Consider the following 144,179-nt stretch of genomic DNA (forward strand, 5'->3'; position numbering starts at 1 on the left):
GATAAAGTATTGTTATCAGTAAAATACCTGAATCTATTGACTAAATCCATTCAAAAAAATAGAAATTCCGGGAGATAATTTAAATCTTATATGAAAATTATACGATAACCGTAACTTTATCACAAACACATTTTACTACTATGTTTCTTTTCTTAGCTGGGTAGTTATAAACAAAGCATTGCATGCGAGAAAGAAATACAAATTATTTGTTGCCTGCACTTAAATGTATTATTCTTCACAATAGATTTTCTTTGCCCTACCATGTTTTTTCACAATAATGATCAAATTACATTAGGAAATTTGAAATTCGGTAAAAACTATTATACACCATTGTAAAGCCCTTTAAATAAGGAAGTTTTTAGTCATATTTGATAACCTCGCCGGAACTCAACAACCGAGAAATAAATTGCTGTATGTTATTTACATTTTCGTCGATATAAAAATAATTTGTTTAACGAAGAATTTTAAATAGAATATTTTTACGTACCCCAACGATTATGTGTTATATTTATTTAAAATTTTGTGAGGATTCTGAAAATGTCATTGAAGTTGACGGTAAGTGCATTTTTAACAGAGTAAAATAACCTTTTTCATAACAACTACAATAATCTTTGAAAAATCTTAATTTATTTGTTATTCTCTAACTGTTGAAGTTGGGAACCTCAAATTTGCGACATTCTGTCACCATTACCATGTAATTTAATGCAAAATTTTATTTAACACTTATCACCGGACACCCTGTATATAAGTATATTATTGATAAAAAAAAATTATTAATCCATCATACATTGCTTTCATAAATCTTAGAGATAATTGATAGTAATGACAACTGTCTATAATTTGACACAGTTGATTCATCTCCCTTCTTGAAAAGAGGTTTAATTTTGGCAATTTTTTGGCATCTTGTGTGTTATTATGAACTTTACATAGCCGCAAGTTATTATGTTTAGAGTCCACCTCAACAGAACTGCACTTTATGTTCTTTTTTTAAAAAGATAGTCTAGATAAATATCAGAGGAGGAGGATAAGAAGGAGGAGAAATACAAAAAACCACAATATTTCAGTTAGCTGACTGGTTTATTGTATTGACACATAATAGCGTATGGCACTAGACAAAGTGCATTGGACAATTATGGACAATATTATGGTGAAAAGCAACAAATAGTTGTATTACATTACAATATATACATCCCATATACATGATAGATTTTTGGTTATGTAGAAAATATCATCGGTTAAGTATTGAAATTAATTGGATAAAAAATAATTGGTCTTGTTTTCAAAGTATATACATTTCATCAGTACCTATGTTATATACAATAATATTTACCTAATACTGATTCACGCTCAGTCATCCTGTCCTTCATTATCAAAAGATTCTTTCATATTCCAATTAATATTTAATTTTAAACAAAAATATAGTTTAATTTTTTTTTGTATTTTATCGTACTTGTGGCAAAACATCAAAATATAGACAAAACGCTTAGTGTGGGCATTATTCAATACAAAGGTTAAGTCTTATATCGAGGGGAAAATCAGAGAACAAATTCAAAAGACAAAACATAATCTTAGTACAAGGTACAAATAAAGTAAAATTATTCTTTTAAGCCTAAATTGTTAGGATGTGACATATATAATATGTCTGAATATGGCTCCTAAAAAATAACAATGAAAAGATAGCATTGATGAAACAATTTAGACTCTTAATATTATTGTGAATTATAATCACATGAGTTTCTTGAAAGGTACAAAAATATTAGTCCATAATGGATTTAAGTAAAACAGTAAAAGAAATATTGATAGTGCTATCATAAATGTTGTGAATCCTAATTATGTAAATGGAAATCGCAATAATGTCTTAAGACATTACAGAAAAGGCTACCAAAAATACCACAACACACTCGCTCGAATCAAGTCAAAAATTCGCTCGTTCGTTCAGACCCTAAAGTAATGATCCTGGATAAGTTTCATTTGCATTGCTGGCATTACTTTATCTTAAAGTGAATTAATAGTGAAAAATCAGAAACATGTAAATGACCATACTACACTAGAGGGATTAGTGGAGTAAGAATATAATAGTGTTAGAAATAGAACATGGCAATTACTCACAAGGTACACATGGACTTAATGTATTAATGTGTATAAATAAGGATTTCCAATGCCATACAAAGAGTATGGCACTGTAACGTTCTAGTTTGTAAGAAAAATCATACGGTCACAGGTCGTTAAGGCATTGATGTTTTTAAATTCTAACACAAAAGTATCATTATTAACAAAAATAATCAAAACAATTTGGTTTAGCCTTTTACAAGAATAAACTTCGTAGAGCGTAATGTAACATGAATCCAAAATGCAACAATTTGGCCCTACACAATTTTTGACAGGGAAAAATATTTACTGTGAGAATGTTTTATTTCTTACACTGAATATATTCATCTATAGGCCTTTAAGGGGAGGGAATGATAGTTGTTAGCTTACCTAAAACTATTTTCTACATCATGTTTAAACTATATTGTGTACGATCTCAATGATGTCGTACTTATAATTATATTAAAAATGTCAGAGACATCAGGACGCCCTGAAGACAGTCCCAGTTTTGCGATGTTGCCAGTTTGATTGATAAAACTTATTATACTCGAGTAAAAAAACCACAACTAACTTTTACAAAAAAACCAAATCCTAATTCAAAAAGGCGATATCACAAATACGTTTTCAGATTATAAACATCGATGGAATAGTCGCTTCCGACTCGCCTACTCACTAAAATAAGCGACATCAGTTTCTTACATGACGACATAGAAAAGCCACTTATCATAAAAATAAATATATCACAATAATATCGTAAAGCTAATAAACGTAACCTAAGAACCTAATTTAGATAGTTACTTCAGTTATGAGAGGTAACCGCTTTTACAGGCGAGGGTTGGTGAAAGCGGACATTCCTATATGAAGAGGTAACCAAGCACAAAACTAATTGAGGCAGGGGGGAGCAAGCATCAAACATGAGTATTGTCGGGAATACCTGGCCCATGCATGCTCAGCACTCAGTAGGTATAGAACACGGGGACGCTACAACAGGTCATAGTGTCCTGTGAGAGGTTACTGCCAGGCGGAGAACCTTCACTACAGATCAGAATTGTCAACACTCAATTATGGTATTATGGATTCCAAACAGTATTACCTTGTACATAATTTTATTTGGTTCAAGGTTACCGTATTTTTGTAGAGTGGCAACATGGTAACGAGAAAAAAAAATTCATAAGGAAAAATTATATTACAAAGTGAATGTTTCTAGAACAAATGGGTTATGTATGACAACTTAATCACTATATTGTCTTAGACTTGCAATGAGTGGGAATCAAGAATCTACATTTAGAAACTCTCCCCTGAAATGAAAAATATTCCCATATAACGATGCCAATGATTAATTTGTAATTTACTTTATTCTCAATGTACCGTTTTAAGACAAATAACAAAAGTAAAATGTAATTATAATAAAATATGTCTAAGAAAGTAAAATTATAACTGTGAGGTTTCGTAGGTATGTTCATTTTCAAGTTAATAGATTAGTTCAACCAGAAGCAATGATCGTTACTAATTTTGATTTGGTTTGTACAAGATTTGCAAGGAACATGTTGGGGGTAGTATTTTCTGGTTGTTTAGAATGTCCAAGAACATTAAAGTTGTGAGCCAATCAGTCGTAAGAGGTGCCTACTGATCACCTATACAAGGACAATTCTTGCTCAAACGGTTCTGCTTTGTCTGACCATCTTGGAGTACAGTGCTTTTGAGAAAGTTTTATTATTTTTTAGTCAAATTTCTTTAATTTCCCTTCTTTTTGAGGGCAATTCTTCGAAAAATATAACATTAGAACCTTGGGAATCATAACATTTAATTTGAGTTGTTTTGAATTTAATTTCAAAAATAATTTTCTATTTAAGTAATACTTGGTTTTTTATACTAGAGGCTCATGAAATGGAACATATATACCTATCTAAAATACATAATGTAGGCTATAATAAACAAAATTAATAGTAATTCAAGTAAGAAATATGAACGATTGCTAAAATGTTAAGGTGAGAAGATTTTTGATTTTGTTAATAAATAGTATCATTTGAGAAGAAGGAATTTTAGGTGTATTTCAACCAGAGAAAAATAGTTTTAATCAATTATAATGGTACAACACATTTGATTAAATTTACTTAACATTTTGGTAGTCCAAACAAGTGTTTAAACTGTTTAAAGTAATGAGCAAACGCTCTGAAATGTTACACTCGGTACACGTTTCAAAAATTTTCATTGTAAAAATTCATTTAATCCACCTTAAAAGCCTTCAGTTTATTTTACAGTATTAACATTAGAATGTCTGACGCTGGTGGTTTCCTCAGCCTGGCAGATGGGTTAGATTTTAGCAAGTATCAAAAAGCAACATTCCACATTCAGAACTAAGTTTATTTCATCCGCTTCTGGCTAAGCTATTAAAGTCTTTACAAAAATATGCATTTCTATAAGATGTTTAGTTCTGATAACACGTAAAAATCGTGGAAGCGACATGCAGACCAGCAAGGTAAATCCGACACCTACCCGAAACCAAACATGCTGTACTTTGAAATAAACCCAGAGCATCAAGTGAAAGATCTAATACTAGAGAAAATACATATTTACAGACAAAATTATTAGCTGTACTATCACTAGAATGGCGGTAACAAAAGCCAAAAGCCAAAATGACTAGTTAGAAAGGATGACCAGTACAAAACCCGAGTACAACTCGTTAAACACACTCTTTGGTTAGTTTAAGTACAGGACTTGTAAATCGGGGCCCAAGCTTCACTTGTGCTTAAAAAATGTAACAGAAAATGCTCCAAAAAAAATTTATAAGGTCATATTTTAATTTACATCTTACTTAACAAATTGATTTAAACTACAAAATATTGGTAGTTATTACTTACTTTACTTGTCCATGAATTTTTTACATCTTTAGGGACTCAACACTACGATTTTGTGAATTAAATTGTCGAGGGTTAATTTAGTTTCATATAACACATTATTTGAAGCCTCAATGAAGAAACTTTGTTTTACTAATAACAAATGTTATGCAAACTCTATGCAAAAGACAAATGATTATTAATATAATTATTATTTGTATGCATGTTGAAATTTTGCACTTTTTCAATTTTAAAGGTTTATTGATTTGTATTATTTTTTTCATAAAACCGTTGTTCGATGGAACTTGCATTTCTATTTGGTAACTTACAGGAAATAATTAGAACAACAATAAACTCAACGATTTGCATTTATAACTAGAACTTTTCAAACTGATTTTCATCAGTATAAGTAAGTTTAAAATGTATTCTATATACATTCAACATCAAACCATTTATAATTAATTAAGACCATTGGTTTAATTCTTTAAGGCTAAATATGGCAACCAATTATTTGGTTTGTATTTTTGGCAATCATGTCTCTTCAGTAACAGTTAAAACAAAACCTCACACAGAGAAATTCAAGTATAAAATTAATTTGTACTAAGTAAAATGTTTCCTAAATTAGTAAAACTTAGGGTAATACTGATATGAAGCTTGGGCACCCTATGCCTATATCCTCTGGGAAACAGGGATGACTCCCGTTCTAGGAACCAAGCCCTTGGTGTCACCACGGCAACAGAGCAGCCATGTCTCGTCCACTTCCAACACCAAGCGAAGTCTCTCTCCCTCATTGTACGCTAGATGTCCACTGTCTGAGGGTAACCTATGACTCAATGTCACGACGAACCTGTCACAAACATAGATACTGTTTTACATTCACAGCCGTTCCAATTAAATTACGAACATAAAAGTAAAACATTTTCTTGTCCATTAAATTAGCAATGTTTTAACTGTCAATGTTGAGCCATCGATGTATAATAACTCCCTGGATTGCGCGCTCAGGTTGAAGTAGGGCTCGAAAAACGGTCCGTCGCTACCTCGCTCTGTCCGCGAGGAGTGGGGATAAAGGCATGAGTCACCCTAGTGGCGAGCGTCGCGCCCGCTCTCGCCGTGTATTGCTATGTTAGTTTTGTGGAAATATTCCAATGATAATTGATTGTAACGAACTTAAGGAGGTTATATAGGCATATATAATTAATCTACGTACTTGCTCACACTTTATAGACTATGTGTCAAAAGTAAATCTCATAAGAAATTTAGTGATGTTATGAAAGAGTTAGATTTATTAATATTTGAACATTAAACAGGGCAAAATATATCACAATAATTATTTGATCACAAAGCATGTCATCATTTGCTGCTGTGAGGCCCAATTATTATTGAGATACTTTGCAACATTTATGAATATATATTTTGTTTATAGTGTACTAGCTGTTACCCACGGGCTTCACCCCGTTTGACCTCATAAGTATTAATAAAATTATTGAATGGTTAAGTTAAGCTGAAATAAACAAAACAGGATACAGTAATACAAACAAATAAGTACAACCATAGACTAACCGTTTTATCTATGGTACAACTGAGGTATTTTTAACATTAGGTATATGGAAAGTTCCCTTTCGAAAGGAATTACGACCGTAAAGGGCAATTTTCGAAATAATAAATAGTTTTGGGCAAGGTTTCTCGTCATGATGAACATTTTAAGTGTATGGTTTATGGGGGTGTGACTTGTAGTTTTCTCAAAAGTTCATGGGTACTTTTGGCTTTATATATAGATGTATCTTTGCTATACTGTGATTAACGTGTTTGGAAAACATATTATGTTGCTAAATAAAATTGGTGTAGCCTATAATATTTAATGCCAATATCTCAAATGTATTTATTATTCTCACTGAAGTAAAATAATAACAAAATATTTTCTCAGGTATTAAATACTACTGTGGAATCCAACATTTATTCTTTGATTCAAAGAATTTTGTTAACTATAGACTACCGGTAAGCATTAAAATGCATAAACATACGCTTGTAAATTTCGTTACCATTCATCGTAATGTATTGACATATTTGATGTAATAAAATTATAATTAAATGCTAGAAACACAGTATCTAGATCCCGTAAACTGATGCTGAGCCGGCCGAGCTCCTAGCGCCAATGCCGCGCCAAGCGATTTTATGCCTATTTTTAATCGCTTAAAAATGATACAAGCAGACTCCGTATCAAAAAAAGCTTCAAATAAAAAATTAAATTCATACTTTGATCTAAAACTTTGCCGCAGGAATTTTTTTCCTGACCAAAAAATAAAAAAGTTCCTCGCTTACTACATTTTTCATGTTTTTAATGGTGTTAAAAAACGATCATCAGTTTTAATTTGCCTAAATAAATTATAAAGAATATGTTAAGGTAAAAACTAACTACATAGTAATAAGCACTGGTTTTTCCAGAAAAATAATATATCAATTTGAAATTTTTATGTTAACAAATAAATGTAGCAGAGCAGGTTGAGTGAATGTATGTTTGTGTAAAACAGTGAGGTTCATTCGGCCCGTCCGCCTCGGTATCCCGCCAATTCGATTGGCGGGCACGGACCGTTTTTCCACCACCTAGCGCGCTATCCAGTAGAGTTATTATACATCGATGTGTTGAGCTATATGAATGAAATGAAAAAATATCTTTATTCATATGGTATACAGTCGCATACATTGAATGGCGCCATTAGGCTTAAAACTAAATCAAATTAACCTACAATTCATCGAAACCATAAAGTGTTTTATCAGTTAAGAAATGTTTAAGTTTTTTTTTAAATTTTGAAATATTATCAATATTCCTCACCTCAGCTGGGAGTTTGTCCAAAAACCTTTTCCCTGCACAGGTGGTTTTTTTGTTAAAAAGCTCCAAATTATGGACACTTACAGCAATTTCATTTCTGTTCCGGGTAAAATAATTATGACTATCACCAAGTTTAGGGACCAAATTAGCATTAGAAAGTTTTTTTGTGTGTAAAATTGTATGAAAAACATAAATACTATACACAGTCATTATTCCCAATTTTGAAAAAAATTGACGAGCGGAAGTATCCCATTCTAAATTTAACATAATTCTGATTGCACTTTTTTGAAGAGTAAGAATTCTATCCAGGTTTTGCTTAGAGGTATAGCCATAAATACTTATGCCAAAAGATATTGATGAATCAATAAAAGCAAAATAAAGAATCTTTAATGTTTCTATTAAGCAAAATTTTGACATTCTATTAATAGCATGGATACCAGAAGTAATTTTGTTGACTACCTGGTCTATATGCTTATTCCATGTTAGATTTTTGTCTACAATCAATCCTAAAAACGTTGTTGTGGTGATTTCTTCCAATTTATTATTTTGAAATTGAATTACAGGCTGTACAATTTGTTTTCTTTTTCCTGTTGTAAAAACCATAAAATTACTTTTGCTTAAATTTTAAATTTAACAAGAGCTGATGAGAATTTAAAAAAGTATTTAGAGCTTGATGTTAACAATAAAAAAAACATTTGAGTAAAAAAAGTAAAAACTTTCAGATCTGTGTGTTGATCATTATTTTTATTGTTAAAACTTATTTGATTTCTCTTTACGTAAACAAATGCAAACACATATACTCATGATTTGAGTTTGGGATTATGAATAGTATAATCAACAAAAAAACAATAGTTAATAGTAGTAGTATAAAAAATAAAAACATGTCATCCTTCAGCCATTATGTGTAATAAAAACATATTAACCGGTTATCTTTGAATTTACTATTCGTTCATGAATATATTCTTCCTTTCAGTAAGTTTCTAACATTGTGATTCAAAATTATTTTCTTTGCATGATGTAGTCTTATTTTGAAATACTTTACTACTATTTCAGTAAACAAATCTCTAATACAACATTTTAGGGGTCTTAATTGGTTGGTGTGTTCCGTTAGCCTTAAAAAAAGTTATTATGTATGTCTCTAAACATCATGCCTCCCCCTCCTCGGTACAGCGGCACTGCGCAGCCAGGCTCTGGCTTCAACAAAACTCAAGCGTGTCTCCTCCTAAGTGTCACACCACTGGATGCTAATAGTATTGAATTAATTCAATGGCAATTAGTTGTTGAGCACACTGTACAAAATTACTAAAGTGACTGTGGTGTAGAAATGGTTCTAGATTGCATGCTGTCTAGTCTAGCTAGCATTCTAGTCATTATTCATGATATGAAAAAGACTAACCTGTGTGGTTGAGATGTCTGGTGTTGTCTGATCGTAGATGAGCTCGCAGCTCGTCGATGACTGTCTACAGATGGAGCTCGCTGAACCCTGTAGGGCAGAGAACTCGGCCTGGCCACTGGCCCTGTCTTGGCTGGAGCATCTACCCTAGATGTACGAGCTTTCACTGGCCCTTCCGGTACTTTTGCCCTGAAAAGCACTTATCTTGAGAAAGAAGCGATACAATAACAGGGGTATGTGTGTTGTACATGTTGAATTTAATTTTAGTTGAATATGTAGCAGCTGATTATGATTATTGTTTATGTTTGTTGTTGCTATGTTGAGAATCATTCTAATAGTCAGGACATTAGTTTTACTTAAGTCTTTGATTATTATTTCTTAAATATCAGAAGCAGGACTAATTAATTTTTGCAAAGAACTGTTTTCTAGACATAGAATACCTGATGTGGTAGTCTCAGACAGTGGCTTACAACTACTTAGTAGGACTTGAAGGAGTTTTCTAAAGACTGGAAGTTAGAAGTAGTAACCTCATCACCTTACAATCATCAGTCAAACAGAAAAGCCGAATCATATGTAAAAGTGGCAAAGAAACTAATTAAAAAAGTAAAGAAAAAAAAGAAGATAATAGTAGGTATGATATTGTCAATTTATCCCACAACCAATTCCAGAGGATAGAAATATGCCGTGAATTAAAGTACTACGTTTACACACAATCAAGGTGACTAAAATTATACAGTATAACTACATAAATCCATTCTGTCTTATGACGGACAACTAGGATGACTTACCGGTTTGAGATGGATGAAGGCCTCCTGAGTTGACTGGCACCAGTGAGGGCTTTCTTGATTGGTGGTCTGACTGTGCCAGGCTGACTCACCAGACCTAGGCCTTGGCTGGTGGGTCGTACAGGCGATGTCACGGGCCGTGGAATACGAGATTTGGGGGCACTCGATACACTGGAGGTACTGTCAAATACATCATTGTTTAGTAAGAAGCCAGTTTATACAATTGAAATACAAATTTATTCATATGATATATTACTGTTTTTATAAAGCACACCTCATCTACATAATAATTGTCTTGAAAAAAAACTTTTGTTTTATTTTTTTTATTTTGTGATTTAAGGTTATGTACCTAATTCTCACTTAAATTGTAAAAAAGTTCAAAGTGAAACACCTGTTCTTATGTATGCATTGTACTTTACAAAGAACTGTGTAAATAAAACAGGTCCATGTCTATGTCTAATGAAACTTGTTACAGGCTTCATAAATGTGTTGAATTGAAATGCTGGTGACTAAACAATTGCCAATGGATAATGACTTCTAGTACATTTGTACTGTACATTTGTAGGACCACTAAGGCCCGGTTCACACGAACGACAAACCTAGCAGACTAGGTAAGCACGACTGGGTAGCGGACCACAGGATCAAATGGAGCCGTTCACACCAGCCTAGGACGCCGACTAGCTAGTCGTGTTCGAGCTTGATGTCCCAAAACCTAGTCGGACCCCGCTTCCCAGTCCGTCGCGGCAACTACCCAGTCGCCCAGTCGAACTGCGTAGCAATACATGTAGCCTTATGGGAGCGTTCACACGAGCGATCGGGTAGTCGAGCTGCAGCTCACATTCTTACCTTTGTTCTCATTGTGCACCAGTGATGGAACCGAGTGGTTTTAATATCGATATTTTCAACTAGTCCGTGGACATGTCGCTCGTGTGAACCGGTGTGATCCTGTGGTCCGCTACCCAGTCGTGCTTACCTAGTCCAAGCCTAGTCTGCTAGGTATGTCATTTGTGTGAACCAGGCCTAACACTTTTCACTAACATTTTGACTAGTGATGTGTCGGTTCTATTTTTTAACAGTTCTTGGCCGAAAACGGTTCTCAGTTCCTCTTCCAGTGTTCCAGTAAAAAAAGATAAAATTTAAAATGATGTAAAAATGTGAGTTTATTTAAAAATTACAAATGCTTCTGTTGGTAGCATTACTTCCACTTCTTAAAAGTGAGTTTTACTTTTGCCTAGCCTAAAATATTCATGAGCTCAAAGAAGAAGCTGTGTGCAATCTTTTTTAGTCTTTATCAGCTGTTTATATAACTGTTACAGACAAAGGAGAAAAGAACTACCAAAGTCAAATGAAACCCAACTCGCGATCTCTATAATAGTTTACAGCCATTGTATGAATGCAAATTTAGAAAAAACTATTCAATAGTTCTGCATCCGGCTACTTGGCTAGCTAGTCGCTATTGATCGCCATATATATGCGACGCTGCGGCCATTGCCACGGACAGAGGTATACAGTTTAATATTACACATAAACCGGGTGTCACTTGGTTAACAGTACATACAGACCACGGGCCAAAGATGCAGCAAAGTAAAAAAAAAACAGTTTAGCCAACTACCATATGACGTCACTAATTATCATATCCACAGACCAAGTGACATACAAGTGCGACATACATCGCTGTAGACCACTGCAGAGAATTCAGGGATTCAAATAGACCATTACGAAGATATAAGCTTTTTAATAACATTGGAACATCGATGCAAATTATTATTAGCAACATGTAGATATATATTACATGTAGATAACAATATACAACTAATCTTGTTAAGAACTAAAAAATATGTAAAGCAGTTGATGGAACCGTCAGACTGAAGAACCGACAACTTTTTGACGGTTCTCGGTCCCGGTTATTTCCCCAAGAACCGTTGAACTGAGAACCGTCTTTTGGAAGTGACATATCTCTAGTTTTGACCTCATGTAGAGTGCCATCTTAAGGGTAACAACTTCCGCAGTCGTCAACTGTGTGGAAGACCACAATTTTACAGCCCGCTGGTGTTGTTTTAGAACTGTCATTTCAAATGTTTGATCCAAACTTTGTACTTTTTTTATTATGTTTATGAATTGACTTTCCTTGTCGTTATCTCACATATTCTAGGTTTTTTAAAGGCCCTATCACGATCAATTCTATGTACCTGGACTTCACAGGGGAAGGTGGAGTGTTAAGTGATGAGGATTTGTCAAGACTTTCTTGACTAGTGTTCTCTCTGCCAGAGAGCATTTCCCACTTCATCTGCAGTCTACGGAATTTGCCACTGCCTTCGCCTGTCCCTGCTTCCTCTCCGTTGCCTACATTTCCTCTGCCTCCTGTCTCCAGGCTGAAACCGGGCCCCATAGTGATTAAGTATTGTTAAATCACCAAATACTAATACACATTGACATACATTGAATGAGACAAACCAGATTAATTAAAGTTATTTGTTTCTAACTGCTTATTGTCTAAGTTGTTGGGATGCCTCAAAATCTGGATTACAGGAGAGGTGATGGCAAGCCTGTCATGAGTTTGAAAATTAGGAAGGTAACGTACTAACATACATCTTCCGTTACCTGGCAACCGATAACAATAGGAGTTTCCCATAGAAATCTAATCACAGGATGTGATTTAAACTTGATAGGGATTTTCTTTGAAATTTGCTACTACCAGAAGAGTAATTGCTGTCGGCTAGTGATATCAAATTTGAACTTACTAGATTGGTCCCGACTGAGACTTATTAGGTATTATTTATTAGCAATCCACATAAGACTGAAATATGATTTCACACCACTTTGTGATTACTCACCTGTCAGTGTATTCTTCCTCAGTGTCGTCTCCAAGTCTGTCGTAAGCTTGTCCAAGCTTGCCACCGATGTTTACACTCCATCGCTTGTGCTGAGTTCCGGCTACATCAGCTCCTGTCACACAGTCCACACAAGAGCGAGGTCGCACATTCTCCGACATCTGGGGAGGTGGAGACTCCATCAATCTGTGGAGAGCCCAGGATCCTTTACTGCTCGCACTGCTTCCGCTGTGGCTTGGTGAGGAAGGGAGTCTCTGTAACATTGTCTACATGTTTTACTGGAATAATATTCGTGACTATTTTGTTGTGGGGAAGACAAGCGTGAACTAGAGCTTTTGTGTTTTGCAACATGCATGTTTGTATTTTGAAAATTGTTTTGTGGATGTTATTGTTTATATCTAAACAATATTATGTATAGTAATTAGTGATGGGCGGATCCAATAAAATATCAATACCGGATCCGGATCCAGATATGTACTGTCATAAGAATAGGTTAAAAAAAAAAATATTTACAGAAATCCAATTTAAATCATACTGTTTTAAATTAAATTTGTAATGTTTATTTTTGATGGACCCTAAAATTTTCAAAATTATGACAATGAAACTTCCTGCTAAGTTTCCACGACCACCAAAAGGGTATCTCTGTACATTTTTAGTCTTCTTCATGGGCACAGATAGCCTTGTATATGGACATAGATATGGAGACACAGTTAGTCTTGTACGTGGACACAGATAGTCTTCTATATAGAGTTGATTTTAATTTTTTTTTTTTTTTTTTTACTATTAATTTTATTTTACCTACATCACTATGAAGAAACACCTGTTCTTATGTATGAATTGTACTTTATAAAGAACGTTTTGTGTTAGTAAAATTCGGATCCATCAAAACCGGATCCAGCCCAAGATACCATTTTTGTGGATCTGATCAGGCGTTGGTTTTAGCTCAAATCTGGTGGATCCGGTAGTTTCTGGATCCGACCATCAATAATAATAATTTATTTATGTTAACATTAGATTATGTAATTACATCTTTGATCCTAATGTTATTTAATTTATTTTGTAAGGATCGCTTACACTTAGCTGAAGCAAGCTCTGATGCAACAGTCGGGTCTCATAGAGAAGGTCCAGTTTGAAGTTAAGTTGTCCAAGAGGTCTCAGAGAGGCCAGCAGTTTGTCACTGAGTGCTCTGGCATTGGTCTGTCCTCGACAGGCACACAACATGAGAGCATCTGCTGAGTAGTGGCGGCGCAAAACACTCTCCCTGGTCCTTAGATAGCTCAGCCACACGTCTAGACCTTGTACACTGTAGCCAACAGTAAATCACTTTAATTTGCATACATTTATACTTGGATTGATAAAGGTGCAATAACAATTTGGTTTGAACATTTTGGTAATATTGTTAAATATTTATAGATATGCAAACTTAGCATGTAGGTTATAGTTTTGATTTAAGTTACCCAACAAAGTACACAATTATGTGTGTTGTTAATACTGGATTAATAATCATAATTTAATTTTAAAATGTAGATATTTCTCTTCATCTTAACTCAAAGATTAAGAACAATGATCACAACACATTAGAGATATCTTCGCCTCTGAGAGGGGTTAAAAACTGTCTTGCTAAAACGAAACAAAGCAACTTGTATAGTGATGCAAATTTACAGCCAAGTTGATAGACACACATAGCAGTATTGATGACTTACTTTAAAAGACCGAATATGAAAGCATTGAATTTGACTACCCCTTCAGTCAGAACATCTTCACTGTTCAACTTGAGAACTAGTTCATTCAAAGCCTTGGTCATGGGACCTGAAACACATTATGGTGTTTATAAGCAAACATCTTTATAAATATTCAGAACTGAGAACTATATCAATACTTATTATGATAGGGTAAATGCTATAGGCGGGCGAGTAAATGACTATCAAGGAATTACTCTGCTGTTCCTTTACATAAATAAATAAATAAAAGTGTTTTTATTAAAGCGTTTCTCTGGTACACCAGCTTTTCAGAACACTTAGTCACGATATAACAAACTATCCTATGCTACTATCGGTCCATATACTCAAGCACTTTAACTTACCAATCAATTTTATCGTATGCATTTTTTTCAACTCAAATGTAGAACTCTAAAAATAGTATGAATGTAAAATACTCATATACTTTGTACTTAAAAATTGTATAAAGTAAAATATAGAAGCTCATTCCACTTAGGTTTGTCTTTAAGACATTTCTGTTGTGAGCTTGAAAATAGTATTTTAACTGGTAAATTTTAAATAGATAAAAAATATGGTTAAGTAATAAAATAAAATTGGGCAACTAACTAAGTCTATCAGCCTCAAATCAACATACTAGTTTGAGACTTTATCATACAAGGGTAGTTTGGTAGTTGTTTACTTTTGCTAGAATATAATATGCGGTTAAATAAAAGCTCGATTGTTTGTCATTCAATAATCGGACATTAATCTAATAGTGTTTTGTTCTTACACTGTTTTTAGTTGCATTTGGCGGCTTTGGCAAAGTTTTAGGTGAGGATGGGCATACTGTATAGTAAAGACAAACCACATTAAAATAACACGGCCTGATACTTATGGTAACAGTTCTTTTGACACTATACTTGATCAGCGTTTCTACAAAACTTACAATAAGGGGATTTTTATCAGTCTGGCATTTTCAGTAGCGACTCCCCTTAAGTTCCAGATAAAGTGTTTACTATAAATAAGTTTTGTGTAAAACGTTGTATGGATCGTTAAATGTACAAACCTTGTTGAGCAGAGGCTTCGACGACTTGCCATACGGAGTTGTTGATGTCTCCAAACGGTGTGTCCAGACTAGACTTGAGACCGTCGCTCAGCAAGGAGTAGAGAGCTGGGCAGAGGCAACTGAGGGCCACACTAGAGACTAGCTCGTTGGGGCCGTTGGACTGGGCTACTAACTTGGCTGCTGCTGTCGTCACAACATCTACTAGCTCTGCAACCAGATATTCACATCAATACCACAACAGATTTTCATGTTTCTGTTAAAAACTGTGTACAAAAACAGTTAAGATATTTTTGTAAAGGGTATGGTTTTAGGAGCGCAAAAATATATGTTATCTCAGCACAGACAATGTGTATGTAGCTATCAATGTATGGAAAATGAGTTTGCAGCCAATCAGCAATTGTCAGATTATAGAATTCATAACCGTCATAGTGGAGCTAAGTAAACTCGATGATAGCTGAATAATTCTGAGCACGAGTTAACTTTCATTTGACCTCGGTAGTTCTTTCCTGCTTTTGTCTGTTTGTTCCAGTTAAATAGAATTGTAAAGCAAAACAGCCGATAATGACTAAACGGCAAACAAAATATTGCAATTGCATCATATGGCTTCTTCTTCGAGCTCACGAATATTTTAGGCCAGGCAAAAATAAAACTCAATATCAAGAGGTGGTAGTACTGCTACCAACAGAAACATTTCTAATTTTAAATAAAGTGTGTTTCAAATAAATTTTAGCGTATGTAAATTTCTTCCAAACTTTTTTACCGGAACTAGGAACTGAGAACCGTTCTCAACCATGAACCAAACCGGAACCGAACTGTAAAAAATGTAACCGACACATAATTAATTTGGTCTAAAATGAGATGTATGAGTTTTAGAATATCCAGTACCATGAGAATAGGGTATGTGAGAGCAAATGATTTGAGCAGTAAAATTATGCAATTGAGGTACAAATTAGGAATGAATAATTATTTTGAATGGTTTTAAATTCCAATACAAAATGTTGAAGAGTAAATCATTTTTTTAAGCTTTGCTTCAAATGCATCGCTTGAAGGTACATGTATCGCTATTTGATGGATTTTCTCTTCATTGTGACTATGATAAAACAAAATAGCCTTTAACATACCAGATTTGGCTGAATGTCGAAGTCTTTCATGGCTAAAGCTGACTTCCAGATCTTCAGTGATAGTTGTCTCATTGAGACCAGCGCCAGTCTTGATCTAAGAAAGAAGTTTAAAGATTAGGACATTATAATTTCTTAGTACAAATATAAGATGAAATTGGCTAGGATAGTAAATTTACAAATATTGAAAGGACGATGATTTGTAGTCAGAAAAAGTGATATGGTCTATGGAGAAGACTTTGAAGTTTATCAAAATTTTGTGTGAAAATTAATAAAGAAATATTCACAAAATTTTTTTTACTATTTTTTTATTGGGGTCTCCATTGTAGGTACCTGATGAACGTGATGAATGATCCTCAATTTGATCAATAGAATTTCAAAAACCCTTTGCATATTTTATTTTTACTTTTTAATTAATATTTTCCCTCATCTATTCATTAAAGGAAATGTTGGTATTGTTCAAACTAGTAGAAAAGTAATTGCAGCTACAAGAACTTTTTTAATAACTCAAACTCTAAGAGAATTACTGTTATCAGTGTTATCAGGAACTCTGGTAGTTCTCTATCAGAGATTACTACTAAGAGAGTATGAATCTCATGAGCAAAGAGCTGTTAAAAGAAATAATATATATGTAAGTGGAGTGGTTGGCAATACAGTAGGTTGTATATGTCCATTTTTATATGACTAAAGCCCTGCACACACCAGATCGATACTCAGTGCAATCCCAGAGCAGGCACAATATTTTTCTAGGAAACTCTCTTGCGATATCAGTGGTCTGTGCGATACCATGGTGGCTTATGGAGTTGCACATACCAGAGTGAACAGCAATACCGAGACGAATGCGAAATTGTCGCAGTAACGCTGCATGCACTGTTCGCAGCACTTTATCGCAGCGATACCATGCGGCCAAACCATGAACTACTCAGTTTTGTCTGTCCTGTCCGTTCCTTAGCCCCAGCTCCACAGTAGTGGGTACTTTCCTTTTCAGCAATTAAACTCACCAACTCATCAAAAACATTCCTGATTGATTATAAAATATATTTTGAATCTTTTTTCATATTTTCTTAACTGGGGCATGATGGTATGGTACTCGCAACATGGCAGCCGTTCTTTATTTATGTCGTGTACCCACATTTTCCTTACTCATTCGCCTTCTAGTACAGCTAGTAACAGCAACACTTCTTCTAGTGATGGTCAAAACCAGAAATTTTGAATCTCAAAACCGAAACCGAAACTTTAAAAAATCGAATCCCGAATCTCGAATCTCAAAACCTAAACGCGAAACTTTTTTACTTAGCTGGTTACAAAGGTCAAGATTACAAAAAATACACATAATCAAAACTGAAAGAGATATACTCCTGACTGTGACATAACATAAATATGTGAATGTGACTGATAATCTTAAAACCCAATACAAAATAAGTGTTCACAAACAAAAAACAAAAAAAAAATTAATTAAACTTCTAACACCAACATAAACATGAATATTAGATTAATTTAGTGGTCAATATTTCTTTGTGTTTAGTAAATATTGATGTGAAACTGAATTGTACCAGTTATAGTATTTAAGATACCTTTTGAAGTTCAGAATCAAATTTACTTGTTTCATTAATGGTGATGTTTGCCCTGTTGCTACCTGCTTGTTTGGAAACAGTGTTAAAAACAATAACAATGGCACAAAAAATTTCAGCAGTTTCAAAAATAAAACTGTCAAAATCTTCAATTTCGAAACTTGGTGATCGAATCTCGAAACCGAAACTTTCCTAAGTTTTGATGGTTTTGAGATTTCAGATTCGGTTTTGACACATCACTAACTTCTTCTAAGATGTCATGGTATTAAACAAGCATACAGAGCAGTGCCTATACAAACACTGACTATAACACAACACTTTTACAACTAGAGAGTCGCACAACCACCACACCCTACGCTCTCCTGAGGTGTACTGGCTTTCCCGCGGGTCTCTTTTCCTGCTCTGGTGTGAAAACACCCGTTTCCGCTGCGATATTATCACCCAAGTATCGCAGATAAAATTCTAGAAATTGTATCACGTCGCTTCAGTAATAAAGTATTGCTCCGGTGTGTGCAGGGCTTTATAATGAAGCTTATAATATTACCTGATAAGTTGGTTTATGGGCGACGGAGACTTGAGGTGAGTTAGGTGGAGTCATAGACGGGTCTTCCCCACTATCAGCAAAACTCACACTCTTTCGACCCTGGCTCAGAAATCGGCTCACCTTTAAAAAGAAAAATTTATGCAACTTGGGGTTTACATGAAATATTAATATATTACATTTTAAAATGTTTTCTCCCAGACCTCACACTCCTCTGTATGTATGTTCCAGCACCATGTGGAATTGAGTGTGCTAACACATTCTCTCCTAGCCGTCACACTACTCTGTATGCATCAGGGTGTCTACTACATTCTTGATGAAAAAATCATGGACTATTACCATATATTTAATGACACTTAATTGTTACCTTTACCGGTGTTGTTATCAAATACATTTTCCAGATTTGTCTAACTGTATTCATAATTTTTCACTGTAGTTGTATCAGAAGGATAAGTAAGTAATAGATAAGAGTTAAGTTTCAAAATAGAAATTTATTGGAATGAGACAAACATTTACTTAGGTACAGCTTTAAAGTGTAGGCTACGCAAAAGCAGAATTTCTGAAATGCAATTATCGTCTCCTGTGATAGCACGAAAATCCTGAATATCCCCAAAGGTAATGGAAACATTATCAACGTCTTTCGCTATTGTGGCAAAATCCTAAATACACCCGCAGTTGTGTGGTCATTTTCATCATCTCCAGCGGTCTCAGAAACGTTGTTATCATCGCCATTCGCAATTGGGGCAAAATCCTGATTGATGCATTTAATGTATTTACGCTATGTACAAACAAAACAATAAATAAGGCATGTTTTAAATTTGAATAGCTCCCGAGGTCGTGTAGATATCATCATCGTCTCCTGCGGTCACAGAAATGTTATCATAGTCTTCTGCTATCGCGGCAAAATCCTAGACATCTCCCGAGATCATGTTGGTATCACCATCGCCTACTGCGATTATAGAAACGTTACCGATGTCATCCGTGTTCATGGCAAAAGCGTAAATATATATATCGTGCGAACTACCTAAGCTATTTAAGGACATAGTGTGATATTTAAGGATAATTCCTGTACATTTCATGGTCAGCCCAAAATTAAGTACAATTCCCGGTTTTTCCCAGATATCCCATTTGGTTGACACCCTGAATATGGTCTAGCAACACGTGGGAGTGAGTGTGTTACAAATTTTCTCCCAGCCGTCACACTTCTCTGTATGAATGGTCTAGCTTAAAAACTGAAAAATTAATTACGTATGCTACAAGTCATAACAATCTTCAAAATATTCTTATAGGTCATAAAACTGGGAACTATTACTATTGTGTTGCCAAGTCAGCAAAATTTGTTAGCCTAATTATTTTGTGTGCATTAGAATTTTTCACTGTGCTGCACATTAATTGAAAATAGAACTGCATCCCATACAATATTTTCTCAAAGGCTAATCAAAAGACAATTTTGTTGGCATTTTTAGGCAGTAAGCTATCAAAATAATAAGATTTCCTGCCTCTTAATAATGTCTTCAAAAAATATTTGAGCTTTGTACAAGGTCAACATTGTGATGGCCAAAAAACCTTGAACATTTTTTGAATCCATTAGTTTACGAATGATTGTTAGTTAAAATAAACTTTAGGAGCTAATGAGTTACCTGCTGGCGGAGGACATCCATATCTCGGGGGTCCCACTGGTCCCCGCTCATCTCCAGGAGTTGTTGTAGGCGAAGTGCATGAGTGGTGGGGGGAGTCGGGGGTCGCCACATCTCTCCGCCAAGCCCCTCATCCGACCCTGACAACTGACTACCACTCGATTGCTAGAAAAAGATAAATTATCATAAAATAGCTACAACAATCCTTTTTTGCAGGTCCATTACTTTCAGTCTTTCTTAAAGCGGATCAAATATATTTCATTTTAAGCTTTAGTATATAAAAATATACTAAAGTTTAGTTATTTATATTTATATATATCTATTATTACTATATTTATTTATTTTTCATTGATAGTTTTTTAAATTAAACAATCACCTAACTTCTAATTTGAAAGTAAGCGACAACTAGGAAAATAAATTTTACCTTAGCCTTTGCTTTTTTGTCCACATCGGCCAATTCAGGATCATCTACATTGGCTGTCTCCATATCAAACATGCTATGTCTGTAAAATACAATAAATGTTAGTAGTGTTGCTCTTGCAATCACAATAAAAGTTCTGCTTGTAGGGGTTAGTCCTAGGGTTTAGTGAAATAGTTAAAATTAAACACAATTTACAATGTAAAAAAGAGACAGAGGTGAATACAAAAAATAGATTAATGTTTTTTTAATCCAAGTTAATCTCAACTCACATGACCTACAGTTAAGGGGATTCTACCCGGTCAATTCAAGATGGCGGCTAAACATGCTATGTTCCTGAACATGCCTCTACGGTACAAGCTCTCAACTCAACATTCTAAATCTAATTTGTCTCCAATGATTGTGTGCTTGTTGTGCTTTTAACATATCAGAGCCTGCAGTGGGTGGAGCAAAAATAATGTTTAACTATTATTTAGAAGTTAAAATTGCATGTAAATCAGACTAATTTGCACATTTACAAAATGATTTTGTAAATACACAAAGAATCAATTATGAAGTTTCAGTTCAGCCTATGCATAGTTTGGATCTTAGTAATTATTTTACAGTTTATTTCAACTCGATAAACACTTTAATAATGCCAGGAGGTTCTTTTTTGTAGGACCATGTTTACATGTAAACAGCCGGCGAGTGGAACCCTCTTAATAATTGTTTGTTTTAGACTAAAGGAGAATAATTTCACAATAAAAGCAATAATAACTTTGAATCCATTTAAAATATACAAGGTGTTCAAAAAAGGTGGGGACATAATTTTTGTAAGTGATTCCTTGGGTCAAAATAAAGAGAAAATCAAAGATAATTTTTTTTCCAAAATTGCTTTGTTAACCAGATATCTTCCATCATTTTGTATTTTTTACATACACATTTTTATCTTTGAATTTTTTCAACAGATCTTTATGAAACTCGGTACGTATGTTAAGATAGAAGGGGCCCATGTTAGAAAAAAAGTTATCTTGATTCAACTAAAAATTTCAAAATGGTGGCCATTTTAATTTTTTAAACTTAAATTACTAAAATATGGCTGATTTTATGAAAAAATGTCAATATCCCTTTTTTAGCATTTTTAATTCCCTATCCAACAATACCAAATTCAAAAAGATTGAATAACAAATAGCTGAAATATCATTATTTTAGTTGTTAAAGGAGGCAAACCTGATTAGCTTAGCCTTATTCTACCCCATTTTACCAACAGCAAAGTATCAGCGGTATCGAGAATCGAAACATCCCTAACCATATATGAAATATTCATTTGTGTTACTTGTGTATCCTTGCCCATTATTTGTTATTATAGAACAGTGCCACAAAGACTGCAAAGTGCAAATTGATTTTATTTCTCATTTTTCCTATCTGCAAGAATGTTTACTCAAGAATAAACCCAAGCTCTTTTAGGTGGAAATATTTTGTTCCAAAAATCGGGAAGGATATAAAAATCCCGTCCTGTCAATGCCTAATTAAAATATAACTTCAATATGACAGTAAAGTAATTGGATTAAAACGTCCTTTATTTAGCAAAAAATATATAAATAGCAACACTACAAGCTACAATTAATAAAGTGGTTATTTTAAGTCTAGCACAGAGACCAAGCAAATATGCCTAGCATTGGTAAAGGTTTGGTTAACTTATTCACATACAATTAGGCTACATCTAACACTTAAAATTTAAAATGTGTTAAACCACTGTATGTTCAGGATTGTGGTATAAAACAGTTCACTGAATAAGGATGTAGAAACCTTTTAATATTTACAATATTAGTAAAATCAATAATTATAATCCATGCTTAAAATTGTTAAAATGTGACTGGTATTAGTTAGTTATGAGAATAGAGAGGAGTTTAGTTCATCACAAAAACAAATGAAACAAGAAAACTATGAATAAAACACAATGGCATTGACCTATATACTGATTGTTGAGAAAGAAGAAACTACAAAGCAGTAGAAAAGGGCAAAAGGGGGGGGGGATGTTAAATAAGACACTTGAAATGATGAAAACCAAGCACCTAGATCAACCAAATGTATCTCTGTAAAGGGATTAGTTTAAAAATATCCTCCACAGAGATTGGTGTGTTTATAACACTCAAATGATTTAAGTTACTTCCTAGTATAGTTTACAATAGCAACAAATTAAGTAATTTAAAATTGTTAAAGTATTTTTTTATAAAAACGGACAAAACTTTTATTTCCGTTTCTACAGTCCAGGATAGACACTGAAAAATATTGGACCAAGACAAGAAATATTAACTTTGAAAGAGTAGTGTAAAAGATAACCTAACTTGTTAAATGTTATTACTATTCTAAATTACATACCTTTTCTTGTTGGCTTGATTTTTGTGAAGTTTAGTATTCTCAAGTGAGTTTCGCAGAATACCACGAGGTAAAGGAGGTCTTGGGGGTGCAGGGACATTCTTCTCCTCTGGCAATGAAATTGATCGTTTTGGTAGAGGAGGTCCTGCAATGAATGCAATGTTCTTAACTATATCCCATTTAAGATTACCTCAACTAGTTTAGAAAATTACGTGTTCAATTATCAGTTGGTTGGACAGACTTGAAAACAATAATAGTCAGTATCTTGAGTTCAAGTGTCTCATCCACTAATTAGCACTTAACAATCCAAAACCCAAGTGGACGGGTAAATGCAAGGTGGAAAGAGGTAAAAAACCATCCAGTGCAGTAGGTTATGTCTTGTATCAGATTCAACTTATTCATAAGAACATTATCTTCAATTGAACCATTGCTTTATTTTATTATTGTATTATGAAGTTATCTTTATTATCACTAGGTATTATCTATTTTTTATAGCGATGGACGAGACTGGATTTTAAGTTCGAGACGAGATCGAGGCGAGATTATAGATCGCATTACTATCAGGAATCATTTGTTTGCGTAGTTTTACAATGATTAATAAATAACAATAAAGCACCATTAAAACAACAACTAAAGTACAAAAACTAATTATTTATTACAAAGGTTGACACAAAAAAAGGGTATAAAATAACAAAAGCTTTTAGGAACTTAAATAGTTATGAAAATTTATAATCTAGAAATCTCGTCTTGCAAAATTCTTGGAGCAAAGTCAATCCCTCTCAAACTAACAAGATGTTTTTTTGTCTCATAAATTACTAAAAATATTTTAAGACTTGTCCATTTCAAATTTTTTACAAACTTTACAAAAATAGAGCGGGTTTGTCCTATAAAAAACCTCCAAGTGTAGTTTATACTAGGGATGGACGGGTCCCGAAGTTTCGGGAATTTTTCGGGAAAAAAATATTCCCGATTATCGGGACGGGATTACCTTTGATTCGGGAATTTTTCGGGACGGGATTTGGTCCGATCGTCAGCGATTTTGCCGTTCGCGAGTGCCGATGACGCCGCTATTGCGAGCGATAGGTCCGCGAACGCAGGAGACGAAGTCATTTCGACAATTGCGCCGTGGCCGCGGAGTCATAACGACGATCATGCCGTGATGGCGAGTCATACCGACGATCACCCCGTGACCGCGGAGTCATACCGACGATCGCGCCGTGACCGCGGAGTCATGCCGACAATCGTGCTGTGACCGCGAGTCATACCGACGATCACCCCGTGACCACGGAGTTATACCGACGATCGCGCCGTGACCGCGGAGTCATACCGACGATCGTGCCGTGATCGCGAGTCATACCGACGATCACCCCGTGACCGCGGAGTCATACCGACGATCGCAACGTGACCGCGGAGACATACCGACGATCGTGCCGTGATCGCGAGTCATACCGACGATCACCCCGTGACCGCGGAGTCATACCGACGATCGCAACGTGACCGCGGAGACATACCGACGATCGTGCCGTGATCGCGAGTCATACCGACGATCATGCCGTGATCGCGAGTCATACCGACGATCACCCCGTGACCGCGGAGTCATACCGACGATCGCGCCGTGACCGCGGAGTCATGCCGACGATCGCGCCGTGACCGCGGAGTCATGCCGACGATCGCGCCGTGACCGCGGAGTCATGCCGACGATCGCGCCGTGACCGCGGAGTCATGCCGACGATCGCGCCGTGACCGCGGAGTCATGCCGACGATCGCGCCGTGACCACGGAGTCATGCCGACGATCGCGCCGTGACCGCGGAGTCATGCCGACGATCGCGCCGTGACCGCGAGTCATACCGACGATCACCCCGTGACCGCGGAGTCATACCGACGATCGCAACGTGACCGCGGAGACATACCGACGATCGTGCCGTGATCGCGAGTCATACCGACGATCACCCCGTGACCGCGGAGTCATACCGACGATCGCAACGTGACCGCGGAGACATACCGACGATCGTGCCGTGATCGCGAGTCATACCGACGATCATGCCGTGATCGCGAGTCATACCGACGATCACCCCGTGACCGCGGAGTCATACCGACGATCGCGCCGTGACCGCGGAGTCATGCCGACGATCGCGCCGTGACCGCGGAGTCATGCCGTCGATCGCGCCGTGACCGCGGAGTCATGCCGACGATCGCGCCGTGACCGCGGAGTCATGCCGACGATCGCGCCGTGACCACGGAGTCATGCCGACGATCGCGCCGTGACCGCGGAGTCATGCCGACGATCGCGCCGTGACCGCGGAGTCATGCCGACGATCGCGCCGTGACCGCGGAGTCATGCCGACGATCGTACTGTGATTGCGAGTCATACCGACGATCATGCCGTGACCGCGAGTCATACCGACGATCACCCCGTGACCGTGGAGTCATACCGACGATGACGCCGTGACCACAGAGTCATACCGACAATCACGCCGTGACCGCGGAGTCATACCGACGATCGCGCCGTGACCGCGAGTCATACCGACGATCACCCCGTTACCACGAGTCATTCCGACGATCACCCTGTGACCACGGTCATTTTGACGATCGCACCGTGACCGCCAGTCATTTCGACCACGAGTCACAAGTTTCTATAGATACCTGTAAATTGTTACCCATTTTTTGGTTTTTTTATAAATCAGTGCCACAAACGGTAAAAATTGATGTTGTATGTCTTTTTTGGTAACTGCAATACTCAAAGACATTCTTTTTATGCACAGAAAAAAATCCCGTCCCGTCCCGTCCCGAAAATCGGGAAGGAAATAAAAATCCCGTCCCGTCCCGTCCCGAACTAAAAATTCAATCCCGTCCATCCCTAGTTTATACAGTAGAACCTTGATAACAAGACTCTCATGGGGATTGTAAAATAAAACTTGTTATCAAGGTTGACTTCTTATCGAGGTTTGTAATAACATGTGATTAGGGGTAACATAATTTTAAGGGGATTTGAAAATGACACTTGTTATCAAGGGCAACTTGTTATCAAGGGTCTTCTTATCAAGGTTCCACCGACGGAAAAAACCATTTACATTGACAGATTAAACAGGAGTATTAATGTAGGTGCAAAAACAAGTGATATTAAAAATTCACTTTTGACATAACACACCCCACTTTTACTTAACAGACAACAAACATGTTTTCTACCAAGAGTTTGGTAACATTCATACAAAAAATATCCCACAACAATCAAATTATTAGTAACATGCCATTGAAGTTAAATAATTCTTATCGAACCTGAATGGCCAGAATCAGAAGTGGCACTGTCATATCTGTAGACAAAGAGGGGGTTGTTGGCGGAGTGAGGGCCTGGACTAGGGTTGGCACTGGAGTCACTCAGCAGAGTTGATGAACCTCGGTAACCAGACGAAGGCTGCGTGCCTACGCTTGATGATGATGAGTTATTGCGACCTGTCAAAATGAGTGTTCCTTATATAGACGAATGTGAACATGTTGGCCAGCCTGTAGTGCAAGACTCCTGAAGTGATCAGACTACTCACTAAAAAACTCCTCTACTATGTTGGAGTTCCCAAAATCCCCTACCTATTTGTAGGACCCGAAGATGATTAATGATTGTTGATTCGCCTGTGGCAGTGCAGAGCCTGACCTCTGCACAAATGCCACACTTTCTGTCTAGGCCCCTGATAATGCACCAAAGAGTACGATTGGCAGTGGAACAAACCAGCTCCTCTGTACTCAGGGTGCCCTAGTAAATGCCGGTCAAAAAAGGGAGGGATATGGATGTGGTGTTGGGGATCAAGAGGACGAAGGAAGGAAGGGAAGAATGATGGAGAATGAAAGGAAAGACAAAAGATTTTGGGGACCAAGCCAAATTAGGAAACTTGGCCTGGGAGAAAATTGGGGTACAAAGAGATGGATCTCCTACCACCTATTAGTCGCCAAGGAAGGCAGCGGGCCTATATTTACTTGGAAAGCCACACAGGGCAAACATAAGAAGATAAGATTAGGGAAATGCTTAGTTATGACATCATTTAATGGAAGATTGGAACAAACTCAAATATTAAACTAGAGGGTAGAATATATCCCATCCTCGTGTCAAAGTTGCAGATGTAGTTAAATTGAGCTACTGAGAGTGTGTGGGGTGTGTGATCAAGTACTGATCTTTGTTGTATATACAGACTTTTACTCTAAGCTAAACTGAAAAGACAACTTACTGTTAACTATAGCCTATTTTATGTTAACATAAACAATAAAGTATTTAAAGTAAAAGAAAATAGAATTTTTAAAGTAGCACAATCTGTGAGAGGCTCTGGATGTCTACGCCAGTCTCCTAAAGTTAATGATTGATGGTTGGAATGTACTCACTATCTGGGATGAAGGGGGTGAACTGAGTGGGCTTGGAGAGAGGTGGAGAGACACAGAAGAGAGGCTTGGTGGTGGTGCACAGGTCCTTGTACTCCCTCAGCTCAGGGATATCACTGAGCAGAGCACAATACTCAGGAGGCAGCAATACGGCTAGACTCTCCCAATCTCTGACATGACTGAATCCTGAAACACATCATACTAGATGTAATCATCTTGTCTATACAATGGCTCAACTGGTCACTTATTACTATGTAGGCTAAGTAAGGTTACCAATTTGTATCATAGCTAACTCTATACAACATTCGCTATGCAGTACCCGTAAGCACACTAGCCGTCCCAAAAACATTAGTACCCGTCAAACGCTCTCTAACGTCTTACTTTTTCTTACATTTTTTTTTTAGTAGGCTACATACTTACTTTTTCAATAACAAAGTCAAAATCTAAATCAGTAGGTCAAATACTGGTACACTAAAATTTACAGATTCAATTTCAATATGCAGTAAAACCTCACTAACCTGACACCCGGTACCTAACTCAACAGTCTGTGTAACTCGACAGTTAAAACAGTTGACATAGCGCACGTCTAGCTGGCTTTGTCTTATTAATGGGTTCGACATTTGAAGGACGGCTGAAGATTGTTTATAAGATTGTTTACTCGATAAGTAAAAATACTCATCTAAGTAATAAATTTATATATAAAAATTAGTCTGTTATGTATTCATTTATTTAAACGCATTTAAAATTTAAATGTTCTGGATTACTTGAAGACAACCTCTGGGTCCACAAATTGTCAAGTTAGTGAGGTTTTATTGTAAAAGTAAAATGTATTTAGTTCCTTTTGAGGTTTACGAGGACAGTTGACGCAACCCACACGGCAATATAAGCACAATGCCTCCATTAATGTCAATAGCATGACTATCTCCAATCAATTCCTAACCAATGTTATAAGAACAAATCTCTATAGCAAATTGAATGCCTAGAATCAATAACAATTCTTGCTGTAGTTAGTAATATTATCTTCACCAAAAGATTCAGGCGATAGCTTCCCCAATATTGCACATCATTGAAACAAGATAATTATGAAAAATAAAACAGGGATTTTTTTTTAGAGCTGTGAGAGCCATAAAGATATAAGACATAAGATCTATTAGGATTGCAGTGCTCCAACCCAAGCTTAAATTGTCCATTCCAGTAGCTAACATCATGACAAAGATTATCTCTGAAATTGTACATACTTCCTTCATTTAAAAAGTAGGCCTACCTTTCTTTCTGAGATGGTCGATATCGGCACAAGAATGAGGCCGAGGCCTTTTATGCTCAACATGAGGAGGGTTTGTTGGGGCCACAGTCGGGGACTGCAGAGGTGTCCAGCCGGGAGAGAACTTGACAGGAGTCAGGAATATCTGGTCCAGATCCAGCCTCTCATCCCTCAGGAAGCCCAAGTCTGGCAGGGTGTAATTGGGGTACATGACATACACTGCTTGCTTGCCTTTCTCACCCGTCTGCAAACATAAAGCATGTTCAATATACATTATGAACAGTTAAGTGATGGAATTAGAGTGGGAAAGCTAACACATTTGGTAATCTGTTCCTTTGCTACACTAAAATCGGCCAATTTTCGTACAGTATTGGATTTTATTTTGTCTTTCACAGAAGTGTTTTTTTTATTGCTTGATTAGTCTGTACATGTACATTAATGTGCACTACTTGATGATGTGTAAGTTAAACTTGAGTGTAATGACTGTTTCAATTACAGCTATTCTCATTAAATTAAGAATATAGGTTATATACTTAATCTTAATCAGGTCTCTGTTATGAGGCTGTACACAAGGTGTAATAAACCAAATCAAATCGAGTTTTTCTATTCAATAAACATTGCTTTTACGTCAAACAATACCTAAAATGATTGATCTATACCCCAAGTAGAGAAAAAAATACAAAATAAGGTATCATAAGTTAACTAATTTTGGTAATCCAACATTTTCGTGCACCTTCCTGATTTTTTAAGTTTATGATTATCGAGAACCAACAGTAAAAAAAGGATGTCTACAACACCTGTTTTACAAAGATCAGGGTTTTGGGGTATTTTTGAGGGTTTTACCAAGCAGTTTTTAGGTATGTGTCAAGTATAAGTAAATTAAATGCAAAATTGATTATTTTGAATCCTGTTTTCAATATATTATAGCTGATGTTATGTTTACATTCTGAGATTGAGAAATGAAATGAATAAAAACCAATACTTAATTTTCAGTTTCATACAATTATTAATGAGTTGTAAGTTCATTCCGTACTTAACAATAGCGACTCGGAGGTGAAAATAAAGATTGTATTACTTACAAACTTGAGTTCGTAAGTACTCATTGTCAAGTATGTAATTAAATAATTACAACTCATTAATGATTACATGAAACTGAAAATTAAGTATTATTTTTATTCATTTCTCAATCTCAGAATGTAAACATAACATCAGCTGTAATATATTAAAATAGTCTAGACTTATAGATACAACACTTGTGTAACAGTGTGAAATAATGAAATGTGAACATATTACAAAGACACACTGTTGTCAGCAGATAAAGGCTTTTGATTCATGGTACACATTACAGTTCAAATTAAATGAAATTAGTTGACATAAAACTTCCAGCTAGGTACCTCTAATCTCAGTTATAAGCTCAAATTTTAACATAAAATCCTAACACAAATCACAATAAAATCATCACTTGGTTCAGTCAATTTAATTACGTTAAAAATATAACATTTGCAATAAGTAATAAAGATTAGGGATGCATTTTTATAAATTTATGTGGGTTTAAGGAGACTTTAAGAATCCAACTGAAGTATCATGTATACCTTGGTAGGCTGTTTGTTGTGGGCGGCCAAAGTGGCTGACGTCTGCATGCTAGCATCCACACAATGGAGTGGACACTGAGTGGCAGAATTGCGTACATGAGCTGATATCTTGGTAGCCTCCGTAGGATCACTGCTGGTGCTGCACTCGGAGTGGGTCTGTGTGCCACGGCGCAACTGGGACACACTTACTGGTGATCTGCAACCAAACACACAACGTTGAGTACTGAATGTCTGCAGACCGTTGTTGTCCGTTCAGTATTGGTAAAAGTAGATTTCCCATGGCTAGTTTTAGAATGGAAATTAACATAGTTAAATTGTGCTGCTGACAGTACGAGTACATTGATGTTAATTACTGATGTTTGTCCAACTGAAAGGATGACTTATTGTTAACTCTAGCATATTTTATACTGTACAATATAAACTAAAACTATCATAATAGTAGGCCTATCAAAACCAGAGGGAGATGATAGTCTTTGACTGCTCCGTGAGTGGTTTATTTAGATATGCTCAGTTTTGGAAAGAAATGGCTACAGCTGGTCCTAACTAACATTTTGCTGGTATAGGCTAGTACAGTGCAATTGACAAAAAACAACATAACTTCAACATCAAGTACAAAACTTTTGACTACGAATGGTTCAGTACATTCCCCATAATCCCCACAAGTGTTACAGTAAAAAGTTACACCATTTGAGCGTCTAGCTTGGGGAGAAGGGAGGGTTAAAATTTAAAAATTGGTAGTTTTTCTAGTTTTCATGCGATACATTTCAAAAAAGAATGGTCCTCTTCACAATCTTGCTAAAGTGAACCGTTGCAGGGTTAATAAAGGTTATAAGTGGACAATTTTTAAACATTTTTATAGCCTTAAAAAATATATACCATTTATTACTATGGAAACTATTTTTTGTATTCAGGGTAACGTTTTTGTATTTTATTATGGCAAATTGAGATTTTAGTGGTTTGCGAATGTTGGTGATGAGCCCTTGAAAGAATGACAACCTCGCTGGACCTTGCCCCTTCTCACAGGGTGCTACTTTTTCATGAAAATAAGCTTCCAAAGGCCCAAACAATTTCTTTTTCCTCAATAATCCCCAAGACAATTAGGAGAGGATTCAGTCCTATGCAGTAGAAAGTTTGGTTTGTTTTGATTTGGTCCAATGGTCTAGGTTTGTGATTAAAAAATAGCTTAAAATGGTAAAGCAAAGAATATTGAAGCGGAAAGTGCCTTAACCCCCTTAAAATGGTCCAAATCCTCTAATAGTCTCATCGTTGAAGAATACCCTAAGAGAAATATTTTGTTTATACAAATCAAGGAAATGCAACAGAGCTTTTCAGATGACTTTGGTTGGGACAAAACAAATTGTTGTAAGAGGTGTCACTTTCTAAGTGCTTGGAAAGTAATCCATTCAATTGGTTGTTTTATTTTAATAATGTAAAGATTATCCCTAAAATTTACAGCCATATTTCACAGGAGATGTTTTTAAAATTTAAAATTTTGTCCAGGCAAAGAACAGGCAAAACAGCTAGTATTTCAGAAAAAAAACAAGTTTTCCTACTTTGAGCCCCAAGGCTCGACTCTCAAAATGGTGTAGTATGGGGACTCTAGTAAACAATTTTGAGTCAAAATTTGGCTTTAACTGTGGGTGTTGAGGTCTTAGTTTTATTGCACTGTAGTAGTAGTAGGAGTTTAAATCTAAATGGATGTAAATTACTCATAATCTAAGTTAGATTGTTAAAATGTAAATATATTGATGAAAATAAATTTTAATTGTCTGGGCAGCCAAACATCTGTAGAGCTTGCCTTCAAACCTGAAGGTAGCGGTTTCAATTCCAAGCAGGTAAATTCTGGACCCAGATGTCGTCTACTCAAGTGGCATTTTAATTGAAGTCAAAGTTAGATTAAATACATCTTAAGGGAAAGCGGTCCAAACCCATTACCCATAACCTCCCACACCTAAGTCCAAGACGCTAACAACTAGGCTAGCAACACATCCGATTGATGATGCTATCTAACGAAAGGTTAACATAAAATAGTGACAAGACCAGGATTTGGATTTGGAACCAAAACTATGCTCAGGATTATTGTGCATGTCACATACCTGATGTAGTCCCTGTCCAGACTATTGTTGTTGTTTCCACTGCCTTGATGTCTAGATGTGTTGAGACTAGCGTCACAACTACATACTGACACGGAGCCATCACTGAGTCTCTCTACACTCTCAGACTCAGGGACCTCGTCTATTAGACTGTCTGCAAAGCTCACCCACTCCACTTGATTCTGATTGCGATCTGACGTCACTAAGTTGGCATTAACCCTGGAATCAAATAATACATAAGCTGAAATATCTCATTTAAATAGGTTTTTTTTTTTTGTCATGATGCAGCAAAAACGCTAAGAGTCATGTTATGTGTAACGTTGTTTACAAGCGTTACGGGGCTACATTAGCTCTTTTTCTCCCTAAGGCAAAAATTGTAGGGATAATTTAAGTGGAAAGGATAACAGTAGATACAGAAAACAACAAATTTTCCATTTGAACATATTTACATCGGTGCAGGTCATCATCATCATAAATGGATCTTATGCTGTTGTGAGCAGAAAATATAAAATGGAAATGATATATCTACTGTACCTGTTATCACAAAGTTGTTCATGAGTAGTCTGTGTAGTTGCATAGTCCGAGTGTGCCATAGCACATCCACGTTGTTTGATGAACAACCGGACTAGACTCAGTCTTGAATGTTGTTTCTCTGATGATAAACTGCTGTCTGAGCCAGACACTGATGACGAGTGTTGAACATCATACAGCTTCACACAACCTGCCGAAAAATGATTTACTAGTCATGTAAATTGAACTAATCGTCCTAATTCAAAGCAACTGGTTTAAAGTTGAATGTAGAAAAAACACACCTTCTTTATTTCAAAACCGACCAAAAGTAAAAATAATTATGAATTTCGGGAAATGTTTAGGTTAAAATGGGTTATTATAAAAAACTCCTTCTACAAAAATAAAATACAGTAGGCCTACCTTAAACTCGTATACTGTAGACTTACTACATTATGTTACAACTAGAGGTGTGCGGATATCCGAAAAATCGGGCCGGATTCGGTTCGGATATCCGTATCCGAACCGAGCCCAAATTCAATATCCGACACTATCCGTTATATATCCGACTTTTTCGGATAGACAATATATTTTGACGTTTTGGACAGAAAACTAAATCTCCATAACCATCATTAGTTTCCCAGGACAAAATTACAGCAATACGTTTCCAACGACCTAACAGCAAACGGCAAAGAAGCCGTATGATGCAATACCGATAACTAGTTTAGTCGTTATCGGCTGTTTTGCTTTACGATTAGATTCATCTGGAACGAACAGACATAAAGCAGAAAAGAACTACCATGGTCAAATGAAAGTCAACTCGTGCTTGTCTCGCTCCTGATACTAGGGGCGCTGCGTAATAGTTTTTTTTTACAGTACTGTTTCAAAGTAGAAAAATCTAGCCTACTACTGTGATGTTACGTAAACAATAGATTTAATGTTTCCCGAAAAAAAGTCAGAATAGAAACAATAGAAAGGCAACACAATAGAAGGGTGGGAGGGGTTGGGCAATGACCTCGAAAGGAGCGCGGGTAGTGAGTCAAGTAGGACCGGAGGGGGAAGGGGTGGGTAAGACCTTGAAGCTATATATAGACTTGCACTACTTCCCTAAACCTAAAGGACTAGCCGGTGAGTGGTATTCCAATCACAGGACAAGATACGTTGTTTTTTGGGTATTCATTGCCCGGTTTGACTTTGGATTGTCTTATTGTGTAGAAACTTTGAATAATAAAAAATAAAGTTAGAACTAACCACGATTATTTAGCATTGATTGTGTACATATTAAATGATTAAACGATAGGTACCATGGATATATACAAACTTTTGTCGTGATTTTAATTTCAACATCAAAATACAATATTGCACAATCGTGATATTTTAGGTCATTGACCTTTATTATGCATCCGGTATTGCTGTTTCAGAAGAGAAGCACGTTGATAAATTATAAATTGATATTCCCGTAGTTAAAAAGAATTATTTTATAAACCTATAAAACAAAATCATAAAATCTTACATAAAGATAACAATAACAGAAATTGTAAAAAGGGTATAAAGATAACAACGTCATTATTCTTTCTCTTTGTTCTTCTATTTCTTGGGTTTCCCTTCATCATGCATTCAACAAGTTGCCATGGTTACTAATCACCCATGTCATTATCATCTTTTGTGGCATAGCGCACAGCAGGGGGTAAAACTTGACGAAAATCAGTTAATTTTTACCTATTATTTAATTACCAATGAATGTACTTTATTGGTATTTGGTACTGTATTAATAATCGGTCAAAATGGTCGATTTTTGTCAAATTTTGCACCAAATTTATTGAAATTTCAAAGTGAATGAATATTAATAAAACAATTATTACCAAATATTTTTATTCATTTAAAAGATTGATTTGTGGTATTGGGTTCCCCACTGAGTGCAGCCGAGCGGCACTAATGAGGGTCGAACCTTCTTGGGGGTTGAACAATAGATGGCTTATCAGACCCGACCCTCCCCAGTGGTCTGGAGAAAGCTTGTAAACAAACTATTGCCCAAGCGTGACTTGACATTGGGCTGCTTCAACTATAATTTTGTCAAATGAACTGCGATGTGTCAAAATCAAAAACAATAATATTGGGACCATACTGCATAACAATAATGGACTGCAATTGTTGAACATACAATCCATTTTTAACAAACTAAGATTATACGATTCAAATACAATTATAAAAATTATCTTGGTATTTTATTTGGGGTGATGAAGTTATGTAGGCTAGTGTAATTCTCGGTTCATCAAGGTTCTACTGAATTATGTTTGGCAGTGAATAAGTGTAGAATGAAATTTATAAATTCAGGGATACACACCTTTTACAGAGTTATAAAGCCTAATTGCCCAACATCAAATCGTGAGCTTGAGCTCAGCTTAGTGCATTAGTGATGTTTTCTAAACTTGGCAAACCCGCAAAATGCCACTTAAGGCCAATAATCCGTTCAAGGAAATACAATGTGAAAATAAACTTGAGATCCAACTCCTTGTCTTGTGAGAACCAGGAAACAACATAAAACATAACCTCAAGTAAACAAACCCAAACGTTTGACATCAGTCCTGCTGAGCTAAGGTGTTGTGTGAAGATTTTGGCTGCTAGTGTACTTAATTCAAGCAACCAACTTTTTGAAAATAAATGTTGTGAATTGTGATTTTCAAGAGAGAGAAAACTGTGGACTTGGCTAGTTTGAAATTCTATAATTCAAAATCGTCATTTAAGTTTATTTACACAGCTTTACATTGTTTTATAGGTTAAAAATACATATGCAGCTTATTATAAACCGCGCCGAACTATCCGAATCCGAAAATATCCGAATCCGAACCTCCCAATATCCGATCCGATCTGAACCGAGCCGAAATGAAATTTCACTATCCGCACACCTCTAGTTACAATCAAAGACCATGTTAACCAAAACCATGATAAAGATTTAAAACTAATGGAAAATTAGCTAGGCAACGGGAATTGTCCATTTGGCGTGTTCAGTTGACCAGAGTTGGCCGAGTAAATTTAAATTTTTGGAGCAGTCGATAAGACAAATTTCACAACAGTTTTATCAGTAAAATTTTGATATACAGTGGTATATTTTAGGATTTTAGGTATCGTAAATAAATTACGTGAAACTACTTTTGTCAATCTCTTTTGACTGAAAAAGAATGGTGTTCAAGTCATGGTTAGGAGTCAAATTTATTTCTGTTTTGATTGCAAAATAAACATGTTATTATTATTTACTATATTTTCATGTAATTTGACCAGGAAGGAAACAAAATTTCGGTTTTATGTTTAAAGTTTTGATTTTTTAATATCATTTTACTATAAATTGGTTGACGTTGAAAGTTCAGTAAAAGACTTAACAATTCCATAAGTTGCATGTTTACTTCCAAGGGCATAAGTTGCTGCGATGGGCTATTGGCTATCGCAAGTTTATCTTTTATACTTTTGTTTATAAATTCTGCCCTCTATTGAAGTGTACAATATTTTTACATGCTAGTTAACTAACCTAGGTTTGGTCTGGATCTAGTCAAGTTGGGTAGACTGGCAGAGGAGTGACGCATACAGTTGTTGTGAAGGTTGCGCCGAGTGACCATCTTACACCAGGTAGTGCGAGGTGCATCTGAGTTGGCCATTGCTGGACGTCTGGTCTCTGCACTGGACCATGTTCCCGACCCACTGCCACTACCACTGCCACTGCCAGTCACACTTTCCCCTGAAATATTACAATAGATCTTACATAACCAAATATCTGGTAACATGTAAGGAAATTTTAAAAAATGTTTTGGTTATAACAATAAGTGAAATTGATCATAAAAATCATTTTGTTTGTATAAAAGTGACTCACTTAATATGGTACTTCAATCACAGATTCACAGTTTCTCTATCAAGGAATACAACTTTAGAAACATAGAGAATATAGAATCACCTGTATCATGGCAATCTGAATCTTCCCCCATGACAGTACTGCCTTCAAAGGCTATGGTGTAGTTGTCCTTGTTGGCCTGGCAAGTTAGCAGAATGTCCTGTTCCTGACAGTCCAGAGAGTCTACACTATAGTTGGGGCACTGAGGTAGAGGACTCTCTCTGACTGGTGAGAAGAGAGGACCAGACTTGCACATGGACTCACATTGTGCGCCCTCCTCCTCCTCCTCTTCCTATACAACACATCACACAACTTATAACATTACACTCTAGAGAGTCTACACTATAGTTGGGGCACTGAGGTAGAGGACTCTCTCTGACTGGTGAGAAGAGAGGACCAGACTTGCACATGGACTCACATTGTGCGCCCTCCTCCTCCTCCTCCTATACAACACATCACACAACTTATAACATTACACTCTAGAGAGTCTACACTATAGTTGGGGCATTGAGGTAGAGGACTCTCTCTGACTGGTGAGAAGAGAGGACCAGACTTGCACATGGACATTACATCAAGCACAGCAAAAGTTTTAACCCTTCTGCTCAGTGGTATGGTGAAAAATAAACTGAAAATGGACTTGTAAAGAGCTACTTGTGCAGGTTGAAATCGTGACATAACTGGATTTAAACAATCTATCGCAACAACATTTAAACAATCTATCGCAACAACCTGTGATACTGATTTGCGTGAGAGCTTGCATGAGGAGTGTTATGTAAAATCATGTGTGTGTTTCCATCATCAGACAAAACTTGTGCAATATCTGTTACAAGTTGTATGGCCTGTGTCAACCTATCTTTGAACTGGATACAATAGTTCATTGCTTAGAATAATTACCTTGTAGAGTTTAAAAATAAAAATCATTGTCTGAACATTGAGTTTACCTAATTTAACTAAAATATGGTAAAGGATTTGTTAAAAATCATTAAATTTGAGGGATGAGAGAACATTTTCAGAGCCAAAAACATATTTTTCCAGATTTCAATAAAGGTTCAACTTACACAGGGTCAGTTAATATGCTTTAGTATTTTAGTTTTGTTCATAACATTGGATTAGCAACAAACATTGTCATAGTAAGTTGGGATGGTTGTATATACTAATAATTTCAAGTCTGCCAAACTTGGCTATAAATTATGTACACTAACAAATTGTTTTGATGTCTCAACTGCTACTGTATTATAGATAACTCCACCTGCTCAAGTTACTTCAATCAGATACTTAAACTTTAATTGAAGTTTACAAATCACAGCAGTGCTGTAGCCCATATGGATAAACAATTTCACCAACCAGCGATCTTTTATTTATTGGTTTTAAAAACTAAAGACAAAAGACATTAGACTTGAGAAAAACACCAAGTGCTATTTTCAATGTTGTTAAAAAAATTTCTGACATTTACATATTGAAGCAAAATGAGGAGGCTGGTGTTATGTAATTAATTTATTATAGTAAAAATCAATGCACAATCCATTAATTTATACAGGGAATAAACACAAATTTATCATGAAACAGTCTATAATCAAGACTATCAAAGACTACTACAAACCAGGCCTTAAACTTGATATAATTATTAATAGGTGTATTTAAAATTTGATGAAAGAATACTAACAAACAAACTAACGTTACATAAATTTATTAAATGGTTTAGAATTGGTATTAGTAACTAAAACTATGTCAAGCTAATGGTAAAGTAAAGGCGCCAGTTTGACTCACATATGACAGCGTCTGTTGTCGAATGTTGTCAATCAACTAAACATAATTTATCCTATCGTCAATTAATTTGCATTTACATTCTTGTACCATATACATTCATACTGTTTTATCTTGTTCACTTTGTCCCGTGGCAGATTCCATAGGGCAAAAATAAGGTATTAAAAGAAGTGTACTAATTGTTGATTGCTTAGGAATTATTGGCCAAAATTATATACAATAAAAAGTTGTTACTGCAAACAATATTCACTAAGAAAGGTTCCTTGTAAAATAATTTTAAAAGTTTTTTGATCTTATATTTTTAGCACAATAGAACACAACGAAAACGGCACTTGAAAACAGACTATTGAAATATTTAAACTTGATACTTTTATATACATTTATTTGAGGTTATAGTTACAAAAAACGTATAATTTGTCAATCTTTAAGGTAGCAAAATTGAACAAATTTTTTTTGTAATAATTTAATGGGGAGATGGTAAATCTGAACAAATCAATAATACAAATCTAATTCATGGACATACCCAAGAAAAATGTTTTAACTAAACAAATCAAACTTATACACACATGCAAGCTGAGGTTAAAGCCAAGTTTTAATCACTGTCATACTTCAATTAAACATTTGTACAAAAATGGATGAGGAACTTGATACAGGGTGGTACAAATATAATTGAGTTTGTAGAGCCAAAATCACAAGAAAAGGAAATGGTGCAGCCAAAGGGCTGTTTTTGATTTGAACTACGTAGTAGAAGGTTTGACGTATAGGTCTACATTTTGCTACTATTGTTTTATCTAAAATTAAATGCTCCTGTCTGTTGCACTAATCCTGTTGGTTACAATTTAGTTATAACACTTGATCCGTTAGAACTTTCAACGACTGAATCCCAAATATAGAGTAATCATACATGTTTTAAACATATTTTTTACTCAAGTACCCTAGGCTTTCAAAGACCTCCGAAACAATATAATCAATAATGTAAGAGCACTATTACAGGGAATTTGAGAGAAATGTTGTGAAAGAAGCTTATATTTTCTGATTATCTAATTTTAGCATTACAAGGTTTTCAGTTAAGTATGAGATCTCCAGCTCCAACTCATGTACGGTTCTTATTATAACAATCTATTATTTCAAATCACCAGGTCTCGTATCTTATAGCAGAGCCATTGATTATTTTCTGTCCATTCAAACAAAGGCCTAAATAACTGAAATTCCATACTTGTAAAAAAGAAAATGGGCTAAATGGGCTGCTATTAAAATAGTTAGCCAAACACGTCAATAAATTTATTCACAAGCCAACAAATACCGTAACACAAGTCTTAGCAAATACGATTGAACAAAACAAACTGACAAAAAGAATGATTAATAAAGAAACTATCTTAAGTAAGGCAAACTGCAGACAATTGCAGTGATGAGTCATGAGTGGAGAGGATTCTATTGTCGCACAATTTCAAGTCTTTTCTCTTGCTCACACTCCTAACAAAACTAAAACCTCTTGCGCCCCTGGCTTCAGGCCCATTTCCGCCCTGAGCTCAGCGATTTTTTGTTCCTAACTGTAAAAGCAGTGTCTTGCTGGAAACAATATATTCAATGTGCAATATGTAGTTCTAAAACTATGAGACCAATAGTTATATTTTCCATTGTAATCTTTAAACAAAATAAAACGTCAGATGACAGCTGGGATATCTAAAATTAGGATTGCAATGGTCAGAATAGCCCTAAAGACAGACAGTTGCAACTGAAGAAAGAGCTATGTCTAGAATTAGAAGTTTTTGGCCGAACTAGTTTAAAGAGAATGATGTTTTGAACTGTTAAATCTTAAACTGGTAGACCTCTTTTACATAACTAGATATTTTGTGCATAGTCTACTGAAAACATTGGGTTAGGCCTATCTGGAATTGAACGATCAGTGGGGAGCGTGTTAATGCAAGCAGTGGATGTAAATACATTACATTACAGTAACAATTTACAAATTTATTTTCCAACTGTACCATCCTTTATGGTTTGAAATAAAACAGATGTTTCATACGAAGCATACAAGTTATATTAATGGGTTAAGTTATTATTGTGTCAGGTAAATATAACAAAACAAAAGAAAAAAAAAATAAGAAAGCATACCACAAGCATGCACTGGCTAGCATGCAGTAGGCTACAACTAACCTGGGAACTTAATTGGGGGCTAAGGGAGGATTCAAAATCAAATTTGACCATCATAGAGCCAGAAACACTAGCAAACATCTCCCCTCTGCGATCGGACTGCCAACATACACAACGGAATATCATCGCAGGCTAATCTAACTTACTGTACATGCAATAAATGACTACAGAGAAAACATTGCAAAAAACTATAATAGATATATGTAGAACAGCAACCTTCGTTTGAATCTAAAGCCCAAAGATTATTATAAGGCAAATGGTTTTAATACAATAGAGAACAATTTTTAAGCAGATTATCTTAATAAGTTCTACATAGAACGTAAGGTTGAAAATTGATGCAGGTAACGCTTCACAGAAACAAATAAAATTGGGCAGCGATAGGAAAAATAAAGTTATAAATCAAGTGACTGTTTGGTTTCCAAAATGTATGCAGTGATGACAGTAAAAACAGCAATTAAGTAGGATTAGATATCATGTCAATCACTTCTTTTTACCTCTTCCCATGGGGTAGCGGATTTCTACCCCCGGATATTTACCCCCATGAAAAAACACCTACGTCATTTTGACGTCACGAGGGGCGGGGCTTATACACGTTCGAGAAACAGCCCGCGACTGGAAATCTACCCCCGGACATCTACCCCCGGACATCTACCCCCAGACATCTACCCCCGGACATCTACCCCCGGAAATCTACCCCCATTGGTCAGCTCTGCCGCGTATCGGCCAATATTCATTGTGTTGTATAATTGATTTTATAAATTGCTTTACCTTCTTATATCCAGTAGTAAACATGCGATATGTCGATGTCTGTTTTAACATTATCCATATTTATAATTCAATAAGTTGTAACAGTCCTTTTCAACCCGACCTACTTCACTGATTTTTACGATTGAGGTGTCTTTTAAAAGCTTAAGATCTAGCGCAGCACAAAATGGTAATTAAAAGGATATTTCGATTATGGCTTCAAAATGTTGACCCCTAAGCCTTTGATTTATTCCTAGAAGGTGCTTCCAATGGTTGACCAACTTTTACACTATACAGTAACAGTTTAAAAGTGAAATGTGAGGAGTACTCATCAGATCAATTTTTAAGTCAGGTTGTGAAAACATGAATGATCGTCTGCAACTGTAAACAGGAGATGAACAAGTTATGAAAATAATATAATATTGCGCACTTTTCACATGGTCAAGTGTTACATCGTACTGAACCATTGTTTTTACACACATTTCTTAAAGGATAAAGTGAATAAACTGTGGTGACCTTCCGGTTTATTCAATGTAGGCCTAGTAGGAATAATTGTTTAGTAAAACAAAACTCAGTTGGAAACTGTTAAATTGAGAAAGAGGATCAATAAAAGTCAGGTGTATAATGGTAAATTTTTCATATCATCTAGTAAAAAAAATAGTTTCTAAGATTTAAATGCGTACTAAGAAAGGATTTAAAGTATTTTCTCTTAAATACCTAAAATAAGACAATTCAGTTGTAAACTGTTAAATTGAGAAAGAGGATCAATAAAAGTCAGGTGTATAATGGTAAATTTTTCATATCATCTAGTAAAAAAAATAGTTTCTAAGATTTAAATGCGTACTAAGAAAGGATTTAAAGTATTTTCTCTTAAATACCTAAAATAAGACAATTCAGTTGTAAACTGTTAAATTGAGAAAGAGGATCAATAAAAAGTCAGGTGTATAATGGTAAATTTTTCATATCACCTAGTAGTAAAAAAATTTAGTTTCTAAGATTTTAGATGCGTACTAAGAAAGGATTTTAAAGTATTTTCTCTTAAATACCTAAAATAAGACAATTATTCAAAAATGTTAAAATGAGGCATTTTAAGGTAGTATACAGAACAGAATTAGGTTAAACCCGTCGACACTGACGGTTACTTTCAAGGCTTATGCTAATTCATTTTACAACTGCGATAAATAGATTGAAGTAATACAAATTTTGAGCATTTAGCTCTTTTGATGAGTAATAAGTGTAAAAGCAATAATGACTATTGCGTTAGTTACAAAATATGGTTGATCATTCAATGAATAAAATATTTCCCAAACCGTAGGTCTACGTCATAACAGTTATTATTACAATGTTAACCGGTTTCTCTTCTTTTGGAAGAACCTTTAAATAGTATTAAAATCGTATTGGTCAATCTTTTGTGATAAACACTTCCGATCCGCGCTCATGCATGCGCTGTTAGCTGTTACTGTATGTGAAAGTTTGTCAACCATTTAAATCACTGTCTGGAAATGAATCAAATGCTTAAGGGTCACACTTTTGAAGCCCTTTATCAACATATGGTTTTAAATACCATTTTGCGTTGAGCTGAATCTTAAGATTTAAAATTAGACCTCAATCATAAATATCAGTGAAGTAGTTCGGGTGAAAAAGGGCTGTTACAACTTATTTTATTAGGAAGACAGATACAGTAATGTTAAACAAGGCAATGACATATCACATGCTTAATACTAGATATTAGAGGGTAATGATTAACCGAAGAGACATTGATTTACATAAAACAATTAATAAAATCAATTACAACAATGAATATTGGCCGATACGTGGCAGAGCTGACCACTGGGGGTAGATTTCCGGGGGTAGATGTCCGGGGGTAGATGTCCGGGGGTAGATGTCTGGGGGTAGATGTCCGGGGGTAGATTTCCAGTCGCGGGCTGTTTCTCGACCATGTATAAGCCCCGCCCCTCGTGACGTCAAAATGACGTAGGCGTTTTTTCATGGGGGTAAATATCCGGGGGTAGAAATCCGGCGACCCCTTCCCATAACTTTTCTTCTCATGTGCGTAATTTAAATTGTATAAGCTAATGTATGTTCAACAGGCAAATGTTCTATATTTTATACCATACAATTTAAGTTTTGTTTTTTATTTACATCTACTTTTGTTTCATGACAATTTGTAAAATGCGATCTGAGCTATTCTATTAGCTTTATTGTACCGAATGAAAATTAATATATTTGATTTGATCTTAAAATCCCAAAAACTAGAAAACCTAAGAACTTAGGGATTTGCATGGAGGTTCCGCTTATGAGTCCTTGGAGCCCAAACGTTCTAACTCGTAAAACAATTTAAAACTACAAATAAAATTTCAAATCCCATAGTATACTAGATATTTAAATTACAATCCCTCTGGCGTTTGATAAAATATTTTGAGATGGTAAATAGCTCTTCAGCGGCTGTTTGAAATTAACGAAATTAACATTGCTCTTAAGGTGGGCAAATCCAAGATGGCCGTTAGCTTCCATGGACTCCCTTGGAGAACAATTCAAAACTATAAAGAACATTTCCAATATCACAGTAGATATTTAAATGATAATCACTTAAGTGTTTGAAAAAATATTTTGGACGATAAATAACTCTTCAGCAGCTGTTTTAAATTATCCAAGATAGCCGCTAGCGGAGGCTAGTCCTTGGAGAAGCCTTAGATGGGATTTTAAGAAATTCTATCTGGGGTCTGCCCCCAGTGGCCTTTTAAGTTTCCAAGAAATAATTATGGAGAAACAATTTGTTTACATAAGAGCACATGAATGGAGTACATTTAAATGTTTACACTTCTATTTAAGGAGACAGCAGTTAATATTTAAAATGTAATTTATTGAAACATGTGTCATAAATATTTATTGTATTAGATAAAATAACGTTGGTTGTATTATTTTGTCGTTTGAAAATTGCTGGTTTTCTGAGTAAGACTTGTTGTAATCGTTAAATAAAATTTTTAATCAAGATTTCAAAATCTATGTTTCATTTCAATGCATCTAAATAACAGCATATTATTGAATCTGTGGAGTAGGCCTAACTTAATGTCAAAGGAAGCTTCCTTATCAAGCTATATCTATTGTAGGGATGGCAACTGCCTTTTTAAATCACTATATATATTCATTTATGATAAGTACGCAAGAACGATAATCAGAGGTTCTTGATATTAGTTTAAACATGTTGCCATCATTGAGATGAATATTTGATCATTTAAAATACTGTAGTAAAATTTAGTAAAACGGAGAGTATGTTGCGGATATGATCCCAGTTCATATTTTTGGTAGATAATGAAAAGTAATAGCTGTTGGAGTTATTTAAAAAAAATGTTAATATTTTCTGTAAAAAAACTTAAATGCAAGATGTGTAAAAAAATAAATGTATAAAGTTGGAAGATTGTGTGTTACTAGAGAATTGAGAAAAGTAATTATGTGTGTACATTCTGATCAGTGAAAACACCATAAATAACGTAGCCCTGCAACTCTTTAGACCTTTGAAGGTAACAAACAAACTTTAACTTTGTGTCGGGTTTATAACAGCAGTATTTCACAAGAAAAATAATAATAAAAGCAACGTTCAAAAATGTTTTTAAAGGCGTCAGAGAACACAATTTGTCAAACAAGGTTTTTATGAAGCACATAATTTTACTTAAAACTGGGAGAACTGACTTTAACACCATCATGAGTAAAGCCGCCACGGGTATGCTAAGTATTAAATTAAAGAAAGACAACATGTACAAAGACAACTATGTGCAATAAAGGAACATACAGCTAAGATAAATAAAATTAAAAAATAAAATAAAATAATAAAATATCATCTAACCAACCACAAACCATGTGACAGCAATTTCACTCATAATAATTACAGCAAAAGTAATTAAAAAAATACAAGCATCTATCTACAATTAAACTGAAAACTATGCATATATGCTAAGGTGAGGATGCAGATATAGTATTTTACGCAAAAATCCGGTAAAGGAACCACGGGAACATCAATTATAGTTGATAAACGTATTATTATTGGACATTTCTCTGTTCTGAGCATATCTCTAGCAGTAGCGTACAGTTAGAATTTCTGTTTTGCTCTTTACACAATTTATTGCTGTATGCCTACAGTGATTATAATGTTTTTTGTCGAGTTTGAGGAAGCTGTGATTTTAAACAGAACTAAAAAATTAATGTTAATGAATTGAAAATACCCCGATTGCGCAATACAGTATTGAATTTTATTGACTTGGAAATCCAAGTTATGACATCAATGCCTATTTATACGGTATTACAATGTTTTAAGAGCCTTTCATAAATTTTTATATCATGTTGGACTACCCGTTGTTTTCAATTATGTGGTCCAGAATTTTATTTCTTGCTAGTGACAAATCCGGATAATTGGCGGTCGGGATTGTTGTGAGTCTGAATTACTGACGTTCTACTGTATTTACAAACATTAGATTAGTCCACAAAGTAAGAATTTATTCTAGGGCTTTTTAAAAGATGCATCAAGATGGATAGAAGTTTGTGAATGTGAGGTAGGCCTACATACCTGGAGGTCCTGGCAACACATTGCAGGTAAAGTGGTTAGTATGTCTTCTGCTCTAAAGTCCTCCATGTCCACCTGAGCCAGCTGGGTGTCAAGGTCACGAGCAAGGTCATCGTAGCAACCTTCCTCATAGCTGGCTGACAGAGAGAGGATACTACGATGCTGTGTCTCTCGATATCTGCACAAACAACATTCTCATTACTTTGTGAATACAGTACCATTAGATCAAGCAGCACTTACAATTTGAGGGACACCAAAATGATTTCTTTTAGCTTAATGATTAAAAATATTGACTGTCAAGATTAATTTTAAAGCGAAAACACGTGGGTATAATAATGAGGGCTGATAATATTAAAATTTGTATTGAGCAGGTCTTTGAAAAAGAAATTAAACCATTACAAAGAAAACAATTGAAAATGGGAACCAAAATTAAAAAATTTAAATGTATTAAGTACATACCCATGGAGAGAATTAGAACTAGACAAACAAAATTCTCTAAATAAAAAAGGTTCTACAACCATAAACCACAATTTGATGAAAAATGTTATCTTAAAAAAGTAGGATGGCAGATATTGAAGAATAAAACAATGTGGATCGAACGAATACTGAACCTCAACTGACATAAATGATTCACTAGGGCTTTCAGAACAGAGGATGTCAACTATTAGGCCCATCAAGCAATCTCCAACCACGCAAGCTGTGTATCAGCTGATATTTGCAACTACACAGACTGTTGGACACAACCCCAACACAACCTAGCCAACATTAGGCATCTATGGTAGATTGATTAAATAGTTAAAATATTTCCATAAAGCTCCAAAAAGTACAGTATACCATCAGTAAAGTATTTTTAAATTGAATATGAAGTTCTAGCTTAAAGATTAAAATGAATTCTGAGTGAGCTTAGAATGCACATTAGTAGCTTTGAGTCTTTCTGAGTTTTACTCAGAAAAATCAGCTGATTACTTGGACAGAAAGCTTCAGTTGCAAGCAGCAGATTTCTTTTTGCACATTCAAAAAGCCTGGATTTTTTCACGATGAAACAAGAGTTGGTATACAAAAGGTATCACTTACTGTAGGCTAAAGAGTATTGGTAAGTGAGAATCTGTGAAACCAAGTGGTTATAGCGCCCTCTTTCAAATCCTAAGGTTGGATCATGAGAAAGGTCTCATTACTGAGAAACCTATACCTAATAATATCCAGGAAGTTGGATGATAATGAAGTATTCTAAATTCTAAGGTGTCATTTATCATTAGGCTAATAATTCAAGTCTATGCACCATTGAGTTGAAAGCAACTGCAATTTTTTATGAGTCTGGATGATATGAGGTTGTATGAATGATCTGGACTGGGAAGGTCCTATTGACTCTAAACAAAATGGTACAACCCCCAATGCTGTAAAAATTACAGTTAAAAAGGTTTTGTAATTTTTGTGGTTTCAACCCACCGCTTACCCATTATAAGGGTTTGACAAGCCAATGGGAGAAAGTATCTGTCAATTTGCTAATGCCGTTTATTGTTTATTTTTACTTGGGCTACAACTTAAAAGGGCTCCCTCTCCCAATTACCAGACTTCACCATTATCACATCGCAAATCCCATGGATGCTCTCTGGCCAGCTCCAGTTTTGTGAAGCCTAACAACTTTGTCCCTATCAAGTTGGTATGAAATAGTGTTGTAAATGTAACCTAATTATATTCTAGTTGAGTGCATTTAGATAAGTTTTACAACTGTTTCCAACAAGCTGCTAAAGCCTCACAAGGCTCGACTGCAGCTAACTATAGATAACAAATCATATTCCTCCCAAAGTCCCAAAATTCATCAGTCAGCACTCAGCAGCATTTGTATTCAATCTTAAACAAGCTACGTGAATTTTAATCACAGGTAGGCCTAATAATATAAAGTCTTTAAGAACAAAAATAAAAATAAAACTAATAATAAATATCGTATGGATCCGTAGTTTGCTTATACGCTGCAATGAGGTTCCTCGCCGCTTGCTGATATCATTTGTGAACAGATGACACCATTCACAGCTCTGTAGCTGACGTACGCTTTGCTGTGTGTTTTAGAAAAACTTAAGTTATTGAATCTCCTGTCGCGTGCGAGATAAGGTCTATACATCTTTTACCACAAGAAACATATCTGATGCTGACAGTCATCATCAGATGGCTGAAGTTTATGACCCTAATACAATGATAGCGGGGAAAGAGCAGAAATAGGCTAGGGAGTTAAAAAATTGCTGTGAAAATGTTTATTTCAGAAGTAATTGTGTTTTTGGTGGGTACACAGACTTCACACAGAAGACCACAAAGGAAAAAGGATTTCACTGCTATTTTTACACTCCATAACCCACTTCCGTACTTAACCTTCACTCATTGCATTAGGGCCATAGCCTTCAGTCATCTGGTGATGAATGTCGGCATCCAATATGTTTCTTGTGGGAAAAAACGTATTACTGACCTTATCTCGTATGCAACGAGAGATTCAATAGTTTAAAATATAAATAAAAAACTCAGCAAAGCGCACATGTCAACTATAGAGCTGCAAATGGTGAACAGCCCTTACTCGAAAAACCACCCTCGTACAGCGTATGGCCAATAGGAGTGATGGCAAATGCCATATAGTAGGCTGGTGAAAACTAGTGAAGGGTTTTGCACTCAACACGTTCACTGATGAAAAGCGTCAACAAGGCGATCCCTAAAATGTGACGAGAGCCAGACATAAACACCAAACGGTGCATAAGAGAGACTCTCCAGCCGAAGCCATCCGCTAGTGGCAAGAACCTAAAACGGATGCAGCTGAAATAAATAATGGAACCGGCAACAACATGCTGACAAAGATTAGTTGATCCCCGATAACTATGGAGCTCACAGTAGACCAATCCTTATAGCTGTACCGTGACTCTGACCGGTGTCGTACACACCCTGTGCTAGTATGGCATGACTCGGATTGGAGTCGTCAGCAGTGAACATGTTCAAACTTAAAATAATCATAGGCTATTCATGTTTAATCATCATTTTAAATTGTAATTACATCTATCAGTATCTACTGCAACAAAACTAGGATGTAGACTGTCTCTTGAAAAAAAAAAACTAAAATGTCATATGTTGTTAAATAGAGAAAACTATATAAGTACCTGAAATTCCTGATTCCCTGACAAAAGTAACCACAATATTCCACATAATCACTTAACAGTATCGCTTCTTCAAGGTTCCAATAAGTGAAACTATGACCTTCCATTTTACCAAACACTGAGTTGTTTGACACAGCACTAGGATTGCATGTAGACAATGATACCAATCATGACAGAATGAAACTTCCACATTCCATTTCAAATACATCCTCCATTACATTCGTTCACAAACCAATTATAATAGCAACAGCCCTATACAGATCTGGTCCGCTATGTAACTTAGCTGCATGATGCACTGTATTCACTGTTATCTTGCAAAATTAAATCAAATCTGTATCACTTCCTTTAACTTATAACTAGGATATCATTGACAAAACGAACGGCCAAAACAAAATGCCAGTTGCAGGCAAGTTAAACTGGCATCTTGCCATTTGGCGAGAACAGCGACTGGGCTCCGACAATCTTAGCACTTCACCTCTGGTGGGAGAGGTTCAAATCAACAGGCTGTCTACATGTACTCAACTGGAATATAATTAGGTTACATTTACAACATTATTTCATGCCAACTTGACAGGGACAAAGTTGTTAGGTAGCTTCACAGGACTGGGGCTGGTCAGTGAGCATCCATGTGATTTGCGATGTGATAATGGTGAGGTCTGGTAGTTGGGAGCCCCTTTAAGTTGTAGACCTTGTATCAAGTAATAATAAACAGTATCAGCAAATTGACAGCTACTTTCTCCCATTTGCTTGTCAAACCCGTATAATGGGTAAGCAGTGGATTGAAACTACAAAAAAAATGACAAAACCTTTTTAACTGTAATTTTTACAGCATTGGGGGTTGTACCATTTTGTTTAGAGTCAAAATGACCTTTTCAGTCCAGACCATTCATACAACCCACAAATCATCCACACTCACAAAAAAATTCAGCTTTTAACTCAATGGTACATAGAATTTAACAATCCCTTAAAATCCCACTTTTAAATTACAACAATGAGAAAGAATAGAACATTATCAAGCAATAGGCGTGAAATGAGAGCGGCAACGCCCCACGAAATACAGATGACATAATTCTGAACTAATCACAGTGCAGAGTAGTATATGCGAGCTTCGAGCTAACCTCTCACTCTAAATTCTGGATCCTTTTCTCAGCTAATCTGAATATTCTGAATCTCACCTCAATCTGACATTTTCCAAAAAACTAAAGTAAACTGTCAGCTCCATCCGTAGAGATTGAGGTTATGTCTTAATCTTAGTGATTGCATAAGTACCTTGTTTAAGTATTTGAAATAAAATTATCAATGGAGGTTTGTTTGAGGCTATACCTCATTATAGGTATACCCCTATGATAAATTATTTGCTATCTTCATCTCTACTTAAGAACAAATCACTTTATTTTAGTTCCCTTCATTGTTTTGTTTCTTGTTATTTTTTCTTCTTGTTTATTCTTTGTTATATTTAATGTCCTAGGTTAGGATCCTGGTCATTGCCGCAACATTTCATCGGTGCATTTCACCTTTGTACTGTACCGGCTCACCTTCCTTTGCTGGATATGTTCCATGCAAGGGCAAATAGTCTATGTGGACGGGTAAATGCAAGGTTAAAAGACGCCATCAACCTCTTTAAAAAAAAGTATGTAGAGAGAGGGTAGGGGGTATGTAGGGCTACCAGATCGTAGGTTACATCTTGTTACAACAAACACAGGTGCAAACCACGATCAATATAAACAAAATTCAGTGTTTGCCCAGCATTTATACGACCTAAAAGATTATATCTGTGTGATTTCTAACGGTCTAGAGGTGCTACATGTAGGCCTATGCAGTAAAGTTAATAAATTACAACTCATTGAAGAAATTCAAAATTTACAAACTTAACTTGTACCACAATAACATTGCCAGTGGACTGGACATATCTCCAACGAAAAAATGTGGTTAAAGTAACACTCTATTTTCAATGTGCTCATAAACTTAAGTAACTGGCCATCTGACCTTTGTCCTACTGATAACATGGACAAGAATTCAAGAATGAAGGAGTCTGACACTGTAGTCTACTACCTACGCTGGGACCATCAGTGTCAGGTGATAGGCCTATCAAGAGTATTAAGTTTGTAACGTATCTTTTATTTATTTGTGTTAGTGTGACAGTTATGGCTCTGTTTTCGTCACCCTAACGGGCGAAACATCCACGCAACTCAGGTCTGCCATAGGCTTTCTAGAGTCCTCTTTTTGCTAAGGAAATTGAAAAAATCAGTGCCAGTGGATTTTTTGGTATCGGCCTATTTCGCCCTGTTCCACAGTCATATCTCATATGGGTTGTTATTATGGGGACACTGTCCAAAGAGTCAGAAGATTCTGCGGCTCCAGAAGAAAGCAGTGAGGCTTTTGACTTCATCTGGCCGTCGAGACCACAGTAAGCCTCTGTTCTCCTCTCTTAACATTCTTACCATCTTTAGTCAATATGTACTTGACTCCGTCTGCTACGTTAAGGAGAACATTGGTGACTTTATACAGCGTGGTGCAGTACATCAGCACAACACTAGAGGAGCTATCGATCTGGATGTGCCAAGATGCAGACTGGCTAAGTCACTGAACAGCTTCCCAGTTATGGCAGTGAGACTTTTCAATAGACTCCCAATTGAAGTAAAGCAGGCGAACAATGCCCAGTTTAAAAGATTGGTAAGGGAGAGACTCCTGGTGGACCCCCTATTTGACACAGACGAATTTATGAGGGAACCTTGGAGAGGAGCCACCCGCAATCCAAGATAGCCTAGACATGAATTGACACAGCCTATCCAGATCATCTGGTCATCGGCGACGCAGTGGTAATTAAAGGTAATTAATTAATTAAGGTAACATATACTAGGTCAACCAACTGATCTAGGCTATACAAATTTGGATTACTTGACGGAGTAAACTATAGGCCCCCCATCATTTTTTTGGACTAGGTATATCATACTCAATTATGGTAAGAGGGGCTCACCTTCCTGAGAAGGAATTGATAGGCAGACTAAAAGTATTTATCAGGGGCTTGGATCTTTGAGGTTTATAAACAACTCATTGGGGTGTGTTATAATTAAAAAAAATTGGATGAAGATAACCGCATAAGATGTTCACGATATTTCCTTCATCCACAGTACCTTCATTCTTTAACAATGATTCTTGTTAGACCTTATTGAAATTTTAGGTTTTAGAAAATCCTTTCTTTAAACTATTGGATAAGTTAGTTTAAGTTCTAACTTACGGTACCTTCTTACATTGTCATACAACTAGTAAACAGTAGGCGTAAACTTAGGCTAAATTTATTGAAACTTATGAACCTGTCAGGGATAGCTCATATTGGCTTCCGCTCTGGTTAAAAGTTGTCTACTGAACCTAATAACTCACAAATTTGTTTACCTTTTCCCCCCAACGGCATAGCCCTCCACTTTACGAGAAGAAAATTCCATTTAAGTTCTTTATAAATCAGGAACATTTTAATAATACATTCTTTTAGGCGGTTACTAACTTAGGCATTATGACGTGCCTACAATGCATGATTATCTTACTTGAAAAGTTATCAGGATGGGCTAGTTTGATTGTTAAGAATAATAGCCTATAGCCTATAGGCCTAACTAAAAACGTTAACGCACGGTAGACCAACAAGTAAAGTAGGCATATTTTAAGATAGGCCTATAAGTTAGGGCTTTAAATTATTAGGAAAAGAGACTAGGAAGCCTACTCTAGAAGATTGAGACATAGACATAACTTACCCATAATCAAGAAACCATTGGTAGTCAGAGTTGTCCTGAATAAAGTCAACATCTTGAGATGAGGTGTTGCTGAGGTAACTAGCTGTTGAGTCCAATGTATTAGAGTTGCAGTCGGACTCAGGGCTGTGCAGGGAGGCCAGCTTCTCTTCCGTTGTCATCCCTCGCGGCTGTCCCGCCACACCTGCAAGAATCAAACGATGCTTATTCGGAGAAGGCTAATGTAATTCTGAAATTATGCTGTAGCCTACTATAGGCTTATGCATATATAAAATGTTGACTCTGCAGTTTTTAGGTTAGGAAGGTTCATGGTAGGCCCATTTTTGGTAGCCATCACAATGCCTAGTAGTTTGGGGCCTATAGGCTTGGTTATGAAACCCTTGCCAAAAATTTGATATAGACTAAGGCACAAGGCCAGGCTTACGTCAAAAGCCAAATTGTATTTTGTATTATTTCCAGTTCTTGTCTGGTCCAACTGCTTGAATTCATTGGATCAAGGTTAAGTAACTTAGTTTCCAAATAAGTTAAGGGTCACAAATCTAAAAAGTTATCCTATGCCTAACCTAACTTATAAACTGCAAAATATAACGCAACGAGGAAAGAAAACAAAAACTAGACTAAATAAAGACAAAATAAATTATCATTTATAAGACTATCTACAGTATTCAGTTTTCAACGGTGTCACTTTCAATGCTTACCATATTCATCATATTTTATCTGTATCACCATCGCGCTCATAATATAAAATTGAATTTGCAAGTGTACATTAATTCGCAACTTATTTCATAGTTATTATATTGATGCTTAAAATAGAAATAGTCTAAATGTAGATAAATCGTTCGAATAGTGAATCGTGTGCTGATATAATCAGTAAATCAGTTCGTAGTTCGTTCTCGTTGCCATTCCAGTATTCCAGTCATTGTCAACGTTCTGTCGTCTACTCGTCTGGTATGGGAGGGAATGGGATTGGGTGGGATTTGGGAAGTCAACTAAACTCAACTCATCTGGATCAGGACAGGACTGGATCCTGGATCTCCCTCGACCCTCGGTCCCATTCGACGATTCGAGATTCGATCGAGTCAATCGTCACTCGTCATTCCCTCTGCTGCTGAGGGGAGAGGGGATTACCCGGACTACCTCAACTAGAGTCGCTTGTGACCATCGATATATAAACACAAATATATCGATGCTTGTGACACACTCATCGCATCCTTCGTTCGGCTCATCCAGTCTCTCAGTCTCAGTGATCATAAATCAAATAAAACTACTACTTTTACCTTCCTGCATGATTCACACAATCCCAATCCGATGCGACCGGATTGTTCTTAAATCATATCCCAAAATATTACCACAGAATCCGGTATGCCATATAAATTACGGTGTAGGTGTTTAAAATGATTAGGCACAGACTAAACATACTCCTTTGTGTTAGTGTATTTATTTATACAGTATACACATTTTTGACAAGATAAACACGAGTTAGAATATGGTTTCAAGAATCAAGAATTTATTGCAACAAATTACAAAAAGAACATTTTGTATAGTTGAGGTCAATATGAGAGTAACTTAGGCTAAGAAGTCTCAGTAATCTGCAAGGATAAAATGTCCAGTGGTTAGCATATCAATTAGGGCCTATAACATTCAATAACTTAGGCTACTTTAAATAATTTAAACAACAAAGTTTAGGTTCTATGGTTTAGGTTATACTCACGAGAAAATGCTGTATAATGATTACCTCATTACCTCCCTCCTTCGCTTGAGACCAAAATATGTATTGGATTAACAGCGTCAAAAGAATAATTATTTTGACATACCTAGGTATTTTAACAATATTTACAGACTTCCGTGATGGAGTTGAATTATACGTGCTTGCGTGGACAATGATCTTGGGATATTTGAATTATGTTGAACACATTGAATGGATTTTTAAAATTAAATTCATTGGCCGTAAATCTTGTACCGGTACGAAAAATCACGTGAGATAAGTCTATGGTTACTCGTGGTTGGTAAGGGCCCAGTTTTAGCACTGAAAATCTGTCTGTTAATAATTATTTTTAAACTTTTCAATTACTAGCATCATAGACTATAGACTAACCAACACAAGTACAGTATACTTCTCATCCCATTGTTCCTTGTTTTTCACGTCTAGTTTATGTCCGGTGACACTGATCGCTAGTGTTGACAAAATTGGGTAATGGTTAGCTGGTCCCGTAATCCGAGGGTCGAAAAAGGTTGGGGCAATAAAACGACTCCACTGGTCCCGAGAGGTCCAGGTAGTTTTGGGGCGGCTAATCCAGTGGGGCAATGAGGCATGAAGCGTGATGCAAACAAACAATAAATACTTGCAGTCCAGTCCTCGGCAATGAATGGTGCGAATTTTGGAATTCCCTCGCCAGGTCATCATCCCATCGCGAAGCTCTAAACATGCATCACTTCACTCTACACGTCAACAACAGCAAATACTTGCAGCGCTCTCGGTATCAAAGAATGTTGCGAATTTGGGGTTTTGTAGCACTCACCTACCATAAGGGGAAGTTGATAAATATACCTTTAAACATCTATGAGAGAAGTAAACAAAATGGAGTACAAGAGGTAGTACTGTAATAAGCAAAGTTAGTAGGGATATTGTTCAAAATCAAATGTTAAGGGGAGAGAAGGAACGTGGAGGAAAAAGAAGACTGTAGCAATGAAATACTTCATCGACAAAAAGCTAGATTCTCTTTCAACAGGGAAGATCAACCTGGTCTCTTTTAGCGAATTTCCCCTATAGGGAATAAGCTATTATCGTAGTACTCATGGTGAGACCTGGACCCGGGACCGATTTATTTGTTCGTTTTGAGGTCCCTAGAGGCAAAAAACACCATCCGTTCAAATTCATATACGAGTATAACACAGTCCGTTAGCGCGATAACTCGAGCAAAAATGTTCCGATTTTGATTAAATTTGGTACAAACGTGTTAACTTATGTTTATTCGAATGAGTTCGCGAACCAGCATGATCGGACTATGGGAACAGGGGTTTATGGAGGGTTTTATGGTGTTTTGCCCATTTTGACCCTAAAAACTTAAAATTTAGCAATTTCTTTTCAAACCATTTTGTAGAGCTTAAAAAATAAATTATTTAGTATATTAAAGCGTTATTATGCGCCTAATTGTTACGGAGAAAATTCCAAAAATCTGTTATTTTAAAATTCCCATGTTATTCTTATGGAGAATAAGTTAACCGTTGTAGTTTGCTTGTTTATGAACATATTTTGCTCAAATTTGGAAAATGCATTAATTTCATACTAAACTATTAACATTTTACAAAAAAACACATTGTTACCCTCCCAGTTGCAGCAAACCTAAGTAGGCATACTCGTTAAACTAATGTTAATAGGGAATAAATGTGAAATTTCTATGGATACATTTTAGTGTAAAACCAATCAGGCAAATGGAAATTTGCTTAGTCTGCAGGTTTGCTGCGGCGGGGGTATTTTAAAATGTGTATCAAACGTTTCCTTACCCAGAGAGGTTTAGTCGAGGGGAATGGAGTCTGTAAATATAGTTTTTAGTAATTTGTAATATGGTAGTTTGTTTGTAAAATCTTGATCTGATTTTTGATCAATGTTTATGTCAATTTTTGTGAAATATGTTTTTAAATGTACTTAGTAATTATTAAATCGTAAATATTCATCTTTTAGCTGTGTGCCCGTTCTACGCACGGGGATCTTATAGTGGTCAGTTGAAACCTTCCTATAAATAGAACAGCAGTTGGTTTGCATATTTTCAAATATGCTGGCCAAACTATTATAGCCTATATAAACAAATACAGTATCCTACAGTTTCAAGTAAAAAAAAAAAAATGCGTAATAAGGGTACACTTCCATATCTGTTGGCACAAACAACCAAATGAGTAATATTGATTATTCGATTTTTTTATTCGATATATCGTTTGGTTAGTTAGGTTAGGTTAACCTTACCTAACTAACCAAACGATATTTAGTTAAAATACTATACCTCAACCTCGCTATTAAACATTCAGGTTGGAAATTTCACTATCAAAGGTGTTCTTGTCCTGTCCGTACGGAACACTGAGTAATATAATATGCGCTACCAACTTATGAATAATTGTTTAGGCCTACGATCCCAAGAGATAGGCAATTGGTCTATTGGCTGTATGGTCCAGCGAGCAGCACATAGCGTTGAGAAGACACATTGGAAAAGCGATTTGAGCATAATCCGTAAACCTCTGTTACAATCATCCACTGCAGTTGTCACTTTACACTTTACACAACCACCATTGAAGTGCCGTCAATGAGTTGAAACCTTTTATGTAAGCTATTGGTAACGCTTATGTAAAAAATGTAAGTTTCCCAGCCATATTAAACACTGATTGGCTGCACTTTACTTTAGGTCCTACACTCATTCGAACGAAAATATCGATCGATATATCGATTGCTTCATTCGATATATCGTTTGGTTAGTTAGGTAAGGTTAACCTAACCTAACTAACCAAACGATATATCGAATTAAACAATCGAATTCTCGATATTTTCATTCGAATGAGTGTAGGACCTAAAGTAAAGTGCAGCCCACTGATTCAAGGTCTTTTTCCCGGTTATCAAAACTCAAGAAAACTTTTATACACAAAGAATCTATATTCTTATTTACGGTTACCCCACAAATTATTGAGCTTGCGATTAATTAAATCCGTTATGTGAGGAAAAACTGTTTTAATCCAACTTGGTTTGGATTTGCTTTTGAAACGTGATCGGAAATGATTGCGGTATTTGTAAATAACATTAAATGTAAACATATCAGTGACATCTAGAGAAAAATAATCTTGATCCTAACAGCTGTTCGCTATTTCATAGATGATTATGTGATAAAAATTGGGAGAAAACTTGACAAAAATCGCACGAAATTGGGTTTTTAAACGTCCGTAAGTTTATTTAAAAAGTAGTGAGGCCATATTTTAATAGCTAAAGACACTCTCGCCAATCCAGTGAATACGTTAAAATGATTCGGATCTTGATAGGTACTCTCGTTTTTCAGGAGAAGGCCGCGTAAATGGCTCTTGGGCCGTGACAGACGGAAGACAGGCAGACAGAAATTGAGATGAGACTTGTTTAGGCTTCTTTAATGTATAAAACTTAAAAATAACCTAAAAATTTATGATTCTGAGCAATGTACATACAAAACTCTAGTCTTATTTATATAGATTGTTTTAAACACATGTATTTCTATATTTGTTCAGTTCTTTTCTTAACGCATTTGTATTTTATAATAAATATTTTCAGCATGAAATAATCAAAAATTATTCACAATACTGTGTATTAGTATCCTTAGGAATTAAAACCCAATGAATTCTATAACATGCCATATTACTGATACTCATTCGCTGAATCACCATTTAAACACTTGCTGGTAACACTATCTAAATCTATCAAACACTCTCCAAACATGTGTTTTTAGGGACAACGAAACACCTCAGGCCCCTTCCTCCTACTGATGAATGGGCATTGATAGCTATACAAACACAAGCCGTAATCCTGTTAGACAAATTACAAAAGGGCTACTGACGGGACCAGTGGAAGTGCGGATTAAGAGACCTTACTTGAGACTGGGACCAGTAGAAGTAGGGTACCTGGCTTACGGGACCAGTTGAGTCTGCCCCACAAAATTTTGTTTCTATTATTTTAGGGTTAGTTACATGATTTGTGCTTTGCTGTTTTGTTATATAACTAGAGGGCGAGTTATTGTTTATGGTTTTATTTGGTTAAACGATGTGTTAAATGACTGAAATGACAAGAAACAGATTGTAAACAAAAGATGACCTCTACAGTGCACCGGACAGAACTAACAATAATTTGGCTTCAGCTGTTCCATCAGGACGAGAAATGTTTTTTAGGCTTAATGTATTATATTCTGTGCTTATTCATTATTGTTATTTTTGTAATGGGTTTCCCGTTGGAATAAATAAATAATTAAATAAGGGAGTAGGGCTATGTTTTTTATCAATGCTAGCATCAAGTAGGTAGAGTGTGGGACGTCTTTCTAGGAAGATAAGATAATATTGGAACCTTCTGATGGTGAATTTCTATTTAGGCATTACTCCGTTTATCTGATTTCGAAAACTGATTGGTTTATGATTTTTTTCATTTTAGAAAATTCAAAACCCATACATTAATTTTAAATAACCTGTAATAACCTGTAACCTGTAATAAGTTAATAATTTAATTTTAATATAAAACTCCTCAATTTTAAATACTCAAAGTCCATACGGTGCATAGGGTACAATTGTATTGGTGTTCTTCGTATATTGCAATTCTTTGACTTGTTGGAACGGAAATGTCTAACGAACAACAAATAAAAAAGATTTAAATAAATGTATGTATAATAATAAATAATGTATTATAAAGAGGAATTGTTACTTGATGGTATTTATTTGCTTATAGCAGATGCAGGTCTACTGCATATCGTCGGGATGGCTGATCTCATGGGGTTGGGCTTCTGTCCCTGAGGTCCCGGGTTCACATCCCACCAACCACCAATGACCTTTAGCTAATGACTTGGCCCTCTATGCCTAGCTCTAAGTAATGAGTTATTTCCAAACAAGAGCCTAGCGTCCTTGTATGTGAAGAAAGAGAAACAAACTGTATCGTGCTATCACTTCCACAGATGTTATTGAATATTGTGTTACCTGAGTGCTATAACACACAGAGCTCAGTGATGTTTAGATTAGACGGGTGGAAGGAAATGATCGGTTTCCAGACAGTTAACCACGAGATAACTGTTTCCTCGGTCGTTATGGTCGACTCGTGCTACTTAGGTGGCTGGCGCCCTTCGAGTTGACGAAGGACGGTCCTTAACAATATGGGATCCATCTACGACTAAATGGATGGCAAGAGTTGTTATATTGATAGAGAAAGGGTGTGGAACCTCGAGATATTTATATTTAAAGGGGAAAAACACGATGATGGCTATTTTCATTAAATTATCAGCCCCCATTAAATTGTCTGTGGCATTATATTGACACTAAGCTAATTCCCCTGAAGCAATAGCATGCTAAGATCAGAGAAAAACAATATGGGATAGGGCAAGTAAGTAGCTTGCTGACAATTACTTAAGTCTTGCAACCTGCAACAAACTCAGCAAAATCGAAACACTCAAACGAGTCCTGACCTGTGGAAGTATACCATAATAATCCGTTAACTTGTGCACGTACGAACTTAGAAAACGTTTCGCTCATTTAATTGAAGGTATAACAAAAACAAAAACGTTATACGAAGGGGCCATTGACCGATAAGACACTTTGGTCATCAAGTCTAGGTATTTAAAAAGACATTCTTCCAGGTCACTAAAATGGTACAATAATTTGTGATTATTTATGTATTTGAGGATACATTAATGAGCCAATCGCCAATCGACATCAGTTTCGAAGTTATAATCTTAATTTTCCTAAATCCTCCAAAAAGACATATTAAATAAGCTATCTTTTATAGTCTAAAAGTGTAATTAAAGGACATTTAGATGTAAACAATGTCTTAATGTCTTAAATAATGTCTAAATCGATTCAAGAAGGGTTGTGTTTGAAATACCTCGGCACCTCAGTACATTTCCAGTCATCTAAACCACGCGCATTTCGCAAAACTGGAATTACTCTGGAAACAACATGCGTGACTCCGACGAGTGACTCACCGAGTTCCTGTCAAATGTGGAACAACATTCGGAGTGTCACGATAAGTGAGGCATTTCAAATAACATAAATATTGAATTGACAATTTCCCTTAAAATGTTAATACAATACACATGTTTTCAATTTCAAAATATGTATACAGTACCGGTATTTTATTAGGAGTTTGGGAATTACTTAAGATATGTTTTAAATTGTATTGTTTCTTGAGGATCACTCGTCTAGGGCTTAATAAGAGTATAGTATTGGACAGGTGGATAAATGTAAATTGGAAATCAGATATATACATGTATTTATAGAGCAAGATATCTTTTTCTTCCTACATTGGGGAAACAAATGTAAAAGCTGCTATTTTCACATAGTTTTTTTTTTATTTAACACAAATGTATAGTAATATTGAGTTATGAAGTACATTATATATTTTTTCAAATGGAGTTTAGAATCAGTTACTGTCACTTCTAGGTCCTGAGGTAATTAATTCTAAGACTTAGGATGGATGTAAAACTTTGGAAGTATCGGAAGTAATACAGAAACCTACTATGCAGAATTAGTTGCTTTTAAAATCTAAAATTAATCTTCTATGGCGATTATAGGTATTTAAATTATTGTTTCACCAAATGTTTGAATAAAAAAGTTTTGAAATGTATAATGACATTACGTTTTTATTTGACAGTATTAAGATTCGCACTAGTGAGCCACTGGTTTTGGTAATCCTCTATTCAAAAAACATTAAAAATATCTTTATGTTACACGTTTGGGTTGGTTTAGTGGGAGAGATTTTCATTATTTCGTCATAATATAGGATCAACGGTTTGTCTGAAATCAATGGTGGACACCTTACGAGATTCACCCTGTAGATATTCCATCAACATGGGCCAGCTTAGCTAACGTTTCAATTATAGAATAGTTAAATGAGCCGATCACAAGTCAGCTACTTCCAAAAATCTATTTTCTCTCTTAGTATTGATACTAAAGATAGTTTGACAGAAATCATACATTGACTTGAGGTTTAATTCCTTTACGCCCTGTATATACATATTTAACATGGGAATGGAACGTTTATTTCCAACGATAGCCAATAAAAGTAGAATAACTTGTGAGTCATGTATCTAAAATAAACAGATCAGACTGTGGTCGATCGGATGTGGGATGTAGGCAAGCAGGAAGGCCAAGTAACGGAAGCTCAAGCTCAAGCTCAAGGGTGTAACAGAAGACAGATTATCCTCGTAATGAGCTTCCAGAAAGTAATCTCTGCTACAATAGAACAACCAACAGTCCATTTTACCCGAGGCGTTCGCCCCCCTATTAGGCCTCGGGTACGATACGAGCGGCGAGCGGTGAGCGGCAAGCGGCGAGCGGCAACCTGAGCGGCACGTAAGCGGTGGGGGTGGCTACGATACGAGCGGCACATTTATAACGCTCATCAAATTTCCCCAGTTTTATGAGTCAGTTTAGTCGAAAATGGTAAACTACGCTTACCTGCAAGAATGATTGCAACTATTGTTGCTATCTGACAATTGTTTGCCTTTAAAGAAAAAACTTAGTATTTTTTGAAAAACCTTAACCCTAACTTGGTCCCATACTTTTCTGGTGACTGAAGTGTTTTAAAACTTCCGTGATGATCATTGCACAAACATTCCCTGGACTGCACCTCACGTATCGACCCGTATCGCATGTTTGCTGATGTTTCCCTGTCATTTTAGGCCGAACTGAAGCATGACTCACCTGAGCGGCGAGCGGCGTTTTCGCGAAAATCGGTTTTGACTTGGAACCATGAGCGGCGCTGAGCGGTGCCGCTCACCACCGCTCGCCGCTCAGACGTATCGTGGCCACCCTCCACAAATTTACACGCAACTAAATGAGACCCGATGTCAGAGCGGCGCCGCTCATGCCGCTCGCCGCTCACCGCTCGCCGCTCGCCGCTCGTATCGTACCCGGGGCCTTATACTCTGTCGTCTCACGCGATTCTCTATGTTTACTGAACAATCTTGGATATGTTTATGAATTTCTAATGTATTTGTTAATACTACATTATTAAAGTAGTTTCCCTTAACTACATTATAAAGTTTACTATTGTGCGTATGAACGTAACGAAATAACCAATAACAAACGCATTTTAGACAATTCAATAACAGAAAGTTTTTTAATGATGTTAAAAATGTTACGATGATATCCGTATTGTAAAGTTACATTTATTACCAAACAACTTGTAAATGCTACGTCCTCTACTATAAAAATAAATAAAGTTGGTCGGTCTTTTAGTTGGTATATTTATCAACTGCTAAACAGCTCATTGTCCTCAACATTAACAAAAGCCGATACGCGAAATAAAGTAAATTGTAACACCATGAATACGCTCTGGTATTGAAATAGGTTTAATGGTACTTGTATAGGTCAATGACATTAAAGTATAATAATAATAAAATTTTTTTTACTAAAATTATATTATGAGGGACATAAATGTATAATGAGTTTTCATTGTTGAATAAAGATCCATCTAGCTCATCAACGCCTGGCATATTTAAGTGGTTAAAGTTTGTTTTTATTATATTGGAAATTTACCACGAGATTTCCAATGCGTGTTTGGTGTCTAAATCATGTAGGTACCTCGGTTTGCTTTAACATAATTCAACTTATAGTCGACGACTAATGAATTATTTTCTGCCTATTATCATTTTAAAAACGCAAAAAGAAGAAAATTCTTAGGGAAATAAAACATAAAGTTTTTAACGCATTACAGCAAATCATTTAAATAAAAAACGGAATGGGGATAGCAACCATGAAAACAAACAAACAAAAACTCACACAAGATAATGTCGTCTTGGTTTGGTCTAACAAGAGTTTCGTGTATCCAAATGTTTCACACCCGAAAAGGAATAACAAGTTTCTTAAATCTGAAGATAAAAAAGAACAATTTGTTTGTTTACACTCATGTATAATGCACCAACATTCAAATAATTCAGATAAAAAGCAGTAATAAACTTACTTCGACCTACCACGGATGCCGCATCAAGTTCAACTAACCAGCTGATATGAATCATTGGCATATTTAGTCATAAGCTACTCACACTAACACAATGAGCCCGGCGCACACTTCTTTCTCAGACACAACTTCACTGCACCTTATCACTAACCTGCATTCCCTTATCACCATGCCATTTCGCTCTGTTTGATTAATAATTCTCGCTTGTGTGAACGTGTTTCATTACCCATGAACAGATCTCCATTCTAGTTCTAGTGTAAACGTTACTTAATAACTGTCAAAATATTGAAGTGCGCATAAACATAACAATCTTCTTGATTCGTGTCATTTGTCCTAAGTCAAAATAAGTTTTACATTTTCGTATTGATCTGTGCTCGCTTGGGGTGGTTTCAATAATTGCCATGGGTTACTAAATTTCCATTTTATTTCTCTATCGATCTGGACGAAAGAATATACAACGTACCCGTATCGTTTAAGATGGGATAACAGAAGAGCAGAAAACTCAAACACACTCAAAAGATGAACCACATAAAAGGCCTCAAGACAATATTTCATTTAGATTAGGAAAACCTACCTTTCAGCTATAAACGATCAATCTGTAATCTGGATCAAACGAAATGTTTCCTCTCTTTCATAACGAACTGTTATAGCAACATATGAGTTGAGCAAAGCCAGCATTTCACGTTCTTCAGTTGGCAGCACCGTGATAAACAAACATGGCGGAATAAACACAAACATAAGTGTCCGTTGTCTGACTCTGACACAGACTATACTGAAGGCATGGCGATGGCGACCAAACAATCTATAGCTCATCTGTTATGTGTTAGTGTTATCAAACTTGACTGTCACTCAGAAATAACACTATCGACCACCAATACCAGAGCACCAGAGCACGTCTTATATGAATTGGAACAAAACTTCCTCGTCCTGATTTAAAATGTTCAACTCTTATTGGAAACTATGTAAAGGCAAACGAAAATGAGCATCACAAGCATGCCAGGGAATCAATGATGGATTTTCTTATTGACGCCCAAGTTCTACTAAGTTTTTAAAATAAAAATTTGTAAAAGTAACTTTGATGCACAGAATGTATTTGTTTTAGTTCCTTGTAAAAGGAGAAAAGTACACCACGTTCCGGTTCTCTTCTGTTTTCTAAATAGAAATTTTAAGTAACAGTTATTCTGAAAGCAAAATTGGATATCATAAATTTATAAGAAAATCTGTTGTGGCCGTTCATGCTCTCAAACTTAGATCACCGTGAATAGCTCAGATGAAAACCCAGGTTTCAATTTTTGCTGGCGACTTATATTTGCAAGTTAAATCTTCGACGGAGTAAACACGACTTTACAATCCTCGCCTGTCTCCGGTATCCTGACATTTCCTTATGTCAATGCAGCACCTCTATAGTATCTGGAGCTTCCGTTCCTGCTTCACCTATGCCAGATTCCCGTTGTCCTTGGTGGACCTAGAGGTTCCAGGACGGACGTACTCCCACGTCTGATGTCTGCCTCCACTAAGGACCTCTGGCTTGACGGGTGTGGCTTCTGGATGATGGGCGGACTCTCCAAGTTCACGGCCAGTCGTTTCAAATTAATTCGCATATGCAAATTCATGAATAAACTAAGATGACGGACGTTTTAAAGCAACACAGTTTACATTTATACGTCCCATAACACGCAACCACCTAAGTTTATACTCTAGTAGGGTTTCCTTATCGTGATTTCCTGAATACTTTTTAAGGGTCACCTTCATAGTAACTAGTGAAGAGTTTGCGATTCCAAACATTGTTTACGGTCGATTATTTGTTCATACCACATTGCGCTTTAAACCACTGTCGTTGCAGTTTTATGCTAATAATCAATGTGACATATGTCTCGTTTAGAGTTTTTTTCCAAAATATTGATAACTAATTACTTTAAGGTTGTAGGCTTAGCATAGGAAGGTGTCATAAATCTTCCATGACCACAGGCAATAAAATTCGTCTCAGGCCACAGTTGGGATGAGTACAAACATACTTGGAGAGGGTGTGAGTGGGAGAGAGAGAGAGAGAGAGAGAGAGAGAGAGAGTGGGGGGGGGGAGAACGTCACCCTGGTAACACTATTGATTGTTCCTGCAGCATCATCTACGTTGGGCGTTAAAAGTAGGGATTTTCCTATGTCTCAAAGTAAAATGGCATGTATAGACCCACATAGACCTATGATATGTAAAATATAATTATAGAGCCTACTATGGTGATGACAATTCGGCTTGGAAATGTCATTAATCGAAGAATTGAAACATCTTCCTCGCCAACAACGCGCTAACAGGAACCTTTGGAATGGCCCTTAGTTTTCTAAAACTATTATTAAACTACAATGTATTTTATAAATTTTATTTCTGTATCATGCTCATGCCAAACGAAAAAAAAATAACGGTACAATTTGCGTATAACCATTGACAATGAACATTATAGACAATGGTACATGGATTTCCTCTACTCGTACTAGGGAGCCTTTTGTAATGTAACTAATTGTTCCTCCCATAAGTCTATTTTTGTCACCGTAGTAGGTTATTTGTCCATTTTTATACCAATCAAATAGTATTTTTCGTAGTGCTTGAGTTTTAGAAGTCAGAACAAATAATATTTTCTACTTCTTAACCCGCAAGCTAGTGAGAGTTTGAGGAACTTCTCGTGGTTTTCAGTGTTGAGATTGAAGCCTTGCGTATCTTGTCACATTCAGTGACGACAGTTTCCGTCAAGAGGCAGTGTGTGGATTGTGTCAACAGTGGACATTTCCACACAATGGTGTGTGGGCATCACGCTCCACGCTGCACTCTGCACCACAATAACCTGCGTGTACAGCTACACTATGTGGGCTACTTTGAGGCTTTTGAGGGTGTCAAGATTTCCGCTGTACAGGATAAGAACTTAATTTCACAATATTAGTTTCCAACCCAGTGGTGAGAAATCACAAACTATTTTAAAGGTAAGCGGTCCAAGTAAAATGTTTGTGGATATGTCGGGGATCAAACCCGTTTCTCTCTCTCCGAAGTCCGAGACAGTACGCTAGCAACACACCCCAAACACACACTACGAAGTCATTTTGAACACATTTTCCCGAACTAAGCTGGTATTTTGGCAGGCCTGTAGGTTCCTAATCATCGTTCCTGCGAATGATGTAACGACTTATTTTTTCCAAAATTATCACACAAATGCATCCAGTGTGAGTGTGCTTCGATATCGATAACAAACGCCAAAACTCAATGCTGAAGCAAGCTAACCAAGGAAAGGAAAAAATATTTATCAACACTCCAGAGTATGTAATACTCTATGAATAATTGAATCAAAAAAAACAATAAGTACTTCTAAACAAACCACAAAAATTTTGAAGGAAACAGCTTAAGTGCAGCCACCAATTAATTAGTTAGTGCTACACTGGGCTTTGACTTCTCTAGTTACATTCCGGCGGTTTCAAGTTCCGGTTTAGTTGGTCAATACTTCCGGTGAGGTTCGAGCCATTGACACTTTGAGACACGACTCGAATTAATTCTTCCGGACCTTTCTCTCTCCCCTCTTCAAACCGTCATGACGGTAAGGAAAGCACGAATGCCAAGTTTGGTATATTCGTCAAACAAGTCACATCTCGATGTCTTTAAGTGAAACTGGTTGCATCTCTTGGTCTTACTTCTTCCGAATCACGTAACTCGCATATTATGATGTCAGAGGCTATATCAAGAAAGGAAACCAAGTTAACTTTAGGCCTTTTGGGTTACTTCAACTTTGCTGGCGTCAGCTACTCCATACATTCTTGCACTTCATATGTAAAGCGTCATTCTTATTTACGCTCAAATTAACATGCATAGACCTTATAGTCAGTGACTATATAAGTACAGTAACCTATGCGTTACCTTAAAACCCTCAATATTACACTAAGTGCCAATATCCCTATATATTAATTTATGTTCTCTCACCAGCTATTTGGATTTTCATAAATTGAATGAATTCCGTATTTCGAACAGCACAGCAGTAGTTTTAAATTTTGATAAGTGGGAAACAAGTTAATCGTAGATAATTCATGTAATGGTCTCACTAGATTAACAAATAGTTTTAACTGTAAAAATACGTATTTATATTGTTATCAGAATTTAAATAATGTAATGTCCGTAATTATCTGTAAAATTATCTGTGTGTGTGTGTGTGTAAAAAGGGATTTTCATCCATAGTTAAGTACAACCATTTATACTCAATGGTATAAAGAACTTAGATAGAGGCCCCATAATTTTGCCCTCTGGTCATTTATTTTGTTCAGAACCCTGATATTTTTTCCATCACAGAGAAAAAAACATTTGAATGGTTTGATAAAAACTAACATATTCCTATAGGAAACACCAATTTTGAAAATTGCTGACATCTTACAATACAAAGGGCCCAAAAGGCTTGAAAGCAGTTTCATAACCGCTCTCTCTCTGGTGATGAGGAATATATATATTACGTGGAGGATAATTAGTGCAGTGTACTGAAATAAAACTAATCAAAATACTAACACTGGTTTATACAGCTACCCAAAAATTAAAATTAATATTCGAATCGCTCGATTGAGCGTCGATCGTTTGATATAACTTAGAAGACACGATTTTTCAACAAAATAAAAAAAAATACAATTGTTGGAAAGGCAAACCTCAAATATTATCGGCTTTCATGTGGAAAATACATATTTAATTGATAAATGGTTTTAGGAGGGTTTAAATTTAGTGTGTAAAAATTAATAAACTAAATTAAAGAACTGTACAAGAGAATTTAAAATAGTAGAAAGAAGCCACAGTGACAGACACGTTGCATAACATGGAAAGCTTGATCCAATATTCTGCATTTCTTGTCGCAAACATTGTGTCAACAATGATTTTATGTTGAGATGGTCGATACCGAAAAGTTTTGAATTGACTGAGAACAAGTAAAGTGGTTTATTAAATCTTTTCAACCAGTCTTCAAAGACTGTGTTAAATATTATAATAAAGAGTAGTATGAGTAAAACCTTACAAAACTGACATGATAATAGTGAAAATATAGTTATATGCTAAAATAATGGATTTGAAAAAGGAAAATATAATTAAACTTTAGGGATTTTATCAAATTAGAACACCACTATTATGTAAAGGCGTATTTCTACTTCAGAACTGTTTAACTTGAGATAGATCGTATAGTATAGGGAGGAATTTATTGGGGATGGTAAGATTGTAATAGAGTAATGTACATGATAATAAACTGCATTATGAAATCCTTTTCCCAATATAATTGAATAATAAATTTATCTACATTATAAATAACTTGAGTTTTAATAATAAATTAAGATTTTTATAGATTTGTTAACGAAACTAATGCAAACCTTTTAGCGATGGTTTTAACGGTGATCGATGTACCTTATGTAAAGAGGTACTGCAGGTAAACTATAGATTGTTTAGACAAAAATAACTAAAGCATCTTCATAAAGAGGGAGGTTGCCAGGCTTGAACTAGTGGACTCCTGCAGCGTAGTGATTTTAAGATGCTTAAAAACAGTAAAATATCTAAATATAATTATGTACAATATTTTCTAGGCTAATTGCAAAATATAGCATATTTACAACAACGAATGATGGATTTTGAACCTTATTATATAGTCTTGCTGAAAGTTCTTTCTCCTTAAATGAAACGTGATCAGATTGGGAAATGCAGACAATGAGTAAGCATATACGATTGCAATACTGGATCGCAATGCTGACTGCAACCGTTGAGTAGGACTATATTACGTGTACAGTGTATACTCAAAGCTTCAACATACCTCAAGCTGATCGACTCGTGGATCCAGTGCGGCGTTGTCTTACCATTCCTCAAACTATCGATAGGCCTATATCCGTTGTCTTACCATTCCTTAGTGAGTGAAATAACCAACTCAAACTATCGATAGGTAATCAGGTTGTTCATGGTTAATGAAAAGAATAAAATATCCATATGGTCCGAGGCGAAGTAAAGTGGTGAAGCCAAATGTTTGGACAATCTCTTCGCAATTATGTCGCCTGTATTTTCTGTACAGGATTAAAAATCCAACATAAGTAGCTTTAGAACGCATTCGCTACTATTTAATTTTAATATTACCAATGAAATTTATTGAAAGACGTTTGAAGATGTAACTTACAGGGGGTACAATTCCACCCCGTACCTAAATAATTTGATGTTGGCAGGGGGTACAATTCCAAGGGGATATAATTCCGGGCCATACATCTCCTGCTTTTTTAATTTCTAATGTAACTATCCGGTTCACTGATCACTTACCCACATTAAATAGATTAGATTCAGCAAAAATCAAAGTGTACGGGGTGGAATTGTACCCCATTAGGCGTGATATGACGTCAACGATCGGTGGGGGGTACGATTCCGGCGAACCTACCTTAACCTATAAACCATCTTTGTCATCAATGTATACAATGTTGCGTATTAGTTTGATGCTGTATCTGATATGTATTATTTACCTTCATATACCAGATTTACCATCTGTTAAAACCAACAAACATAACTGACGAACTTCAAATTAAAAATCTACAGGTTAACACGAAGGAAATTTACGATGAAGGAGAATTCATAACAAGACTTTTGGAGGCCGTTTCACCAAGTTAGGGTTAAAACGACTTTACTGGGTCTAGTGCATAGCTGACCACAATGTTTAAAGAGCTTGCACGGGCATAAACCATGAAACGGGATACCCTTGAAACCCTACACGGCCCTTGCCCTTGGTCAGGTTATAGGTCATAGTGGTCAACACCACACGGCGAAACGAGTAACTTTTAACATTTAATAGTGGTGAGAAAATACAGAAAATCCCAATTGAAAATACACAAACTCAGATGCTGGATGGAATCCAACTCCAGTATCGTTTAGAATGTTTACCTACGACAGTTTTTTAAAGTAGCCGTTTCAGTTTAGTTCTTAGAATTGAAAAGTATCTCATAACAGCATTATTTACTTAACAGCATAGTTTTACTTAACAACACGGGTAACGGACCAATGAGGTTCAAGGATTGAGAGAGTATAAGTAAAATTGTATGCTTCGAACGTCAACTAATCAGCTGTTTAGACAAATTTTAATTGTTGATGAGTGGTGCAATTAGTGTTTGGTACAATGATTCGATGCATCACTGTCAGTGGCATTGAGGTTATAAACGAAAACATAACCTCCCTTAGAAGTTATGAGTAGGGATTGTTAGTAATTAAAAAAAAAACTTTCGTCGGTAACGTAGTGTACGAAACTCACTTAAATAGTCTCTACGGCACTCGTAGAAGTTTTTATATTCTACTCGTGTCGTAAAGACTAACTTAACGCAATCGTTTGCTTCAACTACTTTTCATGGAATTTAAATATTTCAAATTGCACAGTTGTAGAGTTAACATTGTTGTTCAGTTCCTCATCGAAAAATATTATATAATAAATATAATAAAATTATTATAGACTGTAGTATACTTTGTGACAAAAGTAGTTAGTTTTAGCGGGCTACGTTGTTTTTGTATTTTTTAAATTGGTTTAACCGATCCTTGTAGATGGGATGTCTTTACCAATATCCGAATGCAATGCAACTGTCAATTAATTGTGCAATGGATGTTATGTTTGGAGTTATGAAGTCACCTAATCTAGTCTAATATGTTTCTGGTTGGGTGCCTCGTGTGCTCGTAGGAGTTATACGGTACAATATCTGAAGTTGCTAACTATCATCTCCGGAATGATGACGTAATCAACACATGGCTCTGACGTCACAACATGTGGTCAATGGGGTCTCCGGGTAAAGGAATCTGCTGCATCTCACAACAGTCTTCGGCTCAGGGTCGATGTACAAAAGCAACTACGGGATTACATTTTTAAAATGTTCAAGATTTTACTAGCTGTTGAACGTCAGACGTAATCATCTGCAATGCAGATCTGCAATCTGCAAAATCGTGCAATCATCTCCACCAAATACAATAATAGTAGAATTATAAATGCAATATGTAACATGTACTTTAAATTTCCTCATATTTATACACGACATTCTTTTAACAGTTTATATGATTTGCAATACTGAATGGTTATTGTTTAGGTCTCTTAGCACTTCCCAATTTAAAAATTAAAAGACTAAAAATAGCGGTTGGTACCCAATTAAATGCAAGTATCTGTTGGTAATACAATATGTTGTGAGTTTTATGCAGTCTAGTAAAGGGGTTTCTCAGTTCAACTTTATCAACTTTAGTCTGCTGTCGCACATATAAGACTAAATTATTAAATGATTATTGTTCTCTGTAACGCAAAATGAAATAAACATAAATGAATAGAGCTGTCGATACGTTATAAACATAAATGAATAGAGCTGTCGTTAGACTTAAAAAACTGATTTATCCAGATTCCTCAGATGCTCAATATGTTATGAACTACATTTTTTCACATGAAAACTTTTTGAAGGTCTAAAATCAGCCCAGATGTGCCTTAACTAAAAAGAAAGTGAAAAAGTCCAAAGGATGCTGTTACAACTCAAAGACTGACAAAGAATTTCAATAATAGGTGTTTTTTAGTTTGGCTCATATTATCACAAATGATCGCCATCTTTATACAGTAATTACATTATTAACGTTAAAAACCCACGACTTAGAGTTACAGAATACGGACAGACCTTGACTTCAATATTTCGAATCCATGTTTACTGTTATTACTATCCAAGGATTTTTAGTTATTCTGAGACCCAAGCATTTAAATGACATCAATAACAGGAAACATATTTAGTGGACAACAATATTATCGGAGCAAACAAATCCATTAAGTAAAACTTATGTTATGTTACACTCACACCGACTCGCCTGTTTTGTAGGCACATATAGTAGTTGAAATATAACACAATATCGTGCACTCTTCAAATATGTCCATTGAAATAGTTCACTGTTCGAGTTGATGAATTGATATAAAAAAATATAATGATTATCAATTGTCAATTTGTTAGTGAGTTTGTTGATGGTTGATAATTCGATAATTTTTATAGTTTTCGCGAATTTTGATTTTTGCTATTTTTGGTGTTATTGTTGTAGGTGAATTCAACCTAGTTGACTTGTGTTTTAAAACCGGTAGGCCTACTTTAAAGTTCTGAAGTGCACCATGTTACATGTAAGGATTCTTAACATTAGGTTAAAACAAAAAAATATATACAGAACACATTTAACTTTGAACATTTGTTCTATTTCACCCGTAAAATGACGTGTGATGTAGCTCACGATTATTATGGTTGTATTAATATGTTTACGTTTATGATTGGTTATGTTTAATATGTTTATGTTGTCGTTTAGATATATTGTAGTATTTGCTGGCATGTAATTCATTACATGGTAAAAATTTTTAACGTAATTCAACCTATCAGTGAAACCTGGACATTCAGAGATTACGGTTTATTTGAATGATTCATTAAAACACATGGGAGAAATGTATACCTTAGGGTGAAGGAGCTACGAAAATGTTTCATTACAAAGTTGCAGATCATAAAAATTAGTGATTTTTGTTTGAATTTATCTTAACTTTTCCTTTCTAAAAAAAATAAAATAAAAACAGGTTACAAATAAGTAACTATTGTACCCGGAGGGGATATAATACAGCCAGTTTGTCGTGTATCACAAAAAGAGGCACTTTCTATGGGGTTACAACTTGGAAGAAATAACTCAAACTCCAGAGTATAAAGGAGTTGAAATGAGTGCAGAAGAACCAAAGAACAACGAATGCCTTAGGTAACTTTGTGGTCTTGAGAGAGTAGTTTTTAGAGTGCTTTAGAAATACTCATTTCGCAACTTCCATTTAATGTAGAAGGATAAAAGGTTTATGTTATTAATTTATCTTGAGCTAGGTTAATACTACTAAAAAGATCGAAACAAGTATTTAATATTCCATATATTTGTATTAGGTAGATCTTGCACTTGTTGTCGTTTGATGGTAAATTTGACATGCTAAATAAAACTGCTCTAATAATTAAATTTCATAAAATTATCCTTTGTTCAGTGAATTAAATCATAAAAAATAAAATGGCCAACGTTTTTAAATGATCTATTAGGCCGTGCTATTTTTTTTAACTTCGGCCTCTTCCATCTCAACATGTATGCCAAGTTTCATAAAAATCTGTTGTAACAATTAAAAGATAAAAAGTTTATGTAAAAAATACAAAATGGCGGATGTATAGTTAAGGGATTTTGGGGGGAAATGCGTTGTTGACTTTCTATTTATTTTTACCCATAGAACCATTCTCTGGAGTATGGCTGTTATTTTCAGGCCACCTTGTATAATACTGTTCTGATAGTATTCGTAAACTCATTCAACGAATGAAGAATGATTTTTTAAATGAATTACTATTTCTTATTAGTTAAGACTTGCTTAAAAGAAAGTAAGTTACCAATATAGCTAAGAAATATATAGTGCTACATCAGCTCTTCACTAAAAGATAAAACGAAGAAGATGTTGTCAGTAGCCTATATCATACTTTGGTTAAGACCATTATTGCATTAATTGGTACCCTATATATAACCGTTTGCAGTTATTAATACAGTTATTAGTAAAACTAATGTACCAACCTTTGTTTTTTTCATGTAATTGATTTTGGAAATGTATTTTTTTGATGTACCCCTTGAGGGAAAAATCAATAAATGATGATGATGTTGATATAGAACCGTTTATATACGTTGGAATAAAAATCATCTTATTTAACTACACATAGAGCCAGGATTAATTCATACAACAAGGATGGATTTAGAAATAAGTGCATTAATAATTTCGATGTAGGCCTGTAATTGGCTATCCGGAAGCTTAAAATTAATCACAACCAGCAACATTATGATTAAGTTGTATAGATTGAGATAGTTTTAGCTTGGTAAAGTATTGTGTTAGTTCACAATAGTGGTTCTCAAAACCAAAATAAAAGCATTCTATTCATTTATTTTCTTCAGAAATCGTTCGAAAACTGGTTATTTTACTAAACCGTAGAATGGAAATATTAAATTGCAATATGTTACACAGGCTGTTACGAGATGAATTTTAAAGTATTTGGTACGTATAATGTTAACTCTAATTTTTAATTTTCTGAAATAAAATCTATGTTCAGGAAAACTTGGTAGGGATCTCTTGCTCTTACTATTCCACAAACAGCCCCAAGTGAAAGCTATGGAGTAGCAATAACCATTCGGCTAAAAGCTAGTAGCTATGTCAATAAACACAACGTTCCATTAGATTTGTAACTGTAATTGATGGGTTTTATATCAGAAGCTGGATTCGAACGAGGGAAATAAATCTTAGGAAATCGATAGCTTGCTTTCCTCGAACAATAAATCTCCAAGTACATTCAACTGAGTAAAATGATATACCTGTACGTCAAAGCTAGAAAATAAATTTACAAGGAAAATTTCGTTTTGGAGTATTTATGAGAATCATATTATAAATACTAAAGTAATATTGCAAACAACTGGGTGATAATAATTTAGATTTGTTGGGGTTTTTCTATAAACTTAATATATTAATCGTGACAAAGTCGTGTGTATCAAGGTAACAATACATTTAGGAAAGAAAACAATAAAAATGATTTACAAACAGTTAAATACCCAGTAAGCATACGTAAACAAACGTGTTGTATAATTACTGTGTGGTTTTTATTACTGTAATTGTTTACCACTTTCAACACGCTGAGAGTGCTGTATGTATATTGTAATTATTTACATTATATGTATATTGTACCTGTGACAAAAGTCCAAATTATTTTTGTAGAACTAATGTTGAACATGTCACGTTTGTACTTAGCTACAAATTAAATTGGCTGCTGGGAATATTTCAGGAACAAAATTGTCATACGCACAAACATGTATTGAGGCATTGTAGTTTTTGTTTCCACTCAATAAAATACCGTAAAACACAATGGCAATTACTAAATTCTTAGCAGGTGATTAAGTCAAACAAGTTTGTCAAGTTTAAGAATGCAACTTCTATACAGTATTCCTCAAATGAGATTATAATATAGACCACAGAATAAAGAGTATATATTATTATCTTAATATTATTATATAATATCTTAATATTAAAATCGCTGTAAGAAAGCACGAAGAATTTCACCAACATATAGCAACGTACGTCATGTCTAGAACATTTGTCGTTTCTTTTGCCTTGAAACGTTGAAAACGTTTGTAGTTTTGACTTTTTCTTTAAATTTATTATTGATGTTTTACTTATTGACATACAAAAAAGGACCAATCGAGTTTGATAAATCGACTCTCTGACGACATTAATTTAGGGTTATCCTATGTACATAATTTAGTTTGGAAACAAAACTATTGGATAAGTTTTTAAGTTTTAATGCAGTTACATTTTTTAATAAGGGCATCTTCGACATGTAGAATATTAGATAGGACAGAGATTCCTGCCATATCCCACAGTAATATCATAATTTGTAATTTGTAATTTATAATGCGTTTGTAACCTATTGCTAGTATCATTGAGATATTGACGATTTCCCATCACCTTAATCAAATTACTATAATTTATTGTAGGACGATATATAATCGTCAGCATTTTATTAATTATAATGTAATAGACCAAACGGCTGATTAGATTTAATACACTTGATTTATTTAAGCAAGTAATATGTTTTCGTATAATATTTAGCTTTCATTAATTTACCTATTTTTTCTTAAAAATACATAATTGGTAATTGATGAAAAAAAGATAAGTAACTCGTCAAAAGGTACTCCTACTAACGTTATTGTATTTGGTAATTCGATTGTTGCTAAACAAAATTGAAGTGTATTATAAAAATGAGTTTACAATTTAATTGATGCATTTTAAAAAAACTTGCATAGGTTTATATTCAGTGTATTGCACAATAACTAGTGTTTTATATGTCTATTATGAATTAACTCCCTTTAAAAATAAAATATACCAATGTGTGTATCAGTTTGCTTTAGTGCATCAAATATTCTATTCTAATCCAATATATTGACTGAACTAGTGTATTTGAATTGTCATTCAATATATTGAATAAATTACTTTTTTGCATTAGCTGTACAAACTAATTTCTTGATTGGCACTGCACATGTTTGTGAAGAATGTCTGAACTAGGTAATTGCAATAACACTGGAAAGATGTACCGTAGGTATAAAAAAAAATTAAAATGTAATGATGGAAAAAGTAGCCTATGTTGCATCAGAACTATACAACATAACTACATACATTAATCCCTATAGTTCAATTATAGATATTTTATTGTTTATTAACTAGGCATTTTGTTTTTCAATGTTAAATTGTCTGTCATATGATTTATCTGTACAGCAGTCATAGTAAATCCCGCTCTTATTTACAGTAGATAATGTAGTCAGCTTATTATTTACTTTTGTAGATATCCTGGTACTTGAACACATTTCTTGGTACAACTGCATATTAGTTATATAATATGGCGTTTTGTACTCAGAGTTGAGAAATGAATAATATCAAACTTAAGTAGAAGCAAATCTTCACAACTAAGAAACAATTTGAAAATGTTAAAAAATAATATTCTCATTGTATATATTTTGGATAATAAGGGATTTAGATGTTGCATCAGTATTTTTTATATGTAGAACTAATTTATTTACGCTCGAAGAAGCAACATTATATTCGGCATTCTGTAATCAAAAATAATGCGTAACAAAATTAGGGTTGAAATATTTTTGTAATATTGATATTTTGATTAATACACGTCTTAAAGCTAAAAAAAAGAAAATATGGACACTGTACAGGTAAAAAGTTGTATGCATTAGCAGATATTTATTTTGGTAGGCTATTACTTGTTACTGCAGACTATAGGCCTAAAATAAATATTACAATTCTTCATCAAATGGAAAATAAGTTTTATCGATTAAAATTGTACATCTGATAGTTTTCCATATAGAATATCCTAGCCAATGTTCGTTTGGTCATACCTAATAGAATTAGTTAGCAAAATGATGATTGTGTAATGGTTTTATTGACAATTCTTTTGTACCAAATACAAACGACGCAGTATATAATATTAATTGTTATATACGGATGTGTAGGCAGCGATTTCATGATCAACTTAATACACATTCATTATAATGCTGCAATACAAAACAATAACAAATTACAATTAGGATTATGACACTATTGACTAACCTGCGTAAACCATTTTATTCCGCATTAGTGTTAGAGAAGTTTGAAAACGTCACTGCCTTAGTCACCTACGAAAAATAAAACGTCACATTGCAAAGCCCGGCTAAAACGTGCTGTATCAAACAAAACACATCGCGCATAGCACAGAACACAGAACACAGTACGACTATACGACTGGTCGTATACGTATAGTCTACCGGAGTCAGCTGTTTCAGTTCCGAAGTTAGCCGATGTGTGGCGACACTAGCCGAGCGTTCTAGGTGTGGTCGATTGTTGAACAGCTGACTATTAACATTATCAACACTACCTGGGTTATCCAATAATGAATGTGACACATACTTGCTTTCATGTCAGCCAATTACTAAATGCACTCTAAGATTACAAAATCTTTTTTATTTTTATGAAATCAATTGAGTGGTAATAAATTATACACTATTGTTGCTTAAGTAGAAGTAACTGAATTAAACGGTTGAGGTTTATAAAGAATAAAGCAAGAAGGATGCAAAGCATAGGTTATAAGGTTTGAGAATATGGCTGTGCTAATAAATTATAGACTAAATTATCATTTCAAAATTCATTATGGGCAAATGAGATTCAATACCATGCAAATTTGCTGTCTTAAATTCAGATGAGTAATTCTTTTTGGAAGCTTGACTATATACAGGGTGGGAAAAATTACCGCGACAGTTGAATATTTTAAAAAGTAATAAATATAGAGTTTCAAAACTTGGCACTCAGTTACTGGGAGTTAAAATCATTATAATTTCTTATCATTTCATTAAAATTTTAATTTGTTGTGCATTATGGACCTATGTATACGTTTATGATTTTACGACTTCTAGCGGGCGCTTCCTAGAGCATTGCATCAAAATGTGCAAATCCAATGCATCTTTGAATAGCTGTCATTTCTACTCAATAGTTCGTTTTAGTTCGGGTTTGAGGAATTGTGTTCTACTACTAGCAAAGGCGTTCAATGTGATGTGAATATTAACCAATGTTTCTGTTTAAGATTTTCTTATTTCAGTGGCTCACCTTAACTACGTTTATCTTTCTACAAAATAAAAATAGTTACAACTTTAACTTGAGAGGATTTTAAGTTGTTTAGTTAAATATACAGATATCTAATCACTTAAATAGATTTACATTTTCTTAGATATATACAAGGTGACAGCCCATCTCGAGCACGCTAAATATGTAAATAATAATTTTGCTTGAAGATTTGTATCTTCCAGATTCATTTGATACATAAAACATTTTCTTTGTGTAAAAAATATGCATCGACTCTTGCTTTCAATCGGAAAGGCACGTCAGAGAACGCCAGACTCATTATAATTTAAGTGTATTAATAGGTCCTTGATGTTAAAGGACTAGTCAAACAAAGCATATCACGAACTGAACTTCAAAAAGATCACTGAGTTTTGAAATGTATACAACCATTACAATTTCGATTCAAAAGCTAAATAAACTATATATATCACAAGAGTTCCTATCATGAACAAAACAATTGACTCATATAAATCGAAATCCCCCGACGACTATTAAAATTTGCAATGTTCTCTGGCTTTCGGAATGTATTACAAATGTTCAAGTATTGGGGTTAGGATTATAGTAGCACTGAGCCTTAAGCCTCCGAACAATAGGTTTGGTTTCCAAGTGCGGAGCGCAGTAAGTGGGGAATTGTATCGATTTTGGCCCCCTCTCCTGACCTAGGACGTCATCTGTTGAGGGATTGTAGCCCCGAGTGATAAAAGATAAGCAAATGGTTAATTAGGCAACCATATGTGGAAGGGCTGTTCTGAAAGCTCGGGCATATTTTAGGCGCCGTACTATAGCTGTAAGCAACACATCTACATGTCTGTGTGTTCATTCAGACCCAAGGCTTATGCTTGGGAAATTATAGAAAGATGTCAGTCTAAGTATAAACAAGTTTGAAAGTAAGGAAATATTACCGACACATATTCGGGACACTTGTAAGCAAACAAATATTGTGAAAAAACGCGCTTGCGAAAGCACATATTTATCTAAGTTAGGCCTGTAGGTATATATAGTCAATGGTTAGGCCTATACGTTAGACATTTTGGGGCCATCATATTTATTAACTCCTGGAAAACTGATACAAAAAATTGATAGATTATATTTCCTGTAGAAAACCTAAATAGTTTCCAAACCAGTGAATAAGCATATTGGTAGCACTACATAGTACCCCGAGAAGCCCAGACTTGTATTTCTTTAGGTTTTCTGAAATGTTAAACATATACTGTAGTTAGTAGTTAGTTCACTCTTGCACGGTGAAAAATTATAACACTGTATGTTCCATATGTATCTGGTCCATTACAAAATTATTCTGTCCTGTTTAAAAATGGAGATTTTGATAAAGATTTACATACATGTAACAAGTTTTATATTAATTATTTAATTTCCTCGCTGGTATATTTCCTTGTTGTAGACGTTCAGTTAAGAGTTTTAGTTTCAAGGCTTCATGTTACTACAAGTTTAATTTCTTAACATATTCAAATATCGAAACAATAACTTTTCATGGTAAAATGGTTTTCATAAAGTAAAATTTGTTGTTAGTCCTAAGCAATTTGCTTATTGTCCTAAAACCTCAAGATCGTATTATGTGTTAAGGTGTGTTATAGGTTTGTTAACAAGACATAAAAATGACTCACGTGGTGGTAAACAAAGTCTTATGCTTGTATTAAAGATGCTTATACAAATTATGAATTTATTCAGTTACGTAAAAACATCTCAAGCATTGGTATGTGCTCCTGGTCACATTTATTGGTCATTTTTATGATTTCTTGTTAACAATCCTTTATCACACCTTACACATAATACGATCTTGAGGTATTAGGACAATAAGCAAATTGCTTAGGACTAACAACAAATTTTACTTTATGAAAACCATTTTACCATGAAAAGTTATTGCTGTTACTGGCTTTGCACTACTGTAACATTAACATACTTCTAACTGTACTTGATTTTGGAAAGTTGTTTTGTCACATTTCTGTAAAATCGTATTTAAAAATCCTTTGCTGTTTGTCCTTATGATCAAGCTGTTTGATTGTTTTTAAACAGTTAGGCCGTTCCTTTTCCAACAGCCAAGCCAACATATCTCTCGGTGACTCAGCGCTGCCGTTTTGATTGGCTCAATTGCTTATGACGTCATTAATTAAAAATACAGTCTCGTCCAACAAAAACTGAACACAAAACCGTTATATTTCGTATTTAGGAACTTAGGTATAGTCAACTAATTGTTAAGGTCTGTATAATGCTTATTCGTTGTTAGTGTAAATAGTAGAATAATAATGTACATTTTGGCCTACTATAGCAACAAATCGATTGCTATCTCTACAACATTTCTTTCCAACATAGTATTTTTAAAATATTAACTTTGTTATTTATTTTATATAGATAAGGTCTGTTTGTCCAGTTAAGGCTAGACATAACTTAACTTTACAAAAATCAAATGGAGGAGGGAAGTAAAATAATTCAGTTAATTTGTGTTTTTACCAGGAAAGTTTTGGGGTAGTTTTGATTTTTTCCATTTCTTATGTATTTTGGGGTGCTGAATCCGAATCTGAGGTTTGCCAACAAAAATTTTTGACGCAACATTGACAAAAAAGAAAAAAATATGGAAAAAATGATATTTTTTGTAATATTTAGTTTATAACTCCCAAACTATCAACTTTTTGTTATTAGTCTATATTATAAAAATTAAAGTACACAAAATTTGCTACAAAATGTACCCCTAATGTGGTAATCTCCGATGAACCGTTTAGGCTCCAGAGCTATTTGAAAATTGGAAAATTTTGTGTTAGTTTTTAAATTTCTCCAATTATTCTGTCAATGACATGTATTCATTGTATATGCCCAGGCAAAGGTCTTATATAAATCCAAAGTGTTGAAATTGATTAATTTTGTGTTACTGAACCGTTGACTTTTTATTTAGTGTACAGAAAAGTTACACGAACTGTTGCCGTTTAAATTGTCCTCACTCAGAGGGTTGTAATGAGGCAGGTTCTGGCAAACGTTTCGATGCATTATTTGTGAGCACTCTAGCTTGTTCATCTGAACAATTAAAAAAGGTTAAAAGTAAAAAAAATTACACATAATAATAAGAGATACCAAAATCAAAACTATCAAAATTTAAACAACACCAATCTATTAATCATGTAATATCTTATGCACTTGATGACGTTATATTAAGATATACGTGAATAATAAAATGTTATGTAGGCATATACTGTTGCTAAGCATTTACATTGTGTGTAGATTTGATAAATTGTAGGTCCTAGGGCTTAGGGCATAGGCCTACATGAGAGTGGTAAGGGTTAATTGACTTAAGATAGTCAATACAAATTTTGGCTAGAAAACTAAATCCAACGTTGCCTCACTGCCCCCAACTCAAGCAGCTATGTGGACATAACTCGCTTAGAGTTTACATTTACATTCGGGTGAATGAATGGGGGTGAAAAAAATTAGTATTGGTCTATGGTAACAGTGCCAATCACTCTAAGCCATGCATTGGTCTTGAAATTTTACACAGAAAATTGTATAATGGGTGCCAATACGATTGAGGATGTACGATGGGCTGTGATGCTAGAATCTAAGTAAGTAAGAAAGTAAGTATAGTACCAAACGCACATTCCTTTATTTACTAACTTGTTAAATCTACACACAATGTAAATGCTTAGCAACAGTATATGCCTACATAACATTTTATTATTAACGTATATCTAAATATCACGTCATCAGGTGCATACGATATTACATGATTAACAGATTGCTGTTATTTTAATTTTGATAATCTTGATTTTGGTATTACTTATTACTATGTGTATTTTTTTTACTTTTACCATTTTTTAATTGTTCAGATGAACAAGCTAGAATGCTCACAAATAATGCATCGAAACGTTTGCCAGAACCTGCCTCATTACAACCCTCTGATTGAGGATAATTTAAACGGCAACAGTTCGTGTGACTTTTCTGTACACTAAATAAATTGTCAACGGTTCAGTAACACAAAATTAATCAATTTCAACACTTTGTATTTATATAAGACCTTTGCCTGGGCATATACAATGAATATATGTCATTGACAGAATAATTGGAGAAATTTAAAAACTAACACAAAATGTTCCAATTTTCAAATAGCCTCGGAGCCTAAACGGTTCATCGGAGATTATCACATTAGGGGTACATTTTGTAGCAAATTTTGTGTACTTTAATTTTTATAATATAGACTAATAACAAAAAGTTGATAGTTTGTGAGTTATAAGCTAAATATTACAAAAAAATATCATTTTTTCCATACTTTTCTCATTTTTGTTAATGTTGCGTCAAGAATTTTTGTTGGCAAACCTCAGATTCGGATTCAGCACCCCAAAATACATAAGAAATGGAAAAAATCAAAACTACCCCAAAACTTTCTCGCTATGAGTAAATTTAAATACAAAATTACTGGATTAAAAATATCCTAATGTTTAGGTGATAAAGAGCATTTATATAATGAGGGATTATAAACACTCTTTGAGACCAAAGGTTACATATCCAAATTTACAAGGGGTACAGCGCAAGTCAAAAGATCAAACTACATGTATTTTAAAATATATCGTATGAAATCATAAAAGTAGTGACTAAGTAGTATTAATTTATATTATACCCTGCTATTTAGTATTTCAATTAGTTTTGAATTATTTCGATAACGTCATGCAATGTGTATAATATTTTTTTTGTCCTAGGACGCTAGGCAAGAGAGCCTGGGATTGTTTTTCACATTACTTCAGGCCAGACCTTGTGGGTTGCGGCATTATCACTTAGATCAAATCCATTGGTGACTTGGCGGGGATCGAACCCGGGACCTCAGGGACTGAAGTCTCGCACTTGAACCATCGATATATTTTTTATCGATGGCTTGAACATAACACGAACAGGGTAGAATATAGTTTATTAGAGTCTATCGTTGTTGTGTCTGTTGTAGTAACTAGTCTATTGTTCTTTAGTTGAAACATATTGAGTAGAAAATTTGCTACCACAACGGTGACGTATTTAAAATAGTTCACAATCTGGCATTTACGTTAGCAACACGCCTTAATGTCAACCATCCCCTAGTGAGCTAAGGGCAAGGTTCAAGGGCTACCTTAATGCTAACGACATTTAAATAATGCGGACATTTGAAAATCCATTCCTTCTCTACAATAGGTGATTGTAATTACGTTAAATATGACAAACTATTCAAATTAGATTTACTCTTAGATATTAGCCTATACAAGATAGATTGTATCCGTTCTCGTCGAAACTGTTCTCTTTTATTTTGAAAAGAAGCAATCGAAACAAATGCAACAAACATATGATAGCTATAGATTATATCAAGTTGAATGATTACAAGATAACAATTTGTCCGGGTTTACTAGTTTACATATTATAATACAAATTATTGTAATTAATGATGATATAATAGCTTTATCAATCCACAAGACAAATGGAGATCTGTTTGATACTTATCTCTGTTTAAGTTACAATAAATATTCCATTTCCAAGATTATACATTAAACAATTGACCATAGACAATAGAAGCTAGTTAGTTGGTTTGTGATGTTTTGAGGCACTACTAGTATGAGGCTGTTAGGATATTGTCCTCTTCATCGTTAATTTGAAATTGTACAAAATTGACGTAGTTGAATTGAACCACCGACAGATTGTGCTGACATCAATTACTGATTCATGTTGTTTTTGTTACAGGAAAAGTATATAATCAGGCGTTCTATAGAATTACTAGGCATTCTATACATTGTCTTAAATAGACCTAAACAAGGCAAAGTATATAATAGAGATTACTACACACTTTACCTAGGCAACCTAGAGTGACCATTAGCTCCGCAATTTTTAAATACGCTGTCATAGAACTTTTTTTAGACTTTTGTCCTTAGTGGCACACATCTGAAATAAACTAACCGAACCTAACCATGAACAAAATAATTCATTATTCTAAAGGGATTTCTTTTACATATTTGATTACCTTTTTACATTAACCAATCTAATCTAAAATCAACAAAATGTAACAAACCTAACCTAACTATACACAAAATACATCAACAGTGTTAAGTAAATAACAAATATCTTTAATTTATACCTTGCCTGACACACCTATTCGCATTCTATAGAATTTCTGCATTATTCATAAACATCGGGGTTTTGACTGAACCAAACTGAAAAAAAGATTATCGTAAACTATAAAATCTTTTGTATCGCGAAAATTATCAAAGTATTGTCAACTGAGAGAAAATAGAATGTCGGCAACAGTTCTGTGTGTGTGGCTAATTGAACTTTTATCTTTTTGGGGGAACCTGGTGATATTAGGTAAACATGTATGCCATGTTTGCTTCATCATTCAAATTCAAAACTCATATAAACTAGGATAAAATTTGATTAAGCACCCAGAGATCCGATTATCAAAAATGTGACATTTGATTGAAAATGGATCATGCAGTTGGATTACATGTTTTAACGAATGCTTGAAACATAACCTTAAATGCAAAAAGGGAGGAATGATATGACGTATGAGTGAAACTAATGAGTTATTATCAAACCAGCTTATCAAAGGTCAAATTATGGCCTCTGTGCAGTTATGAATTGTTTCCACAAATGCAGCCTGGGATCAGCTGGCCACTGTTTTGCAATATTAGATCATCGGTTTAAATAAGTTATAGTAAGCAAAAAACTAGTTGTAATACAACATGCAAATTAATATCCATATGACTTCACGCGCAAGCCTGATCTAATGATGGGAAGAATTTTTGTTGTGGAGAGGGGGGAAGCTTTGTATCCCAAAAATGATTGTTGGGTATTTTCGCATATTTTTAGCGAATTTCCTAACAAGGAAATAGCTATTACCGTAGGTGGTACGGTAAGACCTAGACCCGGGACCGTTTCCTTTCATTTTGATTTCCCCAGAGGCCTAAATCACTATTCGTTCAAATTTGTATATGTATAGTTAAAGACGAAATATGTTTTACTTCTTATTTTGAGCTTTCAGTATTTACGTATGCATGAAATAATTGAGAAACATTTAAGCCAACAATATATTTTTTCCTTTAACTTCTTATGAAAATTGTAAACATGTTATTGCATATTAATACAGTATATTATCGATAGATTTGTAATTGTTGATTTAAAAAGAGTATAAATATTTTGGTTAGCCAATATCTATATATCTAGTATTAAATATGTTTGTGTCCAAAAACACGATCACTCTAGTAATTTTGGTCTGATTTTGATGAAATTTAGCTTGAAGGTGTAGTCGGGATAGACTTCCCATGCTACTCATAAGGAGCAAAACAAAACTGTTGAAGCTTGCTTGTTTATGGATATTCGTCGATTAAATTTGGCAAATTTATTTATTTCATCTTATACTATTAACATTTCGACAAAACACCTTTCCTTCCCTATAGCAGCAAACCTAAGAACTCGTCAAATCGAATGTTATTTAAATGGGGAATAAATATGTCTTCTTTATGGAAATATTTTAGGGAAAATCAAATCAGACAAATTGAAATTCACTTAGCCTGCAGGTTTGCTGCGGTGGTTTATTTAATTATTCCAATTAGTTTTAAAATAGTATTAATATGTTACATTTGATTGAATATCTGTTGGTTACTTTGGTAACTAAATAGCTCCTACACCCAATACGTTGTCCTTCATAAACTGCTTGTTAATAGATATATCTTCATACAATTAGGCAATTATGTTTACTTTATTTTAAGGTTTTAAAATTAAATAAAAGCCACAATATATAGGTGAATTGATATGTCAATAGAGCAAAATGTTATTCATATAGCGTTGGTCACTAAGTGTGATTTCCTTTGGTCACAACCTTTTAGAATACAAATAAATAAAGCAGTAGTCACATTGGGTAAGTGGACTCACAGCGACGAGAGGATTCAAACCTCTCGGTCATCAAGAAGATATATTCAGGGTACTAAAACGTGTTAATTTAGTTCAATTTTCAATCCATTCTTGTTGTATTTTTATGCAAGCTTTTAAGTGGAAGTAAGGACCGATTGAGGTTGGAAATTATGTTTGGTTAGAGATAACATTTAACAACAAACCGTTGTTTTATATTGTTTCAAACAGCAAGCAGTCCTATCTATAAGAAAGTCAAAGGTCAGACCACAATCTACCAAATGATTCCTTGGGCTGGCGTGTCTTTCTCACTTATTTAGTTAATGTTTCCTCAAAGCTCGATCTATGTGGTACTAATCCTTGTTGTTGCTGACTATCTCATCTTGGTTCTTATTGTGAATTTTTAGCGAATTTCCCATATAGGGAATAAGCTATTACCGTAGTACTCATGGTAAGACCTGGACCCGGGACCGATTTACTTTTTCGTTTTGAGGTCCCAAAAAACAAAAAAACACCATCCGTTTAAATTCATATATATATATATTTATATATGTGCCCGTTAGCACGATAACTCGAGCCAAAATCATTCGATTTTGATTAAATTTGGTACAAACGTGTAATGTAAACCTACGTTTATTCGAACGAGTTCGAGAACCAGCATGATTGGACCATGGTAACAGGGGACTATGGGGGTTTTATGGGGCAACAATTGGGTTTTCCCTTTTTTGACCCTAAAAACTTAAAATTTAGCATTTTCTTTCCTAACCATTTTGTAGAGCTTAAAAAAACAAATAATTTAGTACTTTGAAGTGTTATTATGCGCCTAATGGTTACAGAGAAAACTCCAAAAAACTGTAAATTTAAAATTCCCATGTCATTCTTATGGAGAATAAGTAAACTGTTGTAGTTTGCTTGTTTATGATCATATTTTGATCAAATTTGGAAAATGCATTCATTTCATACTAAACTACTAACATTTTACAAAAAAAACACCTTTTTACCTCCCTGTTGTAGCAAAACTAAGTACTCGTTAAACTAATGTTATTTAAATAGGGAATAAATTTGATATTTTTAAGGAGACATTTTAGTGTAAATCCAAACGGGCAAATGGAAATTCGCTTAGTCTGCAGGTTTGCTGCGGTGGGGGTATTTTATCATATTTAAGTTTTTTATTCTCATTTAAGCATGTGATCTTTTACTCAAGTTCTTAATCTGCATCCTTTTTAACATTAATAAACTGTTAATCAAGAAATTACTGATAACTGATCGCTACGTAAAACTCTAAAAAAAAACCATCTAAATGGGGATTTGTCTATATTATAAGATCCCCTCAAAAATAAAATCCTATACACCACAAAAATTTAAAATTTGGACGAAAGCATTATTTGTGGAGAAATCATACTTCCTGGCAGATTTCCTAAATGACCGTGACATTAATTGACCATTAGTTTATGTGAAATATTACACAGAATGTTTTAAATAGTTTTTTCTCTGATATTGCTTCAAGATCTTCATTTAAATTTGTCTTTTTTTCTAACTTTTTTTGAATTGTTAACTTTCTCTCAATTTTACTGTTCTTGTTGTATTTTGTTGTAACTTTTTAGTTTTAGTTTTTATAACTTATTGATTGACCATGCATTTGTTCACCATTGCCTTTGTAATGAAGAATGTTTTATGCAATAAAATGCTTATGACTTATGTACCTTATCCTACTTATATAACGTCACGTCAACGATTGTTTTCTTAAACAAATGGTAGGTATATTCATTCATGATTGGAAGAAGGTAATTTTTAATTATTATTACTATGAAATTACGAGGAAACTTTTCTCACCCATACAAATTGAGAATCTCATTGTAATTTGTAAAAATCGACCAGAAAAACTACCTACAATAATAACTATGAATAATAAATTGACTATATTTATTTCTTGTAACGTTATCATTGTACTTATTTAGTCATAGTTATATTTAAAACGGCACAAGAAACAATACTGTCCCAGGAATAATAATGTTGAATACAACAACATTGTAATAATAGCTTATTCCCTGTATGGGAAATTCCCTAAAAAGAGGCATTGTTTATTAACCAAGATAATTAAGAAAAATCTTCCCTTACAATGCCCTTTATCGTCTTTAGACAGATAAAAGCTCTGAAAATGCGTTGATATTATTCTTGTAACACCTTTATAAGACAGTGTTCGTCATAACAAAAATTATCGAATTAGGAATTACTAAACAGCTTTTATATTCATGATGATGCAAATGCGAATACTGAACTATTTTAGAGAAAACTCGGTAGGTAGCTAGGAGGATTGTATGTAGGCATACTGAGTAGAATGGGCCCATGTTTCGTTGGTACAAACATCGGATATGCAGTCGTACAAACTGCACAGTGGATATTGTCATACGATGGTCTAATAGTGCTTTCCATCGAGACTATTCACCTACCATTCACTAAACCGAGCCTTCATTCAATGTCAGAGCAGAACAATAAATTTACTTGCGCCATTACTAACTTCATATAGTTATATTTTGGCTGTAATAACGTTGTCAATACCATACAAAATTGCCACCAGAGTTCGTTTATGTACAACAAGGAATTCAGAATTGAAAAATCTGAAACTATTAATTACCTGATTATTTGTTATACCAATTTTAGTGTTAATTCAGTTCCATTGATGCTATAACATAGCAATTTTAATGGTTGATAGATAAATAAATAAAATTACGTTGAGAACCACATCTCGTATACAATACCATAGAAGATAAATTCTTCTTGGGCAAGGATATTTCCATTATTGTAATGTTTATATGTGTAATGAACGATCATAATTTGATTGCGGCAGAATAGTACGAAGAATAATTGGTTACTAATAATAATAATAGTACTACTAATAATAATTTTCATAAGTTTTCCAGTGATTAAAATTTAGGTTAGGTTGAGCCATCCATACATTTGAAGTAGCGATCATCATAAACTAAACAATATACGTTCATTGTTTTTTATATTGTCTTATCTAGCTTTGTTTATTTCAAACGTTTCCCAGAAAATCTAGAATGCTTAATATTTACATCACAGCAGTTCTAATAATTCAATGAAACATATATGATCGAAAATATTACCATTTCGAGTGGGCGATCTACAGAAGGTAACACAAATATATTAATTAGCTGTTAACAAGAACCTATATAAAAATACTATTATAGAGTGAGGAAAGGTCATAACCTTAATCGTCCTATTTGATTTGATAATTGGCATGTAAGAAAGAAAAAACATAGATATCATCATGTGTATTATAATTTCGGGTGTGACATTAAACAATACCACTAGGAACGTTCAAATGAAAGAGTTTGATTTCACAGACATTTGTGTTGAGATCTTCGCGTTGATAGCATATCATTGTTTAATTTCTCACATACTTTTACTGCATACTTTAACTTCCTATGTTTACTCCTGGCCTTTGACGAGCTATTGTTTATCCCAAACATCCAAAAAATCAGCACAATAAATATTTAGAAGTTGATTTGATGTATATTCTGAAGTGGTGGGTTCTTCTTTTTTGGCTTATAAAACATTACACATGGTAGCCAGGTGAAGTTATATTATGAATTTACGGAGAAACTATGTTTATAAAGAATCTGAGTTCGAATCGATGTTTGGATATTGACACAGGGCAATTTACAAGATTAATTATAGATTCTGTTAAGTGTAGGTAACTGATACTATATAAATTATTATATACATTTAGGCCTATATAATAATTAATAGAGTAATTAGTAAAGTATACAATCAGTCAAATCGTATATGTATTTGTTTCATGTTCCTACACTCCTGGTACAGTCTCACCATGTGGTGACCTAGGGATCGAGGTTATAAAAATGTGTATTATCAATGGTTTGTTTATGTTTACCGATTCAGCATATTATTTGACTCTCCCCTCTAATACATTAGATTAGATCTTAACGTCGAATACATTCTCTTGCGAACTACCCTAGGACTCGCGGTAATACAAATCAACTCATCCAGTTCAGATTGCAAACTTAGCGAGTTAAGAAACAACATGTGGAACTCCGACTACGGACAAACTCAGCATATCAACCTACCTCTCTTTCTTGTACGTTTTCTCCGCTTCCTGGTCTTCTTTGCACCCATAATTTGCTGGGGAGGCGGCTGGACGTCGACCAACGTACCTGACGAGTACTCTAGTATCTTCATCATCACACACATCAACACTAACAACATGTTTGGTCCGGTTGTAGGACTCTCAACCATCTGCACACTATACGCGTCGCTTGACCACTGGTACCACTGCTGTTGTTGATAACAAATCAGTCAGTTTTCAGTTGGTACTACTGCTGGTTATCTGTAAATACTCCTCCCAACCCTATCAGACCGATCCCTGATCACACACGAGTGTACAGCTAATGTTATCATGTGATAAATCCGGAAATGATAAGTATAATCGGGGTAACATCAAAATAAAAGATAAAGCAAACGTAGAGGAAATACGAAATGAATATCGTTACAGATGACTTACCGTTCTTTAACCTGATTTTTTAAAGTGAGAAATATTTAAATTATAGTTTACAAGCTTTACTATTTTTGGTAACAATACAGAATTTCTCATGCACGTAAAAAAAGAATGTAATTTTTAATTATACAAGTTTTGTTTTAGTTTATGGAATTTGACGCTATAATACAGAGTTTTAGGGGCGAAAATACAATTTGTTTCAACAATAAAGCTTTCCACAATACACAGATTAATAAATAGTAGGAGTTTAAAGCATGGCAAGTGAAGGAAAGTTTTTCTTGGAAAAGTTCCAAAAACTAATTATCTTGTCATTAAACCTCAATATGAAACTCAAATATATTTATTCCTAGCTACCTGGTAAAATAGTAATCTAAAGGTTTAGTAAACCAAATGTGGTTGGAAAATTACGTAAAATATGTCAAATTATTCTTTAGAAGTATACAAAGAAAACAATTTATTTATAGTTTTTAGAGGCCACAACACAAAGAACCTTGTAGACCGACTAACATAGCAGATGAAGTTAGAGCGTTTTAACTCCACAATAACGATACCTAATCAATCCTTACCGGCCACAACAACAATAACTTCAACAATACAATACAAAACAACGCACAACTCAACGCGCACAAACAGTTAACGATTCAAAATGGCGTCCCACGAAGCGAGCAGCACTCTCAAACCCAGACTCCTACTGATGCTGGTCTGCTCTTTATTAGTTTATAAATAGACTAGTTACTCTCGTCTCTGGTCTGGGAGCGTGAGTCTCCACACATCTCAGAGATCCCCCCCTCCCCTCCACAGCACCACCAGGGTGATACATCACTATCAGTTCAAGTGATAAGTGATATCAGTGTGGGTGATAGAGGCCACTTTGGACCTCGGTCTCAGCTAGACATAGCATCTACACAAATCACAATTTGACCTTAACCTATACCTTATTGCATATCTATACAAAATGCCTTTATATTACCAGAGACAAACAGAAAACATATGTGTCCTATATATGAAAACCGACAAGGGAATATAAATTGCTGCTTCTATGTAATCCAATAGTTGCAAGGTCACGCAACTAGTTACTAGTTTCAACTTCATAAAGAAGTCATCTTCAGGTGTCCAGTGGATGTCAAAATCGCGTCATCAGAAGGTCATCGATACACATATTGTACATTTACACACAAACACGAACATAGTTACGTAAAAGAGGTACATTTACAACGATTATAAGACGAAAAAATTGTAACTTAGGGATGTTGTCACGATCGGGTGGATGTAGCGTCTTAAGGGAAGGTTGAACGTGTCTTTTTAAAGGTAGGGGAACGGGTTGGCGTAGTTTAGTTTGTTGACATCCGTTAGTCATCTACATCATATAGAATTTTAAAGGAGTCAGTGGTTCGTGTGCGCCTTTCTGTCAGGCACGTAACACACCAAAACAATCTTCAGATTTCACTCAGTCCAGTAAGGTTTCAGCTCTCTGGATTGGAACGTCACGAAGAACGAGAACATTGGGATTAAATGTTTATTTGTAGTATCTAAAGTTGCTAATGCATTAAAAAGGAAGCAAACTAAATCAGACACAAGGAACTATCCAATATAAAATAAGTGATTATGTAGTTAACTTATGCCATCTATGTCATTACTAAAACTTTTGAGTCAAAAGTTTTGACAATGGATAGAAATAGACATCCCCAAGTTGATGTCGTGGCATGTTTTGGAATTAAAATTAACATTGTAGAGTCGAACCACCGACACAGTGCTACATCTGTGCACTCTCTTGAATTACTGATTCATGACGAATAAGGCAACTTGTTAAACTGAAAGGGCATATTGTAGTAGACTATACATCCCTTATATCACATCTACTGTCAATGACCACAATGTAAGGGAGAAAATTGAATTTTAAACTATGAGTGACCTATTCGACTGTCTTCCTAGGAGAAAGATTGGGTACGACTAGTCCTACGGTATGTCTACTTCTATACAACACTAATAGTTTGCACGGGTTTAAAATTAGTTAGCGTTGCAAGTTACAAAACTTCGCTATCGATCTTACTGTAGTTTTCTCAGTTTTACTTATCCGAACACTGCAGTTGCTTGGCTGCAGTATAGCCAGTGCGGTTTGTGTTGAATCTTGCCATTGCGCTGCAGTCGTTGTAATTTGTTTTATAGATAAATTCTTCTAGACCAGACTATTCTTTAATCATTTCCGACCTATTGCTATTAAATTTCACACACGTGTACGTTATATTTTAATGTAACTCAAAAAATGTTAGTTTTTAGAAAATACTGAAAATAGTTTATTCTCACTGGTTAAGATGAAATACTGAACTTGCTATGTTGGAGTTATTTGTTATACTGTAGCTATGTGTGTAATTGTGTGTTATCCGTGTATATTGATTATTCCACTTGTCAACAATAATGTATTTAATAAAAATTTATCTCTTAAGAGTATCATATCGGACACTTAATGGTTGTCATGATGAAAATATATTTAATGCAACTGTTGCATTTGTAAATTGATTCCATAGATCAAGATTCATTAAGCAGTATGCTAACTAAAAGAAGAGCTCTATAAATTTTCCCCGTGTAAATGTTATCAACATAACCTAAAAATATCTCAAATTAAAAAGTACCACAATTAATGCTTTAACATTGTTTAATTTTATACTGAAATATATCAAATAACAAAACAATCTAAATGCCTTGGTTTAGTTTGTATATTCAATTTGTGTAATAATTAATGCACATATTGAAACAAAATATAATAAATATATTCAGAAACGGACTACTTATTTGACAAGTCGAGTGTGAAATTTGTAAAAATAAACCCCAATTTGTCATACCTATCTAATTATTTATTATCTTGAGTCGACTGCATTAAGATGATACTGTTCGTACCATCTGTAACTTAAGTAGTGAAATTGTTTATTTATAGAATTGAAAATTTTGTTAAAATACTTTGGATATCTAATTATCGACTGTTTACTTAAAAAAAATAATCAAATTTCACTTTGGCAGGACAAATGTTTGGTTATTGGAGGTACAGCACAATTATTGAAGAAAGTAGAAATGTAAATTTAATATTTTTTCTCAAATTTGCTTTGCTTGTTTAGCTAAGCGAATATTCCTTCAATATTCATAATTTCTTAGATACCTTTACCTGTCAATGACGCAAGCAAAAGTCGATTTCAACTGTATCATGACGTCACATATGAAATATTTTCGAAGATTTGATACTCTGAACAAAGATACACACAGCATCTAACCTTCCTAATCAACCGAGAAGCTCATGATGTGTACATGACTTCCTGTGAAATCTAAATCAATAGATGTCAAGATGAGTATTTTTATCATGATTGAGACATAAGTCTTGAGGACGGAACCTCCCACAGTGAGGATCCGGGAGTGAAGAAGGTGGAACTGAGCCAACGAAACGTTCTGGAGTGCGAGGCACAAATAAACACTAGTCTGCCAGGACAGTCAGACAGTCCTAACAAGAAAACATGTACAGCTTACATGCTCATTGTAAACTAACTTCGAAAAAGTTACATACAGTACAATACACCCTCTTAACCGACCCCTGGAAATTGTCAGATACACTGAAATGCCAATTAAAACTTTTCTACTAACCTTGGTTTAAAATGGAGGACTATGTTTAGAAGTTAAATTAAAATACTGTATCAATAAATCTAATTCGGGTAATGTGATTGAGAAATTTTGCTGTATTCATGAATGCTTAGTTTTGCAGTGATTTATTGAACACACTATACTCTAATAACAATGTAGGGAAAATTATCGTATAGGTGGCATACCTATTTCAATTTACTGTGTTGTACCTCCTCTTCATACATACTTTTAAAGAAACACACGCAGTTGAATTCAACCACGTTGACTATCATCTATTTATAATATTATGTATTTCTTTTATCTATAATATCATGTACGATCTCGCTCTGAAATTTACTTGAAAAATCGGGTTTGCAATAAAATTAGATCTTTATGTACACTATTTTACATGCGGTAAGGATGGGAAAAGAGATCTCGATATTGGAAAAGTCGCCTAAGCCAACCACTTTAGAACTTAGGTTGGATAAACGATTTATTTTTTGCCCGGGTAGAGGCGGTCAGAGCTTTGCCCGTGCTCTGGTAAAGGGCATGCCCATAGACAAAATAATTCCCTTCAACGATAATCATCGGTAAATTCACATACATTCATCTGGAAGACCCCCTCAACAACAGCATTACAATAATAATAATGACTTTGTAAGAAATGTCTTGTAGTCTCTTTGTTTTGCTTAGAGAAACAGCACAATTGATTTTGTGTCTAACAAAACGATATTTTAATCCCCGAGGTTTGAGGACGATAAACTCGGTGTCAAGGAAGGTTCGATCCTTAACGTATCTACAAAGATTTGAGGGGTTTGGATAGCTTTCCCTAAAATGGCTTTGTATTTTCCCTTACAAAATACCTCCGTGTATAATTGTTTTTTACTTCTTAGGAGACACAGCAACGATTCGGGACTACATTAGTCGATGCTATTGAATGAAAATAAAACGCGTTCAAAAGATTTACATATGAGATCAACTACTACAAAACCTTACCAATTATGATAGATATACTGAAGAACATTTTAAATATCCGAAGTGTGCAGATTGCGGCAATCCTACATACTGGCTCGCTTAGTATCTGTTATGACGGGAAGTATAGGATTTATGACTGTTTTTAGCTTATACATTTATCAAAAAACCCTTAATATTAAATCAAACCATGATAGATTGCCAAAATAGAATTCTGCTCATACGTATTCAACCAGAGAAGTAATGAATTGGCGTTCAACAGACATTAATTTATCGGTTTACGAAAAAATCCCATCTTATAGTTGTGTTAAATATTCCAATAGTTTACCTGACAATATAAAAAATATAACTAATTATAATTAATGTAAAAAACGTTTGACTTTATTTCTCATCAACCTTGTATAAATTAGAAGATTTTTTCCAACTCCTGAAATTTTGATTTTTTGATAATAAAAATATTCTCTGTAAGTAGTCTTAAGTTTAATATTGAGTTTTTATAACTGACTCCATTCTGTACAATATGTGCAATATGAATAAAGTTATTTTGATTGATTGATTTAAGTGGAGATAACGTATAGTGTATTGGTGTGCGAGAGAAATTTGATGTGAGAATTCAGCTTAGAATATATTTATAATTGGAGGTCATAGAATATATTATTTAATACTAATCTGAGTTAGCATTATACACTGTGTCTCCACCCCTAGCTGAACAAACCCTACTGCAGCTTTAAAAACTTCCTTACTTGTCTGGGAGTCTAACTTTTTTCTGATTTCTTAAAATGCATGCCTCGACATTGCAGTTGTACTCAAACTCTAGTTCTGAGCATTATAAGCATATATTTGTAACAACACTCAACTAACAACCAACAGTTCGACCAAAGTTTCTGTGCGCGTGACCAGATTTGGTAGGGTCTAGGTGACGGGGTTGGCGGGGGTACTTTTGTGAAAATACAAAACTTCTTAATTCTTGTGATGTGGGTAGTCTTGCTACTCACTCACCCCTACCCCCAGCACTGCCAATAACCGGTACCCGTATGTTTTTATAGTTCGGCTAGTAGTGACCCGTCCGCGCGCACAGAAGTTTTGGCCGGATTATAAAAACTTTCTAGCATTCTTAGCTAAGCAAAAGTAAACATTAAATAAAAACATGGTGTTAGTTATCAGCTGACACAAGCAGTATACAGGCAAAAGAGATCATTACTGAAACCAACGATAAGCCATAAAACTATAGCTTATCGAAACCCTATAAATACAAAAAACAATGAGACTACCAAGCCCGGGACCTAAACAAAACAAGTAGTGATTCATTATCGAAGTCCAGACTTTTGTAGTCAACCGTCTGAGAGGCTTTTCTGAGAAGTTTCAAGTTCGAGGTGGGGGCTGGAAGCAGGCCAAACTGACTCAAAATAACTTACTTGATTACTTTTAAAGACCGAACCATTTTCAAAAATCGTTTAAACTAGTCAACGAAATAAATAGGGTGTAACGGATTCATTAGTTCAATGTTTTCTGAGTTTTCTTCTCCTGCTATATATATATTTCTATTGCAATGTATTGAAACAGAACTCATTACAAATAACTTCGGAACAATTTTCCTGACAGCACTGCTGTAGCCAACATATACAGTATCAATGGAAAAAATTGTGAATTACTTTTAAATTGTGGATAATTAATGTGAATTTGTCATTGAAGCAAAGCGTACCTGGCCTCCATGGGAAATACAAATAGGAAACAAAATAGGTCTTTTATTCATGTTTGATTCAATCATACAACTTAGTTTCCGACCGACTCAGCCCCTGTATAATCTTTAAACTGATTACTATAGCGGGAAGAAACACATCTTTAGCAAAAAGAAAATATTATGTCATACGCATAAAGTATTTCATTTATCCACCGTGTAGCTCGAAAAAAGGTTATTGAAATTCTTAAACAGACTAGCTTAAATGTGATATAATTTAACAGTGTGATTTATTAAAACTATAGCTCAGCAGACTAAACACAGAGACCAATTGAAATTTACTGCAAATGAACTTGACCTCACCGTACCAATTAGAATGCCAATTATGTACAATTCGGATAGAATTGAAATTGAAGCTTTCAAATATTTGTATATTTTTAAAACTAAAGGATACATAGAAATTAGAATTTGCAAGTAATTATCTTTCAAAGTTGATATTGTTTGACGTACCCTTTGAGGTAAAATCAGTAAAGATATTTATATAAAGATATATTTCAAAGATTTATATCAATATTTATTTATTTCACTTATTAGCTGTAAAAAAACAATCATGCGTAACTGTATTGTACTTAAAAAAAAAACATCATGACACAAACGTAATATTTCAGCATACCTACAGTAAAATTAGCCTTTGCATACGTTTTAAACGTTGGGCAAAAACGCCTAAAATTACTAATGAAAAACTATTATGAAGACCCCTATAACACTTGAAAAAATGTGTTTACTAAAAACTGTCCAATTGGCATGAAATTTCCTCAGTAACTTAAATTTTTAACTTATTCATTTTATGCTGGATATGCTTGTAGCGATTTGATAGTTTCGATTGCAGGCTTATGAGATTCCTTGACTACAGATATGTTTACTGATTACTCTGATGGAGTGCGAGGACTACTTTACACGCAAGATTTCTACTTGCTGAGTGTCGCTGGCCGCTCGATTAATTGATTAATAATTAATAATTGATTAAAGATCAATTAACTCGATGAGGTTAATTGTTGTGCGTGGCTAGCTACGAAAACGTAAAAAAACTTTGTCAAACGGTTTTTAATAACTTTTCTAAAGCTAGAAGAACAGTGAAAACATAAACTAAAGTAACGTTTAGTAAGTTTTCGTAACTCGGTACAATAATAACTTTGTACTCGGCTCATGTAACCTCGGTCACAGAGGAGGAATTTCAGTATATCCTATTCGTATCTATCAACTCCGTTACATAAATTCTACGTATCAAGGGTCGATTGTTATTTGTTTTATTTTATGCATTTAATATACAACCCCCATCTTAGGGACATTAAATTATAATGACTCAAATTCAGCAATCTTTGCACTGTATAGGATTTTCATTCGTACATGTGTATTGTGTTATCCTACATGACGGGGTTTCCAAGGGACTTCACAAGTACACGATACTAACGATGGGGTTTTAGTTTAGTACCGAAACATGTCCTAAATTAAAATATTGTTTTTTTAGTCATATGGTACAATTTTACGTAGTAATTTAGTCTTGTATTATGTTCAAGTGCTCGGGAGCTAAAACATAGATTTTAAGTACCGTGCTCAACAATCTCGTCGGAGTCAAACATGAAAACATGCGTCGCATTGCACCAATTAAACCCTTTTTGTCGTCCCTTGAGCCTCAACAAGTAGGGGTGAGGGTGACACAAACCCCCATTTAAAATCTAGTTTAAATCAACCCCAAACATCCCTTGCATCGACCCTCTGCAGTAATTTACATCCGGAAACCTGGTAATTGGGACGGACATTCCCTCATTACACAATAAATCCGGTGTTGTTGGTAATCCTCAATATTACCTGTTTACAGGGTTTGAGGCAATGAGCAATTAATGATACCTACTGTAGCTGCGTCTGGGCAACAACTACAATATGGTGTTGTTATGCCGAACCATTGTTGTCGTTGCCAACCCTTTGGGCACAAAAGCGGTTGCCTTAGGTGATGTTCAACTTCATAATTTCGTGTTTTAATGAATATTTGAGCATTAAAACACGATCTCCGTGCAACCCGGCAGAAATAGGCTCCGCTGACAAATTGCGAACAATCTTTAAAAATGCACACAATTAATCAATTATGCTCTTATGGACTGTATATCCCTTAAGAAGTATGAGCCTTTATGGAACGAGTTGTGAAAAGCTACAGAAAGGTAATAGTACAATAATGTTTAAGGGGATTCCCTATCGAAAATGACCAAAATATGTTTTCAAACTCATTTTTTGTTTACAGATTATTTCATTATGAAGTGTCCTTTTTCAGAAAACTCATACGTAAGAAGGTATAATAATAATGAATAATTCAGAATCGAAAAGAATAATATTAACATATTTAGCATTTTCATTGGGAAATTTCGAGAGATCCGTAGCTACTGGAACAATGACACAGAAAATGGTTTTATGTCAGTCCGACATAAAGCCAGGAAATCCTGAACAGAGCAGAAAGACAAAACAAAAAAATATGTCCTTTACCATTTTATTTTAAAATTATTCTACATAGTGTCTGAGAGCACCCTCTTATAGCTTGGATAAAATACTATTTTTTTGTAAAATAAGATACTGACTTCATACAAATGTTTGACTGTCCACTTTAAAGGCTTTGCTCTTCATATGAAGGGATGAAATTGTAAATACGATGTATGACCAAACTTTCGCTGTACCGTTATAAAATCAAATGTAGTCATAAAATATTTCAAAAGTACATATGAAATAGTAAATAATTGTTGTTTTATTTCACAATAAACTCAAAATATGCTATCACAAGTAGGAAGAAATTGTTGATCCAGATATTAAATAGTTGTCCAAGGATATTGTATAAATAAATACATAGTTCTGCTGATAGGAGAACTAAGTGTTTAGACAGTACAGTTAAAAGCACATTTCCATCCTTGTATGTTTTGGCAAGTTTGTTGTTTGTAAAAGAAAACATTTCTCACTTTGAAAAGATATCTGATGTTCACAACTATTGTACTAGATCTAAAGACAATCTGTCTACACTAAGGCATAAGTATACAGCCACTCAAAATAGTTTTGAGTACCAAGGTGTTAAAATGTACAATTTTTTGCCTGCATCCATCAAAAACCTGTGTGTTTTAAAATTCAAACATGTTTTAAAAACTACTCTAACCCAGGCTTGCCTGTATAAACATGAAGAGTATTTTGGTTTACAGTTTTAGATATTTTAGTTGCCAGAGCCATCTTGATTGTTTTGTTTTTCTTTTGACGATTGTCATGAACTTTGTACATAGTTTTAACGACAAATAAATCATTTCATTTCATTTCATTTCATTTCATTTCATTTCATTTCATTTCATTTCATTTCATTTCATTTCATTTCATTTCATTTCATTTCAAAAGGTTGGGAGGGTTCACGTCGTAGTCAAAATAATTAATTATATTTCTCACATATCTAACAGGGAACATTTTGCTCAACAGAGCTCTCCTGACTCCTGATTAGAGATATTGACTCTGTTGTAAATAGTATAATTTATGCCTCCATAACGGTGACGTTCCTAGTTTGAAGCAAACGGCGAGCTCTTGCCGAGTGCCCTGCTAGCCCTTAACACGCATAAGTGTATTACTGTTGTGTTTTGATAGCTAGACACGCATCCCCTCTCCTCCTTCCCTCCCCGTAGTTGCTTGGCGACGGTCGGCCAAAACCAGGGTCTTGGGGTCGATTCGTGAGTCATCGTTCACTGAGGTCTGACTCCTCTGTCCAAAGTTTTCTCACTTTTGTATAATTGTTTTTTCACTCACCTCTATTACTCTGCTTCCTGTTATTGAGGACATCCACCATTGGCGTCCCTGAAACACAGCAATATTTATATTAATACGTTTTACTCACTGAACCCTCTTTTATAAATATTCGATAAATGTACAGTATTAGCACTTTATTCATTCATCTATGGACTAAAATTTTTTTCTAGTTTTTTTCCTATGATAAAATTACTTTTCATCTGGTGAACGTTCGTGATCAAAGGGGGGGATGACACACCCCAGAATTGATAATATTTAAAGATATAGAAGTAAAAACAATTACTAAAACCCCTGAAGGATATTAGTAATTGGTAATAGAGGGTAGGTGAACACAAGCCAACACATCTTTCAACTTTTGCTTAGTTTGTGTACTAATCTTGACATATCTTAGGCATGTTCTCGCCTGAGGAAGAGGTCATGCACAGGATCCTGAAATGTTGTAACAATTTTGTTCTTTTTGTTAATAGTGATGTAAATGTCCAAAGATATTGCTTGAACAACATCAACTTACCATCACTAGAAATACATCTCAAACAAATAAACTCATGTTGTGTACAACTAATTTGATTGGTTAAATGACACTCATACAATATCAACTAATATTTAAGGATTGTGACATAATAATGCTTGAAATAATAACCAACACTTAAAGTTATCAGAAAAAACCAAGGGTCTTAATGCATGAGTGGCCTGCTAAACAAAGGTTAGCCGTTCCAAAAGAATTTGACTGGGGTCTTATATGCTGGTGTATTAGATTAATCCAATAGCATAGATAATTTATAGATTTGATAAAATTCATAATAATAGTCTATAGCTTGATTTTTACTAAACATTTAAAACAGCTTTAAAATGAATTTACGTTACCAATTTAAAGTCATAACAGACAAATCAACTTAACTACCCTGACATTACTTGAAATGATTTTGATTTTAACTGAACCAATCAATTATAAAAATAAACGTAAGAAAACATAACCTTGAACCCTTTCGACTCTCAGAATATTATTTAATTTAACATAAGTAAGAGATTCATGATGAAAACTTATGGTAAATGTGAATTTACCTTTTTTATCCATATTCTCGAGGCCTTCTCATTGTTGTTTATCCGCACTCTGAAACATACCAAACACAGGTAAAAAAGTGAGTCATAATAGTATATTTCGTACCACGGGCCGAAAATGAGGTTTTGCTGGCTCCAGATAGTTTTTAAGTTCGAGACGAAGTCGAGAGCTTAAATCGATCGAGAGCTGCAAAACCATTTCGGTCCGTGGTACGAACGCTATTTTTCACCACACTATACCCTATTCCCACTATTCACCACAATAATAAAGCACACTGATAATCAACACAACTACAACTTTAAGGTTATGTGAAGAGATAATTTGAGGCATCAGCAAACATAATAATAAATAGTTGCGGTGATAATAAAACAGTTCTATGGTTACTACCTGTGTATTTAATATGCATTAATGTTTTAAGAAAGTAAGCGGGCAGCTGATTTTGCGGCCCTAGGGATGTAAAAACCTGCTCGGTCCCCAAATGACGATGACAGCTGGCATGGCCAGCAAAACGTAACTTTCAGCCACCAATTAACATATGTAAAACAGCTCAAAACATCATAGTGCGGTGAAAAGAAACTTACAAACATTGTTGATGCCATCACTGATTAGAGATGCAACGGAAATTGCTGAACTTCAGGATGTTGTAGTCAAATTTTAACAAAAACCAAAATAATCCAGTTTGGATCTAGTGTTTAAAAACATTGGTTGGGAGGTTCAAATATATTTTTTCTTTATATAAATACTTTGACCAGCGAAAAGCAAATCACTTTAGTAACAAATACAGTAAATTACTCAAGACACACATATCGTAAATTTCTGAACGTGGAAGATAGTTGGGAAGGTATTACAGTTGCAGATGTAAGAAAATATGAAGAACACATAGCAAACCTTTTTAGAAAATAACATTGAATGTTTTAAATAACATTTTCATTATACTGTACATATTTTTTACTATACAGTATGATGCATACCATAACTAAAACAAAAGGGGGTGTAATGGGGATCTAATGGTTAATCGAAGAGCTTTCCAGTATACACGCAATGCAGATTGTGCGGGGTTGAGCTTTATCTTGTTTAAAACCAAGCGGATCATCTTTAAAAATCTGGCAAAAGGCTGAAAAAACGTGGTGCAATCTGTTGCGATGGTCACTAACTAATGACGATATTCTGTGTTAAGTCATAAATCAATCAGCTGTTTGCTATGATACTGCGTTGGTTTTAATTAATATTCAACCCAATACACTAGTAACTCTGGTGAGATGGTCCTGAACTTCATCTATTTTCTTGGCTTCAAATTTTTATATCACATGGGAAGTCTATTCTGTCAATGATATAACCCAACCGTTACAAACTAGATAGTGGCAGCTGACTGCATAATTAACCGAAGTCTAATATTAGTTTTTTTAATTTGTCTATTTTTTGTCTGAGCAACGTAATGCATAGTCAATCAATCACTTGTCTGTCATGACTGACTACTCAGTTGGATGATCGAGTTAAAATGTTTAGAATTATTACAAGTCAACCCCAAATTGAACATAAATTTAATTTACTTCGGTATTTGAAATTTAGATGTTATTTGTTAGGCTTAAATATAGAAAATATGTTTTATAGTTTGACATTAAATTTGTTTAATGTTGTACAGCTGGTTTACTACACAAATTAATCCTATTTGGTATATTTTTCTCATACCACATTATCAAAATGTGTTTGACCTTGATGTGAGCCTGAATTTGAGAAGTTACAATTAGTTAAACATATTTTTTTTTTGTACTTGGAACAATGCTACCGGCATTCAGAATTGTTCTTCCAATCAGAATAGAGTATTATAAATATTAGCCATCCCTTATCCGAGTAAGATTTCTTTGTTCATGTAGTCCTTATTTTGAAGTAGGCTAGATATTATTGAGCAAGGCACTATTGAGATATGCGTGTTGGAATCATAGTCATTTTCAACCCGAGGCTATTGCATGGGAACGCTTAGAAAAATTGCACCCGAATGAAAAAATAAGCATTCTAGAACCATAACCAGGTTTTATGCTTGGCCTACAAGAAGCTAGTTGGTTATGTTTGTCTAGTCAGTGTGCTATTTGTATTTGATAACCATAAACATGAACACTGCAGACATTTCTATCCCAGGAGGCTCTCTCACGTCAACGATCCTATCGCCAGTTTTGTATGGAATTTGGTATGGTTCTATCGATGAAATGTTAAGGATACTTAGTTTATTAGTCTATGTTTGATTTAAATGGTTTGTAAGACATATAAACTATCGATTAAGGTTTAATATTTGTTTCGTCTTTTTAAACTGACTTCACTGATTATTTTCCTCAATGATTTGACATTCTAATAATTACGTAGACCTAAGTGGATATACATTGATCATAAACAAATGAGACTATTGTATTATTGTTTCATTGAGTTACTTAGTATTTCACTTGCACGGGCTAAATAAGGGAAACTGCATAAATTGTAAAAAAGAAGAGGTCGGCGACTTGTCAAAACTTAAGTTTGTTCCCTTTGAAAAGTCATTGTAATATACTTAAACTTTTACACCCGGTGAAAGTATTATTAAAGCTCTATAGATTAAATGACATATAAGATGACGCATTCAAAAGCAGTAAAAACAAATGATCAACATCACAAAATGCTCAAGACTTATCGATATAACTGCTTCTGAAATTGTTATTTGATCGTCACTGATTTACAGCAAATTGATAATCGACTCAAACTCATCAATTATGTTGAACAGCAAATGAAGCCAGTCAAAAAAATATTAATTTACAATTAAAATTCGTTTATCAAAACAAACAAAAGGATTAAACCAATATCATCAAAGGTCAAATTAGTTTTACGATAGCTGCAAATTAAGAAAAAAATAATTTTACTCCCACGCACTTAACATTGCATCAACTCTCATGCAAGGTTTCCTTGGTTATTTCGGTTTCTTGTTGTTACAACTTAATCATTCGTCAAACCACGGTTATTACAACATTTTAAAGTGTGCCAGTTTAAATAAGAATTGCAAAAAACCAAATTTTACTTACGACTAACGTGAATCCAAATGAATTAAGTAAGACCACATAATCCAGTTGTATTCACCACTGCAATCGCGGGGGTGTATTGATTGTTGCAGGTTCAGTTGTTGACTACCAGAAGGAGCCAGGGTCGTAGCGGGGATCGATCCCGCAGCCCTTACCCACAACTTAGGCGTTTACCGCCAGGCTTCTCTACGTTACGGCATAGAAGGTTTTTGTTTTTGGCCACCAATAGAATGGTTAAATGGACTTAAAAGTTTTTGCCGATTGTTTCTGTTTGAGTATGTTTTTAAAATTAAATCGAATAAAACAAGTTTACAATGTTTATAAGCTAAAAAAATACCCCCGTCACAGCAAATCTGCAGACATAGCGATTTTCCATTAGTCTGATCGGATTTTCACAAAAATATTTCATTTAACATGCCAGATTTATTTCCTTATTTAGATAAAATTAGGATGAACAAGTACTTGGGTTTCCTGCTATGGGGAAGGTAGTAAATTGTATAATTTAGTATTTTGTCAAAATAATATATTTCCAAAAACATCAAAATACAACAATCAACTCCGTAAGAATAACATAGGAATTTTAAGGTTTTTTTTTGGAAAATTTCTCTGTAGCCAATCATGCAACAACACTTCAATATACTAAATTATTTGTTTTTAAAGATCTACATTGTTTGAAAAAAACTGTGAAAGTTTACGTTGTGTGGGTCAAAAATAAAGAATAAACATAAGTTTACATGATTGCAATACATTTTATCAAAATTTGATCATTTTTGCTCGAGTTATCGTGGTAACGGACACACATATATAAATAAATAAATATATTAGGCCTAAATATAAATATATAAATTTATATAAATAAATACTGTATTTTAGCCTCTAGGGACCTCAAAACGAAAAAGTAAATCGGTCCTTGTTCCAGGTCTTACAATGAGTACTACGTTAGATTATTCCCTATATGGGAAATTCGCAAAAAATAAAAAAAAATAAAAAAATGCATGAACTGTTATGCTTTAAACTATGACAACAGTAAGAAATTAACGTAAAAAACATTGTAATACATCCAGGTTCAACTAAGTTATTATCATAGGGAAACTAACAATATCTCTAAATCCTTCAAAATTTGAGAAGCAACAAGTGAAACATATAAGCTATTTCTGTAACGTTATGGGAATTGAAGGCACTACATTAATAGGGCCGTAGCGTTTCCCACTCCTGGCAAGGTTTGTCTAGGGAAGGTAGCTGTTGGTGGGTGTGTAAGCCACAGTCATGTTGGTACTTATTATATTAGTGCAAAGCTATGCACAGTGGTCCGGAGCTAAGACTGACAAATGTTTTAAAACAAGCCCAATGGCAACATCACATACTTCTCTGTAATCACACACTTAAACAGGATAAAGTTCCACCACGAAGGAGGGGGAGGCTGAAGGGGACCGGGTGGTATAACAACCCAAGAGGGTTCATCACCCACTAAAACATTAAAATAAGGTCCCATCACATAGTAGTTGGAGTCTAAATGATTCATCATAGTATTGCAACCCTAAAGAGTTCATCATCCACAAACACATTACAATAAGGTCCCATCACATCGTAGTTGGAGACTGATGGAATCAGGATGGTATACCGACCCTAAAGGGTTCATCATCCACAAAAACGTTACAATAAGGTCCCATCACATCGTAGTTGGAGACTGATGGAATCAGGATGGTATATACCGACCCTAAAGAGTTCATCATCCACAAAAACGTTACAATAAGGTCCCATCACATTGTAGTTGGAGACTGATGGAATCAGGATGGTATACCGACCCTAAAGAGTTCATCATCCACAAAAACGTTACAATAAGGTCTCATCACAAAGTAGTCAGAGGCTAATCAGGTTCCACCACGAAGAAGGCGGAGGCTGAAGGGGACTGGGTAGTATAACAACCCTAGAGGGTTCATCACCCACTAAAACATTACAATAAGGTACTATCAAATGTAGTTAGAGACTAAAGGAATCATCATAGTATTACGACCCTAAAGAGTTCATCATCCACAAAAACGTTACAATAAGGTCCCATCACATCGTAGTCAGAGGCTAATCAGGTTCCACCCCGAAGGAGGCGGAGGATGAAGGGGACCGGGTAGTATAACAACCCTAAAGAGTTCATCATCCACAAAAACGTTACAATAAGGTCCCATCACATCGTAGTCAGAGGCTAATCAGGTTCCACCCCGAAGGAGGCGGAGGATGAAGGGGACCGGGTAGTATAACAACCCTAGAGGGTTCATCACCTACTAAAACGTTACAATAAGGTCCCATCACATCGTAGTCAGAGGCTAATCAGGTTCCACCCCGAAGGAGGCGGAGGATGAAGGGGACCGGGTAGTATAACAACCCTAGAGGGTTCATCACCTACTAAAACGTTACAATAAGGTCCCATCACATCGTAGTCAGAGGCTAATCAGGTTCCACCCTGAAGGAGGCGGAGGATGAAGGGGACCGGGTAGTATAACAGCCCTAGAGGGTTCATCACCTACTAAAACGTTACAATAAGGTCCCATCACATAGTAGTTGGAGTCTAAAGGATTCATCATAGTATTGCAACCCTAAAGAGTTCATCATCCACAAAAACGTTACAATAAGGTCCCATCATATCGTAGTTGGAGACTGATGGAATCAGGATGGTATACCGACCCTAAAGGGTTCATCATCCACAAAAACGTTACAATAAGGTCCCATCACATAGTAGTCAGAGGCTAATCAGGTTCCACCACGAAGGAGGCCGAGGCTGAAGGGGACTGGGTAGTATAACAACCCTAGAGTGTTCATCACCCCATAATACTTTACAATAAAGTCCCATCACAGAGTAGTAGGAGGCCAAGGGGACAAAGTTGGCTTATCACCTAATAAAACCTTAAAATCAGGTTCTATCACACAGTGGTCAGATGCTGAAGGGGACACAGTTGTATAACAGCCCATGTGGGTTCATCAATCACTAAAACATAACAATAATTATAATAGTCCCATCACATGGTAGTCAGATGCTGAAGGGGACAGGAAAAGCCCTAGAGGGTTCATGACTCACTAAAATGACAAAATATGGTCCCATTACACATAGTAGTCAGGGTAGTATTACAACTCTAGAGGGTTAATCACCCACTAAAAAACCACCATCAGGTCCCACACAGTAGTTGGAGGTTGTCTGGTTGTAAGGGGACATGATAGTATAAAAGCCCTAGTGGGTTCATCACCAACTCAAACGTTACAATAAGACCCACCCATCACACGGTATAGTCAGAAGCTGAAGGGGACAGGGTAGTATGCAGCCCCATTGGATTCATCACCCACTAAAACGTCAAAAGCTGGTCCCATCACATAGTAGTCAGATGCTGAAGAGGACAGGGTAGTATACAGACCTAGTGTGTTCATCACCCACAAAAACGTTAAAACCAGGTCTCATTACACGGTATAGTCAGAGGCTGATGGGAAAAGGGTAGTATACAGCCCTAGTGTGTTCATCACCATTATAACTGAAATTTCTACAAACTCTCCCAATACAACTTAAATTTTTGCCTGACTTGATCACGGCCTTCAGGAGCCTTATTTTCTCTCATGTTTCATGTTATCACAACTGATAAAGTAAGTTAATAAATCAACATTCAAGCTACAAAGTTCAACAGACCCCTGACTCAAATAAGTGCTTTATTTTATGGTCAGAGATCTTAAATCAATGTTTAAAGACTCTATATACTTTGTTTAGCTCTAAAACCTCTACAAACAAAAATTACACCTGACAGACCCTTTTATGGTATATAAGCTATCGATCGCTAAAGTAGCAAAACATTGGATATGATTTTGAAAGTTTTTGGTTCAGTACCTAACACATTTAATATTTTCAAAATGTTTTGGTTTGTTTATTATGCACACACTTTAGGAGATAGGAAATGTACTAGACAAAAACATGTCTAGCACAACATGTAAAAACATGTGTGTGTGGGGATGTAGGTGATGTACAATTTTTATAAGCATCCCTAATAAGTTTTTTGTTAAATTTGTAAATTCTTTTCTCTTTGTAACACAGTTTTGGCTATTCATAATTAACACCTGTTTGTTGCGATAACACAATGTCCTCACCATGATCACTAGAGGCAATAATGACTTTTTGCACCGCACAGGAATGTCAAGACTGATATTGCTGCAATCACGGGAGACAAAGATGATGGTTCTTCTCGGTTGTGGATGTCTTGGAGATGCCTTCAATTTTACTGCGATGATCTCGATAGGGCTGGGATCACGGATTCTTATGATTCGATGATTGTGGGCAGAAGACTCCAGTCTCAGAGAGAGCACAGGGAGAAATATAGTTCAATTTTCTCTATACCCATAGTAAAGGCCTACCTCTGGTACTGCATTTGTCAATTTGTGGCTATTTCAATTTCAAAGCTTATTTCTCGTTTGGGAGGAGAGACTCTCCCAAATTCGTTTTAATGAGCATGGCCATTTCATAGTTTCAAAATTGCCCAAATGTTGTGACTACTTTATCGTCCCCATGATATTTGTATTGGAAAATGAATGTTCTTAGATTTGTGTTTCTAGATTACACAACAATTATATTGTTAAAAAATTATGAACATAGAGGAACTTTACTTGCTATATTTTGAACACCCCCAGACCTCAATTTAGACGATCAACTATAAAATCTAAGAATGCTATGACTTTTATTGGTCCATTTTGAGTTTGCTCTATTGATTTGGACATTTCTAGGTTTTCTTTCTTCAGAAGCTTCTGTAAAAGGTTGAAGTGAAAATGATGTTGGTTTTAAGCATTTAAAATTGTCATTTAAAATAATCACGCCCTATATCCAGATATTTTTGTCGTATACATTAGATTTGAATCGTCAGTTTACATAAGTAGTCTGCAGTTGGTAGGTACAATTGAAACTTTTAATGATATAGAAGGTATCCCTTGTAGAGACCATAAGAATAACAATGATCCAGAATAGGTAATAGAGAAACTCATTCTTGTTTGATGTTTATTATTCTTGAGTTGTGTTTTTGACTATGTTTCTGATAAATATTAAACATAATGTCTTCTGTTATAAATATATAAATAATGAATAGTCAGACCAATTTATATATCAATATGTTATTCCAAAATTTTATTCCAATATGTTGAGTACCTATGTAAGATTTGTAAAAGCTTGTCATATATGCACGCTTCGCTGTGTGTTTTTAAAATTTGTTAAGCAATCAAATCTTTCGAGGTAAGTTCAGTGATAGGTTTTTTGATTATAAGAAACATATCCGATGCTGACGCTCATTGCCAAATGACTGAAGTTGATGTTCCTAATGCAATGAATGAGGGTAAATTGGTCATGGAGCGTAAAAATGGCTGTGAAATCCTTTTTTCTTAGTAGTCTTCATTGAGAAGTCTGGGGAACCCACTAAAAGCAAAATTCCTTCCGAAACTAGCTTTTTTACGACCGACTTTAAAATCCCTATCCTATTTCTATCTCGGCATTGGATATGTTTCTTGTAATCAAAAAACTTATCATACGGATCACTAAAACATCCCCTGCCTTGGACGTGGCAGGAGATTTGATTGTTTAACAAATTTTAAAAACACACTGCGTAGCGTACATGACAGCTACAGAGCTGAAATTTGTGTCATCCTCTTTCACAAATGATGCCAGCTTACTTAAAAAACCGCCCTTGTAATAAATTTGACATTCTATACTAAACATAAAATCCTGAGGCAATCATCATATGAGCAGTAATACTTTTGGAATGAAAAAGCTCAAAAGCAGAGCAAATGTTAATGATTAGTGTTAATAACAACGTATTTTTATCAGGTGTTGGTGAGCGAAGACGTTGCTTGGAAACTTTCTTCTAACGGAGACACCTCCCCATGCTATGGTGATTGGCCAAACTCCCTTAGGACATGACCTCTACCTTGGTCGAGCATACCATAGCTGATGGAACCATTACTCCAGGAAAGGTAAGTTTCATATAGACAAATAGACTAAAATAGCGTGCTAGTATCACAATGGAAGTAAATAAACTTATGGAGTTTAGTTATAAACTTAAAAATAAGTAATAATTTTATAGAAATATAATGATATGTACTGTTACTGTAGTAGCTAGTATACTGTACACTGTCAGTAGACTGGCCTTTCCAGCAACATTCATTCCTATAGGTTTCTTTTTAGAAAAAATAATGAGGGTTGTTCAAAAATCAAGGCTTTCATCGAGCTCATCCTGTCACAGCCAAGTGAGCTCTAGTTCAAATATGACCAGCGCTAAGTCCTCCACTTCATCTACTTGTAGTCTAGCCAGTTTCCTCCCATAAGCAATGTTTAGACTGGTCATCTAGCCAAAAACGATGTGATGGAAAAACTGACACTCCCATAACCAACAAGTATTCTATTATTAGGTTTCTATGGGTCAACCATTAAAATCCATTGAAAGTTGTGTATATAGAAAAATATTTAGATGTATTAAATGTGCAAGGTGGCTTAGGGAGTTCTCAGAAGGCCGTACAAATTTGCACAACGAGACTTGCAGAAGGTGTTCATCGGGGTTTCCATATTGAGACAGTGATTCAAGTTAAGGAAACATTGCTTAAGTTGGTTTTTCCTAGGCTGTAAGCTGGAAGCTCGTGGCTGAGTGTGGAGAGCTGATTTTCCGCTCTTCCAGTGGCGGTTCACCCCACTTCTAGGAAAACAGTATTACATTATCTAAGAAAAGAGAAGTGCAGACTTCGCTCTCCGCTCTCCGCCTCTACCTCTAGGAAAACCCATCTTTACTGATTGGCTTGTTTAAGACTACCTGAGTTACCGTAGTCCTTGATTGTTAGGACTCCATAATTAAGGTAATCTCTTGTGTCAGTCACACCACAATCTGAAGGCAAAATTTCCCTTACTTTGGTCACTGCCTCCTAATGACAATGATGATCAACCTCGTCTGATCTTACTGTACAAAGTTTTTCAAAGATTGTGCAAATGTTTAAGACCACCTCAGAACCCTCTGCATCAATACTCTTTATGTTCTATAACGTTTGTGCTATTTGGAATAGAAAACCTTTTTTAGAAGACTCATGAGGCTTGTATTTTTGTAAACAATTAAAAAATTCAACAATAAAAGGTTTGTTATAGTTCACTTCAATCTAATTTTAAGGGACATTTGACAAAACTGATGAAAAGTTATCTTTTAAGAACCAAAAGATGATATTTGATGACAAATCTATGAAGAGTTAAAAAAAACATTTGAGACCATTCATTGCTCAAGCCCTCCGAGTCTCATATTTGGCTATGTTACATCAGTGTAATAAGTAACTGATGAAGGTCTTCAGTAGAAGATGGCAACAAACATAAAGGTTGTACATTCTGACAATGGCACCATTGTGTTGCCAAAACTAATTTCCAAGTGCAATTTGTGGATTTACCATTAATTCAAAGTGTGATTTTCAGAGCCATTCACTTGCAGCAATATTTGAATTCCTTTTCACTAAAACTCCTTAAAATACAATAGTAAAAGCTGTATCTTCGCAGCACTGAGGCTACAAACTTTTACAGCTGTTAAACTGTCTGTTTGAAATAATATCAAGGTGGGCTTCTGAAATCTGAAGGCATATTATACAATTTGTAACAGAAAGGTACTTTATGAATTTTTATATTCCGGTTTCCATATATATCACAGTTTCATTACAATAGAATTTGGAATTTTTGTGAAATACAAGTATGGTGTTTTTTCTTGACAGGTCCATCCTGAGCATGGGTGTATCTATATCCCATATGGTGGCAAGGTGCGATCGCCATAAAGAAATATGAAATTATGCTTCTACTGAAAACTGACTTCAATCTAGTACATAATAACACTTTTAGACTTTCTTCAAAATAGTTAAAAAATTAATTCAAATTTTTGGTCCAAAAACTTAACAAGTTTTAACAAATACGGTAATGAATTTAAATTAACAAGTTTCTTTATATTTTTTCTACATATTAAAAGTAAAAGCTCTATTTTTGGAATAATAGTTGCAGGCTAAGTATTTCTTTCACAGAATGTATAGTGTGTTTTCATAATAAAATTTGATTTCAACTTTCTATTTTACCGACTTACCTTTCATTTTATGAACCGATTTCAAATAAGTGAGGTCCCAGAATAATTAGGAATATTTTTGGCCACAACCAAAGTTGTGAATTCAACTTTTTAATGTGTGGTTGTGACTTGAAATTTCAACTTTTATTTACACTATGAATCCTTGTAATTGTAGTATAAACTGTGTAACAGTATGACTACCAATATCCATAACAAGTGTATTCTAGCTTCATGAAGAATAGTGTTTGTGCCTTTTATAACTAGTCAAAATCCCTGAAATAAGAATCAGAGGGATATATTTAGCTGTTTAGCAATGGTTTAAGAAGCTTGGAAAAACTTGGTTAAAAACGCTTGGAAAGAACTCATCTATAGGCTTGATTTTTTGCTTGATGTTTGGAGAATATGGTGCTCTCATTACTTTTGTGGGCTTACGTACAAAACTATTTTAACTAATCATTTATTAAATGTATCACACCATTCATTATCGTTGTGAAAGTAATGAAAGCCAACAATACAGCTTAAAATCCTCATATTCATTTAGAAAACAACCTGTATTAGTCCGATGATAATAATCAACTTGGTCTGAAACTGGTCTGAAAACAACATTATTTTCTTTTTTACATTATATCGAGTAGACTACTTGAAATCCAACTTGCTGTCTTGAGAAAATGAAAAACGACTAACATACCCTTCCAAACCTCAACACTGCCCATCTCATTGGCACTTGGCAGATGGACTACAAGATCAATAATATTAAGAAAGGCAGTAACCATAATTACAAATCCCCTGACCCTTATTGCCAGTGGGCTAGAAATGGTGATTACTTTAGGTGTAAAAACTTATAAAGCAAATTAGTCAATTAGTCCTGCTCTGTCTTTCTTTAAAAACTCATCTTCTCTTGGGTGAATTCTATGCAGCTTAAGGCATGGCTTAGGCCCGGTTCTCACAAGCGACTTATCTAGCCGACTAGGCTGTGACTAGGTAAGCCCCACTGGGTAGCAGACCACAGGATCAAATGTAGCCGTTCACATGAGCGTAAGGTGACGACTAGCTAGCCGCGTTCGAGCTTGGTGTCCCAAAACATAGTCGGGCCCCGCTTCCCAGTCACTCATGGCAGCTACCCAGTCAACCGCTCTAGCGGCGTAGCAGTACACGTAGCCTTATGGGAGCATTCACACAAGCGATCGGGTAGTTGCACTGCAGCTCGCATTCTTCCCTTTGTTCTCATTGTGCACCAGTGATGGATCCAAGTGGTTTTCATATTGATATTTTCATCTAGTCCGTGGACATTTCTCTCGTGTGAACCGGTGTATCCTGTAGTCCACTACTCAGTCAGGCTTGCCTAATCACAGCCTAGTCAGCTAGATAAGTTGCTCGTGTGGACCGGACCTTACCCTCTCCTCCGTTGGAATTGGAACCAACAAACAAATCCTAATAGTATGCCTACATTTACTGCATTGAACTATGAATCATATCCAAATAAAGTGTCGAGGTTAGATAGTAACAAGACCAGGGTTCGGACCATCCCCTTTCTAAACACACAAAATGCAATTAAATACACAAAATAATGTAAAATAAAAAAAAAAAAATTTTTTTTTAATCACATGCTTTTATTTATCAAATAACTAAGAAATAAAGTAGCAAACTACCTAATAATTCCAAACAAATAAATCAATAAAATGTGTAGTGTGGTTCAGTAACCCTTGGGAAAGAAAATCCTTATCGGATATTTAAAAAAATAACATATAAAATTCTCCTTCCTATTCCCAAAGAGGAACCCCACAATTTATTTTCGCTAAGAACATCAAGTTACCTACCTATGTGTAATTAGATCTGACTATCTTAGTTATCATTTTGATTTTGATTAAATATATACTTTGATTAACATTGGACAAATTGAAAACTTGATGAATTAAAATCATCAAATAAAAACCTATATAATAGTAGGCCTACTTAAATAGCTTGGGTTTCAATGAACTAAACTTAGAATGGTATTTTATATGATTGTGGCTATGATACTCTTTATTTTAATTTTTTACTAAAGTTTCTAACAATTCCATGCATAATGGACATTTCAGATAACAGTCACAACATTTTTTAAAAAATTAACCAACTTCTTACTTTTACTTTCAGAGCCAATATGGATATCAATGTTGATACTTTATAGTTTATCAGGCTATTTTGGTTGTGTCATACCTGACTGTTTATATTTCCTTCATGTCTGCATCGACTTTGTTCTAACTACTTTTGACACCTTCTAAAGGCTTTCAGTTTAACACTTTATTATATTAAATATGAGTTATTCCACTACCCCTCCACAAAAATGCATCCGTCTCATTAATTGGTATAATTTGAAAAAATACAGTTTTATAATTCACTTAAAGCTTTATCATCGGTAAAGTGTTTTCAACAGGATTTTTATAAACACTGTCCAAAAGCCATATTTTGAAATATGCATGATTTCTCAAACAATAATTTAAGCCTCCCAAAGGAAAAATATGATTTTTACTTTACAGGTGTTTGAAACAATACTGAACAACTCATACTTATTCATTTGCTTTACTTTCACAGAACATAAACATAGCTGTAAACGAAGAAAAGCCAGAACATCACATAAAGGTAGGATCAGTATTAACAATTTTTGAATTCTCATATTACATCTCAAAGAGGTAAATCTCTATTATACAAGTTATCTAAAAAAAAGGAAAGATTGTGTTGATTCATCATCTAGTGCAATATTCTATAACTCACTTGAGAGATGGTCGGTTTTTACTAGCTGTGCAATGGATTTTGTTATTCATTGATCAAGAATATCATCATTCAGCATTCACATATCGAAAACATTTTTGAAGACTTACCATTTATGAATATTTGAGTTTTGTACAGTAATTTTAAACAAAACCAGTGACCAAATGATGGGACCTGATGACTTACTCTCAGGAATTAAATATTCAAAAGTTCAGTCAGTCATGAGAATCGCAGATCTGTTATGAGTGAGTATACATTTATCTTATTCCTGAACAATCTTAGTAGAACGTAATACAAAAAGTCATTATTGATAAATGAATAAAATTTCTGAAACAATGGATTAAAATTACAAATCACCGCTCTAAAAGTGACACAGCTTTCTATCAGAGTGTTGGTTCAAATTAAATTTGTTAGGTGACAACATTATTTTTATAACAATCACATAATGTACTAGACAGTTAATACTAACTCAAATCTATTTATAAGGTAGTTGACAAAAATATTTCTGCCCTCACCCACCATTACAATATTTTGTGGAAGAGGGAAAGCTGTTCAGGGAAAAATTCCATCAATTATTCAAACAGCTCTTTTGGACATTGTGATGATATGTTGTGAATGGGGACAACATAAAAAGGACGATTAAAGCTTTTGGGTCGACGTAAACTATGAAAGTTGGCCTGCTCCTGTTGGTTGATGACAGGTGGAGGAGCTAAGATCGCATGTCTTGAAATTAGGTTGAGAAGTGGGTTGTACAATTCTTGAAGGGGAATTGAGGCTTCATCATCATTTGGCTCTGCATGTGCACAGTTTCTAGCTCGGTTGAAACACCGACAACAACATTTGAAGCACAACTTGAATCCTTTTAAGAGGAGAATAACTAAGAGTGTGACCACTGTTGCCACAACTATGGTGAAGGGTAGGTAAGCTGCAATAACAAATTACCTATTTAATAAAAACTTATGTAGAACCTCATTTGCCAACAACAACAAAAATTTTATGGGGTTTTGTTGTTTGATCAGCACATTTTAACAGTATCCAAACATATGCATACGTTATAACACAATTATTTTTTTAAGTGTTCTATACAAATATTTATCATTATATTTTATAGTTACTTTTATGTAATATTAAAATTTAATTTATTTTATTTTGGCTATACATAGTTTATTTAATTTTAGAATTTTACCTAACCAAATATTTTAATATCCTTGACAAAAAAATCTTTTTCACAATTAAATTCTAAGAAACTATGGTTGGCTCTAATGTTTAATTTTTCATCATGTTTTGCCTTTACAACCATTTTTAGGTTCCCAAAAACCTATACATTTCTCTTGAACACATTTTAGATGATTTCTTTATGATAGTACTAGTCATATTTTAAAGAGTATATTTATTTCAAGATATAAATGAAATTGTTTATTTGCCGTTGATCATTTATATGAAGAAGTTAAATTATGTTTAGGTTTAGGAGTAATTGATGAGTTAGGTGACACTAATGTAACACATTGTCAGTAATATCCTGACGCAGAGAGTAGCATCGAAACCTGGCTCTGAGAAATGGAAAAGACGATTAAGGCTATGCTGGACACCTTCCGGACCCAGAAAGCTGTAAATCAAGTGGTAACAAAACGGCATGGCCAAACTAGAGGATAACCTTGGCTTCGTTTTTGCCTGCCGGCTGGTGAGCAAGGCGGCCATGGAAAAGATTGCCGAGAAGGTAGTGACCCTGCCCGATGAAAGAGCACTCCCTTCTAAGAAATGCAGGAGGCCTCCCACATTGGAGAGTCCTCCAAAAAGAGAAGAAGGTGTCCAGACCAAAAAGACTACGGTAAAGGCCAAAGTGACTCAGAGGGACCTCTCGTCTGCTGTGCCCAGATATTTTTCGGACAATCCTGGTAAAACCCTCAGGGAGGAGATCTTTCGCCAAGGTCTTGGGTGTAATTAAGGCCATAGCTAAGCCGAAGCAGACCGACACGGTTGTACAGTATTAGACAAACCCGGGACGGGGACGTTCTCCTTAAACTGGGTTAAATCGAAAGACAAAGGGACAAAGCCGCTTTTACTGCCGATCTGAAGGCAGCTGTTGAAGGCCAAGGCACCGTCTGTGCACTTGAGCCTAAGACAGTAGTCGAGGCTCGAGACATTGATTGTTTGTGCCCTGAAGAAAGCTGTCCCCGAACTTGCCGTGCAAATGGCTATTCTTAAGGTCTGGCTCACAAAACCGAATAGGAGTCAGCAGCGGATGGCGGTCGCCGAAATGGCTAACGCACATATGCCAGTAAGGTGTTGGGACTCCAGCATCTGAGAGTCGACTGGGTCACCTGCAGGCTCAGACGGAGGGTGGAAGTGAAGAGGTGTTTTAAGTGTCTCGGTTAAGGCCATTCCTCCCGGAACTGCAAGGGGCCCGACCGAAGCAAGAACTGTGTGTCACATTACATCCAGGGTATCCTACGCGCCAAGAGCCAAGAAGCTCAACCTTGACTGGGATGCGGTGTAGGTCATAGTCATAAAGAATCTTAAATGCCAGATACGGTGCGAGCCCTGAAGGCTTATGTCACATAATGTGACTTGAAGTAATGTGACAAACAATTCCAGATCTGTGTCCAACAGAGAAGAGGGGGTTTTTTAAAGTGTTGTCTGATAAATTCTGGAGTCTCACACTACAGGCTAGCTACCTGTGTGCGTAAGAGCATTTTCCCTCCTCTCCCAAAAAAAAATAAAAATAAATGTAAAACATTATGTATTTTACTGACGATTAAGTTCTTGTATCTTGTATCTTGAAATATAGGCATTATCACAATATTAAATTAAACTAAAACAGATTGGCATAAATCTATACAACTAAAACCTAATGTAATAAAATATTCATATAGACTACATTCTAAAACGTATTGTTTAAAAGCTAAAGCAGTTAGTAGTTCGTCATTCAAGGAAATCTGTAAAAAAATCTGTTTTTAACACAACAAAATTAAATTTAAAAAATGTCTCTACAGATACTTTTTTTTACATAACAGCCCTTATATGATATTACCTTGTTAGTAGAATAATAAAATCCAAACTTTCTAATAATAACTGGTGAATAACTATTCTGTATTCTTACGTCCAGTTAAGGCCTCGAACACTTGAGTGCCATATGTAGTTGTAGGGCGAGGGTCTGAAACTGACACGGTGATTTCTCGTTTATGATCCTGAGGTACAAAATCTTTCATAAAAAATGCGCTGGCCAATGAGATTGGCTCTAAAGCCAGTAAGATGGAAGTGAGGCACTTGATTATCATGATTATCTTTCTCACACAAAATCTGAAAAAAATATAAGTTTCCTGAGTTCTAATTAGTTAAACGAGTTTAATATATTTCATATTAAGTAAAATAAAAAATTAAAAAACATGCTGGAGAGTATTTGCCATAGATTTTCACTTTACCTATTTGCAGGATGAATGTAAGACCAAAATGAAGATGAATGACAAACAGACAAACTGGTCTGATGTCAGATGTCAGGATTAAGTTCAAGACCATGATTGTCACACCACTGCCTTACTTAAACAAAATCATTAACCATCAAACTAATTGATTCCCGAAATGAAGAATAGTTGTGGACAAAAAAAGTTGACAATCATCATAGTAAGATTATAAACTAGTGAATTTAAAAATTCTATCAGATTATGGTTACAAAATACAAGAATAATTAACACAGTTATTGCAGGAAGATTCCGTACTAAGCCCTTACATCTTTGAGAGGATTTTGCTATTCACTTTAGTTTTCTGAGATCTTGGAACATGATATGAAGAAAACCATCTTAGAGAACCTTAAAAGAAAGCTGAGTTTTAATAGAAGCATATCCATGGTGTACAGAATCAAAAGCCTGGGAACAGTCAAGTGAAGCCATGCTGCTTGGTAGAACATTGTGGAAACTTGGCTATGACTTTTACAACACACCAAACAAGTCCAGGCTATTTACTAGCTCGCCCACAATAATATTCCCTTGGATTTTATAGCAAGCAGACTAGATTAATATTATAGGCTAAAATTTCAGTACAAAGTTTAATTTTGACACCTCTGAAGTGGGATTACAATGCTTTGCTTTCAAAAATGTGAAAAAAAAAAACTCCTGCTATCCGCAACACAAATTGATAAGTTATTTTATTACCAGCAAACAATATGAATGGACACTCTTGCTCTCCATAAATAATTCTTGTGACTTTTTTCCATGGTGCCAGTAACATTCCATAGATGATGTTTGTAATATGTCATGTTAGTTAATATGATACCCCACACAAAAAGGCCAATTCCAATCAAGTTTATTATATCCTGTCATGAGCAAACACACATTTTAACTTAAGGTAGGGAAAGTACTAAAACTAAAACAGTTACTATCATATGATTCCAAGACCTCTACTTTATGATATTTATGACTCTTGATATAACCTCTTGGTGTCTTTGCAGTCTTAGCTACAGTTGTGAAGATAGTATTCCATCTTGGCTTGTCCGATAGTTTTATCTAGTTTATTTTATAAAATTTATATAGGATTCATCAGTTTATGGGCAGATCTATTATAGACATCTTGATTTTTTCTCTGTAACTACATTTTTATCTCTAGCTTAATCTAAGGTTATTTTTCTTGTTAAATCTTTCTTCCCACATGATCACACGTTTGGAATAAATGTACTATATTATTTGTTACTACCTCTGCAATATACCCTAGGCTGATGTTATTAATTTCATCATCATAATATATCCTGCAACTAAGCCAGTTCTATAAACTTTATTGATTATTGATTACTTTAATAATCAACAACACATATCTTTTTTTTGTATCCATAACTTCTTAATTTATAATCTTATAAGGACTTGTAAATTACCTGTTAGTTAGTATTTCTGAGGTGTTAATAATGTTAACAGGGGGGTTGAAACAATTATCATCAATGCTACGATCTAAGGGATGTAGGGGTATATACACCATTTATTAGCAGGTGCCTTAGTATGTGTAAGTCTAAAGAGGAATCCAATAAACTGCAAGGGAATTATGCAGTGAGCTTATTTCCATCAAACATGTAACATGTCAATATTCACATCACCCACTATTACAGTCTTATATAGATCAGGTGAAAAATCTACAAGCAGAAGAATAAAACAGGAAACTCAAATTAGGAAACAACACTGACGCAGATCTACGAGGGTTGTCCAGAAATTTAGTTGTCAATGGAGCTCCCAAGCATGGTAGTTAAAATTTGAGACCAACATTGTGTCTTTACTTCATCCACTACTACTATTCCACTATTCCAGCCGATGTCCCCCCATGGAGCGAATAGTCCCTTTCATAGTAAATAAACATTGTAAACATTGTAGTGGGCGTAAATGGAGTAAAGTGTTTGGATGTAGAAAATGTGCAGAAGGGATTAAAGGGGTAAGATCAGAGGTGGTTGTAAACATTTACATAATGTATTCAATGGTGTAGGCCAATCAATGTAGTTAATGAAATTTTACGGGAGATTGAATAACTGAAATGGAACATATCTAAGGCTACCGCTTTCCAACATATAGTCAAGTACGTTACAACCTCATTAAGCCGGACCAGTGGGAGTGGGGAGAGCGTAATAGAAGTAACAAAAATTGTAATACCCAAACGATAAGCAGAAAACAATAAAAATAGCTATTTGTGTATTAAGAGCACAGAGTACGTCATTGCCACTCGATACATTTAGATAGCCGCACAACGCTTCAGCTGAGCTTATTTTACAGACATACATTTCGAGAGTGGCAATGACTTTTTGTGCTCGTAATACACACTAGATCTTTCCTACCACCATAATTATTAACACAGATTAACTTTGGAGTTGTATATAAATATAAAATATCATAAAGGTTATGTTTGCTTTTTTTGTTATTTTATTTGCTTACCGGATGTTATTGTTTTATAATATTAATGCCAAAAAGTGAAATCAGCTGATTTAGCAAGCGAGAATGAATAAAGAAGTTATTTTGCGTAGGCACCTACTGTTACAGGTGTGGCAATGTGATTATTTCCATGCATTTATAAGCAAATTTAAGATATATTTACAATAATTTATTTTATAAATAAATAAAACACAATGTTGATGAATCACCACACTACAGGCATCAGATGTCACAAAAAAAAAAAAACGGTTGCTCAAAAATGGCAGAAACACTCACACTAAGCAATAGAGCTGCCAAAATGGATATTTTATTTAAATTTTTATTTATAAAAAAAAAACGATTAAGAAGGTTATCTGGCGATCCAACTTCAAGGGGACACACCCAACAACAACACTTCTCAAAACTTCAAGTAAACACTTCTTTGAACACCCATTGATCAAGTGGCAAAGGATTTAAGTATGCAAAAAACGATTCATATTTGATCTTCGCATAGTTTTTGGCTTGCATAATTTTTTGGTTACGTAGTATGACAAGACTAATCACTGCATAGGGATGGAATCTGGCTTTAATAGTAGTGGGACGAAGAACACAGAGCTGGTGTCAGATTTGCTTGCTTGGTCGTGATGGAAGGTTGATGGAGACCCTATGGACAACCCTCATACAATTTCTTGAATTAATTAATTAAAAGACCATGGATACATCGGGGATGGCTATCAATGTTAAAGAATGATGAAGCTAAAGCTTGTAATTAAAGTAAATTGTGTCACCTCCACCACACCTCTGTCACTATCATGCCACATGAAGATGAAATGGTCAAAGAATCATACGGCAAGTGGGACCTAATTCATTGATAAGTTGGTCTCATAATCATCCAAGACAAAATGTGGCTCTCCAAATCATCAATGGATGTGTTGGTAGCGCCCCAGGTCTAGCTGGGCTCGTTTTTCAATAAATACTATATTTAGTTGTGTTCAATCAAACCCTTTGGTCCAGAAATGATGAGTTAAAATAAAAATTGACTGACATAGTCATAACTCAAAAAAATGGGCTGAAGACTGCATTCATTAAGCAGTGCGTAGCATAGGTAAGTTTCACGATTGAGACATTTTAAAAGTTTACAGCGAGTCTTACAGATTAGGGAATTTGAAATTCATCAAAGTATTAGAGAAACCATAATTATATATCTATATTTTTACGGATCTTAAGAATAAGTAGATAAAAAAAGCTAGAAATGAGGCCCAAAACATTACACAAGTCAAAATACTATTTTTTAGTGTCTCTTCAATAAACTAGAGGCTAACTAACTCACATTTAAAATTGGGTTCATACAACATTATCTGCCCAAACAACAAGTAAAGTACATTAATACATACCCTTTACTGATGTAAGTTGAGCAGGTAGTGTAAAAACTATAAACTCTAAAAGAACAATGTTAAAAAAATCAGAAGCCTTTAAGTGAAACAACTGGTCTCAATTTCACATTTTAAACTCACTGTTTAAACTAAAATAAAATATATTCATCAACTTGTCACACAAACTGATACACACCTGGTAATGGTTGAACTGGAAATGAGCAGCAGAGGAGAGGAGAAGAGAGGAGTGACTCATAGGTCTGGACTGATGCATATGCAGCAAAATGCTGCTTCAGCAGTCTGCCGCTACACACGTCCCAGAGCATAATTGAGGTCCTCTTTAACCTATTCAGCACATAAGAAGAAAATAGACAGATTTAGTTCTTTTCTCATATTTTTCTCAACATTTATATTTCATAGGAGGAGTAAACTAGTGAATGACTGTTTTGTATAAAAATATATAAAATTAAGCTTTTTTGTTTTGCATAGTTCATCACAAACGGTCTTAAAATAACTTAAGAACCTGATCGGGATCTACCCAGTCACTGGTTCAAAAAGAAATTGTCAATCATCTTTTTGTAACACAAACAAAATTAATTGTTATAATCAAGTTCATCTTCAAGCTTCACATTATAGAGTCTCGTACAAACAAGGTTGGTTGTATTTGTTATGTTTCTTTGATTGTTGATAGAAACTGCAATATATTATGTAGTTCACAGTAAACATGTCAAGGTAAATTATGCAGGTACTCTTTTTCAGATCAAAATCCTAACCAACAATCATTTTAACAGTCAGTCATTTACTGGATGACAGCTTTGGGTGTAACCAGTGAATGACCACTTGGGCCATTAGCTAGATTTGGATAAATTTTTTTATCTTAAAAATTTTGAAACGATGTTTCAATATTGATTAAGTGCTAGCTAAAAAATAATATCTCATTAGAAATCACGTGTGTATACCCCACGTATATATACATGGATAGTCCTATGCAATGATTTATGTGGGACAGAGAAGTAGAGGTACAGAGACCATATTTTATGGTACACGTAAGTTAAGTGGTGTCTAGTGCTAGTGCTGGTGTCTGTCTAGGGCAAAGTCCAACACCACCCCTCGCCATCGTGTACTACAACCTCACGGTCTAGGAGGACCCTTTGTGCTCTGTGCTATAAGAATTTTTGCAAAGTCCCTTCTGTTCAATCTATTCCTTGCTCATCACAAGTATACTTCCGGTCCAACATACCAGAACAGAAAGCACATGGTCGTCCCATGTTTCCTCTGTATCCTACAGAAGTAAGGTACCTACACACAGAGAACTGTTTGTGCAATAAAACATATTTTTCAATACTATGATTGAACATAATCCATAAAGTGATGCTGATTGCTTGTATCATTAAGAATCCTAGGAAAAACATACAAGACATTTAAACTATTCTTTACATTGTGGCCTTATACCCTATCTTACCATGTTTGATAATCTTGTGAACTAAAGCTTAAACTGCCACTGGTGCTATCACCCTACTAAATATGATGATCTAAAGGATGATCTGAATGCTGTATATTACATCAACATTAAAAGTTTTTCACTAAAACCAAGTTTCTTATATATTTACTGCTGCGCATTTCTAAAATAGATGACACATTGTCTATGTGTGTTCAGCTATATGTTTTCAGTTATATGTTTTCAATTTAGGGGTATAAAAAGCAGATACGTGAACTATAGAAAAGGATGTATGTAGGATGTATTTCAATTAATTCCTTTCTATCGTATAAAACCGTAGGGCTTGTGATTTGTCCCCTATACTAATATACAGGGTGTCCATAAAAAACGTTTCAGGACTTTGGGAAATGCATCCTCGTACTAAAAGGAAGAAAAAAGTTTATGGGAAGGTATGTCCGAAAATGCATGTAGCTATCCACCATTTTGTTTTTTATACAAAAGTATTTTTATCTGTGAAGTTTTTCATTCAATGATTATGAAATTTGGTAATCATGTTATTATACACAAGACCTATAATAGAAAAAATAACATAGTTGTTCCGATTGTAAATTTCAAAATGGCGGCCGTTGGATTTTTTCTAACTTAAATGAATAAAAAACGGTTAATTCCATGAAATACTTTTTCTTAGCATTTTTAATTTCCTATCAAAAGAAGATGAAAAAGATCGGACAAAAGATAAATGAAATATAAAGTTTTTTGTGTCTAAATAAGGCAAAGTTAGTTGGGGAACCCTTAATTTTGCCTTATTTAAAAAAAAATGTTATATTTCAGTTATCTTTTGTCCGATATTTTTCATCTTGGTATCGTTTAATATGGAAGTGACAATGCTAAAAAAAGTATTCTTGAAATCTTTTCATAGAATTAGCAGTTTTTGAGTTATATAAGTTAGAAAAATTCTTACAGCCGCCATTTTATAATTTAGAATCGGAACAACTGTGTTATTTTTTCTATTATAGGTCTTGTGTGTGTTAACATGGTTACCAAATTTCATAATCATCGAATGAAAATCTTTACAGATAAAAATATTTTTGTATGAAAAAAAAATGGCGGATAACTGGGTAAATATGCATTTTCGGACATACCTTCCCAAAGTCCTGAAACGTTTTTTATGGACACACTGTATAATGGAAACATTCTAAATATGTTCCAGTGTGTAATATGATAAAAATGCAGATTTTTGGGAGGTGTGAATCTAAATCAAACCAAAAAAATGCTTCAAACACACACATAGGACCTAACAGGACCCGATTTATATACCTAGGAGCTAAACAACGACTTAGCCTTTTGCACACACAAGTAATAAAACCAGTTCTGTATTCCAAATGTCTGTCAATTTATGTCATCGTAGCAGAACAAAGATAAAGGTACCTATGTTCATACTAAGGCATCAAGATAGAAATGTTCGAGTAAAACTAAACAAAAGGTTCCATGTCACAAAAGCTTACTGCAATGAGAAATTCAAATTGTTAAAGGTACAATGCAACAAAAATACAGAATAATAAATTGCATGGTCAACAAATTGTTAATAGGCCTAGCCGAGTAAATTGGTAAAATCCACAGGTGGAGGTGATTCCTACAATTTTATATCCAAAGGAACAATTTGGTTGCATTTTTAGCCGTGACCGAGTATATCGATTTAGATCTAGGGTTCTGTGTGTCACTAGGTCAAATCGTCTAGCACATCCAACACACTACAAAACATTCAATAAAGTTTATTGCAAGACTCCCTGAAGCATAAATGTCAATTTAAGTAAACGTTGAATATAACATTATCAAGTTTTAGAAATTTGTTTCAAGGGCTCAAATCTTGTCATATTAAAAAAAACATCAATTTGGATCACGATTTTTCGTTTAATATCACAATACATATGACGATCCTTTCCACCCGAGCTCAAGTTTAACTTAAATGAAAATTATCTAGAAGACACTTTTGCCCGAGTGAAGTTTCTTCGTGGGTGTAGGCACATGACCCAGGCTGTAATCCTCTTAATCACGGTCGGTTGACCTGTCAGTTCTAGGTTGGTGTCGAACGCTTCCGCATCATACCGTGCATAGCCGAACTGTTCGAGTCAAATTGTTAGCTCTATCACCGTCGCTGTCAAAACGTATCGTTTGTAGGTTAAATTTAAATTTAATTTAACTGTCATAACCTAACCAAACTAACCAAACTTGCTGATAATGAAAAATCGAATGAAGGTTTACTAATAAAAAAATAGTTCTGTTCATAAAATAAAATTACAAATGCCTAAAATTCAATGTTATATTTTTTCAATTATAAAATTAAACTGTCATAACCTAACCAAACCAACCAAACTTGCTGATGATGAAAAAATCGAATAAAGGTTTACTAATCAAAAAATAGTTCTTATCATAAAATTATAAATGCCTTAAATTCTCACAAAAGATGTACAGATAAGAAGTGATTGCATTCTAAGCGAAATATTTGACAAAAAGTTAGTCTCCGGTGGGATTCAAAATTCTCGATTCTCCACCCCTCCTCCAGTGACCACTACCCTCAGACCATAAATCAGGGGATTAACCCAAACAAAGATCTGGGCCGTTGTCCGTCTCCCTTCATACTGCTCCATTCTTAGCTCTTTGTGTTCCATTTTCGCATCACAAAACAACTTTATTTGATTTTTACTACAAATGATCAATCCAACAACAACACAAGCAACATAAACTGCATTTGTCGAGATTTTAATTAACCTCCAGACCATTCAAAATCTGCTCCTAAAGGGGCTGAAAAGGTTCAGTTGCATATAAATAATCTAGAATTGTATGTCGATATTGTATACAGTAATGTAAACACGTTTGTTTTAAATCGGCAGAGAAATAACATTCCAACCGGCGGAGTGATAAGCTTGGTGGCGTCGCCGCGACTTCAAACATAGGTAAGGCGACAAAGTACCAAGAAACAGGCTGTATGGCTAAACTTCAACAAACACGTTCCGATCAGCATATGTCGGCTGCGGCATTGATAAGGAAAATGGAAATATTGTCGAATCACATGTTATTCTCTATCTTCTTCTTCTATTGGATTAGCAAGCATGAGCTAACTTAAATCACAACGTTTAGAAACGTTTTCCAAAACCAACTGTATTTAGTTAATACAGTGTATTAATAATATAATGTATATGATATATAATAATATGTGTAATGTATATAATAAGTTAACTTTTATATACATTGTCATTTTATAAAAACTTATATGTAACATATTGTAAACCCTAGACTAACTATGCTACACAATTTGATAATTGTAAAAAGCAATGAATAAAATAAAATAAAAATAAAGAAAAAAATAAACGGTAATTTTTGTTTGCTGTAATTTGGACGAGGTAATTCCAAACAGTAGTGACAGATGTTTTAAATCTCTTAAGTGGCAAACATTTATATTAGTATATTTAATAGTATATTTCATTTCTAGGGCGAAAAATAAGCGAGGATTGAAACGATCCATTTTGCCCGTGATTTTCGTCATATTGCACCATTATTTAAGAAATATAAGGTACAAAACGAAAATACTTTTCATATAAAGATAACCCTCAAAGCTACTTCCAGTTTGCTTTCAATTTTGCTGATGCAAACAAGCAGCTGTTTAGTAAGCGATTCAATTATTTCGTCTATTGTGATTGAGTTAGTGTACACAAAAGGACTATTGATGGTATTATACCATAGATATTTTGAACTAAATTGAAAAGAAGGCAACAATGAGCTAAAACCGATTAAAACAATCGATACATACCTACAATACACGCAATTGCTTACAATCGAAATTTACAACTGAGTTACCAAAAGCTGACTTTTATCCCCTAGGGACTAAAGCCATTTTTTACCCCTAGGGAGAAAAAAAGAGCTGCTATAAACCAGCTACACGTGTATTAAAAACGGCTGGTTTTGCTACAGTATGGAAAAATAGTAGTTTACGCAACGATTGCGTTAAGTGAGTCTTTACGACACGAGTAGAAAATTTAAGGCACGAGCCTTGGCGAGTGCCTTAAAAACTTCTACGAGTGTCGTAAAGACTATTAACGCGAGTTGCGTACACTACTTTACCTACGACCGTTTTTTAATTACTATCAATCTGGATTTAATTACTAACAATCACTAATGATAACTTTTTAGTGAGGTTATGTTTTCGTGTATTGTCATTGCCACTGAAAGTGATGCAACGACTTGTATAATCAGCTGATTTCCTGTAATTACGTGTTTGTTAAACTTCGTTAAATATTAGATTGCTAGCAGCATTCTTACCATAAATAATATTGTAAACTTATCAGGTACAATTCGGCAAATATTTCATTTATTTTTGGACTCAACCAACTTAATTAAGAATACGCGAGTATCAACATAAACAAGTCGGGTCAACAATTAAATTGGTCAACTGATCAGCTGATTAGTTGACGTTCGAAGCATTACAAATTTTAATTCTTTTCTCTCAATACTTGAACCTCATTGGTCCGTTACCTGTGTGGATATGAGAAAACTACGCGGATATGAAATTAAACTATGCGGATATGAAAGTAAACAGCTGTAAAGTGAAACTTTTCAATTCTAAGAACTGGACTGAAATGGCTACTTTAAAAAACGGTCGTAGGTAAATATATTTTTTGAGCGATTTGGGTGTGAAGCGATTGCCTCACATTATTACTTCCTCTTATAAGGTTAATATATAATATACTATAATGTGCAAAGTTAAAACATTTCTAATCCCTTATCGTTGTTTCAGGAAAACCCAACTATTCGACCTTCAATTAGTTTAACAATCCTTTTCATTATCAAGCTGTATACTCACCATGCGTTTTTACAAATTCACAGAAGCTTTGAATCTCACAAACATTGTAGAATGTTTTTACCGCATTTGTTTTTTTTTTCACTACATTATTAATGAAACGGGACGTTTTTGCTAATAGAAAAGTTACTGCAGTTATAAAAACTATTTATAAAGAACATTCAACTTAAATAACCAGTTATTTACAAGCTAATAACTAGCTTTTAACACAAAGGGTATACGATTGCGTATACAATATCAATACTCGCTTTCAGAAAACCTGTAAACTAGACGAATTTATAGAGTTGCGTTGTTGTGTTTTATCCAAACAAGAATGGAATTTAAAAAATTAAAGCTAAATGGTTTATGTTCCCTGGCTTCGTCAAGTGATCCTGCTTCAGTAGTTTACTACTATAATTTTGGACTTAAAAGTCAATCTTCAGGTAGGTACAAAAACGTCAATGAGTCATCCAAGCAATTTGGTTAGAATCGTCGTTACACTTAGAACACGTACCAACTATTTTGTTTGCTTTTATTTTTAGATACAACTGCTGCTGCTGTTATATTTTTAGGTAAAACTTAAAAAACTTCTTAAAATTAAACACTTGATCAACGCGTCACCAGCAGCGGCCCGCGGTAATGAATCACTGTTGACTTTGTGACAACAATGAGATCTTTGAGACTGAACTTGACTGAACTTTAATCGTTACCTATAACGATAAAAGTTCACTTATTCAAATAACTAATTTTAAGCTGTTCGATAAGTTTGGTTGGGGGTTAGGTTAGAACAGTTTTAACCTAACCTAACCTAACCAACCAAACTTCTCGAACCTACTATTACTTACTTACTTACTTACTTCCGGTGTCCTCGCCACAATCGTTTGATCGGGGAGTCGTCAACTTTCTTCCTTTTTCAGGGTTTTCTGTGTTCAGGTTTCATGTATTTATGTTTTATGTTTTGTGTATGCGTGCTCCTCTATGTATTCTTTTATTGAGTCGTACGGCCTTGCAGTTAGATACAATTTTAACTTTTTTTCAAAATTGGGTGTGTTTGATTTTAGGTGTTGGGGTAATTGATTGTAGAACATTGATCCAGAGTATGTGGGTGTGTTGTTTGTTTTTTGAAGTCTGTGTTGAGGTATGTCTATGTTTGTTTTACTTCTGGTGTTGTGGTTGTGCTGCGATTGTCTTAGGTTGGGATTGGATCGGATGGTAAGGATTATGGTTTCGCAGATATAGAGTGAGATTAATGTCATTATGTTGAGTTGGATGAAAAGGGGCTTGTGATTGGTTGATTCTTCTGATCTTGTTATTGTTCTGATTGCTTTTTTTTGCAATGTGAAAAGTTTTTCCATATTTTTTTGAGCTGTGGATCCTCAAGCTGCAATTCCGTAGCGTAGATGTGAAGTGAATAATGAATGGTATGCTATGAGGGCTGTTTCTTGGTTGGTTATACTTCTTATTCTTCTTATTACAAATATTGCTGATATTTTGTGTGTTTTCTCCAAATATATAACGTGTGATCAAAACCCTTCTATAAATATTGTATTTTTCATTACTTATTACCTATAAAAAATTTCAATAAGTTATAGAAGTGTAATTGGGAAAACTAGAGTTGTGTGCACGTAACGGATTTTGAACTATTGTTGTTCTAAAACGTATAATGAAATGTGTCCTCAACGAGTCAAGGTGTCAGACCGAAATCTGTTCTCAATCTAGATCTTGCAATGAAAACGTCAGCTTATATCTAGTTTTACCTAATGGCAGTTTAATCTAAAAATAAATAGTTGGTAAAATTGTCAGTGAGGTCTAATAATAATAGACTAGTTGGGATCGTATTCTTAAAATAAACACGAATCTAGTATCAACCCAAGAGCAAACTAAACTGTAGCTAGGTGCTGTTTTACATGGTTGAATTTGTTGTCATTGTGACTTCAGGTTTGTCGGTTGAACTCCTCCGCCATTTCTTAACCAATTTTATCCATTGACGTCTCATTGGAAAGAGCGTGTCGCGTAGATTTGCAAACTGACCTTACATTTTTGAAAAAGTAACCTTGGGCTCTGCCTCAGTGGCTGTTAAAGTTCCCATGTTATCCTTATGAAGAACATAATTGTTTAAATTTTGATCAGCTGTAAAATTTAATTGCTGTTATTATTATTTTTTTATTCAATGAAACGCATTGGCTACATTTACAGATTTTTTTGAAATTAAATATTTACTATTTTAATTTACATTTGTACAAATTACAATGTAAAAAATCGAGAAAGCCTGGACAATTTGATATATTTTACCAAATAAGAAAAATGAATTGACATAGTACTGTATTTCTTGAGAAATCATTGAAAGAACCGATTTGTTAACCATGGAAACATAGCAAAGTCATAGAACGCCACCAAGTAGAAGAAATAGAGATTAAAAACAATTTACTATCGTTATCAACCTATACAGGGTGAGTTTCTACTGACGCCCAAAACTTCGCCAGTGGATTCTACTGATCAAAATGAACAAAAAAGTTAATATAACCCTAGTCCGATTCCGAACCGTTTGGTCGTAATTGAGAATTTTGTGTTTTCTAAAAATATTGGACTTTCTGTCACTATTTACTTTATAAAAATAAAACCAATTACTCTAGCGATTTACATAAAAAATAATTCGAAAGAGCATTAAATTTGCTACAAAACCAAGGTTACATGAAAAAATATTTCATTACATACATCGGTTCCTAGCCGAATTAAAGTAAAAAATATCGTATAATAGTTATTTTGTTTAAGTTTTAAGACCCCTTTCTCTTACTTTATTCTGGTGCCACGCAATGTCCAACTAGATAAAAAACTTCCTCATTTAATAAGCTTTCAATTGATATGCAGTTTTAAATTGTTATTGGTAGAAATAACAAAGAAACTACTATGAAACCAGGTTTACGAGTAAGGGTTTTCTTATTTTAATAATGCGAGGCAAATGAACACAACATTTTCATGCAGTAACTTAATGGTTACTTTGCATTAACAAATTAATTACAAGCGTTCAGAATAGACAATCAATGTTGATTGCTACTTAAGCAAGTTTTCGAAATGACCACCATTTTGTCTGATGCAGATGCGGACACGTTTTCTCAACTCTCTAACAGTAGCATTCAAGTTTACCGTATTACGTAGTCGTGTAGTAGCTGTGACAATTCGGTTTCTCACTTCTTCAGCTGATTCCACTGGCGTCCGATAAACTTCTTGTTTAAGATACCCCCAAAAGTAATAATCCAATGGATTGAGGTCTGGTGACCGTGGAGGCCAGGCAACGGTTCCACCTCTTCCTATCCACAAGCGGAAGTTGTTGCTTAAATAGTCACGTACATTGAGATTGAAGTGCGGGGGTGCGCCATCAGCTTGGTGAACAATGCGATCACGCAAATTCAATGGAATGTCCTCCAGGAGTTCTGGTAGGATTTCAGTTAGGAACTGTAAGTAGTCAACTCCATTCAGTGTTGGAGGAAGGTCAAGATAGGGTCCAATCACTCGATTTCCTATCAGTCCAGCCCACACATTTACCTTGAATCGTGACTGACTCCTAGATTCACGAACGAGGTGCGGATTATCGTCAGCATAGTGATGCTCATTATGGAAATTAAAGACTCCATCTCTCGAACATTCATCAGTCCATAAAATTGTTTTCAGGAAATCCCTGAGGTCATGTTGCCGGATCCACTGACAAAACTGGAGCCTCTGAGGTGGATCTCTCGGCTCGAGTTTCTGGACGCGCGTGAAATGAAATGGGTGCAACCCCTCTTTTCGTAATAGTTTTGACACAAATGTTTGAGATACCCCAAACTCACGGGCTAATGTCCTCGTACTTATCCTTGGATCTTCACTTACCCGTTCTAAGACAGCCTCTTCCAATCCGACATCTTGCATAAAGTTTCCAACTAAGCGGCCATTGGTGGGAAACTTTCCATTTTCACGCAAACACTGGTGGACGCGAATAAATGTTTTTCGATCAGGAATCCTCCTGTCTGGAAAGCGTCGAATGTACTCGCGAACACTTTCAGACGCATTTCCGGAACAAAAACCATTAAACATAATGCATATCAGCATATTCTGAACTTGTGAAAGGATCCATAACGTGAAAAATAACAAACAAGCGTTTTAATCTGACTAGGAAACCAAATAACGTTATTTACTATAGCTGATTTAGACTTGTTTACAAATCATAACAATTGAATCAGCTGATTTGAACCAGTACAATTTGAACCAAGACATGTGTAAATCAGTGAGTTTAATATTAGTAGTTTTGTTACCTTGCTAAAACCAAATCGGTAAACCGTGTTTTACTTTAGTTTGATGGTAGTTTTTCTGACAATTCTACCAACAACAATTTAAAATTGCATATCAATTTAAAGCTTATTAAATGAGGAAGTTTTTTATCTAGTTAGACATTGCGTGGCACCAGAATAAGGTAAGAAAAATGGGCCTTAAATCTTAAACAAAATAACTATTATACGATATTTTTTACTTTAATTCGGCTAGGAACCGATGTATGTAATGAAATATTTTTTCATGTAACCTTGGTTTTGTAGCAAATTTAATGCCCTTTCGAATTATTTTTGATATAAATCGCTAGAGTAATTGGTTTAATTTTATAAAGTAAATAGTGACAGAAAGTCCAATATTTTTAGAAAACACAAAATTCTCAATTACGACCAAACGGTTCGGAATCGGACTAGGGTTTATATTAACTTTTTTGTTCATTTTGATCAGTAGAATCTACTGGCGAAGTTATGGGCGTCAGTAGAAACTCACCCTGTATAATGAAGAACACCTACAGCTACAATATGAAGATTCCCACAAATAATGAACAAGGATGTTACCCGAAGTGCTACTATATTTTAGGAAACATGGACTTAACTTTATGATGATTGGCAAAGGAACCCCCTAAGTCTGAATTAAACTGGTACGGCAAGGACATTAATCATTAAATATATGTTTTTTATAAAAGTCAAGTGATTTTAAAAGAATGTGACTACGTCCAAGAAACCTTAATACAACTTTCATTGAAGGATTCGCATTATTCACATTGAAGAGAAACCAAAAACCATCTGAACGACATTAGGCCTTTCAATTCTGCATTTTTCAGGTAAATGTAATCTACGATATAACAGTAACCAGCCAAATGAATGCCAATTGATGCAAACAAAATTGCGACAGAGAGGTTATGCAGAAAATCAGGTAGTTCTTAGTCATGTAAACAAAATGTTATCGCTATAAACAATTCGCTGAAATTTGTAAACGTACTGGCGACAATGGGTACTTATGTCAATGGGTAACCATGCAGACTACATTATCATTGACGAAGATCAACATGGACAACTTATACGGCCATAAGTGGGAAACATTTAAAAAACCAGTTTAGCTTTTGAAAAATGATAAACTATTTAAAAGAAATGTTGATTATATGGAACTGTTAGGTACGTATCTATGAGTTGAGTCTTTTAAACTCATCAGAAATTATGATGACTTTTATTTGTTTTTAAATAACTACTTCTTTGCAATTGTTCGATTTCGAGCAACGTGTACACTAGTAGGATAATTATTTTGTGTTGCGGTGCTAACCCAGAGAAAACTGGGACAGATAATCATTCAATTTGTAATTATTCCTATTGAATAAACAACAGTGTTAAACTAATGGCAAAAGTAATAAAATATTGCCGTTTGGTAAAATTTCAACCCAGGAAATTTGAAGTGAATGTAGCTTGAGCTACAGATAAAAGTATGATTACATAGCTTCAAGCCACAATTTATTTAAGTTATCAACGAATTTTAATGATAGTTCTCAAGTTCAAAGTATTAACGTATCATTATTTGGTTGTGTGTGAAATATTTGGGGTTATAGGGATGTTAAATTAAACCATTAAGCAGGACTTTCAAACAATGTAGAAAGATTTACTTAGTGCTAACACGCTTTACAATATATAATTGCAATGTGAAATGTAAAATGGTGTTTGCCGTATACAAATAAATAAATAAACACAACCAGGCTAATACTAAACCAGTGTTAAACAACTGCACATTATGCTAGATTGTGTTGGGAGAAAACATGAAAAGGGTGGAAGGACTTGTACTTCATATTGAATAAACGCAACGTATACAGTTTTGTTTAACACTATTTTGCAATAAAAATGCGCCCTAGAAAAAGTGTATATGAGTAATATTGACATGCATTAAGCTATTTTTAATGCCTTAAAGTTGGATAATTTTTCAAATAGATATTTTTTTATTATGTTGCTTAACATATAGTTTTGCTATCATAAGCATCTTCATGTTTCAGTAAATTTTCTGTGGGAAGAAACCCTTATATTCAGCGTCAACTTACAAGTCACAACAAATTGCATTTCTACCTCCGTAACATGTGTTTTTAACTAATATCTAAGCAGAGTACAAACGCCCATTGTTTAAAAAATGTTACTTCATATTTAGTCATATATAGTTCCCAAGCAGATTTTTCCTGCATTGACTTTGAATAGTGTAAGTATACTTCTCATGCTGTTGTAAAGTCTGCAGCCTGTTGTGATTTTCATTATGGTTATGTTTGATTTTGACTAAATATAGAGTGGATTTTTCAATCTTAAATTAGTGTAAAATTTTTAATTAATGATCTTTTCATTGGTAATAACACCAAAAGCTAGGTGAAAGGTCTCAAATGTATTATTCTTCTTAATTGAAATTGTCATAAAATTGGTCATACAAAAAAAAAAAAAAAAAAAAAACAAGTAAACAACAATACGTTCCATACTTAAACCGGACAGAAAACACCTTAACTTCTCTAAACTAATCCATGAAGACGATTAGATCATCTCACACCACTCATCCTTCACTCATATATTCGGGTTGAAATACGCACCTAGTCCCCATCTCAAACAATTGATAATTCATCTATGGTTCGTGCGTATACTAACTATAACAACGATTTGCTGGAATAATCGAATAATCTAAAAGAGTAATCGATCTTTTGCTCCGGAGATGGGGAAACAAAGCAACAGAAAGATGTCATATTTTGAATCCGAAATATCAGTTTGGCCATGATCTTATAATTGTTTTGTCATCTAAAATACTGAAAAAGTTCACCATATGACTATTGTCGGTTCGTTATGTGGTATCAATCGTATGTGATGAAACTACGTTGTTGTAATCATGTAAGACACAATCAAAGGATAACAACGCGTCATCATATTTATCACATGATATGATAAACTTATCATAAATTTATCACATGATAAACTTGATCAAATGGCAAGTTAAGCATAGGATCAATCTCTAGTGTTAAAGTCTGTTTTTTATAAACTACAAACTACGCTTGTGAAATCGATTTCATACTGTTGTTTATTTATTTCCATAAAGCAATGATTTTCTAAAATTATTGTTTGACCTTGTAAACTATTTTATGTATCCTGACTGGTTCATTTGTGGTTTATCTCTATAGATTAGAAAACAGTAAAGGTCAATTGTCGCCACTCAAGTGATAACAGTTGTAGTTTTCTGGAAATCAGAGGAGTAGGTGTGTTGCACGCATGTCCCTCGTCATACGCACCACTCAGTGTTATGTATTACGCATTAGCTTAAGTTACTATGCACACTCATACTTGATCGTTCTATGGTTAACGTAATTCTAAAATAATAAAAAAAGCTATTTATTTAACGAAAAATAATCCGTTCCAATATTTTATTTAATAAAAAAACCAAACAGATACGATGAATTAAAACACCCACAGTAATTAAATAAAACATAAAATTGAAATACTATTTTAAAAACCACTAGTCGTCATTTTAACTTGTTAAATTTTTTAGAATTTAATAATTTTCTTTTCTCTAGTAATCAAGGATTGTGGAATACTTGGAAAACAAATGCTAAATCAGATTTCTGCGAAGCAAAATCAATTTGATGATCGTTAAATATAAAACTTAAGACATTGTATATGCTCATTTAATGGTTTTCTTTTAGGGGTTTCATATTATATTACATGATTTTATATTTAAAAAATGATTAACTAATGAAAAACATTTTCAGAATTTAAATTGCTACGAATTCAAGACTTACGAGAGGATAATTAATGTAGATAAGCTTTATGACAGTACTTAAATATGTGATCCATCTAACATAGTTAAAAATATCTTTTTTTAAATTCTGATTACGGTAAGCATTTTATTTAGTTGAAATCTGCACGTAATTGGAATGAGTAATATTTCTGAAAGCTTTGGAAAAAACAGGTTAGGGATAAATATTATACTAAATATAAATTATCTCTTCCCGATAAAAGCATATTCATCCTTTGGACCTACAACTTTATTCGATTTTACAACAAAGAGCTGAACCACAAAGTAAGATCATATATTCAAGCACAGATGTAATTTAAATGTTAAACCAATTACACTTGTTAAAAGAACTCCATTTAATTTGAATTCATTGAATTCAATTAATTCCAAAACGCAAAGAAGGAAATCTTGTTTCATCGTGTATTCTTCCAACAGGTTACATATGAAACTAGAAACTATTATATGTGTATTGTGTAAAGATATACTGCATGTATAGTTACTGTTTGACAACTATACTATACTAAGGTTAAATTCAGATGTATGAAACCTTGATACCGGTACTATACTAATTTTCTGTTTGTTTTCTTTTTTCAGGAGATACACTTTAAACAACTTTGAATTTACCAACCCATTTTAATTAGTCTTATAAATATTGCAAAGCTATGTAGTGTTATTTTACAAAGAAAAAATTACGTTAGTATTAATTTTATAATTGAATTGAGCGAGAGAGTATTTTTTGATATTTAAGAGTCTTGTATTGGTTTAAAAAATATATTCCCTACTATTTGTTTAGTAAAAGATGTTTAACGTTGCAACCTATATTATTCCTGTGCAATAAGTCACTTACTTAATCTTGTGTATGCCTTTAAGACTCAACGTTACCAGTAAATCGTAACAACCCAATTGTGTAGGCTTATTTGAAAAGTTATTTTTTCGTAGGATGCTCACAACAACCTAATAAATGCTGAACAGTACTTTGATTTTTAAGTTAACTAAACATCATACTCTAAAGAACACTTAATATAATTTTATCAAACCCAATAAATATTAATGTAGTATATATGTTTTAATTTTTTATTTTTTTATTTTTTTTGCAGAAAAATGACTTTTGGGAACCCTATGTGTATTATACTTAAATGATGAACATCATGCACATGTATGAATCAGGACTTTTATAATTATATTTTACCCGATATTATTGAGGATAATAATTGATATAATATAATTAAATACACTTGCCTATATATACACATATATACTAAAAAGGCACGTTAACAGTGTGATTTTCAGAAACAAAGATTACGCCGAAAGAAAAACTATGTTTACAATATATCTCAAAACTAATTTTACAATCTGACTCAATTCCTAAAGTTAAATATTGAAAGATTTAGATTATGGTTGTGAAAAGGCGTGACTCAATATGACTCACAGACTCGCTCACATGACATGGAACTCTTCAAAAGCCTAATCAGCTGATAACACGACTACAAGAGTCGTAGAGTATCCAAGAGCTTCACTCTACATTTTCACCAGCAAGCATGTCAGGTAAGACATCACCAAAATAATATTCTAGAGATTTTTTTATATATTATAGTCATTTTGTTTTTCTAACTTCATATGCCAGAAAGTTTATTTCTAAACCCAATGGTTAATATAAAACTATTATATTCAATTGTTTGTACAAATATGTTGTACATTATTTATGTATGAGATTTTAATTTTGTTATAATAAAGATAAAAATACCACAATACATGTTAGATTGATTTTAGCGAATTTCCCCTATAGGGAATAAGCTATTACCGTAGTACTCATGGTAAGACCTGGACCCGGGACCGATTTACTTTTTCGTTTTGAGGTCCCTCGAGACCAAAAAAAAACACCATCCGTTCAAATTCATATATATATATATATTTATTTATTTATATATGTGTCCGTTAGCGCGATAACTCGAGCAAAAGTCATCCGATTTTGATGAAATTTGGTACAAACGTGTTAACCTACGTTTATTCGAACGAGTTCGCAAACCAGCATGATCGGACTATGGGAACAGGGGTTTATGGGGTAAAAATTGGTTTTTCCCATTATTTCCCTAAAAACTTAAAATTTAGCAATTTCTTTCCAAACCATTTTGTAGAGCTTAAAAAAACAAATAATTCAGTATATCGAAGCGTTAATATGCGCCTAATGGTTACGGAGAAAATTCCAAAAATCGAAAATTCTAATTTAAAATTCCCATGTTATTCTTATGGAGAATAAGTAAACTGTTGTAGTTTGCTTGTTTTTGAACATATTTTGATAAAATTTGGAAAATGCATTAATTTCATACTTAACTATTACATTTCCCCCCTGTTGCAGCAAACCTTAAGTACTCGTTAATTTAATGTTATTTAAATAGGGAATAAATGTGATATTTTTAAGGAGACATTTTAGTGTAAATCCAATCAGGCAAATGGAAATTCGCTTAGTCTGCAGGTTTGCTGCGGCGGGGGTATTAGTTATACCAGATTGTGCTGCATTAGTATGGAGAAAGGAATTTGTTAAGATTGAAGTTAAGCTCATTACAGTTTATGTAAAAGAGCAATTTGAAATTGATCTGTTTCTTAAAAGACAATACATGCTTCGCTTTGATGAAATGATTGTTTTCCATATCCAACTTGTAACTAATTTTCAATTTACTACCACTAGAAATAGTATTATAAAATATTAACATCAACACCTAAAATCGAAATACATAAAATAATTTAGTTAGCCTTTTTAATACAATTGATACCACAAAATCACAATAAATCATATAATTAATTTAAATATTAATTAGGTGCTGTTTTGAAATATGTTGATTAAAAAACCTTACTATAACTAAAAGTATAACTTTTATCCTTATGGTTCCTGTGTTTGGAAATTGAACTAGTTAAATAAATTACATCAATTGGAACACAACATATCTCAATAAAGTAGTTCGTTGATAAAGAAACTATAACGAGGCTTAACTTTAAATAATTCTAATTTCCAAAAGCGAATGAGACCAATGTTCAATAATTGAATGAGAACCAATTTATATATATTTTTAAATATGTGCACAACATCACCATTTCGTTATTATTACTACTTAGAAAACTGCTTCGATCTATGAACGTCGCATTTAAGAATTAAGAATTAATTACTTTTAAGAATTAAGACATAATCATAAGATTATTAAGACATCCCACTCTGAACTAGTGTATTAGTCATTGAAACGAATCTTACAATTGGGTAAACGATTAATACATAAGCACACCTTTGCTATCAATGAGATGCACCTAGATATGAAGGGATAAAGAAATATATATTATAATTACAGTTCAGGATGATACGCTATAATCATGTTTTTTTCAAGATAGTGACTTAAAACTAAAAGTTTTGACTTTCAAGTAAAATAAAAGAGGTTTTTAAGAAATCATTGCCTATTTGGTTATCCTAAAATCAATCCTTTATACAACTGTAGGCCTAGTTAAGACAAGCTTGTAGATTTTACCTCATTAGAGTATAAGCTTGTTGTAGTATCTAAAGTTTGTTTTGGGACAATTAAATTTCAAAATATGAATTGCACAACAATTTAATTCCCTGATCCATATAAAATTAGTTCTGTTATATCTATGAGCAATATTATTGAAGCCACCTATATTTTATTCTTTATCGATGTGCATAATATCATGTAGGCCTTGGTTTGTTAAAGCTTCATCAATGATCAATGAATTTTATAATATGATGGTAGAAGTTAACATGCATTCATAATTTTACGTCTTGGTGCTATTTATAGTGAGGTAAATGTGTAAAAAAGACGTTACAATGACGCTCGGTTACAGCCGGTCACACAGTTCAGGTCCAATTGGAGAGTTTTAAAGTTACCTAGTCTTTATTGGGCTAATTATACGTCTTGATAGGTGTACGTTTCTTATTTATAATTTTTAAACTGACTTTTTGGGAAAAACATGTTTGATTTGACATTTAGTTTGGCGTAATAATAACATGACATGAAATTGACAAAACGAAAGTGAGTTTACAATCGTGGACACGTTTAGTCTAAGCTTGTCTTGCTATAGATCCTTTCATGTGTTGTTGACTAGCATAGCTGAAAGTGAAACTAACTTACAGTATTTACAACCCACAAAAAAGAAAAACAACTTTTAGCTTACAGGGAAAAATATAAATTTAAAACAAAACTTGGTCGGTGACTACTGAGGTGATGTGCACTCTACCACTTGTCGTCAAGATGTATTTTATGGAGTAGTAGGCTTTTTGAATAAGCCTATCTCGTACTAACCTGGCAAACGTTTTGGTTTATCCGGAAAATGCCGATTTCTGGGGGAAGCTTGTAGAAAAATATCAAAGTTCACTGTTCCTGTGAGGCGGAATCTCGGAATGTCAATTTTGTTTCTGCAGCGTGTATTATGGTTTGGAAAATCTCCTCTGATCTTAAGTAGCTCAATGTTCGACCTATAACATGTACAAGGGAGGGGAATATACTGTCCTATAACAGTGTACACGTTCAGCCTTCTTAATATTGGTCCATAATTGTTCCAAGGTAGAGTACTGGATATTATGGTTCTCGAGGCAGATGTTTGTAGTCTAAGTACTTCATCACATCCTGAAGCATGGCCACGGAGTATTCTGTAGGTTAGCTTTAGAACAGTCAATGATGTTAATTATGAATGGTTCACTTATGCTACTCTTCAGTCTACTCAATTTTAATACTTTCTTCTTCTCATATTAACTTAATTTATTTGCAGATTACGGGTATGGTGGTGGTGGCTATGGTGGACCCCCTGGATACCCGGGTGGACCTCCTCCACCCCCGGGCTCATGGACTCCGCCAAACAGAGGTAAACCAATTACTAGCCACATTCTGAACCACTCTTTGACTTTGAAACTGAGAACAATTTGAAATGGAATAAAATTAGCTATGATTATTAGTTTTACAAGTAGATTTTATTCATCGCTCATATTAAGCGGTTTAAAGCACATTTAAGGGGGCCCCGTTAATACATTGTAAAACTCCGAGAAATGGTTCTTTAAACCAAAATAGAGAGAGAACCAAGAATGTATTTTTATCAAAAAACGCGTCATTAACCGCATTTCTACCATTTAGTTTTTCCACATAACATATTCATCATTTCATTGGTCCAAACAATCTTAAAAACTTAGAATAAAAAAAAACACTCTATGTTAGAAAACTATTAAGTTGGTCCTATTTAAAATTTCTAATTGGCGGCCAATTTAACTTGTATAGCTTAAACTATTGAAGAGTTTGCCAATTTTTTGAAAAAATGTCAAGAACACTTTTATTTTGGATTTAAAATTTCCAATCAAACGACACTAAGTTCAAAAAGATCGAATATCGAATAGCTAAAGTATCACTACTTTTAGTTGTAAATAAGTCAAAATGAGGAGCACCGTGACTAGCTTATGTCTGATTAAAAAAATTATACAAATTAATATCCCCTTATTATGAACTTTGTTTTTGCCCCATGACATATTTTGTCAACTACCATTTGCGTGCATCAACTTAGTATTACAGTTTAACCCGTTGAATGACTGTATTCATTAGAATAGATCTGTGACATCAGTATGTCAATTGTCAGACTTTAAAATCACCATTCCATTAGTCAATGAGATTATTAAACATAACTCTGATGTCATCGATTCTTGGAAAATTTCCAGTTTTATGTTATCTTATCAAGTGAAGTTATTTACATTTGTGGTTTGGTTTTATTTGTCAAATATAACCTAAATCATTCCAATGACAAACCCAGTCTTCTGAGTTGTGCAACGCACACAAAAATATTGCACTATCTACTGCGCCAAGTGTTTTCATTACGTCAACGGATTTTACTGCACTTATCTTTGCCACATTGGCTGATATGTGTGCACTTGTGGCATGAAGTCTTACAGTGCTAAAGTTTTATTCAGATTTTTCAAGCCTTCTTGATTTTTGTTAAAAGCTTATCTGTAGTTTAACAAACTTTACCAGGTTGTTCAAAGGTTTATTGCGGACATTTTCCATCACGAATGTAAAAAACAATACACAACGTTTCGGGATCTGGAATCTGATCCCAGGTTTACCAGGTTGTTTTACTGATTTTCTATTACTACAACTTCAGTTATATTACCTGAAGAAATGCTAATTTTCTGCAGCACGAGACAGCTTTCATTTTTGTTTTTCAATCGTTGGAACGTTTTACCAGACGAGGTTTTATATATTTAGTTTATTTCGAGGTTTTAAAATCTGATCTGTTTTAATTTGTGTAAAAAAACTTATGATATCTAAATAAATTGGTTAGGTTGACTTATGACGAATTTCCCATACAGGGAATAAGCTATTACCGTAGGTCTTA

General features: G+C 34.6%; 3 protein-coding genes across 10 annotated transcripts in view; 1 reads left to right on the forward strand and 2 right to left on the reverse strand.

The window, feature by feature from the left end:
• Positions 1-5,373: 5,373 nt before the first annotated feature.
• Positions 5,374-105,459, reverse strand: LOC128998281 (uncharacterized). Of its 7 annotated transcripts, XM_054424345.1 has the most exons (27): positions 105,385-105,459; positions 102,343-102,391; positions 101,281-101,328; positions 52,961-53,141; positions 46,087-46,261; positions 40,785-40,880; positions 36,927-37,155; positions 36,507-36,713; positions 33,011-33,197; positions 32,480-32,695; positions 30,384-30,579; positions 28,795-29,035; positions 27,534-27,716; positions 26,445-26,618; positions 23,171-23,312; positions 20,816-20,894; positions 20,395-20,556; positions 18,758-18,877; positions 16,646-16,739; positions 15,525-15,731; positions 14,465-14,570; positions 13,836-14,064; positions 12,765-13,015; positions 12,120-12,302; positions 9,934-10,110; positions 9,149-9,334; positions 5,375-5,772 (listed from the first exon to the last, which is right to left on the reverse strand). In XM_054424345.1, exons 2-27 carry the CDS (start codon positions 102,353-102,355, stop codon positions 5,595-5,597), a joined length of 4,260 nt encoding a protein of 1,419 aa, XP_054280320.1. In that variant the 5' UTR covers positions 102,356-102,391; positions 105,385-105,459; the 3' UTR covers positions 5,375-5,594. The 7 variants fall into 7 exon arrangements, with proteins under 7 accessions (XP_054280318.1, XP_054280320.1, XP_054280322.1 ...); XM_054424343.1 differs by lacking the exons at positions 101,281-101,328; positions 102,343-102,391; positions 105,385-105,459 and adding an exon at positions 90,781-91,070 and having other exon boundaries at positions 5,374-5,772; XM_054424347.1 differs by lacking the exons at positions 101,281-101,328; positions 102,343-102,391; positions 105,385-105,459 and adding an exon at positions 77,774-77,907.
• A 27,320-nt stretch (positions 105,460-132,779) lies between these two features.
• LOC128999043 (uncharacterized) lies at positions 132,780-133,799 on the reverse strand. Its single transcript, XM_054425400.1, has one exon. It carries the CDS (start codon positions 133,797-133,799, stop codon positions 132,780-132,782), a length of 1,020 nt encoding a protein of 339 aa, XP_054281375.1.
• A 5,526-nt stretch (positions 133,800-139,325) lies between these two features.
• The window catches only part of LOC128998266 (basic salivary proline-rich protein 4-like), a 15,464-nt gene continuing 10,610 nt past the window's right edge, over positions 139,326-144,179 (forward strand). The window contains exons 1-2 of one of the 2 annotated variants that reach the window (XM_054424321.1): positions 139,326-139,352; positions 142,575-142,667. In XM_054424321.1, coding sequence (XP_054280296.1) covers positions 139,346-139,352; positions 142,575-142,667 — 100 coding nt within the window. In that variant the 5' untranslated portion in view covers positions 139,326-139,345. The remainder of the gene's footprint in view (positions 139,353-142,574; positions 142,668-144,179) is intronic. The other variant, XM_054424322.1, reaches the window with a different exon arrangement.

This window comes from Macrosteles quadrilineatus, unplaced genomic scaffold, assembly GCF_028750875.1.
Source record: "Macrosteles quadrilineatus isolate MER2022 unplaced genomic scaffold, UCM_ALF_1.0 Scaffold_7__1_contigs__length_78375512, whole genome shotgun sequence".
NCBI lineage: Eukaryota > Metazoa > Arthropoda > Insecta > Hemiptera > Cicadellidae > Macrosteles > Macrosteles quadrilineatus.

Coding starts and splice junctions, on each gene's coding strand:
- LOC128999043 (XM_054425400.1), bottom strand. CDS start 133,799: ATGTTTAATGGTTTTTGTTCCGGAAATGCGTCTGAAAGTGTTCGCGAG.
- LOC128998281 (XM_054424343.1), bottom strand. CDS start 90,949: ATGGTTGAGAGTCCTACAACCGGACCAAACATGTTGTTAGTGTTGATG. Junction 40,881..46,086: donor TGTGTTGCCAGGACCTCCAG/GTATGTAGGCCT, acceptor GTATGTTGGCAG/TCCGATCGCAGAGGGGAGAT. Junction 12,303..12,764: donor GAGGAAGAATACACTGACAG/GTGAGTAATCAC, acceptor GCCCGGTTTCAG/CCTGGAGACAGGAGGCAGAG.